Source organism: Glandiceps talaboti, chromosome 19 (genome assembly GCF_964340395.1).
Source record: "Glandiceps talaboti chromosome 19, keGlaTala1.1, whole genome shotgun sequence".
NCBI lineage: Eukaryota > Metazoa > Hemichordata > Enteropneusta > Spengelidae > Glandiceps > Glandiceps talaboti.
This window is the reverse complement of record NC_135567.1, coordinates 7,020,429-7,164,607: the sequence shown is the minus strand read 5'-3', so window position 1 is coordinate 7,164,607 and position 144,179 is coordinate 7,020,429. Positions and strand designations below refer to the sequence as shown.

The following is a 144,179-nucleotide window of genomic DNA, read 5'->3' as shown; positions in this document are numbered from 1 at the left end:
TCTAAATCAATCCATCATAATTAGCACAACTGAACCGAGGTTCAGTATTGCTATAGGGATCTCCCAGCATCTGTCTGTCTGTCTGTCAATATGTGTGTGGATGTGTGTGTGTATAAACAACTTAAAGTCAAAAACCGCTGAACCGATTGCCATAATATTTGTTGGGTCCATTACCTTGGCTGTCAAGTTGGGAAATTGTTCAGATCAAAATGATCTTACCATCGGTTTCAGATTTGGGTAAAAAAATGTTATTTTTGGTCAAAAAATTTTAACTCAGAAACTACTGGGCAGATCGGGCTGAAATTTGGGTGAAACGTTTTTCAGGGTGTTTTTACTAAAGAATCGTTCATGATATGATGGTCCCATCAGTGATATGCAAATTAGGGCTAAAAATGTGTCTTTTGGTCAAAAATCTATAATTCCAAAACCCCTGAGCAGACAGGGCTGGAATTTAATGGGAATGCATCTAGGGATGTATGGATGAAGAAATACTAAAGATACAATGATTCCATGAACGATATGCAAATTAGGTGTAAAAATGGCCCTAGCAACCATGACCACACCCTTAGCAACAACCAAATTGCAGTATATTTTGGTCAAACAAGTCAGTAAACATTCAAAGATTGTATGCAAATATCCCTAGCAACCATGACCACACCTATAGCAACAGCCAAACGGTCGTGTATTTCACAAAGATAACAACAGGGATTAATAGACAAGTGAAAAAACTTCCATAAAATTTATGTAAATTTATTTAGCAACAAGACCACGCCAAATGATCACGTATATTGCAAAGATAATAACAGGAAGTAATAGACGTGAATAAATATTTTTAAAATGCCTAGCAACAAGACCACGCCCATACCAACAGCCAAATGATCGTGTATATTGCAAAGATAACAGGAATTAATAGACAAAAGAATAGATATTTTAAAAATGTATGTAAATGTGCCTAGCAACAAGACCCCGCCCATACCAACAGCCAAATGATTGCATATATTGCAAAGATAACAGCATGGTTGGATAGGCAACTGGGTAATCATTCAGCAAATAAACACCTATACCTAGCATGGTTCAACATGTGGATAAACATTTTTTAAAAACTACAGTTGTGCTACAATGCCATTGGTTAAAATGTTTATGACAAGTTTAATACCATTATGAAAGTAAATTTTGGCGTATCTGATTGTTGGTTGACTGCATGCGTGACCTCTGGGAGTGAGGAAGTCCTAGGGATCTCCCCTAGCAGATCTGGAGTTTGTTTGGGTCTACTAAGGCAATTTGTAGATTAGTCGCTGGCCTTGAATGTAATATTTCTAAGTTTCAAAGAGCTGAAGTTTATGTAAGTTTTAAATGAGTTTCACATGCATGACACATACAAAACGGTCCATGTAGTGTCCATAACATTGGTATAGTGGCATTACCATTGTAGATATAGTAAAGTCACTGGTATGTTAGAGAACTTTAGGTGCTAATACCCACAATGTATAATACAAACTGAAGTCTGATGAGATGTGGTGATTTGTATTAGTGTCAATAACATGTACCGGGTAGTGTCCAAAATAGAAAATGTACAATGTGTATTAATCCCTTTATATTGAAGAGTAGAATGTGACATGGTCTGTAACTTGTGTGGTAGGTAATACATTATGTACATGTATAGTTATGTATATCACTCTTGATGAAATAATATTAAAGAATACAGATAAGAAACAGGGACACGAATATATACCATAATTCCAACAAGGTCATGCCATTGTAGAAATGACCCAAATTCTCAAAACAAATTTTCAAAAACAGGGAGAGACCGCTTCCAATCCTCCTTCCCGGCCAAAGAAACTGTCCAGTCCCTTTATATGATTCGCATTAATTATTCAGCCACACACGTATGTTATTTAAATTTGGACATTAATGGAAATTAAGGGAGTTTTAATACGCAACAGATCAGGCAGAAGCAGGAGTGGGGAACGTCCATGGAGGTAAATGAATGCAACAGAATTGTTAAGTTCTCCACAGTTCTTAGTGTGTACTCGGCTCGGATTTAAATGTGTGTGATGTCTACTTGCTAATTCCTTAAAAAATTGCTAAAAGAGGATCTCGTGTACAAGTGGAGATATGAGAGTGATTCTAGTAAAGTTACGTGAGCTGCCAGCTGTGTGCGAAGGTCAAAGGTAACAGTAGCAAAGATAACTAAGGTAGGAGTGGGTACAGTGCCCAGGGTGAATGGTCAATTGAACATAGAATGTGTGCATACAATGTAGTATATATCTTTACATTCAAGATGAAATGTGCCAATCAACCTGTGTTTCATGTGTTTTCGCAAGCATAATTATCCAAGACTTTTTCAACAGTAAAAAAGTTTCAAATCCAATTACAATATTTCATGTACAAATCATTGAACTTTGCTTTAAATAGTAGTTATTAAATAATACCAGTAAACAGATGCCTGTCATTATGAAATAAATTAGAAGTATAACCCATTGATTAATTATTAAAGTACTAAAGTAATCTGAAGTTATTTTGGTGATAAAATATATTTATTGGATGACAATATCAGTTCATAAGCTTATGGACATAAATACAATAAATCCTAATGTTTGAAAGTAAATATGGGAACAATAAGTATATGCTGTCAATGCACATATTCAGCATCAGGGGTGTGGTTTTGTTGTTAATTATATTTGCATACATTTTGTGAATATTCATTTACATGTCTGTCTAATGATGCCATTAACTTGTGGAGTTATACAGGCATTTGCTTTTAAATGCGTAGTGACTTGCCTACTCATCACTGTTTTTATCTATGTAGTATCATTTGACTGTTGCTATGGATGTGGTCTTGTTGCTAGGCTTATTTGCAAACATTCTAAAGATGTTAATTCATTTCCCTACCCATTCCTATCTGTACTTTTTGCAATAAACAACACTGTTTAGCTGTTGTTATGTCCATGGTCATGTTGCTAGGCATATTTGCAGTTTTTTTAAATATTTATTTTCCTATCCATCCCTGTTATATTTACAATATGCAACACGATTTTGCTGTTGTTATGGGTATGGTCTGGTGTTGCTTGGCAGATGTATATATTTTATTTTGAAAAATATACTAACAAGAAACTGAAATGAACATCCTTACCAAATATCAAAATAATCTTTCCAGTGGTGTTTTACTTTAAGGCACATATAGATAGTATAAAGACAGAGTAATGGACGAGATACTTTATCGGGTTTATAGCTTGAATGAATTTAAGCATGAATTAATACAGTTCATCTGTGCTAATGACTCTGTTTTCAAGCAATCTCAAGCAGATGTTAATCTTGGAGCAATTCAGAAGTGTGTGTGATGTACCATAGTTCAGTTCAGTTGGTACGTCCAGCCATTGTAGTTCGGCTCAGGAAGTCCTATTACTGAAATTTCAATTTAAAACAACAAAAGAACACAAAAATAAGACTGTACAGAGTACAAGACAGTAATCCACTAGATTACACACAATGACATAATGTTACTAAGTAACATTGGATATCAGCCTATTCTTGGTTATGTGCAGGTCAAAGCAATGCTGTCTACAAGCCCGTTCCAGTTTTGTAAGATCTGTTTCAGGTAGTTGGTTATTTATTTCCTCAAGTTTAGTAAAGTCTAGAATAATATTTGTTGTTGATGTTCCTTTGTGGATGTGGATTGGTAAATAATTATGTAGTATTTCTTCAGCCTTGGATAGAAAGTTAGTAATAATTGTAGTATGGAAACATTCACATTTGCCTATGAAGTGATCACGTGTTTTCGGTTCTTTTTTGCAGCGTGTACATGTAAGGTTTGTTGTATTGTCAACTTGGAGAGGTATCATCTGCAAATGTAGGGCAGACACAGTTAATGATACCAATATGACAGCCTATTCCCTGGTTATAAATGGTTCATTGATGTATACTTTGTAGAGATGTGCAGATAAAATGCCTCCTTGTCGAACTCCTTGTTGTATTTGAAAACTGAGATATTATTATTTCATTTAACACTGGAAGTAGCATTTTTGGATAGTTGTATGACATTCTTGACAAATGGTTGAGAAATTGCACAGATAGAGTTTCCAAAAGAGGGACTTATGCCACACCAAACCAAAGGCTTTTTGGGCATCAAGGGTAATTAATAAAAGTGGGCGTTTATTGTCTTTAGCATTGTTTATAACTTCATAAACTATAAGAGCTTCATTAGCCGTTGACATGTTCTTTGTAAATCCAAATTGTAGTTTGTTTTGTTGTTTACAGAAAGACTCTTCAATCGTGGTGACCAGTGCTTTCTCAATTATTTTTTCCAATAATGTGTAGACAGGTAATACCATGGTAGTTTGCAGCTATGGTCTGTTGTTTCCCATTTATGGAGATCAACATAACAATTCCTTCTTTTAAAGCTCGAGAAATGTGGTTGTAGTATGGCATTGATCAGTGTTAAAAGGTGTTTGATGATGATAACTTGACCTATCTTCAAATGTTCTGCAGTCATACCATGAATATTAGATGCTTTGTTACAAGCCAATTAGTCAATGTACATTGTAAGTCGTTAACTCGTTTTCTATTATATATAGGATATCTTGTGGTTTTAAACTCCATAAGATTTCATGTGCACACATGTCTTCATTTACAAGTTTTTAGTAGTCACTGTTGTAGTGTGGTTGGTCATCTGGTGTTGCTAATTTGTCAAAATGGGTGTTTTCTTTTAAATATGTTGTTGTCAACATTGAGTTTGTTTATGTTGGTATTCTTAAATTTTCTTTGAGATCTAATTAATTTATAGAAATTTTTCTTGTCTTCACTGTGTGTTACCAGTAGCTTATTTACTCTATTATGCATATCTTTTGATGGCAAGTGTTATCCTGTTCACTTTACGAAGATGTTACGAGTTTGACATCTTTGAATAACTCTTGGGTTTGTATGATCAGTAGGTCTACCACTGTACGAGCTTTGATCCAATTTGATGCTGCTTGTCTGTTTTCTTTCATAGCTGTGGCAATTTTGGTGTTCCATACTTTGATACTTTTCATTTTACTCTTTTTCTTATGTGAACAATTGTTGTGACAGGTTTCATTAGCGGCTGTTGTTGTAACATTTATAAGGGTATAAGTATAGTTATCAATGTCATGGTTGGTTTCAAGTTCTGCTATAAATCTGGGTAGATACAGTCTAAGTTTGTCAAAGTAGATATCATTGTTGATTTTTCCCAGATAACTTTAGGTGGAAGGTCACTTTTTGTTGGCTCCTTAGGGGAAATGGCACAGTTGCTGTTCATTTGTGGGTAAGGATGTAAACTAGTTGTAGCTTTAACAGGAACATGGTCAGATAAGTTATCAGCACTGTCATCATAGATATGAATATGTTGTAGACATCTAGGGCCATTACTGGATTGTTCAAGAATATAGTCTATTGGTGATGTGTCATTCATATTGTCATGTAGAAATGTATCTTTAATTGGATAGTTACTGTTTAATAAGAGTAGATGACCCTACAAAAGGCTTGGAATTTGCTATCACGAGTAGTAGAAGGATTGCGGTGTAATGAATCATTGATATCTCCAGCATTAACAATTCTGAAATGGTACGAAAACGTATCGATTATTTCAGCTAATTCGTCAAGTACATAATAAAACTTGAATTCTCCAAATAATTGAATTTCTTGATGGCATGTACACTTTAATTAAACAAATTGGTGTTTTACTCTTGATAGTAATCATGCAGATGTTAGTGGATCTATCAGGATGGGTTGTGATATTATACTGTCTAACTGCCCATTCCATATTATTGCAACACCACCAAAGCCTCTTGGCCTCTGAGTTGGAGGAATGGTGGTCATCAAATTTACTAAAAACTGTGTGAGTTGGAAAAAGTACATTTATAACTGGTTTCTTGAATTCATATAGCCAATGTTTTTGTAGGCATAATATATGTACTTGATGTAAAATTCTCGCAGTATGGTTGGCATTAGTTTTGATGTTCTTGATGTTAAAGGATGCTATTTTAATCTGTTGAATGTTGGTATTTCATGTTTGCTTGTTACGTAAAGGGCTGGTAGAATGATTTTGTTGGAGTTCCTTCATCGTCTTCTTTGTGTTTTTCGATGACACGTGACTACACAATCATTGATTGTTACCTCTTGTTGAAATCTGTGTTGTTGTTGTTTGTTCACGTTGCTCCTCTAGATATATAGCTCTGTTGAGTGTCTGGCATAGTACTAAGAACAGGTTTACATACACAAGATATTGGATAGTTCTGTGTTCTTACATCGTTGCTCTCTGGAGATGTTATATTTGTTTGGGATGATTCATTTATATATACTGTCTGTGCTGTTGGTTAGGTTGACGGTAACCTGTCTGACAACGTCGTTGGTTGCCATCATGATGACCATGGAAATTTTTTCCAGATTTTTCTCTAAAGTAGATATGTGAAGTTGTTGTATCTTTTTTTCAATACTGGAGAGTCTGAGTAATATTGAGGTGTTATCATTACATGAACGTCTAGCCGAATTCTCTGGTTGTTGTACTGTTGACAAGTACTATATGGTGAAAAGTTTTGTTGATGATGAGGATAATACTGCTGTGCTTGATTGTACTCAGTTTGTTGAATATCATTCTGGTTGCATTTGCTACTTTGTAAAGGTGGTTATTTCCAGTTTAAGTAAACGATTTGATTTCTCGAGTTCTTGGATTTTCTGTTCCAGTTTTAAAATATAGTCTCCGGTGTAATTAGTCTGTTGGCTCTTATCTTTTATCCCAAAGTCTTTTTGTGAGAGTTTCTTTTCTAATTCTTTAATCTTCTTGTCCTTTTGTTGAATTTTTTTTCAAAGTCTATGATATCGGTGTTAGTTGCAGTAGATACAAGCTGTTCCTTTTTGGCAGGGGTGGTCATTGTCAAACAAGATTGATTCTTAAAAAGTATTGTATTCCATTGGTATTCTTTGACTTTGCAGAATGTTTGACAGTCATATGTCATGTCTTCATTTATTACATTTGGAGAGTTTAGGGGGAGATTCTAGCACTGGAGATGCAACCAAGAAGAGCATTTAGAACATTGGATTGATGGTGGATTACCATTGATGTTTTTACATACTGCACATATTATAACATGTATGCTTGTACTATCATTTCCATCATGAGTTGTGCTGTATGATGTATCATGTGGAGGGTTAGATACAGGTGACTGGAGGTGATAATGTAAATTTTGAGCATCCAATGTCTTTGTTTTATCATTGTTTTGTGTAGTTGTTGATCCATTATTATGCTGTATATCAGATCCTTTATGAAATTGTTGAAGTTGTTGATATTGTTGATCTTGTTGAGTTTCATTGGTAATCATGATTGTATCTGCTGGATGAAGGGTTGTATTATGTGTATTTTTGGTACTACCTGGTGAGTTACTCTTGGACATCCTTTTCTTTTGGAATTTGGTATATTGTTCACTGATTTCTGATGCAAGATAGCTTGTGCATTTTTCTTCAGTCATTTTATTGATTTGTTTTAAATCAGGAAAGTTATATTATAGCACTTGTGAGATATAATGGAGATCATTAACTAGGAACTGGTCTATTTTGCTTCCGTTTATCATAATTTTAATGTTGTGTGATATAGGTTGATTCTCAAGAGCTGTTTGCCACGTGGAGATGCTTTAATTGATAGAGAACGTTCACATTCAAGACCATTATTATATATCTTTGAATGTGTTGTAGTATGTTTATCTTTATAGTAGTCAACAAAACAGTTCTTTATGAGCTCACATGCAGCAGCAGATAAAGTTAGTACAACACCACCTCCAATTATTTCAGTTTCACAATGTAATACTCTTGAAGCTGCTTCATTTTTCTTGGTAATGGTTTTTCTGGTATTCATTGAATACTTGGTGTTAGTTCTGTTACCGTCAAGATATTTTGATTTTGAAGGAGTGTAAATTTGTGGAGGTTTCTTTGTTCTCATTGGTCGGGACATTGCAAGAGACATGATTGGACTGGTATAAGTAGTACAGGGTTAGTGCAGATACCCGTGGAATTGTAGTGGTATAGTACCCTGTACATTGAATATGATAGGAACTTATTTACTGTATCAATTGAACATTTGAATTACACAGGAAACATCAAAGTTAAAAATAGGACGGGTTGAGTGAAAATGTCGGTAGTAAAGTAAACAGCTTAAAAACAGGAAAACAATAGCAAGAAGCTTCCAACTTAGGACAGTTACATCACTCACATGACACGACACATTGAGAACTCTAACAGATTAAGAGTAGCAAGCAGCTTTTCTGGTTACTGGAATGCAACTTGACAAAATGGCAGTGGCTATGACATTGGGCTACTACTGAATAACTTATCACCGTACTAAATGACATATGTTAAATTACGGCACTTGACATGTTTACTTTAGGTTCCTTCGGTAGACTTCAACTGCCGTACCACAGGTATTCAAATCAGGAAGTTAGAATACCAGTTCAATTGGCAGGAGTTGATTCAAAGGTGTACTGGATAGCTTTATGTTTCAGGAGCACAGAGAAAACACGTCCGTCTGCTGTTGTATCAGGTGCACACCCAATGATGGAAATAATCCACAGTTACAAAGCATAGAATATACCCATCATCTGACCTGATTCTTTTGCACCAACCTTTGATGCAACATTTATGTTAGTCTTGATTACCCAGACTCTTGCCATTGAGGGATCCACCACTGCTTGGGATGGAGCCCTCTATGGCAAGAGTCTGGGTAACAGAGACTATATTATCTGCTTTGTATAATTTTATCTATATTTAGACGTTCAGGTTTCTGTCGTTAGTTTGTCTGTATGTGCTGATAGTTCCAGGGGGCCTAGAGGGCCCACTTGGAACTGTTGATTTACCTGGGGCACAGTAGGTTTCTTTCTTCATTGATTTATCACGGGTTTCCCCTACCAAGTCCTACGCAGTATAAGACATTACCCACAATACATTGTTGGCTCGGCTTACGAAATCCTGTTTACCTAGAGCACAGAGAAATACACATGTTGAACTTATGATTTATGTGTATTTTATGCATATTTCATTTGGGTACAGCTTGTTTTGAGGTAATGAAAGTCAATAGACAATTGGAAGGATCCTATTTCATTGATTGAATTTTTTTATTCTACCACATTCAATGCAAGCACTGAGTACTTCCAGAAAACATTGCACTTAGTTTCAGCCATGTGGCCTTGTTTTGAAGTTGTCAAGTTCACAATCAGAAATATGAAGTCATAACTGCCCATAGCAATCTAGGCATATCAACATTCACATAGACAGAGATCCCTGGAAACCAAGTATTTGTATTAGTATTTGTTGTGTTCTCTTTGTGTTTTTTTTTAAATGCTACCCATGCCAAATGAATTTCTAGAGAGTGAAGCGGATTTTGTATAATCTTATCTAGTGAAAACTAAGATGTTGAGTCAGCAAATTACAAACAAGTGGTTGCGTGTGTGCATTCTTCATTTTGTCAACAGCAGGATCCAGCTCACGGTGGTCGGCGGCTGTGGGACCCGACAGTCACTCACAATTACTGACCCTACTCATTAATCAATCTATATAATAATAATAATGAGACTTAGGAAACATTTCAAGAAAATATTTGTATATTTACACAAAGAGATTACAATCATAATTATTGATATAATACATTGCAATATTATAACAAGAGGATTAGTAAATTGTATCCTTTAATTATAGGATGAATGGACAAGTCTACATTGGGGAGCTATCAAAGGGCATTTGGATATCTGTAAATTGTTGCTGGAAGCTGGGGCCCAAGTAAATGCAGTTGAGAGAGTAAGTTGGCTTTAGATGAGATAATATCTTCTTTATCTACTCTGTGACGTGTACACACATCCCAATGTGACATAAGAGAATATTTTACTGTAATTTGTCAAGTTGATAAGGTAAGTACTTACATATTTTCATTAAAAAACAAGTCATTGATAATGACATAGTCCCCGCTATGATTGGGTTTTAAGGAATTATCACTACTCTGATCACGCAACAACATTTGTGAACCTAAAACAAACAGACTTAGATATGTTGTGTGTGCTTGTTGGACATGGAATATGCCTCCAACAATAAAGGATTGGTTGGGTATGGGGGATCATATCATGATGAAAATGGAGTCTGAGTTATGGCTTTCGACATGGAAAATTCACAAACAAAATGGCTGCCAAGCAGCCATATTTGATCGTATCACGACGAAAATGGATATGCACATGTATGTCATAGAACACTGTCCTAATACCAACTTTAAATGAGATCTGTTCAAGCCTGTCTGAGTTTAATTATGGCTTTGGACATGAAAATTCGCAAACAAAATGGCTGCCAGGCAGCCATATTGGATCGTATCACAACGAAAATAGATATGCACATGTATGTCATAGAACACTGTCCTAATACCAACTTTGAATGAGATCTGTTCAAGCCTGTCTGAGTTTAATTATGGCTTTGGACATGGAAAATTCACAAACAAAATGGCTGGCAGGCAGCCATATTGGATTGTATCACGACGAAAATGGATATACACATGTATGTCATAGAACACTGTCCTAATACCAACTTTGAATGAGATCTGTTCAAGCATGTCTGAGTTATGGCTTTGCGCATGGACATGAAAATTCACAAACAAAATGGCTACCAGGCAGCCATATTGGATCGTATCACAATGAAAATGGATGTGCACATGCATGTCATAGAACACTGTCCTAATACCAACTTTGAATGAGATCTGTTCAAGCATGTCTGAGTTATGGCTTTGGACATGAAAATTCACAAACAAAATGGCTGCTAGGCGGCCATATTGGATTGTATCATGACAACAATGAATATGCACATGTATGTCATAGAACACTGTCCTAATACCAACTTTGAATGAGATCTGTTAAAGCATGTCTGAGTTATGGCTTTAGACAGGGAAATTTCGCAAACAAAATGGTTGCTAGGCGGCCATATTGGATCGTATCATAAAACAAATTGACGTGCATATGTATGCCATAATATGTTGCCCCTGTACCAAGTTTGAAAAAAATCGGTCCAGGCATCTCCAAGAAACAGCTGCGGACGGACGGACGGACGCACGCACGGACGGACGGACGGACAGGCGGAACCCAATCCATAAGTCCCTGTTTCGGACTTCGTCCGCGGGACTAAAAACAGTTACACTTACAAAAAGGTTTTATAGAGCTTTTGTAGACTATTATAGAAATTCTAAAATATTTTTAATTAGTTTGATTTTTACATGCTTTACACAAATTCATCTATAGAAGTTTTATAGACATTTTAATGATTTGCATACAATTCTCTAAAAGTTAATCATCTGCCATAGTGCTAAATCTGATAGATATTTTGTTAAAGTAGTTTTAATCTTGACAGTCTTACAACCATTTTGTAGCAATTTCAAGCATATATCATAAACATCTTCTGCCTTTACAATAAAAATGCTATAAACATGAAAAGAATATTAAATATATTTAATTGTGTTTGGCTAAATAACCTACAAGCCTGCCAGGATTCGATACTCAATTGTTCATCACTGAATTAGTCAATATGGAGTAAATCTGTGAGGTACCATGTGAATTGGAAAATCTGAGCGTGTTTCTTGACAAAACTTTGTCAAAAGCTCTCTAAATCAGGCACGCTATTTTATTTTCAATATGATCATCAAGTTACTATGACATCCATGTTTCATCCTGGGTGTTATCATAGACCCTATAGCATGGCTTTGGGGTCAAGTGCTACTCAGTCAGAATCAATTTCCCTCGGCTATTAAAAATTCATCTGCTCTCGCATGCACAATAAAGTTTTATGTTTGGCACCACTGTATATTGAAACATGGCTTGGAAAAAAAGACTACGTAGAGAAAATACAACAAATAGAGATCAGCAGACCTGTAGGGAGAGGACTGTGTATAAAATGGTATCCTCTGAGACCTCCAAACCCAAACTCATACTATTACCTGTATCTCATATTTCATACCAACTGTATCGCACAAAATAGATACTATGGATTACTATTGTCCCTGCTCTTCTGAGGAACCACGGTTAATCCCTACAAAGGTCACTTGAAAACACAGTATTTTTGCACAACTAAACAATAAGATGTTACCAAGCTTTAGACATGGTAACATATCCATATTTCTGTCTTTCTGTCTGTGCATAAATTTTAATATCTGAAACTAGTGGGACTAATTTGATGCTTGGTGGGGATGTAGTTTGTAAAAATTGGACGTGAATTGATAAAATTTATAAAAAATATATAATAATAAAAATTTAAATAAATAAAAAGTGAAACAAAATTTTCCAACAATAACAAGTAATATGTTATTTGACATGCTAACAAATACACACATATCGAATTTGGTAAAAAAATCCCCAAAAGTAACAAAACAGGAATAATTTTTCTAAAATAGATAAATTTCGACCTCAAAAAACAGGACTGTAAATCTCGCCACTGGGGGCGCAATGTTTGTCAATAAAACAGGCTGTACTTGCAAATGTAATTTGTGTCTGAACTTTCAGGATAGATTTATGATATAGGGTAGTTGCATTGGTCAGTACAAAATGCAAGGTCGGTGGTCACCATATAAAGGTATTATAGGACAGTTTCAGGTATATATGTAAATATATTTATTAATATTAAAAAATACAACTTTTAAGGAAAGGAATTCCGAAATAGCATCATTACACCTTGGAACCTTGTACATCCTAGCAGGATGTGTACATCATATTGCTAGGATGTGACCACATCCTAGTGCTAGGAAGAAGAGCACAGCTATGTACCACCTATGTGCCTCACAATCCCTTGAAAGGGTAAATGTTTCCACAGCCCTGGTACATGGTTGTGAAAAATATGCTTGTTGGATGTATGTGGAATACCTTCCCTGTGCCAAGACTGTTTTGCACATCCGAGTACCATAGTTGTGTATACTGCATACCTAGCACACAGTTGTGCACATACATGTAACAGCTATGGTGGAATAATACCCTGTAGCAACCATTTTGTTCATATCTGACCAGCATTGCTCACATAGCTGGTACATGGCTGTGGGAAATACCTATGTTACAGCTATGCTAAAATATTTTGTATATGGCTGTGGGAAAAAGCACTTGTACATGGATGTTGTAAAAACATAAATTAATTATGCTGCATTGCTATTTTTTCACATCCGTGTTACATTAATGTTACCATACCAGTGTCATACATATGTCAAATCTAGGTACAGTATGTTACACCTAGTGTGTTGGCCAGAGCTGTTACAGGGATATTGTACACATAGCTGGTACAGCCCCTGTGGCTCCACTGATATGGTACAGCTATTTGCACAATGCTGTCCCTAGGTATATGAATGTTACAGGGGTGTGCAAGGTTCCCTGTGTATGCTGTTAGGTAAATTAAACTATAGCTGCACAGTAAATTTGGTTTAAAAAATCACACAAATAACAAAATGGCATGAGACCAAATCATTTTGGCTTGGCCTCTCTGACTTTGCCTGTTCTTAAAAATGTGCTATGTTAAGATAGTATGAGATACATGTTGTGTTTTATGTCTTTGCTATTATTATTTGTTTGTTTACTTCATACTTTCAATGTGTTAAAATGACCTATGTATTGCAAAATATACACCAACATATATATCTATGGCCTGAATATATATATACACCTGTTTTGACCCTTCCCAAATTGTTGTAATTTGTCTTTTTAGCACAACTGAACTGATAAGGTTCAGTAGTGCTATAGGCATGGCAAAGTGTCTGTCTGTGTGTGTGTGTGTGTGTGTGTGTGTGTGTGTGTGTGAACAACTTAAAGTCAAAAACCGCTGGACCAATTGCCTTGATATTTGGTGGTCATGTTACTTCTGGTGTCTAGTTGAAAAATTGTAAAAATGAAAATGAATCCATCAGAGATGTGGGTTTTGGGTAAAAAAAATATCATTTTTGGTCAAAAAATTTAAACTCCAAAACTACTGGGCAGATTGGCATGAAATTTGGTGAGAACATTCTTAAAGGTGGGTAAATTAAGATTTGTTCATGACATGATGATTCCTCAGAAATATGCAAATTAGGGCTAAAAATGTGTATTTTTGGTCAAAAACCTATAATTCCAAAATTACTCAGCAGATTGGGCTGAAATTTAACAGGGATGCATCTGTGGGTGTATAGGTGAAGAAATAATAACCATATGATGATCTCATCAGCAATATGCAGATTAGGTGTAAAAATGTGAATTTTGGTCAAAAATTTATATCTCAAAAAGTACTTGGTCAATGAGACTGAAACTTGGTGAGATATTTTTAAAAGTGTTATTCTGCAGGTTTTCTTCAACATATTTTGACACAATTGGGCCTAGCAACCATGACCACGCCCTTAGCAACAACCAATTGGCACTATATTTTGGTCAAATAACAACATCATCTGGTAGGCAAGTGAGTAAACATTCAAAAAATTATGCAAATATCCGTAGCAACCATGACCACGCCCATAACAGCAGCCAAACGGTAGTGTATTTCACAGATATCAACAGGGATTAATAGACAAATGAATAAACATTCAACAAATGTATGTAAAGTTGCCTATCAACAAGACCACGCCCATAGCAACAGGAAAATAATCATGTATATTGCAAAGATAACAGGAATTGAAAGACAAATGCATAAACAATCAACAAATGTTCCTAGCAACAAGACCACGCCCAAAGCAACAGACAAATGATCACGTATGTATTGCGAAGATAACAACAGAGATTAATAGACAATTGAATAAACATTCAAAAAAGTATGCAAATGTGCCTAGCAAGAAGACCACGCCCATAGCAAAAGTCAAATGATCACGTTTATCACAAAGATAGCAACATGGTTGGATAGGCAAGTTGATAGCCATTCAACAAATGAACACCTATTGTTAGCATGGACTAGCATACGGATAAACATTTTTATAAACTGTACAGTTGTGCTATAGTGCCATTAGTGGTATTTTTACTTTAAGTTATTTACACACACACACACACACATCCACACACACAGATAGACAGACAGACAGATGCTGGGCGATCCCTATAGCACTAATGAACCTCACTTAAGTTGTGCTAAAAATGTATGGAAATATCCTTAGCAACCATAACTATAGCATCAGCCAAACGGTGACTAGATGTATTTCACAAATATAACCACTGGGATTGATAGTCACAGTTGAATAAATATTCAAAAAATGTATGCAAATGTGCCTAGCAACAAGACCACGCCCATAGCAACAGCCAATTGATAATATTATGCAAAGATAACAATAGGAATTAATAGACAATTGAATTATCGTTCGAAAATGTACATATATTTGCCTAGAAACAAGACCATGCCCATAGCAACAGCCAAATAATCATGTATATTGTAAAGATAACAAGAATTGATAGAAAAATGAATAAGCTTTCTAAAATATATGCAAATGTGCCTAGCAACGAGACCACACCCATAGCAACAGCCAAATGATCACATATATTGTACAGATAACAATAGGGATTAATAGACAATTTAATAATCATTCAAAAATGTATGTAAATGTGCAAATGACCACTTGTACCTCAAATGGCTCACCGTGTATTACACATTTTTAAAACTGTATGGTACAGTTGTGCTACAACGCCATTGATAGATTTAATAGATTTAATAGTATACTAGAAAGCTAAGAACTTTCAAAACGGTCATATGAATGTGTTTTGTTGTAGTTAAAAAAGAAAAGAAGAGGAAACTATGTCAGTCTCTGTTACTCAATAAATAGTAGAGAACTAAAACACTAAATATAATGTGATCTGATCATCAACATCTGTTACACAGTATGTACAGGAAATGATTTTAAATACTAGTAATCAATGGCAAGGGTTTCAATCCCCAGGTCATACATCAGTGTTTATCTTATCAGTTGAATCAGGAGGATTACAAAGGATTATTCTTTGGTTCTAGGCCAGACAACTGCGATTAACACCTAACTTGTAATCCTAGGTCAATGTGGGGTGAATTGTAACAATATATGAAGTTTCAAATTGTGACTTGGATTTAGTCACTTGTAACTTGTATTCATTCTCTTTGCTTACAAATAATTTCCTGTACATGCAATAACAAACAACTGTCAAATGAATTGTAAAAACAATGTTGAATAGTGTCAGTAATTTATTTCATATTTTACCTCACATTACATTATAAATAACAAATATATATTGGTATTACTGTTATAGCTTTAATATACTATTGAAATTAATTGTACAGAACTGATATTGAACAATTTTTATGTCCTAATGAAAAATTTACAACAAAGGGGAGATATCTAATCAAATGTACTAATTCATTTTAAACTGAGAATATTTAAAAAAAAACAAAAAAACTATTCTTTGTAGTACTTGTTTTTCCATTTCTTCTTTACATTATTGTCCGGTGCAAGTACACACTACTATTGTTCAGTGAGGCAAGTTCAAATTTTGACGACATGGATTTCAAATATACAAAGAGGTTACCTGTCTGCAATTTCAAATTATGTGCAAATTACATGAGTCATCGGCATCATGGAACAATAAAGCTATGATTATGGATATTTATAATTGAATAACAATATGGGATACAAATTGTGCAATGTACAATGATGTATTATTAGTATATTACGTACACATAAGCAATGTATGTGCGTGAAAGGTGAGCGAACGATCGTAACTGTATAGTTTTGCAATGAAGCTTACTGGTGATGTGTATGTTCAGTGTTCACCGCCTCCCTTTGATGTAATAATCTTCAGATTCAACGAAAGTATCAATACAAACACTTGAAACTCCTGAAAATCTAGTCTTTCTCACTGTGGAACAACATTGGGTCGTGTGCCGAACCGTATCGTCCTGCTTTACCTTACATCGATGTTGGTGGCGCACTTTCAAAATAAAGCGCGAGCATGAGCAGACGACCGATTGATATCCATTGCTAGCTAGGAAAGACGCGGAAGCACTCACTCATATGCATATGTTCCCTCTCCTGAGAACGTCATGGAGGGCTCCCTACTGTCGCCGCCAAGACCTCTCTCTAAATCCATTTCGACGAGCGAATCAGGTTGCGAGATTGGTGTTCGAAATAGAGGAAGCAAGCTGATTCGGTGAGAGTCAGAGGTCCTAAGGGGTGAACTATTAATTAATTTCGAGGGGGGGGGGGGGTTGAGAAAAACAGTTGTCAGCAAGTGGAGGAAAACAAATTGATCCCATAATAGCTTGAGAAAAAAAAATGTTCAAACAGACAGAAAGTAAAAAAAAAATATTGTTGTGATGTGCTGAAATCAGCTAAATTTGGGCGGTAAGAAAAGGAAGGAGACTCCGAACACCATCAATATTAAATAAGTTTATGACATTGCGTTTACCATATAACCACAGGGTTGTTAATTCAAGTTTGTTAATAAGTGGAAGCATTTTCCAAAGCTGATTATTTTGTTAAATTGGTATGATAAATTGGTTTAAAGTTCAGTTAGCCAAGTGACCGGTTTGTCAAGGTTATTGACCCTGGTATAAGTGTAGGTTAGCAGGGAAGACATTGGCGATAAGTCCCCTGGTCGATACCTAGTTTACCGTTATTTTAAGACGTTTGGGACCGGCTGTTGGAGTCCTTCATCAGTCGCAGTTATGTCCAACAAGACAGCATTCTCGCATTTGTTTGGCTAAAAATTTAATATTGTTTCTCAAGCAGAGATGCTAGTATTTCAATCACATTATGATCAGCAAGGCTATTTTTAGTCTTGCTTTTAGAGGCAGAGGACTTCAGTTTAGTTGTGAGAAGTATGTCTTTAAGATTTTTGTTTCGTTCTATTCTGTGCTATGATTGGTTTGGTCAGGTAGAGTTGGTTCAAGGTTACATTATTTTCTAGCAGTTCCCAATGTTTTGTTAATGCGCCTTTTAGTTTAGACGCTTTGATGTTGGGACTATATATGTTGTTTTGAAGACTAGAGGAATCTCTTGAGTTGATTTTAGAAATGTCTCCCTATTCTCATAATGGACCTAATGAGCGAATCACTTCTGATTTGTTGCATCCTCTTGTGTCAATTTGTTTATGAAGAATTTCAATATGATTTTGAAATCGTCTTCGTTACTGCACGTTCATACCTCATTGTTTCAATTTAATAACAACCATTAAAGGCTGAATTTAGGTGACATGTGTTTGGGTGTCTGTGGAGGTACTGAAAAGTGTCAGTCGGTTTGGTGTAGTCTGGATGACCAGAATGTGGTTTCTATAACCACACATTGTATAAATCCTTATGATTGATACTGTATAGGAGGAACTAGACTAGTTTGTGTGAGGCTTGATATCCAACCTTTTGGTTTGTTTGAACCTATGACCTTTGTAAATCACGGCATAGCACTTCCGTTTCTGAGCTGACCGACGAAACTTTTAATGATTGTTAACTGCTACTTATTGCTACTTACAATGTACACAGAACAAGTCCAAAGTGGTGGTATTTTATCCATGTATGTTTCAATAATGCGACACTCAAGTTTGTGGAATGCGATGTCAGCTATCTCTTGAGAAGCTGGTGAGTCCATACTACAAACACATGTTTGTTTGTAGACATCTACAAACAGAGGCTACTAGAGGAAAACCATCGTTTGTATTTTCTCTTGTATTTATTTATAATTTTTACCAAAGTGTTCAAAGTGTGTTTCGTGTGTTTGTCTTGTGAAGATTTTATTTGTTGAAACTATAGTTTAGTAGTTTGGTAGTTCTCTTTTTGGAGGATGTGGTGGCCCTGAAAAGTGCCGTTAGTAATAAAGGGAAGGGGATTCCTAACACTATCAATATTAAATAAGTGTATGACATTGCGTTTACCATATAACCAACTGTGGGTTGTTAGATCAAGTTTGTTAATAAGTGGAAGCATTTTCCAAGGTTGGTTCAAACTTGATTATTTTGTTTGGTAATAATAAATTGGTTTAAAGGTCAGTTAGCCAAGTGATTAGGCAACTCCTCATGGATTTTTTTACCAGCTACCTATCGTAAATAGAAGCATGGATTGTTAACTGCTACTTATTGCTACTTACACAGAACAAGTTAGTTGTGAACCAGTGACATGTAGGTTTATACAGGGAACATCCTAGGACATCCTAGTGCTAGGAAGAAGAGCACAGCTATACCAGCTGTGTGCGTCATGGCCCTGATACAGGGTATATTTTTCCACAGACCTGGTACATGGTTGTGAAAAATAAACCTGTTGAATGGATGTGGAATACCGCCTCTGTGCCATGACTGTTTTGCACATCCCAGTACTGCATATCTAGCACACAGTTGTGCACATGCAGTGTACATGTAACAGCTATGGCGGAATAATACCCTGTTACAGTAGCAACCCGTTTGTTCATATCTGACTAGCATTGCTCACATAGATGGTAAATGGCTGTGGGAAATACCTATATTACAGCTATGCTAAAATAGCTGGTACATGGCTGTGGGGAAAAGCTCTTGTATATGGATGTTGTAAAAGCCTATGATGCATTGCTATTTTTCACATCCATGTTACATTGATGTTGGCATACCAGTTACAAATCTAGGTATGTTTATACCTAGTGTGTTGGCCAGAGTTGTTACATGGATATTGTACACATAGCTGATACAGTCCCTGTGGCTCAACTGAGCTGGTACAGCTATGTGCACACCCCTGTCCTAGGCATGTGAATGTCACAGGGTGTGCAAGGTTCTCTGTGTAGTTATGAACCACACATTACAAAATTGGTAACCGAGAAAAAAATTGCATTGCTTCTGTATCTGGAAAAATAATTTAATGCAGGATTGACAATAGAAAAAAATTGCTGTCACAGTGATGGGGACAAAAATTGCTGCCATACCTATTTCCTCCTCCCCCCCCCCATATCAAATGGTTCTCCCCTAAAAGCCGCCATCCATGGAGTTGTCAGATATGCCTAGCATTCACCTTTCAACAACTGGTAATGCTGACATACAACTTCACAGCCTTTATTTGGAGTTGAAGCAATCAACAATGGATGACGAGAATACAATGTGGAGAAAATAAATCTGTAGCGGTAAGTTTTTTTTCGTGTGTATTACATGTAACTCAAATTTCCTATATAGGTACTACATATAGTTTCATCATCAATCTACATTGTCATTTTAGAACCGAATATGACAGCAGACCATAGATTGACCAATCAAATTTTTCGTCAGTTTTGATATGGTGTTGATTGATACTTGCGTGTCACCTAGAAATTCGCTTATTTTGATTTTGATAATGAAACCAAGCTGGTCACTATGGCTTTATATGTGATATCTTGTTTATGTTTGTAATGTAACAAAGTTAGAAATTTGGCAGTAGATTTATCAATGTTGAACACTGAATGAGATAACTATCTAAATCAGAAATAAGGTTATAAAATAACTTTTATTCATGCAACTACCGTTATATCCCTCTAGTAATGTAATGGTTGAGTTGTTACAATGTAGACATCAGACAGTGATGGATCAATTCATCACCACCACCATCATCATCATCATCATCATCATCATCATCATCATCATCATCATTTGGTACTGTTGATGTAGGTCAGTGACCTGTACAAAGTTTCATTTGGTGAGATGTAAGTGTCAATCAAGTGTGAAGTCTCCACGGCTGTAGTTTCTGAAATATGGGTCAATGGTATAGTTATACTGAAATGGTGCTGATTTCCTGTATTTATGAAGTCTTGATTTGAAACAATCAATGGTCGGTGTATTCACAATATCTTCAGACAAATTATTCCAAGGTCGGAAGACTCTATAAGTGAAAAATTACCGGCGGATATACAGTGATGGTGTTTTTGGTTTCTTCAACTTGAAAGAGTGACCACAAGTTGAAGGGTTCAATACAATAGTGAGGGAGATTGAGTTTTGTAGAAACCATGTGTGTATTTATAAACTTCAATTATGTCGCCGAGAACACATCTGTAAGTTAAACTTGGTAACTTCAAGGCTTTTAGTCTGTCAAGTTATGATAAATCTTTCATTCCTGGGATCAATTCTGTAGCTCTTCTTTGTACTGATTCGATGGTGTTGATTTGACCAAAGACAAGTAAGAAGACTTTTTGTCTGTGATTTGATTTGATTTATATGGTGTCCAGACTGAATAGGCATATTCAAGGTGACGTCCAATTAGTCTATGATACAGAAATATAAAAGTGTCCTGGTCGAGAAACTTGAAAATCCTTCATACTATTCCCACTAGGCGGTTTTCTGTTTGTACAATCTCGTTTATGTGTTGGTCAAAGATTAGTTTAGATTTCAACTCGACCCAGTTTCAACTCACTCCAATTTCAGTGCATCAGATTTGTGGGCCGATTGCTTGTTTTTTTTCATTATGTGTTTCACATAAAAATTCTGGTTTTCTTACAAAAATGATGGATGGATAAACCAAGTACAAAGTCAAGACTTAGTGGATGCATGATGTTCTATGCTGTAACGTCTTTTACATGTATAACTAATGATAATAACCGTATGTGACTTTTACTGTTGTGCTGTTGATTTTTTCACATTCACCATAAACGGTTATGTTTTGGGTGTGAACTATAAAAAATCCTATGAGAAAATGTGATTTGACATCAGAATGTGGAGTCATAATGTGAAAGTTTTAGATTCATCAGAATGTGAACATAAATTCAACAAAGTTCTATGTTCCTATCACCTCCTGTCTTTTACAATATTATGAAGTGAAAGTGAAGTACTGTGATTTAAGAGTTTAGATTTATAATACCTCTCTTTCACTGGCTTGTTTCAAAAGGAACAAGACATGTAAGGAGCATAGAATTTTGTTGAATTTATGTTTTACATCTGAAGAATCTAAAACACTCAGAAACATCGTGTCTCTGTAGTTTATTGTAAAGTTACACTTTTTCATTGACTAATAATAGTATTAATGAAATTGTGTTGTCACCCCCAAAACACACTCACTTTAGGTCAGTATGAAAAAAAACATACCATGAAATAATCATAATCACATTTCTGAAAATGTATAGTTTCAGATAGTTACCATCGTTATTTACTGAGCATCTTTCATTTTAATGTAGGTATTATCATTGTGACAAGAAACACAGTATGCATGGTCTTGGTTGATACTACTCAAATGAATCTCGGTAGAGCCATTACCAGTAGTCACTCTTTCTGTTGTTGTGTCAGGTATTATGAAGTCATCAATACATTTATCAATTACTATTTTTATGTACTCTTTCATGTTCAAGTCATTTGATTTTCATGTTCAAGTCATTTGATTTTCATGTTCAAGTCATTTGATTTTCATGTTCAAGTCATTCAGCATTATGATGGTCACCACAATGAATGTACTTGCTCTTCAGTGCTCTTGTGGTCAATTCAGCACCACCAAAGTGTATCTCACCACATTGTTGAACAGCCTCATTGGAGACAGTGGCCACAAAGTCTTTACTAATTGGGATAAATCACATTGACTTAAGGCAATTGATGGGGGGAATGGGCGCCATCTGTTCATCCATCATTCTGCCTGTCCATCCGTAATATGTCATTTCTCAGACATGCAATATGCTGCTTCATTCATATAGGTGACCACATATCATGTGGTACATATGCAACTCACTTTGTTTTGCGATATATGCAAATTTGACCAAATGACGGCCATATTTGTAGTTCAAAATCCATATTTACTGCATAACTCAAAACTGTAATACCCAGACAGTCCATTCAAGGCATGTATGCTGATAACTAAAACCTGATTTTTTGTTCTTCTTTAAATACAGAAAATGAGAAGACCATTTAGCTAGGGATGAGAAAAGACATTGTGGAACTATAAGTAAACATCCATCGAGATTCTACATCAAGGATGATACCATGTCTGCTTATATTCAGAAAGAAGACACAAACCCACATGGATGTGATGAAGGAATGACTTCAGTGATAGTCAAGGTCAACAGGAACATGAATACAATTTCTTTTCAAGACTGGCGTGAATTAGCCAAAATATACAATCTTGAATTTTGACCAAAACCCATGACCATTTAATTTTCACTGGGAAATGCTTACCATACTACATTTGTAATTAGATGTGTTACCAGTGTTGGCAAGAAATATATGTATTATGGATAATTAAGTTTCCACAGAGATTTCATTTATGAGAGGATACATGATTGAGTGTCAGAGTGAATTGATCGTGACAATAAGGAATATTTCATCATTATGGTACTCTGTAATATACACACTGCATCTAAGTATACGGTACTATATGATGTGTGATATCATAGTGTCTGTAATATACACACTGCATCTACATACTCTATGGTGTGAGATATCATAGTGTCTGTAATATACACACTGCATCTATGTACTCTATGGTGTGTGATATCATAGTGTATGTAATATACACACTGCATCTATGTACTCTATGGTGTGTGATATCATAGTGTCCGTACTATACATACTGCATCCAAGTACTCTATGGTGTGTGATATCATAGTGTCTGTAATATACACACTGCATCTAAGCACTCTATGGTGTGTGATATCATAGTGTCTGTAATATACACACTGTATATAAGTACTCTATGGTGTGTGATATCATAGTGTCTGTAATATACACACTGCATCTAAGTACTCTATGGTGTGTGATATCATAGTGTCTGTAATATACACGCTGCATCTAAGTTCTCTATGGTGTGTGATATCATAGTGTCTGTAATATACACACTGCATCTAAGTACTCTATGGTGTGTGATATCATAGTGTCTGTAATATACACACTGCATCTAAGCACTCTATGGTGTGTGATATCATAGTGTCTGTAATATACACACTGTATATAAGTACTCTATGGTGTGTGATATCATAGTGTCTGTAATATACACACTGCATCTATGTACTCTATGGTGTGTGATATCATAGTGTCTGTAATATACACACTGCATCCAAGTACTCTATGGTGTGTGATATCATAGTGTCTGTAATATACACACTGCATCTAAGCACTCTATGGTGTGTGATATCATAGTGTCTGTAATATACACACTGTATATAAGTACTCTATGGTGTGTGATATCATAGTGTCTGTAATATACACACTGCATCCAAGTACTCTATGGTGTGTGATATCATAGTGTCTGTAATATACACACTGCATCTAAGTATACGGTACTATATGATGTGTGATATCATAGTGTCTGTAATATACACACTGCATCTAAGTACTCTATGGTGTGTGATATCATAGTGACTGTAATATACATTGCATCTAAGTACTCTATGGTGTGTGATATCATAGTGTCTGTAATATACACACTGCATCTAAGTACGCTATGGTGTGTGATATCATAGTGTATGTAATATACACACTGCATCTATGTACTCTATGGTGTGTGATATCATAGTGTATGTAATATACACACTGCATCTAAGTACTCTATGGTGTGTGATATCATAGTGTATGTAATATACACACTGCATCTAAGTACTCTATGGTGTGTGATATCATAGTGTATGTAATATATACATTGCATCTAAGTACTCTATGGTGTGTGATATCATAGTGTCTGTAATATACACACTGTATATAAGTACTCTATGGTGTGTGATATCATAGTGTCTGTAATATACACACTGCATCTATGTACTCTATGGTGTGTGATATCATAGTGTATGTAATATACACACTGCATCTATGTACTCTATGGTGTGTGATATCATAGTGTATGTAATATATACATTGCATCTAAGTACTCTATGGTGTGTGATATCATAGTGTCTGTAATATACACACTGTATATAAGTACTCTATGGTGTGTGATATCATAGTGTATGTAATATGCACACTGCATCTAAGTACTCTATGGTGTGTGATATCATAGTGTATGTAATATACACACTGCATATAAGTACTCTATGGTGTGTGATATCATAGTGTATGTAATATACACACTGCATCTAAGTACTCTATGGAGTGTGATATCATAGTGTATGTAATATACACACTGCATCTAAGTACTCTATGGTGTGTGATATCATAGTGTATGTAATATACACACTGCATATAAGTACTCTATGGTGTGTGATATCATAGTGTATGCAATATACACACTGCATCTAAGTACTCTATGGTGTGTGATATCATAGTGTCTGTAATATACACACTGTATATAAGTACTCTATGGTGTGTGATATCATAGTGTATGTAATATGCACACTGCATCTAAGTACTCTATGGTGTGTGATATCATAGTGTATGTAATATACACACTGCATATAAGTACTCTATGGTGTGTGATATCATAGTGTATGTAATATACACACTGCATCTAAGTACTCTATGGTGTGTGATATCATAGTGTATGTAATATACACACTGCATCTAAGTACTCTATGGTGTGCGATATCATAGTGTATGTAATATACACACTGCATCTAAGTACTCTATGGTGTGTGATATCATAGTGTCTGTAATATACACACTGCATCCAAGTACTCTATGGTGTGTGATATCATAGTGTATGTAATATATACATTGCATCTAAGTACTCTATGGTGTGTGATATCATAGTGTCTGTAATATACACACTGCATCTAAGTACTCTATGGTGTGTGATATCATAGTGTCTGTAATATACACACTGCATCTAAGTACTCTATGGTGTGTGATATCATAGTGTCTGTACTATACACACTGCATCTAAGTACTCTATGGTGTGTGATATCATAGTGACTGTAATATACATTGCATCTAAGTACTCTATGGTGTGTGATATCATAGTGTCTGTAATATACACACTGCATCTAAGTACTCTATGGTGTGTGATATCATAGTGTCTGTAATATACACACTGAATCTAAGTACTCTATGGTGTGTGATATCATAGTGTCTGTAATATACACACTGCATCTAAGTACTCTATGGTGTGTGATATCATAGTGACTGTAATATACATTGCATCTAAGTACTCTATGGTGTGTGATATCATAGTGTCTGTAATATACACACTGCATCTAAGTACTCTATGGTGTGTGATATCATAGTGTCTGTACTATACACACTGCATCTAAGTACTCTATGGTGTGTGATATCATAGTGACTGTAATATACATTGCATCTAAGTACTCTATGGTGTGTGATATCATAGTGTCTGTAATATACACACTGCATCTAAGTACTCTACGGTGTGTGATATCATAGTGTATGTAATATACACACTGCATCTAAGTACGCTATGGTGTGTGATATCATAGTGTCTGTAATATACACACTGCATCTAAGTACTCTATGGTGTGTGATATCATAGTGTCTGTAATATACACACTGCATCTATGTACTCTATGGTGTGTGATATCATAGTGTATGTAATATACACACTGCATCTAAGTACTCTATGGTGTGTGATATCATAGTGTCTGTAATATACACACTGCATCAAAGTACTCTATGGTGTGTGATATCATAGTGTCTGTAATATACACACTGCATCTAAGTACACTATGGTGTGTGATATTATAGTGTATGTAATATACACACTGCATCTAAGTACTCTATGGTGTGTGATATCATAGTGTATGTAATATACACACTGCATCTAAGTACTCTATGGTGTGTGATATCATAGTGTATGTAATATACACACTGCATCCAAGTACTCTATGGTGTGTGATATCATAGTGTCTGTAATATACACACTGCATCTAAGCACTCTATGGTGTGTGATATCATAGTGTCTGTACTATACACACTGCATCTAAGTACTCTATGGTGTGTGATATCATAGTGTCTGTAATATACACACTGCATCTAAGTACTCTATGGTGTGTGATATCATAGTGTCTGTAATATACACACTGCATCTAAGTACTCTATGTTGTATGATATCATAGTGTCTGTAATATACACACTGCATCTAAGTACTCTATGGTGTGTGATATCATAGTGTATGTAATATACACACTGCATCCAAGTACTCTATTGTGTGTGATATCATAGTGTATGTAATATACACACTGCATCTAAGTACGTATACTCTATGGTGTGATATCATAGTGTCTGTAATATACACACTGCATCTAAGTACTCTATGGTGTGTGATATCATAGTGTCTGTACTATACACACTGCATCTAAGTACTCTATGGTGTATGATATCATAGTGCCTGTAATATACATGGCATCTAAGTACTTTATGGTGTGTGATATCATAGTGTATGTAATATACACACTGCATCTAAGTACTCTATGGTGTGTGATATCATAGTGTATGTAATATACACACTGCATCCAAGTACTCTATGGTGTGTGATATCATAGTGTCTGTAATATACACACTGCATCTAAGTACTCTATGGTGTGTGATATCATAGTGTCTGTAATATACACACTGCATCTAAGTACTCTATGGTGTGTGATATCATAGTGTCTGTAATATACACACTGCATCTAAGTACTCTATGGTGTGTGATATCATAGTGTCTGTAATATACACACTGCATCTAAGTACTCTATGTTGTATGATATCATAGTGTCTGTAATATACACACTGCATCTAAGTACTCTATGGTGTGTGATATCATAGTGTATGTAATATACACACTGCATCTAAGTACTCTATTGTGTGTGATATCATAGTGTATGTAATATACACACTGCATCTAAGTACGTATACTCTATGGTGTGATATCATAGTGTCTGTAATATACACACTGCATCCAAGTACTCTATGGTGTGTGATATCATAGTGTCTGTAATATACACACTGCATCTAAGTACTCTATGGTGTGTGATATCATAGTGTCTGTAATATACACACTGCATCTAAGTACTCTATGGTGTGTGATATCATAGTGTATGTAATATACACACTGCATCTAAGTACGTATACTCTATGGTGTGATATCATAGTGTATGTAATATACACACTGCATCCAAGTACTCTATGGTGTGTGATATCATAGTGTCTGTAATATACACACTGCATCTAAGTACTCTATGGTGTGTGATATCATAGTGTCTGTAATATACACACTGCATCTAAGTACTCTATGGTGTGTGATATCATAGTGTCTGTAATATACACACTGCATCTAAGTACTCTATGGTGTGTGATATCATAGTGTCTGTAATATACACACTGCATCTAAGTACTCTATGTTGTATGATATCATAGTGTCTGTAATATACACACTGCATCTAAGTACTCTATGGTGTGTGATATCATAGTGTATGTAATATACACACTGCATCTAAGTACTCTATTGTGTGTGATATCATAGTGTATGTAATATACACACTGCATCTAAGTACGTATACTCTATGGTGTGATATCATAGTGTCTGTAATATACACACTGCATCTAAGTACTCTATGGTGTGTGATATCATAGTGTCTGTACTATACACACTGCATCTAAGTACTCTATGGTGTATGATATCATAGTGTCTGTAATATACACACTGCATCTAAGTACTCTATGGTGTGTGATATCATAGTGTCTGTAATATACACACTGCATCTAAGTACTCTATGGTGTGTGATATCATAGTGTCTGTAATATACACACTGCATCTAAGTACTCTATGTTGTATGATATCATAGTGTCTGTAATATACACACTGCATCTAAGTACTCTATGGTGTGTGATATCATAGTGTATGTAATTTACACACTGCATCTAAGTACTCTATTGTGTGTGATATCATAGTGTATGTAATATACACACTGCATCTAAGTACGTATACTCTATGGTGTGATATCATAGTGTCTGTAATATACACACTGCATCTAAGTACTCTATGGTGTGTGATATCATAGTGTCTGTACTATACACACTGCATCTAAGTACTCTATGGTGTATGATATCATAGTGCCTGTAATATACATGGCATCTAAGTACTTTATGGTGTGTGATATCATAGTGTATGTAATATACACACTGCATCTAAGTACTCTATGGTGTGTGATATCATAGTGTATGTAATATACACACTGCATCCAAGTACTCTATGGTGTGTGATATCATAGTGTCTGTAATATACACACTGCATCTAAGTACTCTATGGTGTGTGATATCATAGTGTCTGTAATATACACACTGCATCTAAGTACTCTATGGTGTGTGATATCATAGTGTCTGTACTATACACACTGCATCTAAGTACTCTATGGTGTATGATATCATAGTGCCTGTAATATACATGGCATCTAAGTACTTTATGGTGTGTGATATCATAGTGTATGTAATATACACACTGCATCTAAGTACTCTATGGTGTGTGATATCATAGTGTATGTAATATACACACTGCATCCAAGTACTCTATGGTGTGTGATATCATAGTGTCTGTAATATACACACTGCATCTAAGTACTCTATGGTGTGTGATATCATAGTGTCTGTAATATACACACTGCATCTAAGTACTCTATGGTGTGTGATATCATAGTGTATGTAATATACACACTGCATCCAAGTACTCTATGGTGTGTGATATCATAGTGTCTGTAATATACACACTGCATCTAAGCACTCTATGGTGTGTGATATCATAGTGTCTGTGCTATACACACTGCATCTAAGTACTCTATGGTGTGTGATATCATAGTGTCTGTAATATACACACTGCATCTAAGTACTCTATGGTGTGTGATATCATAGTGTCTGTAATATACACACTGCATCTAAGTACTCTATGTTGTATGATATCATAGTGTCTGTAATATACACACTGCATCTAAGTACTCTATGGTGTGTGATATCATAGTGTATGTAATATACACACTGCATCCAAGTACTCTATTGTGTGTGATATCATAGTGTATGTAATATACACACTGCATCTAAGTACGTATACTCTATGGTGTGATATCATAGTGTCTGTAATATACACACTGCATCTAAGTACTCTATGGTGTGTGATATCATAGTGTCTGTACTATACACACTGCATCTAAGTACTCTATGGTGTATGATATCATAGTGCCTGTAATATACATGGCATCTAAGTACTTTATGGTGTGTGATATCATAGTGTATGTAATATACACACTGCATCTAAGTACTCTATGGTGTGTGATATCATAGTGTATGTAATATACACACTGCATCCAAGTACTCTATGGTGTGTGATATCATAGTGTCTGTAATATACACACTGCATCTAAGTACTCTATGGTGTGTGATATCATAGTGTCTGTAATATACACACTGCATCTAAGTACTCTATGGTGTGTGATATCATAGTGACTGTAATATACATTGCATCTAAGTACTCTATGGTGTGTGATATCATAGTGTCTGTAATATACACACTGCATCTAAGTACTCTATGGTGTGTGATATCATAGTGTCTGTAATATACACACTGCATCTAAGTACTCTATGGTGTGTGATATCATAGTGTCTGTAATATACACACTGCATCAAAGTACTCTATGGTGTGTGATATCATAGTGTCTGTAATATACACACTGCATCTAAGTACACTATGGTGTGTGATATTATAGTGTATGTAATATACACACTGCATCTAAGTACTCTATGGTGTGTGATATCATAGTGTATGTAATATACACACTGCATCTAAGTACTCTATGGTGTGTGATATCATAGTGTATGTAATATACACACTGCATCCAAGTACTCTATGGTGTGTGATATCATAGTGTCTGTAATATACACACTGCATCTAAGTACTCTATGGTGTGTGATATCATAGTGTCTGTACTATATACATTGCATCTAAGTATTCTATGGTGTATGATATCATAGTGTCTGTAATATACACACTGCATCTAAGTACTCTATGGTGTGTGATATCATAGTGTCTGTAATATACACACTGCATCTAAGTACTCTATGGTGTGTGATATCATAGTGTCTGTAATATAGACACTGCATCTAAGTACTCTATGGTGTGTGATATCATAGTGTCTGTAATATACACACTGCATCAAAGTACTCTATGGTGTGTGATATCATAGTGTCTGTAATATACACACTGCATCTAAGTACACTATGGTGTGTGATATTATAGTGTATGTAATATACACACTGCATCTAAGTACTCTATGGTGTGTGATATCATAGTGTATGTAATATACACACTGCATCTAAGTACTCTATGGTGTGTGATATCATAGTGTATGTAATATACACACTGCATCTAAGTACTCTATGGTGTGTGATATCATAGTGTCTGTAATATACACACTGCATCTAAGCACTCTATGGTGTGTGATATCATAGTGTCTGTACTATACACACTGCATCTAAGTACTCTATGGTGTGTGATATCATAGTGTCTGTAATATACACACTGCATCTAAGTACTCTATGGTGTGTGATATCATAGTGTCTGTAATATACACACTGCATCTAAGTACTCTATGTTGTATGATATCATAGTGTCTGTAATATACACACTGCATCTAAGTACTCTATGGTGTGTGATATCATAGTGTATGTAATATACACACTGCATCCAAGTACTCTATTGTGTGTGATATCATAGTGTATGTAATATACACACTGCATCTAAGTACGTATACTCTATGGTGTGATATCATAGTGTCTGTAATATACACACTGCATCTAAGTACTCTATGGTGTGTGATATCATAGTGTCTGTACTATACACACTGCATCTAAGTACTCTATGGTGTATGATATCATAGTGCCTGTAATATACATGGCATCTAAGTACTTTATGGTGTGTGATATCATAGTGTATGTAATATACACACTGCATCTAAGTACTCTATGGTGTGTGATATCATAGTGTATGTAATATACACACTGCATCCAAGTACTCTATGGTGTGTGATATCATAGTGTCTGTAATATACACACTGCATCTAAGTACTCTATGGTGTGTGATATCATAGTGTCTGTAATATACACACTGCATCTAAGTACTCTATGGTGTGTGATATCATAGTGTCTGTACTATACACACTGCATCTAAGTACTCTATGGTGTGTGATATCATAGTGACTGTAATATACATTGCATCTAAGTACTCTATGGTGTGTGATATCATAGTGTCTGTAATATACACACTGCATCTAAGTACTCTATGGTGTGTGATATCATAGTGTCTGTAATATACACACTGCATCTAAGTACTCTATGGTGTGTGATATCATAGTGTCTGTAATATACACACTGCATCTAAGTACTCTATGTTGTATGATATCATAGTGTCTGTAATATACACACTGCATCTAAGTACTCTATGGTGTGTGATATCATAGTGTATGTAATATACACACTGCATCCAAGTACTCTATTGTGTGTGATATCATAGTGTATGTAATATACACACTGCATCTAAGTACGTATACTCTATGGTGTGATATCATAGTGTCTGTAATATACACACTGCATCTAAGTACTCTATGGTGTGTGATATCATAGTGTCTGTACTATACACACTGCATCTAAGTACTCTATGGTGTATGATATCATAGTGCCTGTAATATACATGGCATCTAAGTACTTTATGGTGTGTGATATCATAGTGTATGTAATATACACACTGCATCTAAGTACTCTATGGTGTGTGATATCATAGTGTATGTAATATACACACTGCATCCAAGTACTCTATGGTGTGTGATATCATAGTGTCTGTAATATACACACTGCATCTAAGTACTCTATGGTGTGTGATATCATAGTGTCTGTAATATACACACTGCATCTAAGTACTCTATGGTGTGTGATATCATAGTGTCTGTACTATACACACTGCATCTAAGTACTCTATGGTGTGTGATATCATAGTGACTGTAATATACACACTGCATCTATGGTGTGTGATATCATAGTGTATGTAATATACACACTGCATCCAAGTACTCTATGGTGTGTGATATCATAGTGTCTGTAATATACACACTGCATCTAAGTACTCTATGTTGTATGATATCATAGTGTCTGTAATATACACACTGCATCTAAGTACTCTATGGTGTGTGATATCATAGTGTATGTAATATACACACTGCATCCAAGTACTCTATTGTGTGTGATATCATAGTGTATGTAATATACACACTGCATCTAAGTACGTATACTCTATGGTGTGATATCATAGTGTCTGTAATATACACACTGCATCTAAGTACTCTATGGTGTGTGATATCATAGTGTCTGTAATATACACACTGCATCTAAGTACTCTATGGTGTGTGATATCATAGTGTATGTAATATACACACTGCATCTAAGTACTCTATGGTGTATGATATCATAGTGCCTGTAATATACATGGCATCTAAGTACTTTATGGTGTGTGATATCATAGTGTATGTAATATACACACTGCATCTAAGTACTCTATGGTGTGTGATATCATAGTGTATGTAATATACACACTGCATCCAAGTACTCTATGGTGTGTGATATCATAGTGTCTGTAATATACACACTGCATCTAAGTACTCTATGGTGTGTGATATCATAGTGTCTGTAATATACACACTGCATCTAAGTACTCTATGGTGTATGATATCATAGTGCCTGTAATATACATGGCATCTAAGTACTTTATGGTGTGTGATATCATAGTGTATGTAATATACACACTGCATCTAAGTACTCTATGGTGTGTGATATCATAGTGTATGTAATATACACACTGCATCCAAGTACTCTATGGTGTGTGATATCATAGTGTCTGTAATATACACACTGCATCTAAGTACTCTATGGTGTGTGATATCATAGTGTCTGTAATATACACACTGAATCTAAGTACTCTATGGTGTGTGATATCATAGTGTCTGTAATATACACACTGCATCTAAGTACTCTATGGTGTGTGATATCATAGTGTCTGTACTATATACATTGCATCTAAGTACTCTATGGTGTATGATATCATAGTGTCTGTAATATACACACTGCATCTAAGTACTCTATGGTGTGTGATATCATAGTGTCTGTAATATACACACTGCATCTAAGTACTCTATGGTGTGTGATATCATAGTGTCTGTAATATACACACTGCATCTAAGTACTCTATGTTGTATGATATCATAGTGACTGTAATATACACACTGCATCTAAGTACTCTATGGTGTGTGATATCATAGTGTATGTAATATACACACTGCATCCAAGTACTTTATTGTTTGTGATATCATAGTGTCTGTAATATACACACTGCATCTAAGTACTCTATGGTGTGTGATATCATAGTGTCTGTACTATACACACTGCATCTAAGTACTCTATGGTGTATGATATCATAGTGCCTGTAATATACATGGCATCTAAGTACTTTATGGTGTGTGATATCATAGTGTCTGTAATATACACACTGCATCTAAGTACTCTATGGTGTGTGATATCATAGTGTCTGTAATATACACACTGCATCTAAGTACTCTATGGTGTGTGATATCATAGTGTCTGTAATATACACACAGCATCTAAGTACTCTATGGTGTGTGATATCATAGTGTATGTAATATACACACTGCATCTAAGTACTCTATGGTGTGTGATATCATAGTGTCTGTAATATACACACTGCATCTAAGTACTCTATGGTGTATGATATCATAGTGCCTGTAAGATACATGGCATCTAAGTACTTTATGGTGTGTGATATCATAGTGTCTGTAATATACACACTGCATCTATATAAGTACTCTATGGTGTGTGATATCATAGTGTATGTAATATACACACTGCATCTAAGTACTCTATGGTGTATGATATCATAGTGTCTGTAATATACACACTGCATCTAAGTACTCTATGGTGTGTGATATCATAGTGTCTGTAATCTACACACTGCATCTAAGTACTCTATGGTGTGTGATATCATAGTGTCTGTACTATACACACTGCATCTAAGTACTCTATGGTGTATGATATCATAGTGCCTGTAATATACATGGCATCTAAGTACTTTATGGTGTGTGATATCATAGTGTATGTAATATACACACTGCATCCAAGTACTCTATTGTGTGTGATATCATAGTGTCTGTAATATACACACTGCATCTAAGTACTCTATGGTGTGTGATATCATAGTGTCTGTACTATACACACTGCATCTAAGTACTCTATGGTGTATGATATCATAGTGCCTGTAATATACATGGCATCTAAGTACTTTATGGTGTGTGATATCATAGTGTATGTAATATACACACTGCATCTAAGTACTCTATGGTGTGATATCATAGTGTCTGTAATATACACACTGCATCTAAGTACTCTATGGTGTGTGATATCATAGTGTCTGTAATATATACATTGCATCTAAGTACTCTATGGTGTGTGATATCATAGTGTATGTAATATACACACTGCATCTAAGTACTCTATGGTGTGTGATATCATAGTGTATGTAATATACACACTGCATCTAAGTACTCTATGCTGTGTGATATCATAGTGTCTGTAATATACACACTGCATCTAAGTACTCTATGGTGTATGATATCATAGTGTCTGTAATATACACACTGCATCTAAGTACTCTATGGTGTGTGATATCATAGTGTCTGTAATATACCCACTGCATCTAAGTATGCTATGGTGTGTGATATCATAGTGTCTGTACTATACACACTGCATCTAAGTACTCTATGGTGTGTGATATCATAGTGTCTGTAATATACACACTGCATCTTAGTACTCTATGGTGTGTGATATCATAGTGTCTGTAATATACCCACTGCATCGAAGTACTCTATGGTGTGTGATATCATAGTGTATGTAATATACACACTGCATCTAAGTACGTATACTCTATGGTGTGTGATATCATAGTGTCTGTAATATACACACTGCATCTAAGTACTATATGGTGTGTGTGATATCATAGTGTCTGTAATATACACACTGCATCTAAGTACTCTATGGTGTGTGATATCATAGTGTATGGTACTCTATGGTGTGTGATATCATAGTGTACTATGCTGAATTGAACCTCTCCGAAATGTATCTATTTCATTCAGACTGATTTTTTTGAGGTCAAGGTTCGTTTTACTGATATATGTACTTCATGTTATTGTACATATTATGTTGTTGTATATTTCATAGGCTTCTACACTGTCTCTGGATGTTCAATGTTTTCATGGTCATTACAGTTGCACACAAACAACACAGTCATCCAATTCCCACCAGAAAGTTGTCAGGGTTTGGCAGGACTTTAATGAAACATTCTTTGTAGTCCATGGCCTTGCCCTAGTAGAAATATCTCACAACAGATTTTGTAATGATTCAAGTTGTAGAAGTGAGTAGTTTGGTCATCACTGCCCAATTCGAAGAATGATACTTAAAGGTGCATCTTATCGCATATAAATGCAATTTTACTTGTTATTATAGTCACCCGGAGGGAAAAAAAATTTACATTGGGTTCAGTCCATCTGTCTGTGAGTGCATGTGTGTATTCACCCTCATATCTCTGGCACGCACCAACCAATTTCAACCACACTTGGCACAAAGGTAACATACTATGTGAGACATATGCACGTCAATTTGTTTTGTGACTGAATCAAATATGGCCAAATGGCAGCCATATTTGTTGATACATTCCACAATATGCATCATAACTTTGAATGTATCAATCACAGTGATTCCATTCAGGTGCCTACCCTCATATTATCAATGATGAACTTTCTAAGGAGACATTGACATTTCACTTTGAAAAACATTTTCAAAGTAAAATAACCAAATTGTTTGTTTCTACATTAACTCAAGAAGTTAAATACACAAAAGACACCTTTTAAATGTCTATCTCCATATTCAAGATCAAATATCTCCATATTCAAGATCAAATAGCAGTTGGTCAATGAATGATGCTGTTTTGTATCTAGAGAAACCATAAAAAGTGCACAATAACATTACCATATAACACAACAATTGGGATGTGGGATGATGTCTTCGACCGAAAGCTTGTTTGAGTGAAAGCTTGTTTTACATGCAATTTTACATGATATTTGAGTGCTTGTCTGACCTAATAATAAATTATCTTTAAAAGCTAACAGTTGTTGTATTGTGTAATTGAATGAACGTATGGCGGGGAAAGTGTATCTCTTGAAAGAAAATGAGCAACACTAGTGTCTGAATATGATTAAATGTATGATTGTGTCTTACTATTTGATGTAGAGGAACACATGGATGAAAATCATCAATGAATAATGGAGAAAATCAAAAGATACAACACAGGAATGCCACCTACTACATGTATGCTTTCATAATGCCATGTACAAAATTTAGAAAATGAATCGTTATTTTAAATGCCTGGTGCTAAAAGGCCATTTTCAGAAGTAATAATGTAATCCAACCATTAACCTTACCATCACCTATATACCTGGGCAGCATTATAAATGAATGTGTAAATACAGGAAAGAGTATGTTATCAGCGCCTGTATTGCAAATATTTGACTATAATTCTGAAAAAAACAAGATATAAGATACTGTACATCTATTTCATGAATACAACCATAACATAAGACTCACATTGTCACACTTTATCAAAAACTCATTATACAGGAGGTCATGGAACAATGGGTTGTAGCGTTTAGTCAGCAGTTTGACTAGCTTTGTTGACATTGGTACATATTACTTGTATGTGTCAGGATGTGTATACGTAACACGGCACTTTTTACACCTGTTTTCTCAAGTTTAATCACAAAGTATTTTAATTCACCTGGTGTTAATGATTACGCAGACTTCACTAGAGGGGCGTTTCTCTGTAGATTTGTCACTACCGCTAACCACACGTCCTGTGACACTGGAGTTGCAAAGCTGTTTGAAATGAGCAAACTTTTAAAGTACATGCTGACATGTCAGTTCTTCTCTTGAATTGAGTCACTGCATCAATGTAGAACTGGTCCGCTCCTACATGTGAACATGGAAGTATAACGTTGGTTGTACTTCCATGATGTGAACAAGCTTCACTGAGCCAGCCATGCAAATACAAAAATACAATGAACGGCAATCACTGTGGCATCTGTTTCGAGTGCAGACCATACGCAGTTTAGAGGCTAAGTGAAGATACTTTGTGAATATCATACCTTTCCGACAAACTGAAATCCAGTGTTGTGATCGTTAGTAATTTGAATTCGTTTACAAATTACATCAAAATTTTGTCAAGTAACAACAAATTGATAAGCATCTAAACTTTTGTACGATTTCAGTTGTGAGTGAGTGTACAGACTCAGCTTGGTAATGAAGTATGCATAGATGTCAGCATAGGTTACCTCTGGCCACAACTTTGGCTAATTGCAGTCGAATTAGGACTTCAAAAACGTGTAAGGGTCCGATTTTAGTCCACAAATGTGTAATTTTTCAAGATAGTATTGCTTTTAGTAGGTGTTTAGGTTTTCCAAGTACTTTGAGTAGCGTAGTAGTTGAACTCCAGCCAGAGGCGCAGCTAACAATGTTTTTTGTTTACCCGCCACTGTTCATTCTTGCCACTCAATAAGGCGCTGCCCGGGGTGCTAGGTAACGGATGATGTACATACATAGTATCTATTGAATAACATTCAAAAAATGTATGTAAATGTGCCTAGCAACTAGACCACACCCATAACAACAGCCAAATGATAACTTATATTTGAAAGATAACAACAGGGATTAATAGACAAATAAATAAACATTAAAAAATGTATATCCAAATATTCAATCAACTATACAGTTGTCTTACAATGCCATTGCCACTATATTTCATACAATCTAATACATTACACTACCATGACTTGTGGCAATTCTCTGAAAACATCCATTGCAGGACTGAGTCATGTCCGATGACTGCTTGTTTCTATTTTGTATTACTTTCCAATAGAATGTCTTCGGCATTACACTTTTCCAGAATTTTCAAATTAACATTGAAGGTGTAATTCCATTTGGCCAGATAAAATCGGCCATATGCTTAAAAACATCAATTTACTGATTTGTAGTGACAGTAGAAAATTAGAAACAATACAAAAACATAGATTATTAATTGAAGGATGGAAATCAAATTTGGAAATTACCCTTATTTCTAATTCCTTTATTGAAGTGTATATTTAAAAAATAACAATGGACAATGCTCCAATACATCAAAATCAGGTCGCTCACACATTGGGCATTTGGCTAAACGCTCAAGCAGGCACTCAATGTATCGAAGTAATATCCACACCCACATACTCGCCAGCATTCAACCCACCGTAATTCCGTGTTAGCAAAATCAAGGAACGCATCGAACGTCCTTCACTTTCTCAACTGGCTTACGAACACCTACCATTTTGCTATATACACCACGACCGAAGATCGCAGCCGCAGACACTCGAGCATTCTACAACGCAAGAGGATACATTTTCGTGTGACGATACATAGTTTTACAAATATATTATCAAAACATTGAGAACAATCTAATACATTAAAAACGATGGAGTCGTTAATTTACATATGTATTTATACAGTTACATGTAAATGTTGCATAGTTGGTTGATACGGAAATCTGTGGAAGTCAAGTTGTATAATATTTTATGCTACAATCAAGTCTTTTCTGTCTAGGGGGTTGTAATGGGAAATGTGATGAAATATTATACAATATAATGTGTAATCTCGCAAAACAAAATAGAAAATGGTGCGTAAATTATTTTGTCGCAAAATATCACTTGATGATATCATTTATGCTATGATTGATAGTGTTCACACTTATTTATTTTATGACGCAAAGAGAAATACTAGTGATCTATGTAAGTTAATATAAGTTGTCCGATATTACATAGAGTTTGAATCATCACCATATGCCTTCAAAATAATCAAAAAATGTTCTGTTGCGATTCTGACTTTCAAGTACACCTCTAGTAAATCGCACACGTGTGGTTTGAGATTCGGTTGTCAAAATGTAACAACAAGTTCGTGATACTTCCGATTTGTTTCATAAATAACGAGGGTGGTCAAAACCATTTGGTACAGGTACTCCTATAAAGTATGACATAGATGATCTATTTTTTTTAAAAGCCTCAAGAGAGGACAACTGATTTTAATAGAGCTCAGTATTAACATGGAATGAACATTCACAGTCTCACTGTGAATCTGAACGAATTATCGCCAATCATTTGTACACACATGACAAATGGTTTAATCCACAGACAAGAACTTCGAATTGATAACTACGTATCGGTATGCTTTACAAGTTCAAGTGCATTGCCATGGAAAGTGCAGACAAATATATCTGCCGTAGTGTTGCAGCTTAATCATTGATCACATTCCGTCGATGTTGTTCACTGCGTTTCTGATTACGTATGAAAATGAGGATGGAGTAGTGGTGAGGTTATCGGACATCGATGTTGATATGAATGACCTATTCAGATGTGTTGTGCCAGTAGGTAATGCCGACTATCGACGAATGCGAATAAATCACGTAGAAGGGCTCCTACCTCGTCGAGAAAAAGACAGACCAAAGACGACAATCAGGGACCACAACCTAAGAAATTGATATTTGACAAGACCAGTGATGGAGACGTATCTGTCGAGTCATTAGATATCGATAGTGAAGTCGATCGAGTATGCCTCATCACTAGATTTAGACTTGACTGTCAACAGTCGTCCTGATTTTTTTTGTAATTTATCTGTAATACTATTGTCGTCGCTGAAATTAATAGATTTAAACATGGTGTGAGCTGGACATTCCTTGAAGTCAAGACGGATTATATTTTATGTGTTCGAATCCCAGGCTCAGTGAGTAACACGCATTCCGTATCATGTATATAGAACAGAGAATGTGCGTTGTACATGCTGATTATTATATCGCATGTTGCAGGCTATATACATGTATGTGTACATAATTAGTAAGAAATAAATAAATATTTCAGAAGGATTTTTATTTTAGAAATAAAGCAACATATGACCCGCGTCTAAATACGAACTAGATTTAGACTTATGTAGCAAAGAGCGCGAACTATCTGACCTACAGGACGAACTTGAGGTACTGAAGGAAATAGTAATCAGTTAAACGGAAAATACTCAGCAGTTCCTTTTCCAACATACTACCAAACAAAGGTGTGGTCGTTGCCACCTTCGCGAAGGACCCAATAAATCACATTGCCACATGCGACATGAGTATCAGGTCAGATTTCTGGTGACATCAACCACCCCAGCCATTCGGATGAGAAAGTGGAACTGAATACATTTGCGAAGCGACGCGGTGAGTTAGAAAAGGAGATCAAGAACTCGGAAAGAATTGACCCAGAAACGCGAATTATAAGTTACTTTGACGTCATTTGAACGGAATATAGAAACCTCCTTGATTAATAGCAACATAGCAATGTACTTGGTAGAAACTGCAATGGGCTTGCGACCCAAACACTATGTATTGAACCATGACATTTCTATCCTGAAATCACACTATGGCAGTAAAATACCAACGAATCTTGATCAGGAAAAGGGAAAATATCAGCAAATTATCGCCTCCGACAACAAAAGCGTGGACTTATTGCGAAGCCAAAAGATCGCGTACGGCAAATGTTGGAAACTGAGCCAAAGTACAGAGTAACGTTTCCGAATTCCAAATTACCAACCCTTTTCACTTCTGCCCCGAGTCTGTCTCATTCCACTGGCAGCACCATGGATGACCAAAACATAATATATCCAAGCTCAACCAATGAAGAATACGCACAATTACAACAAGCAATGCAGATGAGTTTATTGAACCAAACTGGTCAGAACACTCCAGGAAATGTTACAGCTGTCGCACCGTCAAATCTTCCCCAAGCGCAATTGCTAGTATCACCCCATCCCTTCGTACAAGTATGAATCTTGTAGTTTTGTTGGATACCCAACTTACACCTACCACAACTTATACAATCCATATACTCATTTACCTGTAGCTGATGCACAACCAGCTCAAGCTACATATAACTGGGGTGGTTACAGTGTTTCCGGCCTCCAGACTACTGTATCTCTGCCGCGGCCGCCACCGTCGTCGTCACCAGCATACCCGTCTTCCGAAAATGTACGACATATTTAACAACATAATTCGCTACCACCTCTACATGAAGGATCCTCACCAAGACGACTCTCCCGTATCAACAAATGACTTCGCAGAAGACTAAAGTTAACACAGAGAACTTTGAGAATTATGGTGATAAATGTGATATTAAAATTATCTTAACAAGCTTTCGTTTTTGTGACCAGGTTTATATTTTCTTTTCATTTTGGTAACATTAATACATTTCGCCACTGTTTGATTTTTCTTGTCTACCTTTGCCAGATGCTATGAGCATGATCTTTATATAATGAAACAAAGGCGAATATGAACCAATCTCATTAACACATCAATGCAATGTGAAATCAGTCTATCATGAGCTTTTATAATTACCTAATATAGGATAACCGTGTATTGTAATATAACATGATATTAAAAGCAGTATAGTATATGTGCCGTGGTCTCAGACACATGTCGATTCTAAGTCCGACATATGTGTATTTCAAAACGTACGCGATATAAGGATATTTCCACCGAAACGGCAATGCGTCACTGTGGGGAGGACTCGGAATTGGATGTACAATGTAGAGTAGTCTCAGTGTATTTAAGTCCGCGGTATTGCGTGGATCAACCTTATCCTCGTCAGTTTACAAACTTTTCAATGTGTAACTCACAATTACGATAAGACGTACACTCTCATGAAATCCAAATTTTGTATAGACTTTATTCGATAATTGTAATGTGTGGCATGACATGATACATACGAATCAATCTGGCGTTCGACCTTGCATTGTTGTAAGAGACGGTGTTGGTAAAACATATACAATGTACACCCGATGTACAGCGAATGCCAATGGAGGTTGGCTGCAGTCACATCAACCTTAATTGTTGATTGTATGGGGTCAAATTAATGTACTGACGGAGAGGACACATGGCCGGTCTACTAGGTTTGGCGAGTCCGAAACGGTTAACGATTGCTTTGAATCTAAAAGTTCCAAACACACCTTTCGTTGGGGACTGAGCTAGACTGGTATTAGTAATGGAGTTTTTAAAAGGTAATATTGTACCAGTTTAAAATTCTAAACTACTATGTCGTCAAAATCGACAGCCAACAGATTTTTACAGTAAAACATTTTGTACTTTTTCAAGTTTTGATCATTTCATTGGATATGTGTGAACTTAAACTTACTTCTGGAGCAAAATTACGATTTCATGTATACCGAGTATTATCCAAGGTAATCAAAGTTTAAACTGATTTTATTATACTGAGTCAGGTTGTTTGAATTTCCTGCTCACTGTTTACAGAAATGAGTCTGGTTGCACCCACCCATCGTGTACAAATGGTAGTAATATCTCTGTTTTTGTTGATGTTACTTGTTTGAATATGGATATTTTCAGACATGTTTGACCATAAAACCTTAACAGTTTTTTTGCAAACAATTTTACAAATGATTACTCCTTGATATAGGTTTATTGGTGTTTATAAAGTTCCATTTGTCTGACTCTTTAAAGTCTGCAAAATTTGGACATGAATCAAGTAAGATATTATAAACTATAAGCTTATTATAACTGCATTATTAAGTCATGATAGAGCAGGGGCATGAGGCAACAATTCTGGTGAAATCTGAAAATGATAATGATATATAAGTAATAAAGGCCCAAGTTAGCTACGAGTCACATTTACATACTTACTTCTTTATTTATAGTATATTTTAATAAACTCACTATACACGTCTACTTTTGGTTATAAGGCCAGAAATGGAATGGTTAATAATTAATATTACATGTATGTACTTGTACACTTTCTGGTCTTTTAACGAATGAAAGATTTGTAATAATCGCAGAAAAAATTTATATAAACATGGAAGACTCCAAAAAAAGAATAAAGGAAAAGAAAGTATACGGATAAATTTAGTCTGTAATGCTTTACCTGTTACCAACATTAATGGAACATGATCATGGCATCGAATAAACCAATCAGGACGCTTTAAATCGACCATGTGACCCATGAATTTTCTCTCGAAGCTTGATACCACCTGCTGCCCTCTTGTAGTGAGATATATATTGCAGTACATTGTGGAGTTTGCAGTGAAATAAAACGTAGGATTTGTCCTCAATTGAATCTGTATTACATTACATTACATTACACACACTGGCGAGCTTGTAAACCCTCCGGGCCCTCGCCCCTAAAACGACATGTTTTGATCCTAGGCGGAAGAATTCCTATTCTCAACCGAACAAAAAGAAAAGCGTTCAACTCTGGACAAATCTAAATGCGAATATTTTTCACGTCCATATGTATCCATAAAGTGCGTAATTCCGGTTTATTACGATCATGCTGATACCAGTTTTCTATGCAATTTGACTGTTAACATAACCTGACAATGTGAATATCACATGGTGTCAATTCTGTAATAACTAAACTTTCAAATTTGTCGTACATCACAGAAGACCAATTGCCAACGTAAAGAGCATGGTCCCAAATGAGAATCTTAGTAGGTAATCTTTCACTGTCAAGGGTACAAAGTCTGTTACAATACCGAGTCCATCTGCGTGGATACACGCATCCCAACTAGTGTTTTAATAAGTTAGCGAGAGTAGGTGCAAATTTATGGACACCAATTTTACCATTTTTGCTCGATTCTTAATAAAATGACACGGCAATAAATTCAAGAATTGGAATCACAATAGCATTAAACAATTTGATGAACGTGTTAAAGCCCATATTTTGAAGTGATCTGAATTTGTAACAGAATGCACCTAAAGTAGTCTGCATGGTACGCCACGATGGCGTCACTCATCGGTCAACCCCAGGGCGGTGAGGTCGGAATGACACAACGTATCTTACAGTCTATCACCATACTCAGCAAATGTTTCTTTAGTGGTAACAGAAAAGAACTACAAAAGATATTCATCCATAACAATACTAATATACTTAGTAACATACAATCATAAAAATAAAACTACTACATGCAGTACGTTTCTTTCTAAAGTGAATAACTTTTGATTTCACTGTATTTGATTTTAACCGTTATGTCATACTGACAGGAAACTGTAATTAATATACAGATATTGATTGGTGACATTGACTTCAACAAACTCTTGAACTTAATTTTTACAGACTCAGTTATTTAGTTCTAGCTACCTTTATGAACATGTGAACAAATAAGTCCAGTTTGGATATGAAGTATATACTTGTAGGTCCTATCCAAAGTAACGAGGAAGAGATTAAGAAATACACTGAAGTAGTGTCTCATCTGGGTAAATGCAACTATAGCGTACAGGTTGAACAGTGCGATGTATTACCTATCACAAGAAATACATTGAGAAAGGTAAAGATGAAAAAAAAAAAAAAAAAAAAAAAAACAACAACAACAACAACAACAACAACAACAACAACAAATAAAAACAATAAAAAACATACAATGGCATTATGGGACAAATATGAAGACCATACTTGCAATAAAGAAGTAAACGTTGTTATTCACACTCACCAGTATTTCTGGATTTCAATTTACGTTCCTTAAATATTAATATAATCACTTACCAATATTTCTAGAATAGCGTCAATGATTTTAATCCAATAACATCGCATGTATATATTGTTTACAAGTGTGTTTATGTTGACAAATTAATTTGAAAAATTAAATATATGTTGATAGCTATGATGAATACATATTAAAGGTTTATCTTACATTTGTGGTCGTCTTCTACAGAAATGGTGTTAAAAGCAAATTGATTCCACTTCTGACTAAATTTTAGTGTCAAATATTCTTTTGTCGAGTGTACATGAAAATGTAGCCGATGTCATTAATTTTTATATTGGATGATAATTATTAGGTTTACATAAAAATGTAACTAATTTTGATAACATTTCTGGTTTGTTTAAATGTGTGTGTGTGTGTGTGTGTGTGTGTGTGTGTGTGTAGACGACATACATTCAAAAACCGCCGAACCAATTGCCTTGGTATTTGGTGTCTATTTGGGAACGTATCCAAAGCAAAATGATACAATTGGCCATAGCAACCATGACCATGCCCTTAGCAACAACCACAAGCCAGTATATTTTGCTAAAATAACAATGTCTGGTAGGTAAGTGACTAGACATTTAACATGTATGCAATTATCCCTAGTAACCATAACCACGCACATAGCAACAGCCAAACAGTTTTGTATTTCACAAAGATAACAAGGATTAATAGACAACTAAATAAACATTCCAAAAGGTATATCAATGCGCTTAGCAACAACACCACGCCCATAGCAACGTGCAAATGATCGCATATATTGCAGCGATAGCTACAGGGATTAATAGACAACTGAATAAAATCTCCAAAAGTGTATGCAAATGTGCCTAGCAACAGGACCACGCCCATACTAACAGCCAAATGATCGCATATATTGCAAAGATATTAACAGTGATTAATAGATATGATTAAACATTCGAAAATGGATTCAAATATTCCTAGCAACAAGACCACGCCCATAGCAACAGCCATATGATGATGTATATCACAAAGATAACATAATATAGACAATAGAACGACCATTAAAAAAAATGTATGCAAATATGTCTAGCAACATGACCACGCCCATAGCAACAGCCATATGATGATGTATATCACAAAGATAACATGATAATATAGACAATAGAACGACCATTAAAAAAAATGTATGCAAATATGTCTAGCAACATGACCACACCCATAGCAACAGCCAAATGATCACGTATATATTGCAAAGATTACAACAGTCATTCAGCAAATAAACACACATACGTAGTATAGATCGGCATGTGGATAAACAATTTCAAAAACTGTAAAGTTGTGCTACAATACCATTGGCACTATTTGTGTTGTACGGAAATTCTGTCTTCTGAACCAGTACTTTCATCGTAACATCGATAGAACTGTTCGATAATGAACGCCTGCTTCGGATCCCCCCGTTGCAATGGTCAAAATCAAGCTTGGCCTGAAAGTTTCCAAGAGAGAGAGAGAGAGAGAGAGAGAGAGAGAGAGAGAGAGAGAGAGAGAGAGAGAGAGAGAGAGAGAGAGAGAGAGAGAGAGAGAGAGAGAGAGAGAGAGAGAGAGAGAGAGAGAGAGAGAGAGAGAGAGAGAGAGAGAGAGAGAGAGAGAGAGAGAGAGAGAGAGAGAGAGAGAGTTTTATAAGCACTTCACATTGTTCCCAATTGGACACATCTTCAAGTGATACATTTTTAATACTGCATAAACGTTCTTGTTAGATGTCACAAATTCATGTGGTGCCTTCAACTGTCATGATGAATGTCCAACCTTATAAAAGAAGACAATCTACAACCGGTTATCATCTAAAATACCTTGGAACATCTAGATTGGCAAAACAACAGACAAGAGCTACTAAATATATCTACCTTAGAATAAGATGAACTTCTTTATTGATTTGCGTTTCATAATGTTTGCTACTGTTAGCCATGACAATACTAAAACCTTTGTAAATATGAAATTTGTCCTTCAGATGCTCGATTGTTTGTTCATGATCCACATTAAGCTAACCCTGTAGTCCATACTACAACCTCCAATATATGTCATTAACCACACATTGATGAGTCAGATAATCTAAACTATTTTAAAGCCCAAGGTGCAACCAGGCTATGTGCCCACGCTACGGAAGCAGGTTTGCGCATGTGCAACGGAATACGTTTGTTTATCTGGGAGGAGCATTTGGTAAATCCGACCCAGGTAGTTTATCAACATATTAGTGGTTGTTCACACATATTGGTTACATGTAGTTCTTACCTAATCCAAAGAGTCCCTTGTTATATTTTTTTTCAAGTGACAGTGTTTCTGCTGTAATTTCCGGTGCGTACGTACGGCCAGACACCCAGTCTGGGTGAAACACGTATTTCTATAAAGATATATAAAAAATTATAGCCCGAGAAAATTATATTTTGAGGGACCTGTTCCAACACCATCCAAACACTGTTACACAGTGACAAATTGTGCAATTGAAATTGTAAACTGATATTCTTGGGTACGAACTAACTTACTTGTATCATTTGTACAATGTACTAGATTACAGTTGTGCACGTACACTGGCGTCGGCATTTGGTCGATCGTTACGTAAATTTGAAAACACCAAAATCGTTAGATAGATGACAATTTTTTTTTAAAGATTACAGATTACATGTAGGTCGTGTTTTGACAACATAATCGGTAAAACTTCAAAATTAACTATCGCACGGACCAGAGCGGACTAAGTTTTACACTTCCACACTTACTGTAGCTAGCTACCTGCTATCTCGAGTTTGGTAGAAATGTCATTGATGTTTCCGTTATTTTCCTTCCGTGTTCTAATTCTGTGAAAATATATGTTATGGCTGTTTATGATTGATTATTTCGAAACCCAATGTCTCATCTCAGAAAACAGTCAATAAAATCACAAACATGTGCTTCTCCGAGTTATCCCGATGTGTACGCGTACCACCCCAGCTATTTCAAAACAAACGCAAAAATGCATACGTCGTGGTGGGGTGAGTACCGACTCTAGTTTGGTCTCCACTCTGTCTCCGTATGTTTGACTATGATGTCAGTCGATGTCATTTATATGACGAGGATTATTGCCGAATAGTGCCAAAACATATGGAAACGATTTTTGAGAAATCTGGAAAGAATTTAATACGATTTCTGAACTCTCAAATTCGAATGAAACAAATATTTTCTGGTGCCTCCATGATTGTACTTGTAGTCTAGTTTAATAGTTCGCGTTAAGTTCATCTCCACAACATGCACAGAGCTAGATATCGTAGTCGACAGGTAAGGACTTATAGGAACTAGACTTGGCAGTGATGTATGATCTATGTGTACAACATAGACAGTTGTCCATGAGATTTGAGGATCATTACTGAAATAACAGAGTTGCCAACGTTAGATTTGTTTATGAATTATAACACTATACCCGTCATCAACGTCGCTTATCAGTATCAAATATCGCACTAAAAGTTTCAAAAATGTCTTGCTTCCCGGCCATCAGAAAATTTAACTGAAAGTGTGGGAATTCTTGATCGAAACATATTCAGTCATAAAATCCTCAGGTTTCTGAAAATTTCCAATGCTTGTTACAGGAAAGACTGCAGTCCAAGAACATTTGGTTATCTACATGTATTACATCTGATATGTGACACGCACGATCATTGTCCTGTTTGCACCACGTGACATGGTGTACCTCGCCTCCTGTACATGTACCGTACGCCTAGCTTGTCTGTCGGTGTCACATTTTGCTTCCTCTGCAGTTTTCTCAGATGTTTTAAGAATTTCAAAATAGTCAGTGTCTGATCGACAAAATTTCTTTTTACTGAAGTTTAGAAAACATTTAGTTCCACTCTACGTAAACGTCGTGTTGTTGCATCTTGCAATATGAGACGTTACATTGCCCTCGTACTTCGCTTCGCGCTTCCTTCATCTCAACGTCCCTACGAAACTAGTTCGAAGGCTTTCACTAGCGATATCGTGGCCAGTTTTGTTTTACCGCGTAATCGTCAATTTTGTTTTTACCACTTTGGGTATTTAAGTTGCTATTAGTACTTCTGTCATATTTAATTTTCCAACCTTAGAATTTTTTTCAATGATCGTCAGGTTTGAGTACTTTCCTAAGCCGGTCCCACAACTGTTATAATTATAGCTGGGCGTTGTGACCGGTAACCGGCTATTATCTACATCACTGCCTACTAGGTACTAGTTACGTCAAAGACTCAACTGCTTGACAGAAAAAACTTGGCGCGCACGCAAAAAGTTGTAGAATGAAATTGTGATTTTACTAAGGAGTGTAGCAACCCAGAACGTATATGATCAAACTGAGGAACAGAGAAACACATGTTATTGTAATGTCATTCTATTTCAGTAACAATGTATCATTTTCACATACCGTTCGTACATGTGAGCTTGAATTGGATGATTTTAGACAAAATATCGGGCTAATAGAGTGCATACAGACCCTTTTGTTTGCTTGTATTGTTTGCATTTGATATTTGGCATTTCGCACGTTGTTTATTTGCACCATTCACAGTGTCTTATCATGCTTTGTGTAACTTGTAAGCCTAATTGACAACTGGACAAACGGTTTTTACTAGACAAATTTGAAACAAATTTGATGGTAAACCTGCTATATTGACTACCAAACTTAGTTAACGTCAGTTATTTCTACTCATGTTGCATCACTATATATTTACAAACAGTATATATGAAATATGAGAGCCATGTGAAAATGTTTCAGTGCAAAATGGGATGAAGATATGAGGGCGAAGTCAGTGCTCCTTACAGCAGTTTGAATTTCCCGCATATGCATACAATACCCATGATTTCCTTTATACAGGGGACATCTGCCTTTAAATATCACAGCCAATATTTATACATCCAATGCTTCATATATAACTCATTACAATGTCAATCTTTATATGGAAATAGTCTTAATAAACATCATTCTTATTACTGATACTTTCCTATATTTACAGGATAAAGATACCCCATTACACCATGCAGCTTTGAACGGCAGGTCAGAGGTTTGCAGTCTGCTAATAGAGCACAAGGCTACAGTAAATGCAATCAACGAGGTTAGTAATACTATTTTCTGCAATTCTAATTCATTTGTTGAAGCACCGCATGCTCCTACACACTCATAAATAAGAATTGAAACAATTGATAATATCCACACACAGAGGTTTAGTAGCTTAGGGAACAGACATAATTTACAGGACGAGGTGGTTGTGGCTGAGGTTAACTTAGTTCGGCCAAATTCCTTTCACAGACACCCCCCCCCCCCAGATTCTCAAATTTCAAATTTCCTAACCTCCTAAAATATTTTTTTTCTCAATATCCCATTTTACCCATAATACATTATACAAGTGTATATTGTCCACACTCTGTGTATACCGGGTTCAATATACATTGACATACTGTCCTTGGTTGAAAAAATGGCTAAACTCACTGTCACAAAGTTCATTATAGATCCATAGGAGCATTACGACAACTAAAGAATTTGTAGACCACTTATCAAACATATACCAAAACAATAAGTGAGTCATAATGTTGCCTTCGGCTGTCAACAATCATGTTTCAGACAGTCAAATATATGAGAAACTAGATTTGCCAGTTGGTACAGTGAGCAAAGCGAGCACGTACTCGCTAGATTAGAACGCTGTTTTACCTGCGCAGTAAAGACTCACAGTATAAAGACGACCAAACTTCAACCGTAATTTGCATATCATTTGCATGCAGGTATGCAGTATTTCTTGTTTTGTACCACAGTATTTTTTATGTGCAATAAACCCTTTAAATAAATAATTTCCGTTAGTTAAATTTAAAATGATACCCGTATATGATGTATTATTATTAGCATAACAACCAGAAACAGTGACATTGGAGTGTTATTTAGTCAGATAATGAAGTAATCGGTTTTAACCTTTAGCACATTAACATAAACAGACTTTCGCTTATACCACATCCACACAAAACTAAGTACGGGCCAACAAGTACTGTTCCATCTTTAACTATGATCGTACAATATCACACGTGACAGGATCAATTACAACTTAGTAGCGAAATAAGACATATACAGTGTTCCCTTTGTACAATATATCGTTCTCAATGTCAATAATGGGAATAAAATGATAAGTTAAGTGACGCGAGATTTTCAGATAGGAATTACATGAATAGCAGTATGTGGTAGTGGAAAGATGAGAGCATGTTCTCATGGCGAGAAACGTGACGTCGGAAGACATATTTTCAAACCGTGTATCCGCGCCAATGGAGGCAGGGGATCAATTCTTCAAAATCCAGACCATATAGCAGTGACAACATAAAAAGTGGAACTCGACGAAACGTTTGTGCCAGCATACAGCAATCTATATAGAGAGGGGTTTAAAAGTTCACCTCTGAATTACTTGCACTGTAAATTAGCACGGGACGAAGTTAACTTAAACTATATTAAACTATAGAAAGTATGTTAAAGTTTGTAAAGTATTAAATGGTCACTTAAATTTCATTTATACTATTTTCGTTGACTTATTATCACCCCAAAATATAGTACCCGTGACAATATTTTGTTCTCATCATTACCATACAAACCGTCCTAATCAGAGAAATTCGTTCCAGATAAAACAGTAAAATGAATTATATTGGTTTACAAATACAAACCATTGTATTCAACATGCAGCACTCCAAACATTAAAGGTGATTCTAAATGCTCCATATCACAATCTTGAAAATTGTTCTTTATATGTCTCTAAACCAGTAAATGTTCTGACATTGATAGTAATCAAAATTTATCTGAAAGTGACGACTTGACCATGTTAGATGGGATTTATTGTTTCTGTTTTTATGCCATCTCCTCTTTATTTCACAATTTAGACACTCTCTGAATTAAAACAAATGTCAGGAGACCACTGATATTATTTTTAGCACAACTGAACTGATGCGCAGTAGTGCTATAGGGATCGCTCGGCGTCTGTCTGTATGTCTGTCTGCCTGTCTGTCTGTCTGCCTCCCTGCCTGTCTGTCTGTCTGTCTGTCTGTCTGTCTGTGTGTGTGTGTGTGTGTGTGAGTGAGTGAGTGAGTGAGTGAGTGAGTGAGTGAGTGAGTGAGTGTGTGTGTGTGTGTGTGTGTGTGTGTGTGTGTGTGTGTGTGTGTGTGTGTGTGTGTGTGTGTGTAAACAACTTAAAGTCAAAAACCACTAAACAGATTGCAATGATATTTGGTGGGTCCATTACCTTGGCTGTCTAGTTGGGAAATTGTTGAAATCAAAATGATTTTACTACCGGTTTGTGATTTGGGTAAAAAAAATGTGATTTTTGGTTAAAACACTGAAACTCAAAAAATACTGGGTAGATTGGACTGAAATTTGGGTGAAACATTCTTCAGGGTGTTTTTACTAAGACTTGTTCATGATATGATGGTCCCATCAGTGATATGCAAATTAGGGCTAAAACGTGTCTTTTTGGTCAAAAATCAATAATTCAAAAACTACTGAGCAGATTTGGCTGAAATTTAACGGGAATGCATCTAGGAATGTATAGATTCAGAAATATTAAGCATACAGTGATGTCATGAGTAATATGCAAATTAGGTGTAAACATGTGAATTTTTGGTCAAAAACTTATATCTCAAAAAGTACTTGGTCAAAGAGACAAACTTGTTGAGATGTTTCTTAAATTATTATTCTGCAGATTTTGTTCAAAATATTTTGACACAATTTGCCCTTGCGACTATTACTACGCCCTTAGCAACAACCAAATGGCAGTATATTTTGGTTAAATAGGAACATCATCTGGTAGGCATGTGAGTAACAGTCAAACGGTCGTGTATTTCACAACGAGAACAGGGATTAATAAACAATTGAATACATCTTCGTTCTGCTGAAAAGCTACTATTAGTCCAACCACGTGGCTATTTCAATAAATCTTATGGCCAAGTCTATATTTGCTAGTCATTAGTTTGCAAAAGTATAATAGATGTGTAAAAAGTTTGTTATTTTACATACAATAACAAACATTTTACACATGTTTATCAGTCTTTTGCAATGTATTGCGTTACAAACACAGACTTGGCATATGTTGTTTCATATTGATTTTTCAAGTAGGAAAGCATGATAAAATTGTTTTATAAATAAAAAATAAAAAATAAATACCTAACCCTCATCCATATGGCCACTTTAAATAAATCCTACTTACATTTTTTTGCAGTATTTTATTCTTGATAATTACTCAAAATATATCCAAGTACACCAAATTATCGAAATCATTGTCACAAGGCAAATATCTTTTCTAACTTATAAACACCAAGTCCTTCATTGTCCGATAAACTGTACAACTCTAAATAATAGCTATTTAATCTGTCTTGTAAGTATGTCAATTCACAAGTTAACAAATAATCAAATCCTGCGTAGGTAAATATAATGTATATAATATATTACTTTGAAAGTGTACCTAATTTTTGTTATCTGCAGCTGGTGCAATAACTTTCATTCATTCATGTGTTCGTTTGTTCATTCCTTCATTCGTTTGTTCGCTCGCTCACTTGCTCGCTCGCTCACTCACTCACTCGCTCACTTACTCATTCATTCATTCATTCATTCATTCATTCATTCATTCATTCATATAACTTCCTCTGTTGTGTAACTTTACCGCCCTCATAGTCTGAAAAGTTGGCTTCCTTTTCATTATTTCATTTTAGAAGCTTATATAGTTAACCTTGTCAAGTATATGATGTCAGTATACCTCTTTGATTTCCAAAACACACATACACATACACATACACATACATACACATACACGTCTACATAAAACACGTATGCACATTTATAAATATGTTTACCCAATTCCTACCATCTAACTATACCCAAGTTCTATCTTTAAAGCAAGGGCATGAAGCAACAATTCTAGTGTATGTCAACAATAGAATAACATCAATAAAGACAGTGATCGTCAATGTAAAAATTGTGATAAATGCACCAACAGGATAGACAGGTGTTTCTATGATCGCGGCTAGTGTCGGTTACCTGACTCTCGCCGTTGGGGGCTCTGCCTACAAGACCTCTCCAAACCAGGGTTAGGGGAAATGAGATTCCAACTCGCACACACAGGAAGTAGCTTTTTGAGCTATGCATGCTGGGGAATGCTTCAAGTCAAACATTGTGGGCTAAACGATTTAGGTACTTTCGCAACAAGTTATCACTTCTCCACAGTGATACATATAAATTACCATTTTAATGACTTGGAAGAAATGTACTGTGTGACTGACTCCCTGCGTGGGGTAGTTGAAACGTGGTTTCCAAGACTCTCATTTGGGTGGTCAGATAGAAGAGCCACCAACAGTGAGAATATAGGTAACCGATACTATATCACGGCTGGCTTTTGTGTAATCGGCAAGAAGAAATACAATGTGCTTTGTTTACTGACACAATACGACAAATAAATATTATGCTCTAGCTATCTTATATAACATCGCTTACGAATAATACTACGATTTGGCTTGCGTTGTCCAGTGTATGTGTATAGCGAAATCAGATTGAATAGCGCCTCTTACGGCTATGCGACTGTGTTCTGTCTTTTTTTCCGCCCGTACAACAATACGAACCTTGTTAACGTCTAGGCGTGCATGCTCTGCATTTGATCAGTTTGCTCAATTGTTCATTTGCTAAGAGAAAGGGGAGGACACTCTGGTCTTCTTTTTCTCTGTGTGCGTGTAACCACATTGTCCTCGTTCACGGACGCTAAAGTTGATTGGGGCAAACTTACGGGTAATTGTATAGCCAGTCAATAAGACTGCTACGTTTCTCCGTCATTCAAATGTATATTTTGAGTAGACACAGATATGACGACTACTGTTTATTGGTTATTTTTACATAATTTTATGTACATTATATAGACCTAAATCAAGTGTATTTTAATTCGAACCCGTTTAAACTCTTCAGCAGCAAATCTTTATTAAAATAAGATATTACCAACTGCATTTTTAGCACAACTGAACTGATAAGGTTCAGTAGTGCTATAGGCATTGCCAAGTGTCTGTATGTATGAGTGTGTGTGTGTGTGTGTGTGTGTGTGTGTGTGTGTGTGTGTAAACACCTTAAAGTCAAAACTGCTGTGTGTGTAATGAAAATGATCGCATCAGAAATATGCGTTTTGGGTCAAAAAATGTTATTTTTGGTCAAACAATTTAAACTCCAAAACTAGTGGGCAGATTGACCTGAAATTTGATGGGAATGTTCCTAGGGGAAAGTAAATTAAGATTTGTTCATGACATGATGATTCCCTCAGTAATATACAAATTAGGGCTAATAACATTTCTTTTTAGTCAAAAATCTTTAATTCCAAAGCTACTCAGCAGATTGGGCTGAAATTTAATAGGGATACATCTGGGGGTGTATCAATGAAGAAATCTTAACCATATAATGATCTCATCAGTAATATGCAAATTAGGTGTTTTGGCCAAAATTTAGATCTCAAAAGGTACTTGATCAGTGAAACTGAAATTTGGTGAGATGTTTCTAGAAGTGTTATTCTGCAGATGCTTTTTAAAAAAAAATATTTTGACACAATTGGCCACGCCCTCAGCAACAACCAAATGGCATTATATATTGGTCAAATAGCAGTATCAGTAAGTGAGTAATCATTCAAAAAATGTATGCAAATATACCCTAGCAACCATGACCGAGCCCATAGCAACAGCCAAATGGTGATGTATTTCACAAAGATAACAGGGAATTATTAGGCAAGTGAATAAACATTCATAAAATGTATGTAAATGTACCTAGCAACAAGACCACACCCATAGCAACAGACAAATGATGACGTATATTGCAAAGATATCAGGAATTAATAGACAAGTAAATAAACATTCAAAAAATGTATGTAAATATGTCGAGCAACATGACCACACCGATAGCAACAACCAAATGATTGCATATATTGCAAAGATAAGAACATGGTTGGATACAATAGTCAACTGGATAGTCATCCAGCAAATGAACACCTGTACCTAGAATGGATCAACATGTGGATAAACATTCTTAAAAACTGTAAAGTTGTGCTAAAACGACATTGGTGCTATTCCTGTTTATTTCCCTCGCAAAAGACATAACATTTAGGAGCTTCATCTATCTAAACAATGTACTGTGTCGGCAATCTTTTGTAGCTTTCTGCTATAATGAGATTCCAGGATGAAGTCTGTACGAGTTTCTGTATACAGTTATTACGGTTTTATTTTGAGTCATTAATGAAGAGCATTACAGCCATATATCCCTGTAAGATTATACACATTACTGTTGTAACCATAGTTACCATAATAGTATCGTAAGTGTCGTTGTAGACGTAATGGTCCATACAACCGAAATGGTCATTGAAACAGCAATGGTTGTAAAAACTGCAAAATATGATACGAAAATAGAATACACATACAGATTGTTGTGAATACATAAGGGGAGAATTATTTGATTTCGTGGTGGGGGGGGGGGAGTGGGTATAACAGCAAAAAAATGGCCAGTCCTGCATCAAATTATTTGTTTCCATATGTAGAAGCAATGCAATTTTTTTTCTCGATTACCAATTTCTAACGTGCTGTTCATAACTATACCTACATGTCACTGGTTCACAACTAACTTGATAATTATATTTATGCAAAGTTTAGTATAAAAAGTTTATTTCTCGTTTTTCTCTATGATAGTTAATATGCCAAATAGTATTATCTGTTACACATTTAGCAGCTGGTGTTCAGCTCACCATTTCTAGAAAGTATAACATGCCTTAGAGTTTATGTTGTAAAGTTATAGTCATCTCAATTGGAGAGGAATTTTACAAGCATGATTTACAGAGTTGTTGATACTTCTCAAACACTCCATTTGTTGTATGTTCCTATCAAGTGACTCTTTATCATTGATATTCTACATTGGCAGCAGATTGAGATACTTTTTTTTAAACTTCTGAGAATGTTTTTTACTACATAAAATGTTGCATCCATATTTGTCTTCTATTCTATGTACTAAAATCAGTTTACATAAAATAGTTAGATATCACTTACGAACAATGGAAGGATGGTCATATTAAACAAAATATTTTCAGTACAGTAGAAAGGGAAATTTAAAACATGCAATACCGTGTAGAATATCAGTAAAGCACATTAATAAAAACTATGTGATGGAAAGAGCTGATGAATATGATATATTTTTCTGTGTTGTGATAGTGCATATAATCATTGGAATCGGAGGGCTTTGCTGTAAATGCATTTTGACATGTTTGTTGAAACTGATTTTTGCACATGGCAGACAAAATGCTAATTGACAGTAATTGAAAGCAACCTTATGCCATAAATGCTGGAAAAAACATAGGGCTTGCTCAAAATATTGAAAATAAATGAGACAAAAATGAGATAATCGAATTCCCAGATTATTTCCTCAAGCCATTATGGGATCAAATTATTTTTTTCTCTCATTCACCTGCTGACAAATTTTTTTTTTTCAAAATTCTCCAACCCCCTCCCAAGAAATCAAATGGTTCTCCCCTAACAGAGTTAGAATAGACAACTACAGCTAGAGACCACATGTGTACAGTTACACAAGAGATACACTGAGGAAAAACTAACTTGAAACGAGAAATTTGCCATAATTACATTGGCGACCTTGAGGCACTAAAATGTTTGAGATTGGCGTGCATTCGAACGAAGTTTTCGAAAGAAGCTAGACGAATGTGTTCTTACTTCACTACAGCACGGTGTGGCATATACGCGGAGATATACAGAAACACATAGTAAATATAATTGACCTTTGATAGCATTTCGAAAATAGGGCTACTTTGACCACCGTTTCCGCTTTTGTGGTAATACATTTGTAGATCCTTACAGACTAATGTAACTGCCCCCCCCCCCCCATGGAAAGAGCGAAATATAAGAATGTAAAGTTACCGATGATGAAGATTTAACTAACTTTTGGGAAAAGAGAAAGAAAAAAGAGGGGGTGAAAAAGTTCAGCCAAAAGCTTGTACTGAAGGACGCCCTCTGGAGACTGCAGAAGTTCCTTAGTTCTTTTTAAAGGGCAGCTACAGTTTGAAAGAGAGAAACAGGTGGTAGCGGGCATCATACAAAATGTTGAGGTCACATTATGGATTTCAAGCATTTTAATCGGTATATTCGATGCCACATCATACTATGTTGTATTATACATATCATTAAGATGCAAAGACTGTATGACCGATATGCATGCCCAACACGACTGCCTAGCCTTCTCATTTCAGTAAAGTTAACATGCACGAGAACTCCATGTTTTTAGTAGGCCTTATATTCCATCATAATGATACAAGTATCACAAACAGAATGAGTTTAGTCAAATAATTGTTCGATTCAATAACATCGATGTTTGAATACTTTCCACCATGTTTATACAAACTTTATATGACACAATTTTATATTTTCAAGTTGCATTTTCTGACTTTCCACATTTATTCATAACTTCACACCTGGATTTTTGGGTTTCATCAGAATTGTTGCCTCATACCCCTGTTTCAAGGTGCGTGTTTGGATTCTTAGATCTTTCTTATTCTCGCAAACCTGATTGGTTATTTCGACCGTGACACTGCAGAATAAAGCTTTGGGTTCTTAGGGCTATGAAAGGTTCATTTTTGCTTAATAATACTATTCATGAATACTCCATCATAACAATCCATGCATTCTGTAGCCAAGCATGTTCACAGTAAGCCTGTATTTAACGCTGATCGGCAACTATTTATACTTAAACTCTGACTTAAACCTGACTTGTAACTGTGAATGGATGTCAATGCGACTAAATATGTCTGTTTATAGGGCCATTCCATATACAATGAGTCCAATAGGCAGACATAACGTGAACAGTCCTTCTTACATGCACTGAGTGAATGTGTACGCGAACGGGTGAATCGAAAGACTCGTGAAAAAGTTACTAGTCTCATTCAAAACCACTAAGGTAACCAACATTTGAAGGCTGTGGTTTATGACAATGATCGTTCAATGTGCACTTGAAATAAATTCTCGAAAGAAAAGTCTGATTTCGCGTTGAAACAGAGAAAATTGGTTGAAAAACAAACGAACTTAATTGCAACACTCCATTTCGGTGACACACGTTTGAGCGAATTCAAAGACATATATTTCCCAAAACCAGCGGTGGCCAGTTCTATGGTGAAAGCCTTCAGTATAAATAGTACTTGAATAGTGATAACAAAATAGCAGAAATAAAAATAAAGATAAATATTGCCTATCTGATAGCCAAACAAGAACTGCCATTTTCACTATTTCCGAGTTATTGCTGCTGTTTAGAAAAAAATATCGTCAGTATTAAATCCAACTTATAATAACATTCACAAATGCTCGGAGATGATCAGAACAATTGCTGGACAAATCAGGAATGACTTGGCTAACGATATCAGAAACAAAGCAAAATATTTTTCTAATTTGATTGACGGCGACACTGATATAGCTATGCAGGAGTGTAAAATAGTCTACATGCGACGATTAGACACCCTACTTGTAAACTTAAGAAAAATTTAGTGGGACAGAAGAAAGTTCAACACGCACATGCCGATGGTGGTGCTAGTGCCACAAAAACTATATGTGACAAAGTTGATGAAAGTTGAAAGTAGAAACTTAGAGGATTTGGAGGAGCTGGTGCATCTGTCAAGCTCGGTAGAAACATGAATGTATACACATTACCCAGGGACGAAGTAGGGCAATAATACACTTCACTGTATTAAAGTTGTTAAACTGTTTAGGTGCTTACCACGAATTATGTAAACTTTCTGATGCATAGTAGCAATGTTATGAGGGTTTTAATTTCGTTTATTATTTGCCATGGAAACGGGTGTACATATCCCGGGTATGTAGGGGATCGCGAAAGCAGACTGAAGTCAAGGATAGCAAGCTTTCCTGTGTTAAGAATAGGAAGCGGGCATTTGAACATCATTTTTGACAACTAACGTTCACTGGGACTTGAAAAATCAAAGATGTAGAGCTAAATTTCTTGCATAAATTACAAGATTACGGAAGGCATTCAGTTTAAATCTGGTAAAAATATTTTCCCTACATACTAGTTCAGATCTAACTGTTTGTGTGACTGTTCACAATCACTCACCACTCAGGTCGCTATTTCACACAAAAGAAAACAATTACGTTGAAATATGTTATTTGAAATGAAGAGAGAAAACTGTACACAGACTGGAGCTTGTCTATCAATGAAGTCCTTAGAGACTACCTTTATAGACTTTCTCAAGTCTCTGAACATTTGTCACTGTTGCGAGTCATTCTGGTAACCAACATACACCCTTTAAGAGGAACCCCTACTCTAGGAAATAAATGTATTTTCATGAATGTTTGGTTCTGGAGAGTCATTCATGATTTCACATCACATTCATTTCGCTTTATGGCCATGTGACACCATTTTGATTGTCCTTTAATTACTACTATCAATTGTATGCGTTGCAAGTATACTTCCAATTAATTACGTCATTTGTATGGAAACATCTAGTATTAACAGAAAGACAAAGTATAGTATGCATAAACATGTACATATCACTATATATGGTGCGTCATCTCCTTTTATACTTTATCACGGTCACAGTATATTCATGATGCAGCCCTTACAGTTTGTTAATTCACAACATTTTTTATGCAGGAATCATATCAATAATTGTTTTTTTCAAAGTTTGTTGACATTTCAAATTTATTGGTATTTACACCAACTTGAGTAGCACTTGCCTTGGTATATGTAGTATCTAAATAATGATGAAATTCCTTCTGCTAATCATATTATTTGCTTACAACTACATTTCTGATATGTGAAAAATTAGTAAGGACTTTACCAAAACCAATTTTCTAGTTGCATGTCTCTGATCATGACATTGAACTTAGTCTTCATTATGGGCAGAGATCTGTAGTTCAATATTGGATAAAAAGCAATTCTTAAAACTTAAGTTTAAAATCTTCTCAGAATATTTCACTTTTAAATATGTTAAAATAGTTTGTAACCACCATTAATCTGTATGAGAACTAATTAATATCATTGACTGTGTAGTGCAAAGAAATGGTCAAAAACCCTGTGGCAAGCTTTCAGAATTAAATTTACATATGAGTCACTACTCATTACAAGCATCATATTACACAGAGTCCTGCATGCATGGAATGATACACATACACATATAGATTCGATGGCACCATCATATAGTACAAGCTAGCACAGTTGACAAGCACAGTGCAGTCCTACGAATTGTGCAATTGTTGGCATAAAAATGTACATACAGGTACACAACACATACATACATACATACATACATACATACATACATACATACATACATACATACATACATACATACATACATACATACATACATACATTATGGATGACTTGTTCTTCCGTAATTGATAATTTATTACAGAATGATGTGATATCAATTTCAGGTTGAGAAATCATGAAATAATACACAACACTGTTTCTAATGTATGTTTGTTGAGCTGGATATAAAAGACTTGTTAAGTGACAGTTTTAATACAGTACTTGATATGTGCATATCTAGTTATGTTAGAATTCACCTTTATAGATTTGTTAGTAGGAATGAACTACAGGTTCAGTCTTGCTAGAGGCTCAGTAAAGTGTGTGAGGATGTATGAAAACAACTTAGTCAACAAAGCATGAGGCTGTTGGTAAAAATAACAAAGTTGTGCTTCGACACCACTTTCTTTATTGTTCTTTTTAAAATGTTATTTAAATTTTTTAAGTTATCTAATTTCTGTAGTTTTATGATTTTTTAAATATTGTTATAGTACTGTTTATAGACCCATTGTCTGACTGGATACAAATTTACAATACAGTATTGAGACACACTGAAAGTTATTCTATATGAACTCTAGGTCATTTATAGATTTCAGTTGAGATTGTCTTTGGCATACATTTGTACTCAGGTTAAGCATAAAGTGACAACATGACAATACACAAGCAATAGATTTGTATTAGTGAAAACTAAGCTGAATGAAAGGGACACCACTCCAGGATATAAAGGGGCTTTCATAAACTTTGGGGTCTGGAGAGTCAACTCATAATTTCACATCACATAGATTTTGTAGATTACCAAGTGACTACAAAACAAACTATAGTGGTCCACGGTGTTGCATTATGGGACTTGGATTACATACATATGTATTACTTTAACAATGAATATTCATGAATTGATCTGCATGTAGCATTATTAGACTTAGCAAACACACATGAGTATTAGTTGAATAGATATATTTATATGACATGAAATCATAAAGTAACTTGCCAGTAACTAGTTGATAACAATATATATATTTCCTTGAGTGACATTAACCTTTACAACCTTTACCTTTATATTACATTTAGAGTAGGGCTCATAAAATGATGTTATATAAGGTTCACTAATGGCAAGTATCAACATAGTAAGGAATGGATTTTAACCTTTCTTTTATTTGTATTAATGTCAGGCGATAGGATGTTTGGATTCAAGAGTTGTACATATTTTGTTTTTTAGAGATGCAAGATACATTGTAGTTACCTTTGTCCAATAAATATCGCAGACTTAAGTATTTTTTAGTTTGTTTATATTGTTTTCATTTCAAAGAAAGGATGGGTGCTCATAAACTTCCATTGTATTTATTTATTTATTTATTTATTTATTTATTTATTTATTTATTTTTTATTTATTTATTTATTTACTTACTTATGTATTCATTCATTCATTCATTCATTCATTCATTCATTCATTCATTCATTCATTCATTCATTCAAGGGCATATGATGCTTGCATGCATGCAATATTATGTATGTATGTATGTATGTATGTATGTATGTATGTATGTATGTATGTATGTATGAATAGATGGATGGGTCGGTGGGTGGGTGGAATGAAATGGATGTATGCATGCATGTATTATAAAACATGTAAGTTTAGCCAGACGATGTGTTAGCATTTTAGACGTTTAATAGAAGCATTTGTGTGTCTCATTTTGTGATAGAGTCTATCACATCAGCTTAATTGAAACCTGGAAGGACAACATGAATTAACTAACAATTATCATTTTTCATGACCATCACATTTGTTCACCCTCACCAAACTGTAGTCTTTATCTTGATATTAAAGAAAATTCACACAACCGTTGTGCACCAATAATAAACACCCATGTGACGCCATTTGTACATGTTGCATTTTCGCCACCAGATTCTACTTCTACCATTGGTTTTTAATTTGCCGTGAGTTTTTTATGTTTTGTCGTTGTCCTTGTTTAGTTTTTACACGTCCACAGATTAAGTATATGTTGTTTTCAAATTGAGTTTTGTGCTACCACAGGTTAAGTTCGTGTTGTTTTCAAATTGAGATTTTTGCGTTCCAAGGTTGATTTTTTGCGTTATTTTTAAATTAAGTTTGTGTGTCCACAGATTTACTTTGTGGTGTTTCCCTATTGAGTTTTGCATGTTCACAGTTTCACAGTTTCAAATTAAAATGCGTGTATGGAAAGGAATGTTTTGTTGTCGAAATTAAAGTTTTGATTTGTGTTGAAAATCAAAGTTTTTGTGTTATTAATTTTTGTTTGGTCTTGTTTTTTTGTGAGCCACCATAATATAGTGAAAGTGCGATACAAAATTCTAAACTGGATTGACCAAAACTGGTTATCAACTTAGTAGATCAAAAATACTTGCACAGGGTATGACACACAAGAAGGTCAATGATTTGTATCTTTTTTGGCCGACGATCCTCATCATAATGACAAATTTCATAGTAACAACTGACCACTAGGTGGCGGTATGACTGTAGATGTCAATAGTTCAACATCCCTGTCTCTGTTGATTGGTTGGTTGCATTTGATGTTGTTTGCTATTGTATTTTGGGAAAATTGTTAGCGAATGCTATAGTATTGTCCCTCCAATATTTGTGATGTTCCTCGATCCTTGTTTTGAATTGTCGTCCTGATTCTCCTATATACATTTGATGATAGTCCTTAGACGGTACCTCATTATATATTACCCTGGTTTAATGTTCCGATGTTCTATTTTCCTTGTGTGACATTAAAGCGTTGTTGTAGAGTTGTTTGCTGTTTGAGTGCCACTGACTCAGAGTTGTTATATTTCCTGTTGATCCGACACCGTTTCTCGGGATGCCGTTTGCATTTGGTATCGTGACCATGTATTTGTTATGAGGCTGGTCGTAGTTGTTTCTATTTTGAAAATGAGGGTTTTCCTCATTTAGACATTGCTTTAATACCATTTAGGTTTCCTTGTAATAATATCACTTTGTCAAGTTCCTCTAGCTCAATTATCTTGTCCTCCTCCCTGGTAACGATGATATCACATCTATACTTGAGAGTTTAGCCCAATCAAAATAAGGTTTGACCCGGACATAATTGCCACATAAATTATTTCTAATGCATCTTACTCAGAATTTTAAGCTGAACAACATATCAAAAGTCAAGAAAAGTCGAAGTGATGAAACATATTAAAAGTGAGGTTTTTCTAGTGAATACCATAATTAGCGGAAATATCAACCGTAATTAGCGGAAATATCATATTCATAACATGCTGTTTTTTCTAAATAAACCTGGCACGTTATATGTCTATGGATACAAATGTAGGTCTAAGGGCGGTAACAAAGATGTATGTAATATGTCTATGGATAAGTCTAAGGCTGATAAAGCATACTAGGACCATCTTTTGATGATTATATTATTATACATCTACTACATCATTTTCACATGCTTAATAACTCAGTTGGTGTGTTTTAGTAGTTTAATTCATATGAATAACAAGAAATGTATAGATATGAATCATTTCAAAAAAACCAAGGCATGTTATACTTCTATCAGTTTAAGGATTGAAATAGAAAACTACCTTTATAATTTTTTATCGTCATCAAAAAACTAATGATTGATATGTGTTTACTCATCAGCATAATTAATATGTATATTATGTACAGGTATAATCAGCATAATTAATATGTAAATTATGTAAAAGTATAATCAGCATAATTAATATGTATATTATGTAAAACTATAATCAGCATATTAATATGTATATTATGTAAAACTATAATCAGCATATTCAAATTTAATACAAATATGTGAAAGCTATATTTCCTTTCATTTACATTACAGTAGGAAATGAATTTAGCATGTTTGTCATCATCATCAAACCCCCCTTACATGTAAAGTACATCAAAAGGTCTATATTAACTACTAATTTGCATAATTAGCATAAACAACATATATCATTTTCCCAATCTCTCCCATGCAAGTAACGTGTATTTGACAAGGCTTTGAAATACCAAATTACATATAGGCTACTGTCCAATGTACCCTTTAATATCACCAAAGGTAACTCACATTTCTGTGTTGCTATTACCTAACGGAAAAATCAAGACAATAAATATTAGCCACCACATCTTGCATGAAATATCAACCTTACGGTATAATGATATTTATGCATCTAACCAACAATGTTACAAAAGTCAGTCCGATATTACTGATACCGGTGAATACTGATGTGTACATATTGTTCTCATACACCGTACTGATATCAAGTCAACTTATTAGAACTTGAAGAAACACAATTTTCTCATACACTTTGGTATTATAAGCTGAGTTTACTTATATTGAAGGTTCACTAGGACATGAAGATATTATGTGATTCCTATTCATTTCACCATTCTTGTCACCAAATTAAACTGCCAATATCTTTCATAGCATTCTTTTATTTACTCCTGTCATCATCAGTGTCGTAAATTTACACAAACATGTGATAGACTGAAATGATACTTTCAAACCATATTAGTGTTAAAAGGAGTGTTTAGTTTCTTTGATTTATCTGTCTTCTCTGTTAATAATAATACTTTTGTAAAAATGGAATCAGGAAAATATCGACATTGTAATTGACCTCTGATTTAGCCCGCAATCAGACATTTAAGTACTGACTAAATTTAAATCTAACGGTTTGCCTGGTATAACATGAATTTACATAGAGCATTCATCTGTGCGAGACAAATGATTAGCTATGTCAGGAAGGCTATGAAATATAAAATTCAAATGTTTCATTTTACTGAAAATACTACCATAAATTGAATGACGAAACTTGAAAGGGGTGTAAATTCTCACTAAGTCCATGGAAACCAAATAATTCTAAGTTTTTCTAAAAATGAATTGTATTATTTGGAAATGCAAAGTTCTTGTACACATGATTGTTTTACGAGAATAAGAAATGATAAAAACCACCCACACAAGTGGAATCAAAATTGAATAATTTTTTTTTTAAAGTGAGGTCAGCTAAAGTACATCGCAATATTTACCCCTAATATCCAAACAGAAATATTAATATATTGAAAGTCTCATATCATAAGAATAAACATTGTCATATGAATTGGCCGGTATGGAACAACAAAGGAAGATGCCGTAGATGGCGCTGTTGATCGGCTGCCTACCTGTTGAGCGTGCTCCCAGTTTTAAAAAGACTTTAACCTGCACATTTACCATTTTACCTCTGTATTTCTACTGATTGTTTTATTGCGATACCTGGAACCGGCCTGTGAACTGTAGCAGGGTTTTAGTCCTTTGCTGAATTAGTAATTTCGCAGAGCCCTTCTGAGTATATGTGTTGTAGCACCAGAATCAATGCATCCTCCCGGTCTTTGTCATTCAACCTACATGTACTTCAGTGTCTTGGGGGTGTGGCTAACAGAACGAATTAAATGCTATGCAAGTACAAGACAGCCCCTCAATTCTTTTTTAAAACTGCGTGGTTGAATAGCTGGACACAAACATCACAAACCAATATTTTCGATTCAAACAATTATTACCAGTCAGCGAACTTCGAAGTTATTCAGCTTCATATATAACAGGTGCTGGGTTGGACACTGCAGCAAATTCAAATTGTTAATGAAGTAATTTATAGTGAGTTAATGCTATGTAAACTGTGATTACACCCTTAAAAGAAAGACAACATGACTGTATTTACTGAAAATCCCAAGGATCTCAACTTGTTTCCAGAAATTACATTTGAATGCTACCCTGTTGAATGCCTGTTCTGTCAATGGGAAGATTGCTGCTCTCGCGTCAAAACTGTTTGTCGAAAATCTGAATATTTTCAACATTACAGAAACATGGCTAAAGAGTGACGCCGATCCTGCGATCATTGATTTCCTTCTGTAGATCAGTGACTACACTGTCCATCAGTATTGTTGTATTCTGAATTTTCAACTCTTAGAAACAGCTGCACCGGTGTATGGTCATCTTCTGTTTGTAATTGACTTGGATTTTTGTTTTGAAGACCCTGATTCACGTGATATGGTAAAGATCACTGACATTCTGCACTCTAAAGTGTTGGTCTTGTGGTTTTGCGACGAATTCATAGTGTTGAGGAAAGAGATGCGTAAGTTTGAACCTAAATGGCGTATTTCGCAATTTGAAATTGATCGCTATTTATTTCTAACCAAAAGACTTGAATACTTTCGTCTGTGCGATAAACCGAAATCAACATATCATTGGACTTGAAGAGAGGAAGCAGACAACAAAAAGCTATACAACACCGTTTCTGAGTTATCTAGTACCCAGGCATTAAAAACCAAAACATGTGACATCCCTGTCAAGAATATTCCATATAAATTTCTAGAGTACTTCGAAACCAAGGTCTCGACGCTTCGGAATGGGCTCGGTGCCCAGCAACAATGAGCTGCTGATTGAAATAATAAGAAGGCTGTCAGTCTTATCATGTTGGATCTATCAGCAGCCGTGGTCAAATCGGCCATACAATTTTGTTAAATAGACTGGAATTTCGTTTTGGTGTCACTGGCACAGCTCTAGCCTGGTTTATATCATACATTCCCAATCGCCATCAACATGTCAAAGTGATGTCTGCAACATCTTCTATGTCACATTTAAAGTACGGTGTCCCACAATGATCAGTTGTAGGTCCTATGCTATTCACATTGTATACAGCTCCATTAGAGGATGTCATAATTAGCTAGATTCTCTATGTATATAAGATGCATAGATGTTTGGTCAGTACCTTTGTTTGCTGCACAAATATTTGCCACACCATATTAATGAATACTTTAATTTGTTAAACTATGACTACAATACAAAAATACCAGGATAATTTATGGGTACCTTCTGTTGAAACATATTATGGTAAACAATCAATGACATACACAGGTGCAAACACATGGAATTCAATAAATCAGGTCACCAGAAACGAACCGAGAAAACAGTGATTCATAGCATTATATAACATTATATAAAGATTTATTGAAAGAGAATACCTTATAACAGTATAAAGTTTTAATATAATATATGCCTTCCTTATATTTTGCCGCTCAAAGATATTAGGGAGGGGGGGGGGTTGTGAGAAGGAAGGGGAATGAGGGTAGATCTACATTTTGTATATTTATTTACACCCTAAACTTATACCCATATTTACTGTTTCCAGGCGTCAGACACGATTAGCATTGCTATTTTCTGACTCCTGTTATCCGATCTGATTGTTTGCTTCTTTGTATTTACATTTGTGATGTCATTTTTCTCTTCTCTTTTTGGTCGGGTATTAAAATATATGGTATCGTAGCGTATATTTGCAAGAATGTTTACTTTTCATTATACAAGAATGGAAACATTTGCAAACTGTTAGACAAAGCCTGTACAGAGAAATTAATACATATATTTGTGACTTCATGGCTCGATCACAGCAATGGTCTATTGTATGGAATTTCAAAATACCAGGTATATTGTGTGCAATCACTTTAGAATGCTGCATCCTGTCTCGTCAATACACATAGTCTTGACCATATTACTCACCTGTACTCATTGACTCACACAGTTGAGGTCAGGATTAATTTCAAAATCCTACTGATCACTATCAAAATAATCAATCATGTGGCACCATTATACCAGTCAGATTTAATTAGTATTTATGTTTCAACACCAAATCTTTGTTTTGCTGAAAAGCTACTCGTAGTCCTACCACATGGCAATTTTAATACATCTTAGGGTCAGATGGCTTTTCAAGTGCAAGCACCCTCTCTGTTGAATTGGCTTCCATTTGAAATAAGAAAGAGTATTGACATTTTAAAACTTAGTTTTAAAGACATATTTTAAGACAACATTTCAAGTAATATAATTTACTGGTCAATTTTATAGGAAGTGGTTGATCTTAACTGGTTGTTTTCTATACTATATGAATTATTTTAATGAGTATGTTTTTATATGTAGTGTTGATTTTTTCCTTCTATGCGTGCTGTTATTTCTTTCCTTGTTTATTTACTTTTGCCATTTTAATATGTACAATTGTATTAGTTTTATGTTTCAACACCAAATCTTTGGTCTGCTGAAAAGCTACTCTTAGTCCAACCACGAGGCAGTTTTAATAGATATTATGGCCAGAGGGGTTTTGAAGTGTGTGCACCATCTCTGTTGATTCAAAAAGCCGTGGTCAACTGTAACAGCATCAAATGTAATCAGCAGATTTTGTAGACTGTCGTCAGTCGCTCGCGCCTTTTTTTCCTCCGTTTTATCTAAACTCCGATCCGGCGCAACACTAGTCTAATCGCAAACTGATATCGAGGGCCGAAGGCCCGAGCGACTGTTGTCCCTTGCCGCATCTCCCTTGCTATTACTTATTCATGATGTGTGACGTCATTTAATGGGGCGTTTCTCTATATATCGTATGATTTGCATACAGTTCAATGTAAGGTCACTCAACATTCAACACACGTAAACTACAGCGGAAACTTGTCTTCGTAAATGTATTTTGATGGTCATAATCAAGTACTTTTTGCTTTCCTATCTTTCTTTGTTAAAGCTTGAAACCGCGCGTTTTTAAGATTAGTAAATGACGTCGTTGACGACCTCGACGCCCGATACACTGTCATGCTCACTAGTCTATTGCCTTTTGTTTAGCAGCTAGCTGTTACAGTGGTAATATTAGGTAATGATAGCGAGAGAGTGCTACGGAAGTCGGTGTACCAACTCCGACCGACACTCCACTCAAACAATAGATGTTTTGGACACCCTTTTTACCTTCCCTCGACTGCAGCTAGCATATTATATAGTAATAAAATTCATGTATAAAATGTGTGATAGTGAGGCGTAGATAATATTCAAATGTACAAATGGTAGACGTTCCTGAAACAAAAACAGAAAAGTGCCTCCATATTTACCACGGCACGGAGATCGTGCTCCGATCCGACACGTCTTCAACTAGTGCCTCCTCAGAGTACTGAGTCTATATATACCTAAAGCTATTGCACCCCATTATTTTAAATTCCGATTGAGGAGTCAATTTACGTAATCTTTATCACGATGCTATATGATAATATATGACAGTTTGTTGTGCCTTTTCCTTGATGTTTTCTTTTTATGTGATTTTTGTTGTTGATGTGGGGGGGGGTGTGAAACTTTGGGTCGGCCGGATAATGAAAAACAGAAGAAAAAAAATAGGGTGACCCCAATAAATTGAAGTACGTCAGACAACAATTTATTAGCATTTCATGGTCATCTGATTTGTTAAATTTTACAGTTGAAGAAAGATCAGTACTACTTCCATGTTTCCAGGTAGTTTGTATTTTACAAATACTGTGTTGTAAATTAGAACAATGCTCATTAATGGATAATCGTAGAGCAACTCTTCTTCTTTCGACATATGGCACACTTTCTACTTTATTGGCCATTGAAAATATCATTGAAATTTATGATAGTCAACGCCACGATCGTACGTACAGAGACTACAGACGTGACACTGACAGAAGTTCTATCTATCAGCACTTCATAGCAATGGATCGCGTACACAAAGGGTGGTTGTTTATATAAATGGATGTGAAATGATGGTAAAACCACAGACAAGTTTGTGGTACCATGGAAGTAGTTCTACTTCCATGGTGGTACAAAGTACTAACAATAGTAACATGTTATAAACTGTGCAGTCAGAGTTTAGAACAGTACGTCAGTCTGAACATGCAGTCATGATGAGTTTTAAAGATGTCAATTATCGTCACCGAAGATCAGAGAGAGGCGGTCGAGGCGTTGTTCGGCGTAACTTTTCTGACGTCTGACCGAAAGTAATTTCGAGAAATGTACCTCAGATTTCCATTCTTATTGAAGACACATGCAGTAATTACATACGTCATATATTCATAATGACTAGGTCACATTATGGTAGGTAGATATGTCAATGGTCGGAACACGCGCATAACTGCAGTTTAGCAGGAGCCATCGCTAAGTTGTTACCACTTCCCTATTTGTTTAGCAAAATTACCACAAATAAAAGGGCCTTCGCCGTTTATATACGGGATTATATTAGCGCTATCATTGTATCAATGGGGACACTACTAGGACAATGGTGTTGCACTTGCAGACGTTGTTAGCTGTATCGAGAACGATCGGAGCGAATTTATAGCACGGGCTTCATAGGCTATGGACTTGCCACTTCCTGTCAGTACACTAACGAAAACATCTTTCCCAGAGACATAGGCATCTATAATTATTCTCTGAAAGTCTTTCAAGTGTGAGTATCCAAGTTTCTCCAATGCGTCTCGATGTGTTGACTCGCGATCGCTTGGTGACTACTCCATGTTCATTTTGATTGACAAGCCTTATCAACTATGACCTAAATGTCGAATAGTCTACAAACTGAATGTCCCTATTGTTATCGCATGAGGGCGCGGCAAGGGACAACAGTCGCTCGGGCCTTCGGCCCTCGACCATTCGGGCCTTCGGCCCTCAATATCAGTTTGCGATTATACAAGTGTTGCGCCGGATCGGAGTTTAGATAAAACATAGGAAAAAAAGGCGCGAGCGACTGTCGACAGTCTACAGATTTTGCAGCTATGGCAGAATCAATAGAGACTGATATCATCATATGGGGGACCGAATCTAAAATTGGCAGTTCTATACAAACAAGTTAAATATTTTACCCTGATTACAATGTCATCAGGAGAGACAGGACAATACATGGAGATGGCATCTTTATCGCGACATACAAATCCATGATTGTAACCGGAAATCAACAAAACTGATAGCCAAAACCTTGCCTTGTTGGTTGCTTTTATAAACCACCAGACACCAAGATCGATAAAGTGGACCAACTGGAAACTGCTATGTCAAACCTAACTGGTACAAAACAATCTTGTAATGTCCTACTAGATGGCAAAACAATCTTGTAATGTCCTACTGGATGGCAAAACAATCTTGTAATGTCCTAGTAGATGGCAAAACAATCTTGTAATGTCCTAGTAGATGGCAAAACAATCTGGGTGGTGACTTTAACCTTAGTGACATCATATGGGAAACACAGTCAATTCATCAAGGAAGTCGTACAACTGGTCTGTGTAACAAGCTACTTCAAATAGCAGCAAAGTTTTTACTAAAACAAGCGGTAAATAAACCAACTCGAGGCGTTAACATCTTAGAGTTACTGTTCACATCAAAACCTGAACTCGTAAATAGATGCCAAGTAATACCAGGCATAATTGACTACGATGCCAAGTAATACCAGGCATAATTGACTACGATATTCCAACTGCACTAATGATCTTAAAGCAAAATTCAACTACAGAAAACCAAGGAAAATTTACGAATTCCATAAAGCTGATCTCTACAAAATGAGGGATGAAGTTAACAAGATAGATTTATGAAGAAAGTAAATAAATAAATAAATAAATAAATAACTGAATCAATCACCAATACATATTGGGTTAAGATGTTATTACATATTGGGTTAGTGAAATAAATTGACTTAAGTGTCAAAACATATTGGGTTAGTATTTCATACTAGTATAAGGTATTATTACATATTGGGTTAGTGAAACATATTGTGTTAAGTGATAAAACATATTGGTTTAGGTTTATTACATATTGGGTTAAGATGTTATTACATATTGGGTTAGTATTACATATTGGGTTAAGGCGTTATTACATATTGGGTTAGTATTACATATTGGGTTAAGGTGTTATTACATATTGGGTTATTATTACATATTGGGTTAAGATGTTATTACATATTGGGTTAGTATTACATATTGGGTTAAGGCGTTATTACATATTGGGTTAGTATTACATATTGGGTTAAGATGTTATTACATATTGGGTTAGTGAAATAAATTGACTTAAGTGTCAAAACATATTGGGTTAGTATTTCATACTAGTATAAGGTATTGTGGCAGTCGGATGATATCCTAAGCCAAGTATATAGTGTTAGGTTGTTTTCCATTGTTTCCTACAGTAATTACGACGTGGAGTTTGACCGGGAGTAACACTGGAAGTCGGCTACACGGTAACCTTCAGCCACGTAGGCAGGTCACGTGGGGTATATTTTCCCGCTATTCCCAAACATCGAATACGGCCTCGAAACATGAGTCTTATTTGTAGTTCATTAGCTTAATTTTGGCGGGGTTTTAGTGTATAAAAAGGGGAGAGTTTCTGAGATTTCGTTAGTCAACCTGGGGACTCACTGGATGCTGTAATTTCGGGGAGAGAGTACTCCGTACTTTCGCTATATCGTAGCCGACTTCTCCACACTCACTGACCCGGTAAGCTACACTGGTTAGCCCGTCGGCCTGGTTCGTATATGTGACTGTGGTAGATGCTGCACGAGTTGCGAGTTGTATAGTGGGAAACTGGGCCTTGTCAATACAAAACTAGACCTCTGTCCCTGACGTACCAAACTGCTGTCTTGTGTTATCCTTTAGTCTGAAATAAAAGTGATGGTTAGTCTGAAACGTACTTGCTGTGCGTTCTGCTCGTTAAGTGTAATTTATTGGGGTGCGAGACGTTAACCTTGCTGCGATCCCCGATCGCTCCATACTTACTGAACAGATATTACGCGGACTTTGACTCGCGGGGCTATTTGCTGGTGCCGGGGACGGGGATTCGAATAAGTTCTCACGGTAGATAAATAGCACGCACGGGGCTCGAGTGCGACAGTATTATTACATATTGGGTTAGTGAAACATATTGTGTTAAGTGATAAAACATATTGGTTTAGGTTTATTACATATTGGGTTAAGATGTTATTACATATTGGGTTAGTATTACATATTGGGTTAAGGCGTTATTACATATTGGGTTAGTATTACATATTGGGTTAAGATGTTATTACATATTGGGTTAGTGAAATAAATTGACTTAAGTGTCAAAAAATATTGGGTTAGTATTTCATACTAGTATAAGGTATTATTACATATTGGGTTAGTGAAACATATTGAGTTAAGTGATAAAACATATTGGTTTAGGTTTATTACATATTGGGTTAAGATGTTATTACATATTGGGTTAGTATTACATATTGGGTTAAGGCGTTATTACATATTGGGTTAGTATTACATATTGGGTTAAGATGTTATTACATATTGGGTTAGTGAAATAAATTGACTTAAGTGTCAAAACATATTGGGTTAGTATTTCATACTAGTATAATATATTGTGGCGGTCGGATGATATCCTAAGCCAAGTATATAGTGTTAGTTTGTTTTCCGTTGTTTCCTACAGTAATTACGACGTGGAGTTTGACCGGGAGTAACACTGGAAGTCGGCTACACGGTAACCTTCAGCCACGTAGGCAGGTCACATGGGGTATATTTTCCCGCTATTCCCAAACATGGAATACGGCCTCGAAACATGAGTCTTATTTGTAGTTCATTAGCTTAATTTTGGCGGGGTTTTAGTGTATAAAAAGGGGAGAGTTTCTGAGATTTCGTTAGTCAACCTGGGGACTCACTGGATGCTGTAATTTCGGGGAGAGAGTACTCCGTACTTTCGCTATATCGTAGCCGACTTCTCCACACTCACTGACCCGGTAAGCTACACTGGTTAGCCCGTCGGCCTGGTTCGTATATGTGACTGTGGTAGATGCTGCACGAGTTGCGAGTTGTATAGTGGGAAACTGGGCCTTGTCAATACAAAACTAGACCTCTGTCCCTGACGTACCAAACTGCTGTCTTGTGTTATCCTTTAGTCTGAAATAAAAGTGACGGTTAGTCTGAAACGTACTTGCTGTGCGTTCTGCTCGTTAAGTGTAATTTATTGGGGTGCGAGACGTTAACCTTGCTGCGATCCCCGATCGCTCCATACTTACTGAACAGATATTACGCGGACTTTGACTCGCGGGGCTATTTGCTGGTGCCGGGGACGGGGATTCGAATAAGTTCTCACGGTAGATAAATAGCACGCACGGGACTCGAGTGCGACAGTATTATTACATATTGGGTTAGTGAAACATATTGTGTTAAGTGATAAAACATATTGGTTTAGGTTTATTACATATTGGGTTAAGATGTTATTACATATTGGGTTAGTATTACATATTGGGTTAAGGCGTTATTACATATTGGGTTAGTATTACATATTGGGTTAAGGCGTTATTACATATTGGGTTAGTATTACATATTGGGTTAAGGCGTTATTACATATTGGGTTAAGGCGTTATTACATATTGGGTTAGTATTACATATTGGGTTAAGGCGTTATTACATATTGGGTTAGTATTACATATTGGGTTAAGGCGTTATTACATATTGGGTTAGTATTACATATTGGGTTAAGATGTTATTACATATTGGGTTAGTATTACATATTGGGTTAAGGCGTTATTACATATTGGGTTAGTATTACATATTGGGTTAAGGCGTTATTACATATTGGGTTAGTATTACATATTGGGTTAAGGCGTTATTACATATTGGGTTAGTATTACATATTGGGTTGATTATTACATATTGGGGTGATACACGGGCTGCCTGCTTTGTTCTTCAACTCTACACCAAAACTGACAGTGTTACAGCAATGCTAAGGGAGCTTCAATGGGAACTATTAGAAAACAGGCAAACATTTTCCATGCTAACCATGGCATATAAAGCACAAACTGGAAAAGTTGAATTACCAACAGAACAATACTTCAAATGTACAACAAAATCAACCATCTCATTCACACAGTCATAATCTTCAGTACTTAGGAAGCTTTATATTCCATATAATTTAACACAAATGTACAATAAAATGTCAGAGAAGAAAGGCAACAAATGACTTTAAAATTCCTTGTCGTTTAAAAGTTCTTTAGATAAAAATTTCAGAAGACACCCAGTGGATTAAAACAAATCAAGGCGGGACGTTACAAATGCGTCGATTATATTTTCTGTAGTTGTTTTGTCCAAAAGTCGACGAATCGTTCCAATTATATGCAACGCGAAATAACCATTCTACATATCTGACCGATTTAATTAGACATGGAGCATCGCTATTGAGAATCACGCCTAGATTCTGAACTGAAGAGGATGGAGTGATATCAATCCTACCAATCTTAAGGCTAGTTAGCTCTGATACATCTGATTTTAGGCGTGAGGAGAAATGAACAACCTCAGTTTTATCATCATTGAGTACCAACATATTGGACATCATCCAGCTACGAATATCATCGACGCATGCCTCTACATCAGCTACAACTTCGTCAGGCCTATTGCAAATAACATAAATGAGGGCGCTGTTTCAATAGCTACAAGCTTGGACACATCGATGTCATTCATAAAAGGTAAATTCCCAAATGCTCTAAAAATAGCACGGGTTGTCCCTATATTTAAAAAGGGAAACACAGAAAACACAGGATATTATAGACCAATTTCTATTTTGCCTTTACTAAGCAAAATTTTTGGAAAAATGGTTAATAATCAAATTTTAAACTTCTGTGAGAAAAACAACACATTTTACAAACACCAATATGGTTTTCGGAAGCAACATGGCACCAAACTGTCTTTGATCAGCCTCACCCAACATCTTCTTGAAGAAATTGATAAGGGAAATCCAACACTTGGGTTATTCATTGACTTTTCGAAAGCGTTTGACACCATAAATCATGATATTCTAATATCAAAATTAGAATATTATGGAATACGAGGTTTGCCCCTTCAATGGCTAAAAGATTATCTCACTTTCAGGTATCAGTTTGTAGGTATAAATGGTGTTAATTCCTCCAAACGGGCAATTACTTGTGGTGTTCCCCAAGGCTCAATTCTAGGACCTACACTTTTTCTTGTATATATTAATGATATACCACTATCTTCCGATTTATTTGACTTTAGATTGTATGCCGATGATTCAAATTTATTCCATACTTTTACTGATAGAAGTAATATTATTGATATGACATCAATGAGCTATGAATTAACAAATATCACAAATTGGTGTGATGCGAATAAGCTAACGATAAATCTAGCTAAAACGAATTACTTAATTCTGAAAAGCAAAAGGAAAACAGTGGATAACACTGGATCTATGCGCATAAAAGACACATACTGCAAGAAACTGATACTGCATCATTTGTTGGAGTGTCAATTGATCAGTGTATGTCCTGGAAGCCACAAATAACTGCTGTAAATTCTAAAATAAGCAAACTTACAGGCATATTCCTACATATTCGCAAAGTTGTGCCTCAACATATACTTATCATGCTTTATAACTCCACTGTTCTCCCACACATCACATATGGACTGGAAGTATGGGGGAGTACGTACCCGACTTACCTTAATGAATTATTTATTGTACAAAAACGATTAATTCGTATTATGACTTTTAGCAAATGGAATGTACCTTCAGAACCATTATTTCAAAAGCTCGGTATTCTAAACATTTTTCAACAACACAGCCTACAATTAGCGATGTTTGTCCATGATGTTTCACATAAAAGACTACCAAGCATCTTCCACGATTACTTCACTACAATTAGCCATTCTTATTCAACACGGCAAAGCAGGAGAAGCGATTTGAATATTCCAAGAACAAAACATAGGTCGGGCCAATTCAGCATAAAATATGCAGGTGCGAAACTATGGAATAAAATACCAGTGCATATTAGGACTATACAATGTAGGTCAGAGTTTAAGCGGGAATTTAAAAAATGTCTACAGTCTGGTTGTTTCGGGATCTAGAGCTCATGTTTAATTTATTTTGTAATTTCAGTGTATTTCCAGTATCATCTACCACGTTAAATAGTCTTGATTGAAACAGGGCAAAATTAAATGATGAGTGTCATATGTTTTGTGAGGGGAGGACTCGATTAGTTGTGTAACAACTACTTCCACACACTTTTCCCGAATAACACGTTTATGTATATACATAAGGATATTTAGTTCTGTTCTGTATCACATTTTTTTTTGTACGTGGGAATAAATTATTATTATTATTATTATAAATACCAGAGTCGTCAGCATACATGATGTAGTCGAGGCCATGGTTAACTACGATATTCTCTAGTGGTGCTGTATACAAAGAGAATATAAGTGGACCTATACCGATCCTTGTGGAAAAACATATTTCAAATGTGATGTGGATGCTTTAGTTGAATTGCCTTTAACATACTGGTGGTGATTGACTAGATACTATCTGAACCAGGACAGAGCCATACCTGTGATACCGAAATGAAATCGCAGTCTATTTAACAAGACCTCATCGTATTGAAGGCAGCAGATAAATCCAGCATGACGAGAATTACATCTTTTTTGTCACTTAATGCAAGCATAATATCATTGTAGACGAGGAGGAGCGCAGTTTCAGTACTGTGATTGGCTCGGTATGTGCTTTGACACTTGGTGTATAGCTGAAACTTGGCGAGATGATCATTTAGCTGCTGCGCGACAATTCTCTCAAGAACTTTCAACAAGAAAGACAGATTGGATACGGGCCTATATTTTTTCAGTACATTGTGGTTAATATCAGGCTTCTTCAACAATAGACAAATGATTGATGATTTAGAATGGCTAGGGACGGTGCCAGACGAAAGTGAAATATTGTATAAATGAGCTAAAAAGGCGCAAGAGAGTCAATACAGTTCTTGACAAGGTTTTTTGGAAGGATATCAAATTCACAGTCATGATTTTGGAGACGACCGCTTTACTAGCGTTATAACTGACACAGACTCAAACTCAGTGAAAATGTGATGTGTCACTATTGACTGAACAACAAGTCCGACACGAAGCTTTGATACCTTCACTTCAAAGAATTTGAGGAATTTGGATGGTACTTGGATGTCATTTTGAAATGCGTTTGAATTGGATGCCTTGGTACTTGATAGCTCAGTAATAATATTAAATAATCTTCTGTTGTCTCCTTCATTAATGCTAGTCCGATGGAAAGCTGACTTTACTTCATCACAACGACGGAAATATTCAACCCGCTTAGTACAGAAGATTTGCCGATCGATTTCGAGTTGCGATGTGCGCCACTTATTTTCGAACTTACACACTTCTCTTCTCATGATAAATGACAGTAGTTCCTCACAAAACCATGGGCCACGCACTTTCTGGGTGATGACTTTTTCAGTTATAGGGACAATCGCATCCAATACCTTCCTAACAGTTTCATGATAAAATTCTGACAAGCATTCGGAGTTCATGACAGGTGGACAGTCTGCAATGCTATAGTCTGCGATGCTGACCGCAAGTTTGTCATGCAAGTCAGCCTTGTCAATTGTTCAGAAATTCCTTGTTGAACTTGAACTTGCCATTTGGTGGTCGCTGAATTTTCAAACCGAAATAACGATACTGTGATCGCAGATTAGAGATACGTCGACCCTGATAAAGTGCAGGAACTGATCATTCGATCAAGTTATCAGCAAGTCAAGAGTATAGCCCTTGCTATTGTAGGTTCGGATACATTTTGTTGTAAACCCATAGAATTTACAAAAGGTCGACAAACTTCTTTGTATCCCGTAAGTCGGTGTCCACAAAATAAAAATTGAAGTCACCTGCGTATAGAAAGTGGCCAGACGATGGTACAGCTGTTTCCAGGCACGTTGAGAATTCAGAAATTAACTCGCCGATGGTAACTTTATTTTTTGTTGATTTTGGAGGATGGTAGACGACAATTAAATGCAGACATTGACTCGACGATTGAAAATGATGTCTAATGCTTCGAAAGATTGAAACGAAGATGAACGCTTCTCAGTGACGGGAAGGTTGGAATGGGCTAACACTGCTACTCCACCCCCTTTTTCTCTTTGAGTGAGGCTGCTCATAGATAGTGTAGCCGCTTTTGAGCCAAGTTTCTGTAATGGCTATTTTAAAGATGTCCAAATTTCCAGTCAACAATGTCGACATTACAGCACTGATTCCCCCCCCCCCCCATTAATAGAACGAACATTCATTCCCCAGACCAGCATTTAGTTGTAATTTCTGGAAGCATGAAGAAACTCTCGGAATTATCACTAGAACAGAGTCACGTTTGTTTTTAACAAGGTGTACACTGGGTGTTATTATGGTACGAATAGGCAGCGACCCAACATAAGTAGCATCAATAGAGATAGGAATTTGCCTTAGTAGCCTGTTCCGCACCTCAGATCTTTTGACCCAAGACAACGATTACTAATAATAGTTGGAATCGAAAACTTAGGTTTGGGGTGTTTGCGTCCAGCTTTACGACCACGATAACAAAATGAAGACTTGAAAGAAGGTTTTGCAAACCGCATACGTTTTGCCATCCACTGACCCCATGACAACGACTGGTTAGACTGACGTATGCATGACCAAGACCTGGCAGCCGTGATGGGTTGAGAACTGCAATATATCAGTACATGAAAAAAGTTAGCTAACTTTCTGTCTCAAAAGATGAATACAAATAGCAAATAGCAGCAACGGGCTTGGAACCGATGGCAACAATGGGATGACTAAAAAAGAAAATAATGCAGTGCTATGCAATACAAAGTAAAATACGACCATCCCCCTAATCCCATTTCCTAAAATATTGCTGTCCCCTGAGAGATGATTTGTTAAAAGGTTACCCCCTAATCCCCCCCCCCCCCCCTGTGACCTTTCGAAAGATCAGAATGGTTTCCAGCTGTTCTACATGTACTATATAGCACTACTCTTACTGGACTTTGTATTTGGACTTCTTTTCTGGAGCTTTCACTATTGATTCGACTAGAGTTGTGCATTTTGACTTGTTGTGCTGTGCTACGGGAATGAACTGTGTTTAACTGGTATATACTTTGTTTGGGTGTTAATGATGACCATGCTATCCATCAGTTGTAATATGTCAATATCAGCTGCACTTACAATGTTTGTAATCGAGTCACATAAAACGTGTGATATGACCCCCACACAATAGACCATTCCCTTAGTAATATGCAAATTAGGGCTAAAAAATATGTCGTTTTGGTCAAAAACCTATAATTCTAAAACTACTCAGCAGATTGGCTGAAATTTAACAGGGGTGCATCTGAGGGTGTATCGATGGAGAAATAATAATCATATAATGATCTCATCAATATTATGCAAATTAGGTGTAAACATGTTCATTTTTGGTAAAAAATTTATATCTTAAAAAGTACTTGGTCAATGAGACTGAAACTTGGTGAGATGTTTACTAGAAGTATTATTCTGCAGACTTTCTTCAAAGTATTTTAACGCAATTGGCCCTAGCAACCATGAACACGCCCTTAGCAACAACTGAATGGCAGTACATTTTGGTTAAATAAGAACATCATCTGGTAGGCAAGTGAGTAAACATTCAAAAAATATATGCAAATATCCCTAGCAACCATGATCATACCCATAGCAACAGCCAAATAAAGACGTACAGTGCAAAGATTACAGGAATTGAAAGACAAATGAATAAAACATTCAAGAAATGTATGTAAGTGTGCCTAGCAACAAGACCACGCCCATAGCAACAGCCAAATGATCACATATACTGCAAAGATAACAATTGGGATTAATAGACCATTGAATAAACATTCAAAAAATGTAAATTTGCCTAGCAACAAACCACGTCCATAGCAACAGCCAAATGATCGCGTATATCACAGAGATAGCAACATGGTTGGATAGGCAACTGGATAGTCATTCATCAAATGAACACCTATTGTTAGCATGGACGAGCATATGGACAAACATTTTTAAAAACTGTACAATTGTGCTACAACATTGGCGGTATTTTTTTCATAGTAGGGATTGCTTGAACATTTTTACACATATTATAAATTACGACATTGGTTCGTTTAGATATTGCATACTGACAGCAGATTTTAGCTCTGTTAATTGCAAGTGGTGCTCCAGTAAGTAGAATACTGTGAGTACCTTTTAAATAACTACGCCTAAAGACTTGGAAACTCAGGTTGTACCCCTTTAATGGGGTCTGAAACTGCGATTTCTTTAGGTTCGAATCACTCCCGTGTTTGCCATGGTACTTACATTTTACCATCTTCAATTGTCATCATAGTACTTCAGATTACTACGGTTGGATAGAGCGGACCAGTGGGGGCAAAGTTACACAATGTATCTCACAGTCTAGTGCATTCACATCCTAAGTATTATAGACCGTATTTAGACAATCAACAGTCACTATTGTCATCTGTGTTGTTAACAAGTCTTATCAATAGTTCGTTGTCAGTTTATAGAACAGTAACATTTAGTATTTGTCTTCTTTTCCTTGGACATTGGATATCATAACTAATTGAATAAAACAATAACAAAACATTGACACCTTGGATACAAACTTATAAGTTTTAGTCATATTCAGAAAGAAGTATGTGAAGACATCCTGTATTCTCATACAGATCATCGTTAGTATAGTATTTATAGGGAACCATAGTGAACAATGTCAGTGTAACTTTTATTAAGTTGGATTATTGCTAATTTTGATTTGTTTGTTTATGTTTGGTATCAGTCTGGTAATACACCACTCCATATAGTTTCTCAACTTAACATAATTGAAGTAGTACGAATTCTTCTGGAAAGAAAGGCAGATTTCGATTTGAAGAATGAGGTAAAAATAATCTTCTTTTAAACACATAAATATATTGTTGATACCACGACACTCATGGAATGTATGCATACATGCATACATGTATGTATGTATGTATGTATGTATGTATATATGTATGTATGCATGTATGTATGTATGTATGTATGTATGTATGTATGTATGTATGTATGTATGTATGTATGTATGTATGTATGTATGTATGTATGTATGTATGTATGTACATGTATGTATGTATGTATGTATGTATGTATGTATGCGTGTATGTACATATGTATGTATGTATGCATGTATGTATGTATGTACGTATGTACGTATGTACGTATGTATGTATGTATGTATGTATGTATGTATGTATGTATGTATGTATGTATGCATGTATCTATGTATGTATGTGTGCGTGTGTGCGTGTGTGTGCGTGCGTGCGTACGTACGTACGTACGTATGTATGTATGTATGTATGTATGAATGTATGTATGTACATGTATGTATGTATGTATGTATGTATGTATGTATGTATGTATGTATGTATGTATGTATGTATGTATGTATGTATGCGTGTACGTACATATGTATGTATGTATGTATGTATGTCTGTATGAATGTATGTATGTATGTATGTATGTATGTATGTATGTATGTATGTATGTATGTGTGTGTATGTGTGTATGTATGTATGTATGTATGTATGTATGTATGTATGTATGTATGTATGTATGTATGTATGTATGTATGTATGTATGCGTGTACGTACATATGTATGTATGTATGTATGTATGTATGTATGAATGTATGTATGTATGTATGTATGTATGTATGTATGTATGTATGTATGTATGTATGTATGTGTGTGTGTATGTGTGTATGTATCTATGTATGTATGTATGTATGTATGTATGTATGTATGTATGTATGTATGTATGTATGTATGTATGTATGCATGTTTCACCCGCACACGTGTGTCTGTCTGTCTGTCTCTGTCTGTCTGTTGAATTGACAAATTTATTTCAGTAGTATGGAATGAATTGTGTACAAGTATTGAATGGGGCATTCTGTTTATTTTTGTTATTGTGTTTGTGTTAATGTAGGAAGGGGAACGACCATTTGATGTTACAAGGTCAAGCGAAATAAAACGGCTGTTGATGCACCATATGAAGGTATTTACAAGTACATATGCATATTTAATTTCATTTACATTTCATCGTATGTCCTATTCAGCACTAATAGCAGTGATATGCAATACCTATATTATTCGGATGTTTTTAAAATGTGTACCTTTGCAATATATAAATGCATGATTCCCCACAGTATAATTTCAAAGATACATTTTTGAGTTAAACAGTGTGAAGTTGGCTATAATTTTATTTGACAATATTTTTGAAATTATAGTTCATATGAAAAAATTAGATAGTGAATATGCTAATAAAATATGTAGAATAATTAGTCTGTAATAGTAGATTTAGTATGTGTATGTATTTAATAACAAATTAATTATATTTCTCTTCAATTATTGAACATACTACAATTTAACCGCATAGTGAGTGATACTGTTATTTCTTATACATCAATTTTATTCTATTTATGCAGAAATAATGTACTTGTACATACAAGATTGTAAAACTCTGCTCTGGTTTGATTTATTTTCATAATATTCATAGTCTGTGTATGTATTTAATAACAAATTCATATTTAGAATATTAGCTAACAATGAAGTGCAGTGATTGAAACTCTAAGTATCTAATTGTATATACAGTTTAATCCTTTCAACAATCCAATTTAATTATTCATGCTAACAAATTTAAACATGGTTTTTAAATATTTATTCATCCATCTTGTGTTTAATTATTATTTTATATTCATATTATGAATTTCATTATTATTTTCATTTGTTATTCAAGTATATTTATGTAAAACTATTCATTTATTTAACTTTGACAGGCAGTCTACACAGGTGACAATGCTTATAAACGTGGATCCCAAAATATAGTAAGAATATAATGTGTTAAATAACAACATACATTATTTACATTGCTTGTACTATACTACAATTGTATGAATATATTATGTATTTCACTCTTATAAAGCAACAAGATTACCAAGAACTGATGAAAGAGCCTGGAGTCGAACAGAAGAAATGCAAACTATTTTTGTGTGGCTATGCAGCTGTTGGAAAATCTACATTGGCTAAGTCATTGCAAGGGGTATGTTTATAATTATCATTGTAAAACCAGTTAAATATATACGTAGTAAGTGTTTATTTATATATACCAGGTATCACAGTTTTATGTATTGTAACAGAATAGAAATGGTGTACCTAATAAAACATAACATCATATACATAGATCATAGCTGAAGACTAAGTACTATCCAAGTCTATAAATGGTACACCTAAAGAAACATACATATCATATACATAGATCATAGCTGAAGACTAAGTACTATCCATGTCTATAAATGGTACACCTAAAGAAACATACATATCATATACATAAATCATAGCTGAAGACTAAGTACTATCCATGTCTATAAATGGTACACCTAAAGAAACATACATATCATATACATAGATCATAGCTGAAGACTAAGTACTATCCAAGTATATAAATGGTACACCTAATAAAATATACATATCATATACATAGATCATAGCTGGACTAAGTACTATCCAAGTCTATAAATGGTACACGTAATAAAATATACATATTATATACATAGATTATAGCTGAAGACTAAGTACTATCCATGTCTATAAATGGTACACCTAATAAAATATACATATCATATACATAGATCATAGCTGAAGACTAAGTACTATCCAAGTCTATAAATGGTACACCTAATAAAACATATATACCATATACATAGATCATAGCTGAAGACTAAGTGCCATCTAAGTCTATAAATGGTACACCTAATAAACCATACATATCATATACATAGATCATAGCTGAAGACTAAGTACTATCCAAGTCTATAAATGGTACACCTAATAAAACATATATACCATATACATAGATCATAGCTGAAGACTAAGTGCCATCTAAGTCTATAAATGGTACACCTAATAAACCATACATATCATATACATAGATCATAGCTGAAGACTAAGTACTATCCAAGTCTATAAATGGTACACCTAATAAAACATATATACCATATACATAGATCATAGCTGAAGACTAAGTGCCATCTAAGTCTATAAATGGTACACCTAATAAACCATACATATCATATACATAGATCATAGCTGAAGACTTAATACTATCCAAGTCTATAAATTGTACACCTAATAAAATATACATATCATATACATAGATCATAGCTGAAGACTAAGTACTATCCAAGTCTATAAATGGTTCACCTAATAAAACATACATATCATATACATAGATCATAGCTGAAGACTAAGTACTATCCAAGTCTATAAATGGTTCACCTAATAAAACATACATATCATATACATAGATCATAGCTGAAGACTAAGTACTATCCCTGTCTATAAATCCCTTTTAATATTTCTGTTGTCTTTCACAAAACTCTTTGTAGACCTCAGACTGCATTACGACACAGCAGGGACATATATGAATACCGATGCAATCTAATCAATCAATGCACTTTGCAAACAGTACATATTATACACTCGGTCGCCTTAATTCTTTTCTTCACGAAAAGTGTTTTTTGTAGAAAGAGTGTAAGAGCTCAGACCCCATTCTGACTTATATGTGGATACTGGTACTATCGAACCAATTGTAAACACTACATATCACAGACTCATCCACTTTGATTATATATCCAGAATAAAATTTCTTGTAGATATCAAACCACCTGTGATATTCCAAAAACAGGGATTAATGTAAACCTCGGTGAAATTTATTGGGATTTGTTTACGTTCTGGAATTTACCCCAACAATCTGAATACTATGTTACACATGATGTTTATTTTTATTTTCACAAAACTCTTTGTAGGAAAAGTGTCCGACCTCAGATCACGACCCCACACCAGGGATTGATGTAAATACTGTTAAAATAAGATCCAAAGATGGTAGTCATGAAGAGTTCAGCTCTTGGGATCTGGCAGGTCAACCTGAATATTATGTGACACACAATATGTTCATTGCAGCTGTGTATTCTACATTCATTCTACTCTATATAATAGCTGATGAGGAGAATGGTAAACTAGTGAGGCCAAAGACCTTGAAAGAAAGTCAGAAAGAGAAGGTGTGTAATACTATCTTGAATATGGTATTTGTGTATTTGTTTTATTCATACTTAATAGCATTATATAGAGTATTTGCATAGGTCAGTACGTTTTAGTAGGAAGGTAGTAATTTCATGACTACTACAGTTGATAAGTATGTTACGTTTTTGACTTCATCTGGTATCTTAAATTGGATAAATGCAAAAAAAAAACCCGTTATTTTAGAAGTCAAGAAACTAACATTCAACAGAGGAAATATTATTTAAATACATAATCTTTGATATAGAGCATTATATGATAAATTATTAGATAATTTAAGATGCCATTTTAAAAGTTAAAAGGTAAAATACACTTATATGCCTAAATCATATGTGTGTGTGTGTGTGTGTGTGCGCGCGCATGCGTGTGTGTGTGTGTGTGTGTGTGTGTATTTTAAATCTGTAATTATATCTGTATATTTGTTTATAGGTACTGACGTGGCTGAGATTTATCAAAGCAACCAATGCATCAATTCAACAAGATTCAAACACAGCGAGTGGTCCTTCAGCTAGACCATCAGTGATACTAGTAGCAAGTAGAGCTGACCTGGTAAAACCAAATCTCAAATATGAAGGTATGTGAACTTTAAGAACCTCTACATATGGTTCGAGAAATCCAAAGACATGTCCTACTTTCATGGAAGAAAAGATTAGTGTATATACATGTTGGACAGACTAGTGTTCAGTCAGACTGCACGCTAATTACGAAATCTCAAAAGTTTTCAGCAAAAAGACAGAACAACACATGGAGATAACTAACCATATTTATTTGTATTTTTTGTCGTTGTTACTTTTCCATAATGAAGGTTAGAATTTAGGGATGCAAAGTCTGTGTGTGTCTGCCTGCCTGTCTGTGTCTGTCCAGCTGTCTACCTGTCCAGCTGTCTACCTGTCTGTCTGTCTGTCTGTCTGTCTGTCTGTCTGTCTGTCTGTCTGTCTTTCTGTCTCTGTCATCGTTTTCTCAAAAACAACTGTGTAAATTCAAACGAAATTTGGTGCACATATACGTTAGGGTAATGATTAGAACTGGTTAGGTTTTGGGTAAACATTTCATGGATATTAGTGAATCATTTCCACAATTAACAATTTTCGGTACTAAGGTTAGATTTTAAGACCACACACATCAAATTCAATATACTTTCATATATACATTGATGATTACAAAATGCATGTTTTGTATAAAACTTGATAATATAGCTTGTACTTTTAGTTAATCATTTTCATATTTTAATGATCTTCAGTAGTTAGGCGATATCTTAAGAATACACTCTTCAAATTGAATAAAATATGACACATACTTCAAGCAGAGTACGGACCACATGTGCCAAAAAGCTTGTAGATGTAGGATTTAGTTTTTAACCACTTCCATAGTGAATAATTTTCAGCAATTATGCTATATATGAAGAGTGCAAGCTTCAAGTTCTATATAATTTAGTAAGCTTATATGAACTCATGGTGCCAGAGTGCACCTTACTCATAAAGCTTTCTTTGGGTGAAGCTAACATTTGTCTCATGTGAGTCGTAAATAGTTGGAAAATCCTCAAGCTACCTTTGAGATCCGTTCACTATATGGTGTTGATCTTACCTTTTGTTAGATTTCTTCATTTCTCTCACCGAGTGTTACTTTATCTAATGGCAGCGGTAGAGGGCGATGTTCATCGACGGCCAATCTTTGATTTCCATATTATTGACAAAAGTTGAAAGAGACATTGTTTGGGTAATGACACTCTCAGTACCGCTGTTAACCGGAGACTTGAGACGTCTGATATCTCTTGAATTAATCTCTACGAAAACAGAAAGGGTAAATTGAAAGTGTTGGGACATCAAAAGCAATACATGTGCATGTATTAACAGACTTTAAGTTAACGCTTTGCAATTTGGCTCATTGGGTTTGCATTTACATTTCTCTATATCATCGTCGTAAACTCATGGACCTTTTAGTTTAATATGGTCAGTTTCTTTGGCCTGTGGGGGGTGGGGTGGATTAGTAGTGGATTGGATTGCATGTATGTCTGTCTGTCTGTCTGTCTGTCTGTCTGTCTGTCTGTCTGTCTGTCTGTCTGTCTGTCTGTCCGTCCGTCCGTCCGTCCATCCGTCCATCCGTCCGTCCGTCCGTCCGTCCGTCCGTCCGCCCACCTGCCCGCCCGCCCGTCCGTCCGTCCATCTGTATGTATGTGTGTGTATGTATGTGTGCATATGTATGTATGTATGTATGTATGTATGTATGTGTGTATGTATGTATGTATGTATGTATGTACGTGTGTGTGTATGTATGTATGTATGTATGTATGTATGTATGTATGTATGTGTGTATGTATGTATGTGTGTGTATGTATGTGTGTATATGTATGTATGTATGTATGTATGTATGTATGTATGTATGTATGTATGTATGTATGTAAGGGACCGGTCAGTTTCTCCAGCCTGGGGGGGGGGGGGCGGTGGATTCCTAAATCGGGCCGACAAAAAGTCACTGACCCCCCCTATCTGTAAAACCAAAAACAGGCTGACCCCCCCCCTATCACTTAATTCTAAAACATGATGACCTCCCCCCCCCCATATATAATATTCGCATGACAGGTATTTTTTTATCGTGACTCAGTGTGGACTGCTTGACTGTCTTGCATCTACTTTATAAGATCCCGGGTTAGCACTATCATATTTATAATTATTGACTACACAGGGTAAATATATTCGAAAAGCATCTTGGCAGTGAAAGGTAGGAAAGCTTGAGAAGGGAATATGTACATCTCTTATGGGGGTCCTAGGGGGTCTCCCCCTAGAAGCCCTGGAGGTTTTTAACTCTGAAAAGTCAATTTTGAGACTATTCAGACATTTTCAGAAAATAATTTCCAAGCTTTACAAGACAGCACCAACATGTAAAATGCGACTACATAAGGTTGAAATATTTTTGAAATATAGTTTGATAGGATCTTGACAGTAAGAGGTAGGGGGAAGATCTTGAGACTAGGATGTGTACACCTCATGTGGGGGGGGGGTCCTAGGGGGTCTCCCCCTAGAAGCCCTGGAGGTTTTTAACTCTGAAAAGTCAATTCTGAGACTATTCAGACCCTTTCAGACAATAATTTCCAAGCCTTACAAGACAACACCAACATGTAAAAAACAACTACATAGGGTTGAAATACTTTTGAAATATACTTTGATAGCATCTTGACAGTAAGAGGGGAAGAGCTTGAGACTGGGATATGTCCACCTCATGTGGGGGGTCTGAGGGGTCTCCCTCTAGACATCCCTGGAGGATTTTTACTCTTAAAGCCAACGTTTAGGCTATTCAGACCCTTTCAAGCAATAACTTAATCCATGCTTTACAAGACAGCAAGTATCAGAAACTATTCTTTATAACTTACACTAAGGGTTGAAATATGTTCTTAAAAAGTTTAAATGGCATTATTATATACATGTAGTAAAGGTCAGCACATCTATAATGGTAGTATCATTGGTAGGGGAGATTTGGAGTTTAAGGTAATTTTAGACTAACTTGGCAAATGTTTCAGATTTTGAAAAGACAATATCATATCAAATTAGAATAGGGTGAAAATATTTAAGAAAAGTTTAATACCATTATGACAGTAAAAAGGTTGTTGGTGCATCTGATTGTTGGTTGAATGTATGAGTGACCTCTGGGGGTGAGGGAGTCCTTGGGGTTTTCCCCCTGGCAGATCTGGAGTTTTTTGCTTGAGATACTAAGGCAATGTTTAGGTTATTCATAACCTTTGAGGTAATATTTCCAAGCTTCGAAAAGCTAACGTAAAACGTTTTTAAATGAGTTTCTCATATCACATAAAATGGACACGTAACATTAGTATATAGGGGCATTAATATTGCATGTATAATAAAGTCACTTAGAGAACTTTAGGTGGTCTTACCTAGTGTATAATAGTAACTGGAATCTGATGAGATGTGGTGATTTGTAGTGTCAATAGCATGACGAGTAGAACAATTTAGATTAACTTCATTTATAAACTATCTATGAAAATTACCATTACGAAACCTTCAAGTTCACTTTTGCCCCAAACTACAATATAAGTGAAGCATTGATTGTGAAACAGCCAAGCATTTACATGACATGTTCTGTAACTAGTGTGGTAGCTAGGTAATACCGGTACATGTACAATGTATATGAATATGTATAGTTAGGTTTGAACTAATAGGTAATGTTAAAGACTTCATGTAAGAAACAGGGACAAGAACAAATATTGACATGTACCACATTTCAGACAAGGCTATATGCCATTGTAGAAAGGATTTTTTTCTTCCATCACAATCTAAAACACAATGACCCCCCCCCCCCTTCCACAATTTTCAAAACAGGGTGACCCCCCCTACCAATCCACCGCCCCCCCCCAGGCCGAAGAAACTGACCGGTCCCTAAGTACGTAAGTGCGTACGTACATACGTACGTGTGTATGTATGTATGTATGTATGTATGTATGTATGTATGTATGTATGTATGTATGCATGTATGTGTGTGTGTATGTATGTATGTATGTATGTATGTATGTATGTATGTACATGTATGTTTGTATGTATGTATGTATGTATGTATGTATGTATGTATGTATGTATGTATGTGTGTGTGTGTATGTATGTATGTATGAATGTATGTATGTGTGTATGTATGTATGTATATATGTATGTATGTATGTATGTGTGCGTGTGTGTATGTATGTATGTATGTATGTATGTATGTATGTATGTACATGTATGTACGTACGTATGTATGTATGTACATGTATGTATGTATGTATGTATGTATGTATGTATGTATGTATGTATGTATGTACGTACGTACGTTCGTACGTACGTACGTACGTATGTATGTATGTATGTATGTATGTGTGTGTGTGTGTGTGTGCCTGCTTTTTCTTCTTTCAGAGCTTAACTGCCTTAATACGACGAAGGTTAGTCACATTTATTTTCTAGTACAAAAATGTTGAATATAAATATTATTCTGACTGTACTATGGATGCCTGGATATCTCATAAATCAGTGTTGTATATTAAGTATGTTATGATTTGTTCTCTGCACCAACACTAGGTCACTACTATACACAGTTGAATTCAAACACACGAGTCATTCTAAAGTATGCCGACAACATTGACCTTACCACAGATTATGACAGCACATTTGACAAACAAGATATTTTGTTGATTGGTCAATGCAACAACCTTTACGTTAATGTACATAACACTAATAAAATGGGTGATGGTTTTATTAGTGGTTGTCATTGTACGGGATTATTTTGGTAAAGAGAGAAATTGTAAGAATAGTTTTTAAAAAAAACCTTGTTGACAGAGTTGGACCAGACAAATTAACCAACACCAGGTGATGGTATACGCCATCACACAGTGTATACCGAATGTAAGAGTGTATACCAAATCAGCTGTTCATAAACCAAGTTATATACAACTGCCAAGGTGACGCATTGCTAGCATATTATACTAAACCTATCAGCATATTTAACACTGGTGCCTCTTATTGTTACAAAGATTTGTTGTCTATATCTAATACATCACTCTGATATTTTCGACTACTTCTCTGAAAGTGGTGGTCGGATTGCTTTGTTATTGGTGTGCATGTGCTTTGAGGAAAGCTAGTCAATGTTGTTCATGTCATGTTGATACAAAATTAATCATTTTCTATGTTCAACAAATTTGAATAATTTTGGTCAAAACAAAGCAATAACAATATCAACAATCAAGTGGTGTTACAATTTGCAAAGGTGATAACATTGTTGGGTGGACAAGAGAATTATCACTGAAAAGTTGCTGGAAATATTCTGTATTGTTCTGTATGTATGTATGTATGTATGTATGTATGTATGTATGTATGTATGTATGTATGTATGTATGTGTGCATTGCATTGTAGTGCGCTGTGTTGTGCTGTGTTGTACTGTATTGTACCATACTGTACTGTACTGTACTGCACTACACTGGCATAAAGTCACAAACTGTATTTCCCTCTCAGGGAGATGGATAATTCAGTTGAAAATTAGAATCATGACATGACATGTAAACTGTACAATAATCGTGCGATCATAGCCCCTGGCATTCGTTTCTTACTCACCTGTATAACCTTGAACCTCACGTAAGGAGTGATCAGTTTTTACGGCCAGGGGTGGGCCGGTGACTTTTTGTTCATGTTGTACTTAAAAATAGTGACCCCCCCCCCTGCAATTCATTCACAAAACAATCAAATCCCCCTCTGACAAATAAAAAAACACAATGACCCCCCCCCCCATCTGTTGACAGGAAACACTCTTTTTGTTCTTGCAAAAGACACTCTTTTCTCAAAGCATAATACCGCACACTGCACAGTTAATTTTACATGTTACATTTTCAGTAATTTTAAGTGTATCTGGTAAATTGCTATCCCAAATCCATTGCTTCACATGTATAATGCTCTTTAGATAGGAACCCTATGAAAAGTATGATTGTCTGTTCACGGACGTACACAATATTCATGGTTTAGTAACCAAAAGTTCTAGGATATCTCTTAGATTGAGTGAACTATTAATATTTATTAATTCAGCTAATTATCAAATACAGTATTATAAATGGAGTTGATATACTTGTAAACCCATGTCAATAACTGTCACACATAATGATGTACTCGCATCATATAATGCATTGTTTACATCATATAAAGATATGTTCACATCATGTAGTCAATATATTGTTTTCTTTAGACTTAACACAACTGTGGGTTTCCATACTTGTACACGTTTGCACTCCTCAAGGTTTTGAATAATGAAATGTGATAAATGTCATTGTTTCAAAACAGAAATTAAAAAATGTCATAAAAATGTTTTCTGTACTACAGCAGTTTCTAAACTAGATTACTAATTCAATACACTTACTACTGGCTATAATGTCCAGTAATGTTGGCAACATGATAGCCTTGAAAATAAATACACTCTAATACCAAGGAAATGTAACATTATGATCTGCTGACAAAATTTTACTCTCAGTATACAGTCACTCAATGTGGATACTAGGTATTCCAGAGGAGATGTAAAATCTAATTTTTCTCATAACTTTGCACCGTGTCAGTACTATAGAAGTTCTGGCTACAGTAAGTAGCCCTTTACTAGATCATCATCAAACAAGTCTGTGTTTATAACTTTGTTTATCAGTCATTCACATAAAATATATTCCCTGAGAATCCGATTAATATTGTGTTCACCTTGGAATATATTTCTTTCTTGGTAGTGTATGGTGTAAAACAATAGCAAGAGAAAAGGGGGTTTCACATGTAGCTTAGTAACATGTATTAAACTTGGTGATGGTCACAGGTATCAGAGAAGAAGTGAAACACAAACACAGAAAAGTTATTTTATAAGACATGTAGTTCGTACTATAGCTATGCCAAGTAACAGTACAATAGTTTGTACATGTATGATAAATCAACATATTTGGGGTGAGATCAGTAGGTATAAAAACTAATTCTTTTAGTAAGGCCTCAGAACCCCTTCCTCACCCCTTCTAACTAAATTGGTAAAATTGTTGCAGACAGCAAAATCAATTTCAAATCAGTATGTAGTATCATGTAGTGCTATGAATACAAAACCAGTATGTAGTTAGGAAAAAATAGCTTTTTCATTGGCACAATAATGTATTTTAGGGCCATGCATGACACATTTCTTTCCCATTTTTCAATTTGACATTTTTAGAAATGTTTGTGTTAGGGTACAAAACAGATTTCATTATAAAGGACCTCCTCTCACCCCACCCCTCACTAAAAGAATTTAGTTTTTACCCTAAATTGAACTATTGATCTCAACCATAAATCAATTTGGAACTTCTAATGGAGATGATCATAGTTATCATACATTATATGTACAAAAATGTATAGGAACTAGACTAACTATACACATGGACATTGAATATCCAATATCTAGACACAGGCTTGGTCAGGCACTTTCAGTCACAGTGTTATTGCCACATATTATTTCAAAGTGTCCTAAATTGGTTATGTTTGTACACATTTCCACATGTTCAGGTCAATGGAGGAACAGATTTTAGAGCCAGTAAATCTTAAGGTATTTCATTTCTTATGTGTTACATGTACAGCTACACATGCAAGTTTTTCTACCACAAGATGACACAATGCAACTCATGGCGTGCAATAGCGAGAAGTCAATTTTCTAACAAATAACTGTTGCTTAAAGGTGGCCATGGTGCAGTGTTGTGATGCCATACCATATGTATTGGATTTATCAAGAGAAAGAGTTCATGTTATATTTGAATGTATATGTATAGCTATTTGTTTATGGTTTATTTTATGCACTTACATTTTTTGTTTAATAGCTTGCACAGCGCCCACAAGCGGCAGCATATTGGCTCAATGACTAGTACGCATGCGTGTCCTATACACTAAGCGATGTTTTTTGGTGGTTTTACCCAAGGATGCATTGCGGTACAATGACTACGCATGCAAGTTCTACATGTATGTACGATGTGCAATCTCCACGCCAAGGGCGCTATCTATGATATCATTGTGAGGCAGCTGATCACAAATGAGTCTACCCAGCTGTGTGAGCTCAGGGGCTTTGGCCTAGGTATTATATTAAATGTATGGACATTGAAGTACAGGAGCATGGCTCATGGTTTTGTTTAGTTGAAAACAAGGTAACCCCCCCCTTTATTCGCCTCATAAAAATGATGACCCCTCCCCCCCCCTTCTTTGAGTCCCAAATTGAGATGCCCACCCCCGGCCGTAAAAACTGATCGCTCCCTAAATTCAGTAATCTGACATTAACATCAGGAATACTGACATGTTCCCAAGGGAGTTCCAATATCCTGTAATTGGTTGATTTGTGTTTTGTAGGTGTGCGTTGGTGAGTTGTCACTGTACTACGCTTTGAGCAAAATACTGATCGTCTACACAACATATAGACGATCTTCCTAATCACTCTGTGTGTCAAGGGAAAAGTATAAGACAAAGTTCCAACTTTGATTTTTGCTACCATTCTAGTAATGTCCTCACTACCTCAAGAATTGAAACAAATTGAATTTTAAACAGCCTATGCAAACGTTTTCTCTACCGTTAGTATAGTGTTTAATGTCAGTCATTTGTGTCATAGACATAGGTCATTGCTTTATTTGAATGCGGGCAATAGCATATTCCTTTCTAAAAAATACTTTGTTTGCAAAACATTCAATTGTCGTTTTTTTTTTTAGCACAAATGACCTGGGGTTCAGTAGTGCTATAGGCATCACCCACGTCTGTCTGTCTGTCTGTCTGTCTGTCTGTCTATCTGTCTGTCTCTGTGTGTGTGTTTGTGTGTGTGTGTGTGTGTGTATGTGTGTGTGTGTGTGTGTGTGTGTGTGTGTGTGTGTGTGTCAGTAGTGCTATAGGCATCACCCACGTCTGTCTGTCTGTCTGTCTGTCTGTCTGTCTATCTGTCTGTCTCTGTGTGTGTGTGTTTGTGTGTGTGTGTGTGTATGTGTGTGTGTGTGTGTGTGTAAACAAGTTCAAGTCAATCGATTGCCATGATATTTGGTGGGTCCATTACCTTGGGTGTCTATTTGGGAAATTGTTCAAATGAAAATGATCTCAACACCGGTTTGTGATTTGGGTAAAAAAATGTGATTTTAAACTCAAATACAACTGGGCAGATTAGGCTGAAATTTGGGTGAAACATTCTTCAGGGTAATTTTACTTAGAATTTTTGATGATATGATGGTCCCATCAGTGATATACAAATTCGGGCTAAAAATGTGTCTTTTTGGTCAAAAATCTATAATTCCAAAACGACTGAGTAGATTGGCCTGACATTTAATGGGAATGCATCTAGGGATGTATGGTCAAAGAAATATTAAGCACACAATGATTACATGAGTGATATGCAAATTAGGTGTAAACATGTTCATTTTTGGTGAAGAGCTTATATCTCAAAAAATACTTGGTCAGTGAGTCTGAAATTTTTCCTGCAGATTTTCTTCAAAACATGTTGACAAAATTGGCCCAAGCAACTATAGCCATGCCCTTAGCAATAACAAAATGGCAGTATATAGTTATAATGTCGGTTTACACAGTCTACGTAAAGGCTTTGTTTGCCATGAGTATATAGTTATAATGTCGGTTTACACAGTCTACGTAAAGGCTTTGTTTGCCATGAGTATATAGTTATAATGTCGGTTTACACAGTCTATGTAAAGGCTTTGTTTGCCATGAGTATATAGTTATAATGTCGGTTTACACAGTCTATGTAAAGGCTTTGTTTGCCATGAGTGTATAGTTATAATGTCGGTTTACACAGTCTACGTAAAGGCTTTGTTTGCCATGAGTATATAGTTATAATGTCGGTTTACACAGTCTATGTAAAGGCTTTGTTTGACATGAGTATATAGTTATAATGTCGGTTTACACAGTCTATGTAAAGGCTTTGTTTGACATGAGTATATAGTTATAATGTCAGTTTCCACAGTCTATGTAAAGGCTTTGTTTGCCATGAGTATATAGTTATAATGTCAGTTTACACAGTCTATGTAAAGGCTTTGTTTGACATGAGTATATAGTTATAATGTCGGTTTACACAGTCTACGTAAAGGCTTTGTTTGCCATGAGTATATAGTTATAATGTCAGTTTACACAGTCTATGTAAAGGCTTTGTTTGCCATGAGTATATAGTTATAATGTCGGTTTACACAGTCTACGTAAAGGCTTTGTTTGCCATGAGTATATAGTTATAATGTCGGTTTACACAGTTTACGTAAAGGCTTTATTTGCCATGAGTATATAGTTATAATGTCAGTTTACACAGTCTACGTAAAGGCTTTATTTGCCATGAGTATATAGTTATAATGTCGGTTTACACAGTCTACGTAAAGGCTTTGTTTGCCATGAGTATATAGTTATAATGTCGGTTTACACAGTCTACGTAAAGGCTTTATTTGCCATGAGTATATAGTTATAATGTCGGTTTACACAGTCTACGTAAAGGCTTTGTTTGTCATGAGTATATAGTTATAATGTCGGTTTACACAGTCTACGTAAAGGCTTTGTTTGCCATGAGTATATAGTTATAATGTCGGTTTACACAGTCTACGTAAAGGCTTTGTTTGCCATGAGTATATAGTTATAATGTCGGTTTACACAGTCTATGTAAAGGCTTTGTTTGTCATGAGTATATAGTTATAATGTCGGTTTACACAGTCTACGTAAAGGCTTTGTTTGCCATGAGTATATAGTTATAATGTCGGTTTACACAGTCTACGTAAAGGCTTTGTTTGTCATGAGTATATAGTTATAATGTCTGGGGGGGGGGGGGTTGGACAATTTAATTTACATTTCAATCGTCCATCATCAATGGCTTCACTTTATCAGACAAAATAATCCAACATTACCTATTAAATAGCCTAACATGTTGATTAAACTGACGGCATGAAAACATTAGCTTAGGTATGTAAATTATTGGGTGAAAGTAAATGTGGGTGATTGTTCTATGATTGTACATATCTTTCCTTCCAGCTGAGGCAGTTGCCGATGAAATTCTGAAAGAGGCCCAAGAGAAGTTTGGGAAGTACTTTGACATATCTGACGAACGATTCATTTTGAATTGTAAGGATATCGAGAGTGACGAAATGCAGCGACTGAGAAACTTGCTATGTGAGATAAAGGTATAGTTGAGTAGAGTAAATCATTCTGTATTACACATATATGCAAACTATCTATAACCCCCGTTAATCTGATATTAATAAGTTACAAATTAACAAATCCACTGGGAAAAGAAATGATCTCTTATAATATTCACAGGACTCAAAATACAGGCCATCAAAACTAACACCGGTTTCTTAAGTTCGGTGTCTATTCAGTCATGTTCTTGAGGTGCGCTAACATCTAAGACATTGTGAACATTTGCACAATTGTCTTGTTTCACTAGAAACCTAACTATATTATCTGAAATAGCATTTAACAATGCTCATTAGCAATACTGATTAACCATAGCTGTGACCACTTTGGCAATCATATACTTTGGCAAATCTTGACTTTACATTATTTGTTTATTTCTTAAAGATATGTACTGAATTGATGACAAGTTGGAATGGCCTTGACCTTGTCACATATACATACTATTAATCAAAACTGTCTAAGTGTCATGAAGTTTGATTATTTACAGATATCAAAAGCTAGGATGATGCCATACATCTGTGAGGAGATACTTGAACAAAAAAACAAATGGATCACAGACGAAAGATTTCCTGTGATGTATTGGACCAACTACGTCAAGGCTGTTAAATCAATTAGTGAACGTAATGAAAGCTTTGGAGATGATTTCCTTAGAAATGTTACAAGCTACATCCATGATATGGGAGAGGTATGTCACTTTATATACATCTGGTAGTTATAGTAAAATTCTTCACCTATATTGCTTTAACAGGACAACTTTGGGTAACCAGCTGTTATTTTAAAATACCTGCGCATTATCCAAAGTTGATCTGTTAAAACCAATAATGAGCATAAAGATATGTAGTGTAATGAAGTTATACTTCGAATTCGATGAGTGTTTACACTAGAACGTACACCTTATTACCTACAGCCCTTTTACACAACTGATTATGCCCACCCACTGTCATGTAAATTCACAAATTCACTATATAAAGCACATATTGTACATCTCAGTCAAATAATCTGACATTTTTCCCAAAAATCTCAGTGCGAATTCCATTAAGCTGGCAAGGACTCATAGTGTAACAACCTTAGAGAGGCTTCGGTAATTACAGGGGGGAGGGGGGGGGGGGCTGGTACATAAAATATTACCCTCCCCCAAATCGATGGTGTCTGAAAAGGGATCCTCCGTATGACCCTATGACCATCCTATTTAAATATTTGATAAGCGTGGTGTAAGTGCGGTCAGAGACATCAAAAACGGGCACTAAAATAAATGTGCTAAATGACTTAGTCCCACTGCTGCCACCACGTTGGAGGTTTTACAGGCAAACACCACGATAATTGAATACCATTGGCCGAGTTGAAGGCCAGGAAGTTAACTGACAAACACTATATGGGCTTACTCGCAATGATTGCCGGAACTGAGATCAACATTTCTACAACATTATCCTAATACATTGCCATCTGTTCCCGTTTTGTTCCTGTGATTCCCATTTCTCTTTTCACATCACAACTGACAATTCAAAATATGGTTGTCATCCTTAACTCTTCAAAACCTTAATTAGTCCTTTTAAAGAGTATCACTGCCTCCAAAATTGGCTTCACTGCATTTTCCTCTCTACACTCACTCGCGCTCACACACACACACACACACACACACACACACACACACACACACACACACACACACACATACACACACACACACACACACACACACACACACACACACTCTCACCCACTGTCACTGTTCTCTTCCAAACCTCCGGGTTGAGGTGAAGTAGACCACTTCATTGTAGTATTCCTAACCCTAGGCCATGATTTAAGACAATATTGCGTTCTTCATTACCATGGTTACAGGACGTAGGGTAAGGAAATTAATTTCAGCATAATTACCAAATTTGTTATTTGTGCTTCTGCCATCTACATACCTCATCGGGTTATACAATACAGTCCCTATCACCAAAAGGATCATCAGGTTTATTCGTGGGTGACTAGACTCACTGATCTCAGCGAGTCTACTCGCCCACACAAAAACCTAATGATCATTTTGGTGAAACAGACCATAGTGTAAATACATAATGAAATAATAATGAAATAATATATAAAGCATTGTAAATACACACACACATCATATACGACTGTCAAGGTAAAACACAATTCTTGTTTTACATTACATAATACCTGATGGACCCTAACAGTGGAATTTGTAGCAGTGTAATGTAGAACCGGTGGTAGTGATGAGACACCAAAATCACTAAACAATGCTAATTCTGTACAGACAAATACCCACCTTTTAGCTTACTTTTGGGTGTCCCTCTGCTTCCCCTTTTGTATTGCAAAATATAAACCAATGCCTCTGGCACCCTGTTGCCTGTCCGCCTAGTGGTCACATGACCTTGACTAGCCAATCCCCAGTATTCCTTGGCAAATCGATGAATTTCGTAGAATAGCTAAAGAACTCTGCGAGTTTTATCCTCTTGTGCAAAAATTGACACGAGTTATCCCCTAATAGCAGTGGACACCTCGCTGAATACCTCAGGATTCCAGCTAAGTCGTTCCTTTTTATTCTTGTGTGTTGCATCTACGTTTCGTGGACATCGTTTTTTTTCTCAAGTTCGTTGGCGCCTCATTTGGCTATCGGGCGCGATTGTTGTACTTGTATTTTTTTTAGCATTTGAACTTCCTTCACAATGTCGGATCAGTCTTCCATAAGTAAGTGTGGCCACCCCATCATTGCGGGAGATGGCCATGATCTTTGTGCAGACTGCAGATCCTGTCGGCCTAACCAGACATGCGATTTCTGCAGTAACTGGACCGATCGACAGTGGAAAAAGTTTTCAGAAAGACGTGGCGAGATCGATGACGTCATCCCTCAACGCACTACAGTAAGTACTTCCAAAGAAGGTATGTCTGTTTCTCCTATTCTGGAAAACTGCCTTTTCAAGGCAACAGCTTTACCTCCATTAGGGATCCTGGAGTGCCTGCGGTTGTCGCCGCACCATCCTGGTCAAACCCACAAGGGGATTTATGCTCCATAGACGGGATCCGTATTACCTCCCTCGGCGTTCCCAGCCTGATGACAGACAGGTTCGCCTGATCAAAAATACGATCATTCAGGGAGAGGCAGAATGTATCCCCACTACAGAGGTCAGGGACATTTCCTTTGGTCAAGGTCAAACCACTACTGTGGTACGTAGTAATTTACCACAGGCGGCAAATTCGAGGGGGCAGTCCAGATACCGGACGCCCATCGATTCTGTGACCGACCAAACAGGAGTACAACCCGGAGTTTATTTCTCTCCTTGGGGACACTCCTACGTTCCTTATAACCAGTTTCCTGTGACAAACCCTTAGTATTTCCATCAGTATACAGGGGTTTATCCACAGATGGCTGGTAACACTGCCTTTTTACCACAGGGAGCAGTACCCTATTTACCAGAGGGAACAGCACCCTCTATGGTACCCAGTGTTCCCAATGCCTGGCAGCAAACCATTCAACATGGTTTTCAAGGGCGGACTCCACCTGTTACTAACCTCACACTGGGCCTAGTGACAATGAGCCCCCACCCCCAGGGGAACCAGGAGGCCGAAGCAGGAAGTCAACCTCACCCTCTCGGCCGTCTCGTTCCAGTAGTAGGTCTAATACTCAGGATAGAGCGTCACCATCCGATCATTCCGTCTCAGGGTCAAGACATGGTGATCAGTTACGCTTCCGACATAGAGACCTTCCAGATCATTTTGATCGTTAAGCTCGGTAAGGACGCAGGTCTCCACAGGTATCTAAGGAGGTGTTGGAGATCCATGCCTCTGATGATGATTTTAGCGACATGGAATCCCATTCTGAAATATCAGTCGGGGCAGCCAGTCGCTGTCCATCAGCAGCCACTACTCGTGACAAAGTGGGATATGAAGAGGTAATTTCATGGATTTACGAGCAGTTTCCCGACTGTAAATGGCCGGCTCCACCCAAGCCGTTTGAATCCCGAATGTTTCAGTCGCTGGGGGAGGAGTCGCGAGCATCATCTTACCCTACTACATCTTTTCCTTGGGCTGATTCAGTCTCGTCTCAACAAGCACAAATTGAGAACAAACTGGCAGGTATGAACGACAGGGATCCCCTTCCACCGGGTCGATTCCCATGGTTCAAATCAAGGTCGAAGTCTTACCAGGTTCATACATCTGAACCATGGCTAGGGTATCCAACGTTGGAGAAGGAAGCAAGGTTAGTTGGTGACAACTAAACTGCTTTCACATCTTATATGGTTTCTTGCTCCTTCGTGAGGTCCTTGGGTGAATCGTTGTCTAAGAACATACGCATTCTATCACACCTGGACTGGTTTATCTCCACGGCGATTGAGTTGACTGAGAGTGGTCCTATGTCAGACACTCAGAGCAAACTCCTCTGTCTTTTTCGCTCAGTAGCGACGAGTGTGACTGATCTCATTATTACGTCAGCGGGCATCGCTCATTTTGTCAGAACATGATGCCTTCCTTGAGCGACTAGCACCGAAGTACACCCCAGAACTAAAACTAGATGCCAGGGCTAGCAAGACGAGCGATTCTATGAGTTTTATTTGGGGGCTCGCTGAGCAAGATGGCTAAGCAAGTTCCGGCCGCAACTGAGAGGGGTCCAAAATTTACAAAACCCACTGAATTCCAGGCCACTGCTATGCCTCAAGCGTCTACGTTTACGCCGACTACAAGACAGCAACCACAAACTAGTGGATACAAGCATTGAAGTCAAAGTAAGAAACGCTCTCGTAAACCCAGAAAGGTTCTGGTTCAGGCTGCGAACACTAGACACACTAGTCAGCAGAGTAAGCTGTCCACTTCCTCGACCAATCAAACACAGGGGTCAGGAAGTTTTCAGCAGTTCTCCTGACTTCCTTCCCGACAGGACCGTGAACCCCACGGACATTGGTCCAGTGGGGGGGGGGGGTGTATAAGTTTATATGCAAAACATTGGGAATGCATTACATCAGACGAATGGATTTTGTCTACCGCCTTGCTTAAATTAACTGACGACATCCTGTGGGGCATGGAGGAACAGAAAATCACTGTTCTTGCTGCAATCGATGATTTTTATCGGGATGCGTTTTATGACCAAACAGGGAATAGTCTGTCCACCGCAAGAGCGAGTAGACAAGATTGTAGTACTGGTAAGACTTGTAGCGAAACAAACCTGCATACAAGCCAAACTATTTCTGTCCCTGTTGGGTTTGATGAATTCCATCATCGACATTTCACCATGGGCACGCCTCAGAATGTGACCAATTCAGCTCTACATGTTGGCTCACTGGCACCCCAGTATCCAATCAGCAGAGTCTATGGTTCCCATCCTACCACCCCTTTTTCCGCACCTACGATGGTGGTTGGACAAAGAGGCAATGTTGGAAGGAAAACAATTGTCGAGTTCGAAAACAGATATTTTCCTTTTTACTGGTGCACCCAAGGTAGGATGGGGAGCCCATCTGGACCACCACTGGACCTCAGGTACTTGGGATCTACCATCCAGCCTCCATCATATCAACTGGTTGGAAATGCAGGCAGTTGTTCTAGCTCTTTGCCAGGTCGAACACCTGGTGTCACACCGCTGTGTGCTAGTCAATACCAACAACACAACAGTGGTGGCTTACAACAACAAAATGGGGGGGGGGACCAGGTCACCGACCCTATGTTATCTCACCTGGGACCTAATGTTCTGGTGCAAAGACAGGAAGATAACACTAAGGGCGTGGCACCTTCCGGGGAAGTGCAACGGGATTGCAGATGCACTCTCGCGCTGCATCCAAGTTCGCCCCACGGAATGGGAGATTCCACAGAATGTAGCCAATCAAATCTTCATCAGGTGGAACAAGCCCGTAGTTGACCTGTTTGCGACATTTCTCAATCGCAAACTGCCTCTTTTTGTATCTCCAGTACAAGATCTCAGAGCAATGGCAGTGGTCTTTCAGTTGGGAGGGGTTGGAGGCCTACACCTTCCCACCTCTACCCCTACTACCACTAGTCCTCAGAAATATTCAAGAGGAAAAGTGTGTACTATCTCTAGTTGCACCACTGTGGCCGAACCGCTCAAATTGGATTGTATAACGGCCGATATTTCTAAGTGGAAAGTTAATACTATTAAAGTAGCATACAGTTCTTCCACAGCTGATACACAGGAACTTTCTAAAGTTACTGCTCATGAAGTTCGTGCAGTGGCTACTTCCTGGGCACTCTGGTCTGGCGTGTCCATTAAGTCAGTCATTGAGGCAGGAACCTGGTGCTCTCTGAACACATTCATTAGCTTTTACTTTAGGATGTCTACTCTAGGTCCTATCAGTTCGGCTCAAAATGTTGCTATGCCTTTCAGTGTTGCCATTCCCCAAGAACTGATTTGTAAAAGGTTACCCTTCCTTGTATTGTAATTATGGAAGGCTCCTCAACTGTCCAAATTTAGTTTCATCTTTACCTTCCGTAAGGGTATGTTATAACTTAGGGATGAATGGTCTGTGTTTGTCTGTTTGTCTGTCTGTCTGTCTGTCTGTCTGTCTGTCTGTCTGTCTGTCTGTCTGTCTGTCTGTCTGTCTGTCTGTCTGTCTGTCTGTCTGTCTGTCTGTCATTGTTTCCTTAAACAACGGCTGGCTCATTTCAAACGGAATTTGGAGCACGTTATTTTGGGTTACAACTAGAACTGGTTAGGTTTTGGAAAACGTTCCACGAATATTAGTGAGCTATTTGCATAATTAATGTTTTTGGTAATTAGGCTATATCTTAAGAATGCACATTTCAAGTTCAATACAGTTTGGTACCTACTTGAAACAAAACAAAAGGCACATGCCCTAAAAAGCTTGTTGCTGTACCTTTTGGTTTTAATAAGCTGTTTTCTTAATGAGTGATTTCCAGTAATTAGGCTATATATGAAGAGTGCGAGTGTCTAGTTGTGTATAATTTCGTATACATATCTGTAATAACAGGGTGCACGTGTCTCATAAAGCTTATTGATGCAACACTTAGTTTTAATGACTATCTGCATATTCTAAATTTTTCAGTAATTAGGTTATGTCTTCAAAATGCACATTTCAAATTAAACTTTATTCTGTACATAATTCAAACATAACTAATAGCATATGAAAAGCTTGGTGATGTCAAATGACATAATGCAGACAGTCTGTTTATCTTGTCAACCAATACCATCGGAATTCTTATAATCGTTAATCTGTTTGTTAGATTTCAGTATAATTTTTCAAAATGCATGTTTGATAAGTTGACAAAATTATCTTACAGTCTTGAAGTATTACACCTCATGCTATTATGTAGCAATTGTTTCCTTCAGCTTTGGGAAACAGTTGCAGCATAATAGCCCCTTTGGTAACAATGGGTAATAGATGGCTAACAGTGCCATCATAGTTAGCATCAAGTGCATGGGTGAATTATTTACAACACTAATGTAATCTATGTGATCTATGACCTATGAATGAAAACTCAACAACGACAAAGACTCAATAATACAGTTTAAAGTGATTGACTATGATAATTAGTATGTATAGTACACGTCTTGTTTACAATTCTGTAATATTTTGTATACAAATGTTAATAACTATGTGTATTTGATTATTTATTTTTTTAGCATTGATATTTAGCTACTTCCCATATTTGTCAGGACCATTGACTAGATTAGTTCCAAGTGAACTATTTTTCCATGGGTCTCATCAGAATATTTTCTTATTAGTGATATTTCCTGTGGTATTGTTATTATCTTGTGTTTTTGGTGGAAATAAAATGCAATTCAATTCAATGCAAAATTTATAATCGATCACCTAGACAAGTTTATAACTCAATTTTGCAGGTCATATACATAACAGTCAAATCGAATGGCAATGAAGATATCGTTGTATTAGATCCACAGTGGTTATGTAACAGAGTATTTGGTCCAATGCTGGCTACTGAAATATTCACCCAATATGCAAAAAGGCTACCTCGATCAGAAACAGGAGTATGCACCAAACAAGAGATCCAAGATGTCCTTGGAAAGGATGCTAATATCGATCCACTCATTCATCTCCTTGAAGAGTTTGAGCTCATTGCAAAATATCCATCTGACGATGACAGCACTAGTGAGGCCAAGTTCATAATCCCGGGTCTTCTTGAATACAACATGCCTGAAGATCAGTGGGAGAGGAGAGAGACGAAAAAGCTTTACTTTGGTAAAAGAATCCAATGTCGTGATGAAACAGATAGTTTTAGTGCAGGTTTCTTCCCACGATTGCAAGTCCGTCTTCATAAGCTGTTCACTGATATAGGACGTCAGCCAAGTTGTCTATGGATAAACGACATAAAGTTATGTGATGTTATTGAAGCATTGGTGTACAAGATGGTCGATAGAAGAGCTGTTCATATTTGCGTTAGAGCTGCAAATATTGATGAAATCATCCATTGTGAGAGAGTGCTTGATTATGTCTCAAAACATGCCACAAATGTACTGTTTGCTTCGTGTCCTGGAACCAATGTCGATGAATTCGTTCTAAGTGCAGAATCGCTTCGAAATCACGACAAGCCTGAACAAGTAAGATACTATGCAAATGACTATGTACTAGAGCAAGCTAAGGTGAATATGAGAGTACATGACAAAGAGAAGAATTTGGAAGAAGATGCTAGAAGCTTACTACCCCACGGTAAGAAATATAAATTTGTACATAGTAATTTATATTTCATTCATCCATTTTCTCTGGAAGAAATTAAAGTTGGTACACTCAGATGTCATATTATATGAATTATCAATCAAATTATTACAAAATATTCTTTTGTTCATTTTAAAATCTGTAGATTTCAGTCACCTGACTGAAGGCAGACAGGACGTAAGGTGGGTATAGGTTTTTTGATACTTCAGATGTATTCTCTGTTTCACTTTGCTTATTTTCTAAACAATACATTGCAATAATCAATAACACACTATGTCAACCTGGCAATGGCTAGAATCAAAAATGTTTATGATAATAATTGGCAGTCTAATTCATGGACTCACAAAATATCACCATCTGTCATGTGATGTAACAAATCTACTGTTAAATAATGATTTGGTACAAGGAGACAAATTCAAGATTTTTTTTAAAACCATAATTTATTCAATTTTTTTTAGTAACTCTTGGATTCTTCTCCTTGAACAAACCCATTACTTTATAATCATGTCGTCACAGCATTGAAATTTCATTGTCTCATACACTCACAGTTAGACTTATAATAGCATTGAAATGTCACTGTCTCATACACTCACAGTTAGACTTATAATAGCATTGAAATTTCATTGTCTCATACACTCATAGTTAGATTTATAATAGCATTGAAATTTCATTGTCTCATACACTCACAGTTAGACTTATAATAGTATTGAAATTTCATTGTCTCATACACTCACAGTTAGACTTATAATAGTATTGAAATTTCATTGTCTCATACACTCACAGTTAGATTTATAATAGCATTGAAATTTCATTGTCTCATACACTCACAGTTAGATTTATAATAGCATTGAAATTTCATTGTCTCATACACTCACAGTTAGCCTTATAATAGCATTGAAATTTCATTGTCTCATACACTCACAGTTAGACTTATAATAGCATTGAAATTTCATTGTCTCATACACTCACAGTTAGATTTATAATAGCATTGAAATTTCATTGTCTCATACACTCACAGTTAGACTTATAATAGCATTGAAATTTCATTGTCTCATACACTCACAGTTAGATTTATAATAGCATTGAAATTTCATTGTCTCATACACTCACAGTTAGACTTATAATAGCATTGAAATTTCATTGTCTCATACACTCACAGTTAGATTTATAATAGCATTGAAATTTCATTGTCTCATACACTCACAGTTAGACTTATAATAGCATTGAAATGTCACTGTCTCATACACTCACAGTTAGACTTATAATAGCATTGAAATTTCATTGTCTCATACACTCACAGTTAGACTTATAATAGCATTGAAATTTCATTGTCTCATACACTCACAGTTAGATTTATAATAGCATTGAAATTTCATTGTCTCATACACTCACAGTTAGATTTATAATAGCATTGAAATTTCATTGTCTCATACACTCACAGTTAGATTTATAATAGCATTGAAATTTCATTGTCTCATACACTCACAGTTAGATTTATAATAGCATTGAAATTTCATTGTCTCATACACTCACAGTTAGATTTATAATAGCATTGAAATTTCATTGTCTCATACACTCACAGTTAGACTTATAATAGCATTGAAATTTCATTGTCTCATACACTCACAGTTAGATTTATAATAGCATTGAAATTTCATTGTCTCATACACTCACAGTTAGACTTATAATAGCATTGAAATTTCATTGTCTCATACACTCACAGTTAGATTTATAATAGCATTGAAATTTCATTGTCTCATACACTCACAGTTAGACTTATAATAGCATTGAAATGTCACTGTCTCATACACTCACAGTTAGACTTATAATAGCATTGAAATTTCATTGTCTCATACACTCACAGTTAGACTTATAATAGCATTGAAATGTCACTGTCTCATACACTCACAGTTAGACTTATAATAGCATTGAAATTTCATTGTCTCATACACTCACAGTTAGACTTATAATAGCATTGAAATTTCATTGTCTCATACACTCACAGTTAGATTTATAATAGCATTGAAATTTCATTGTCTCATACACTCACAGTTAGACTTATAATAGCATTGAAATTTCATTGTCTCATACACTCACAGTTAGATTTATAATAGCATTGAAATTTCATTGTCTCATACACTCACAGTTAGACTTATAATAGCATTGAAATTTCATTGTCTCATACACTCACAGTTAGATTTATAATAGCATTGAAATTTCCCTGTCTCATACACTCACAGTTAGACTTATAATAGCATTGAAATTTCATTGTCTCATACACTCACAGTTAGACTTATAATAGCATTGAAATTTCATTGTCTCATACACTCACAGTTAGACTTATAATAGCATTGCAATTTTATTGTCTCATACACTCACAGTTAGACTTATAATAGCATTGAAATTTCATTGTCTCATACACTCACAGTTAGATTTATAATAGCATTGAAATTTCATTGTCTCATACACTCACAGTTAGACTTATAATAGCATTGAAATTTCATTGTCTCATACACTCACAGTTAGATTTATAATAGCATTGAAATTTCCCTGTCTCATACACTCACAGTTAGACTTATAATAGCATTGAAATTTCATTGTCTCATACACTCACAGTTAGACTTATAATAGCATTGAAATTTCATTGTCTCATACACTCACAGTTAGACTTATAATAGCATTGAGATTTCATTGTCTCATACACTCACAGTTAGACTTATAATAGCATTGCAATTTTATTGTCTCATACACTCACAGTTAGACTTATAATAGCATTGAAATTTCATTGTGTCATACACTTACAGTTAGACTTATAATAGCATTGAAATTTCATTGTCGCATACACTTACAGTTAGACTTATAATAGTATTGAAATTTCATTGTCTCATACACTCACAGTTAGATTTATAATAGCATTGAAATTTCATTGTCTTATACACTCACAGTTAGACTTATAATAGCATTGAAATTTCATTGTGTCATACACTCACAGTTAGACTTATAATAGCATTGAAATTTCATTGTCTCATACACACACAGTTAGATTTATAATAGCATTGAAATTTCATTGTCTCATACACTCACAGTTAGACTTATAATAGTATTGAAATTTCATTGTCTCATACACTCACAGTTAGACTTATAATAGCATTGAAATTTCATTGTCTCATACACACACAGTTAGACTTAAAATAGCATTGAAATTTCATTGTCTCATACACTCACAGGTAGACTTATAATAGTATTGAAATTTCATTGTCTCATACACTCACAGTTAGACTTAAAATAGCATTGAAATTTCATTGTCTCATACACACACAGTTAGACTTAAAATAGCATTGAAATTTCATTGTCTCATACACTCACAGTTAGACTTAAAATAGCATTGAAATTTCATTGTCTCATACACTGACTGACTACAGTTTTCTCCTCGAACCAAACTACTATTTTTATGAGAAAACAAGATTATTGCTTGTATTAGTTACAGATGAAAAAAAAATGTTGTTTGAATTTGTTCTTTTGTTTTTTCTGCCGGCTCTGCTTCATTGCACGTTTGTGTATATGTCTTTTTTATTTTGTTTTTATTTTTTGTTGAAACGAGTGAAAGTAAATAAAGTAATAGACTGCACGAATGTTTCTAAGACCAGTTTACTTTCTGTCTTACTTTAGTAAAATGTTGATAATTTCATTTCATTCTATATACAGTGCCAAGTGGGATTGTCTGTACTGCAAGACATTGGGAATACTAACACCTGCTGATGGCGGCAAGGGTAGAAAAGAAGCCGCTGCCAGTTTACTATGTCAAGGTAAGAATATTGGGAGAGATTTGATATTACTTTTTGAATTTCAGTGCCAAAAGAAAAATAGTTAGCTATCGTTGATATTTTCCTGATTCTTTCAAAAAATGAATCATATCACTCTACACAGTTATACACATATTACATATGCACATGTTCTTTATTTGACAGATGGAGCTGTTGAAAAGCAAATGAAGAAGCTACACTTATCTGAAGCAAAGGCTGGTGAAGAAGTGGTCGGTGAATCAAGATTGGCTGGTCATGGTGAGATAATTAGTGTCTTACTTGGCTTCTAGGATGTCAAATTAATATCCCATGATGTCATCTGAGTAGAAGACATTTGTTTACTGAAAAAAATAATTTAGTTTGGCGAGAAAGAGTGGTAATGCTTAAAATTTGAACTCCGCCATGATAATAATGAAACTGTTGACAGGTTGCAAAAATAAATACCTTTCAATATGTGTGTGGGAAATAATCCAATGTTAGATATAAAATAGAACTTAATACTTGGAGTAGGTTTATATTTGTAGTCTTTATAATCATTATTAAGTTCAAATTATTTGTAAAATGTTACTTATACAAGTAGTCATAAGTGAAATAGTAAATGTGTTTATATACATGTTTACCAATGGCTTCTAATTTTCTACTGGACATTAACCACCTTTCATGTTTTGGTGATAGCTAACATAAATCATCATGCGGTTTTTTATTATAGGAATCGACCGTGATGATGTCAGGGATGTACAGCAGAGAGGAAGGTGAGGAAAACAACTTATTTCTGTTATACATTATATCACATTATTCTTGTTTGCATTTCTTATTTTTGTGGTCACAGCTGAACTGAGATTCAGTGTACTATAGGCATGGTGAAATGTCTCTGTGGTGTGTGTGTGTATGTATGTATGTATGTATGTATGTATGTATGTGTGTGTGTGTGTGTGTGTGTGTGTCATAGTTAGAGTGATAAAGATAGCAGGGACGTTTTTGGGGGTTTTAATTTAGAAAGTGTTAATGACGTGATGATATCCTCGGTGATATGCAAATTAGGGCTAACAAAGTGTCTTTTTCGTAAAAAAATGTATAATTCCAAACTACATGGCAGATCGGTCTGACAATTGAGATAATTGTCAATTCAAGTCGTTCAATCTTATCAATATTAATAACAGTATACAAAGATGTAGTCCTGAAAGCATCAATCATAAAATTTCCGTTGATGATATAGAATGAATTCACTTTCAATTTCAATAAAGTGCAAAACAGAATTAAAGTCTTCAGATTGACTGGTAAACTGTAAAGATACAATTTCACTATGAAATTTCTCACTTTCTTAAATGAAACTAGCCACCTCAGATTGACTCTCAAGCCCCACATTGGTCACTAGCCACCTTAGATTGACTCTCTAGTCCCACGCTGGACACTAGCCTCCTTAGATTGACTCTCAAGCCCAACATTGGATACTAGCCACCTTAGATTGACTCTCAAGCCCCACATTGGGCACTAGCCACCTTAGATTGACTCTCTTGTCCCACGCTGGACACTAGCCACCTTAGATTGACTCTCCAGCCCCATATTGGGCACTAGCCACTTTAGATTGACTCTCAAGCCCCATATTGGGCACTAGCCACCTTAGATTGACTCTCAAGTCCCACGCTGTACACTAGCCACCTTAGATTGACTCTCGAGCCCCACATTAGGCACCAAAATGTAAGTAACATAGTCTTACGAATGGAGCTAAGGTTGCGTATGATCGATGCCGTTGTGGGGACTTGGGTTCAGGGACAATAATTATAAATACTAAAAGAAAATCATTAGATAAAACATCTCAGTTTGAAACCAATCTCTAAAGCTCTATCATCTCTCGATAAATTAACAAAGTTTGTTGACATCTCGATGTTCTACCCCCCCCCCCTCTCTCTCTCTCTCTCTCTCTCTCTCTCTCTCTCTCTCTCTCTCTCTCTCTCTCTCTCTCTCTCTCTCTCTCTCTCTCTCTCTCTCTCTCAACTGACACATGTTCGTGCAAAGCAAAGTTACTTACCGACCTTTTACATACGTCATACACTATCAATGCATACATGATAATCGCTCTATTTGTTCTGATATAAAATATCAACTGCTATGTGTGACAATAGAAGTATGGTGAGACATACAGAGCCTTTGGATATCACAGGACAACTACCGAATATCATACTTTAACATCAATTTAAATCTGAACAGAAAGACCATGTATCAAATATGGATGTTATTAAGATGACTTAGAGTAATGACCTATAGATAAAATTATATAACTTATAAGTATATGGGATTTTAAAACCTGACATTAGTCAAAAACCTTGTTTAGATAACATGCCTTTATATTTGTATTGCTTAAAATTTGATTTTCAAAATGATGCATTGCTTTAAATTGTATAAGTGGAGATGATCTAATCAATAGCATTTATAAATGTGGTGAATGATTTCATGGAATCTCATAAACCATTGAATGCATTGATAAGATAATATCTAATGTGAGCCTTGCTAATAAACGTTCAACCAAAAAGAAATTTGCCAGTTCTTTGGCTGTTTGGGAATTTACTAGAGGGGTATTTAAAGGTTTCCTTAGAATAGGAATTTAAAAGCATAACAAGCATGGCCGATACCATAACAACTGTTAATACTAGAGTTGTGGATTGAAAGGGACGTCTGTGATGAAGTGAGTATACTAAGGAATGTACATATACTATGTCATACTATGACGTCACAAACAGTATGACAAGTTATGTAATTGATGGAAATAACAAGAATGATCAAGGCCAGTACAGAAAATTAGAAAATTATTATTATTAATAAACGAATGTTAGAAAATCTACATATTACAATTGTTGATGTTAACGTTTTCTGAAATTAGCGATTAAAACAGCAAAACTAAAAAAAAATTAAAACGTTTCAAGAAAGAAAATACCAAGCATACTGTGAAAGAACCCTGCTAATGACAATCATTATGATGATGAACAAGCCGATAGTTTAGACGTTTTGGCGAGTAAATTGTACTACATATTGACTTATTTAAGTGGGTGGTGGCAGTATTCTATTTACTGAAACATCTCTTGCAATTAACTGAACTCAAATCTTGTATAAAGATATGCCTTATAAAAATCAAATGAAGTAATTTATCATTTGTATAAAAATATCATGGAAATCCCTAGTAGTAGTACACTAGTACAATCAGTTCTAACAATGCCAGAAGACAATTCTAATATCATAGAAGACATGCATTGATATCAACCACATTGTACAAGAATAGTTTAATCGAGGTGTTGTGTAAGTATTTAAACTTGAAGACATGCACTGATATCACCCACATTGTACAAGAATCGTTTAATCGAGGTGTTGTGTAAGTATTTCAACTTGAAGACATGCACTGATATCACCCACATTGTACACGAATAGTTTAATCGAGGTGTTGTGTAAGTATTTCAACTTGAAGACATGCACTGATATCACCCACATTGTACAAGAATAGTTTAATCGAGGTGTTGTGTAAGTATTTCAACTTGAAGACATGCACTGATATCACCCACATTGTACAAGAATAGTTTAATCGAGGTGTTGTGAAAGTATTTCAACTTGAAGACATGCACTGATATCACCCACATTGTATAAGAATATTGTTTATAAACTCCGCTTTACCACTTTAGCTGATGGGGATTTCACGATTTTTTTTTTGATTTTTTTCACAGTTTCTTGTTAATTTGGTTTTGGTTTTGTATATTATATACATAATTAATAGAGTGTGTTTATACTTTCTACCACCTTAGAAATCAAAGTGAGATGGCAACATTAACAGATCCTTTCAATGACTACTTGATTGAATTATCTGAAGATATTACTGAAGGTGAGGATGTAAATACACATGTAATCCAGCTATCATTTTTTGATATTATAGAAATGAATGTAAGAAGTTTTTAAAAAACGTCATATAATATGAGGGATAACACAGTTTCATAATTTGTGGTGTTTGTTTAAAAAAGGACTTCTGCAAAGTAAGGTTATACATGCATACATACATACATGCATGCATGCATACATACATACATACATACATACATACATACATACATAATTATATATAATCCCATGAAATCAATGTTAGTTTTACGTCATAATGTTATGAGTATGATTCCGCGGACTAATACAAATTCGAGAATTTGTAATCCATGGAATCATACGAGGAGGATTATGATGTAAAATTAACATTGATTTCATGGGATTATATATTTATCACACAACTAAGTATTCCCCATATTTTTCTACAATTTTAAATCGAATTTTACGAATACTGCATCATTTTATCGCACTATATTCTTCATCGCGTATTAAAAAATGGCGCCCGGCGGCTATGCAAATTACGCAATCGCATAACCTGTTGCGAGCTCAAGCTTACCTACAGGCTACATGGTACCGGTCATACTGTGTAGTGGTTTCTCAGCCAAAATTATCGGTTATAACCTTGCCATGTACATGTAATATCGAATTTAGTTAAAAAGTAATAAGTAGAATTTGTCTGAATACGACTTTCGGTCGGTTCATTTTTACCTTCCGTAAGGAAGGTTATATATTAGGGATGAAGACTGTGTGTCTGTGTATGTGTGTGTGTGTGTCACCATTTTCTAAAAAACGACTGACTCAATTTAAGCGACATTTTGTAGACGTGTTCCATAGGGGTATGGCAAGAACCGATTGGGTTTTGGTAAACATCCCAAGAATATTAATGAGCAATTTCCGTAATTGATAGTTTTCGGTAATTAGGCTAACTTAGTACATACATTTGCGATACCAACGCGCAACTGTCCTGAAAATATTATAGATTTAGCTTTTAGTTTTAATAATTTATTGGCATATTTGGGTAATTAGATGTGGTGGCCACACAAATGTTTCTGGTCAGGAAACGTTTACTAGAGTGGTGTGACGACGCGAATGTTAATTGTTCATGATTAGTTCTGCAGTTGTCTTCCCTGAAGTAGCAATTGATGTAGGGTGAGTTATTTTGTGTTTCACTTGGATCTGCATTCTGCATTGGCTGGACAAACATGAGAAAAAAGAAGATCGAGGCAGGGTATTTAAGTAATGCAAACTCACCAGAAAACAATTTTTTTCTTGGCCTTAAAATAGGTTTACAATGGGCACGGGCACAAACAGGTGAAATATTTATCATCATTTGAATTTCGTTAAATATGGACTTATCATTTTCAAATTTCACACACTAATGCGCAAGAATAAAGATAAATCGTTTTTAGATTTTCGATTAGAAGTTTAGGAAGTATTATATTGATATTGACCTCAAACCGTCTCCTTTTTACCGTGTTCTTTTCCGATTTCTCTCGATAACAAACTACCGCTGTTTGTTGCAAGGCTTGTACATAATCATTTATCTAGCTGTGTATCTCAGCATATAAATACACTCTCACATATTTATCAAGTGTAATAATCTATAATGTATACCCGAATGTACGTGGTCAAAATATGGAAAATAGACCAAGCCAAGCCTAGCCTACGAAGAAAATTTCGCGACAATGTATCAATAATGGTGACCTATACATTGACCTCTATATAATTAGTGTATAGTGAGGGCGCGCCACTCAACAAAATCTTGACAATTTTCCCATAGTGATAAAGGAATGTGAAATAGTCTACATGCAATGAGTAGACAGACCGACTTGTAAACTCGTGTTGGGAAAGAAGGAAGTTCAACTCGCACATGCTGATGGTTGTGTTAATGCAGCAGAAACTTATAGGATTTGGAGTAGATGGTACGTCTGTCGGTCGAAATAGGAATGTATATACTTTACCCAGTGTCGAAGTAGGGCAATTGCAATTATACCCTATCACTTCACTGTATTAAAGTTTTATACTGTACGATGCTTACCCTGAAGTATGTAAACTTTCTGATGTGTAATTATAGCAATGTTATGTGGGTTTGAATTTATTTTATCGTTTATTTTTTGCCATGGAAACGGGTGTGCATATCCCGGGTATGTGGGGGATCACGAAAGCCGAGCGAAGTCGAGGATGGCAAGCTTTTCTGTGCTGAATAGGAGTCGGGCATTTGAACAATATCTTTAACAACTGACTTTCATTGGAACTTGAAAAATCACAGATATAGAGCTAAATTTCTTGCATAAATCATGAAATTGCAAGACTATACCCTTACGGAAGGCATTCAGTTTAAATCTGGTAATCATATTTGCTCGGGATGTGTAAGTTCGGAGTTCTGAGCTCGACAGAAAATCGGAAGTAAGTTTGCCGGCTGCTACATCGATAATCTACATGATTTTTAGATAGAATAGAATTTATTAAATGAAAATAAAAGTACCTCTACGTATCAGACTCATGCCACCCAAGGATGTATGTAACATAATGTGTGAAATTTACGTTTTGAAAGCACATAATTATTATGATAACTTTGACTATAGCGTAGGATTGGTAGGAACACTCGAACAGTAGGGAGAAAGAATGATATGGGTTTTTGATCTGCCCTGTTTGATGTCACAGAGGTGAAGATTTGCACATATTTATATGATAAATACTGATACATACATACATACGTACGTACGTACGTACGTACAGACAGACAGACAGACAGACAGACAGACAAACACACAGACATACATACATACATACATACATACATACAGACAGACAGACAGACAGACACAGACAGACACAGACAGACAGACAGACACACAGACAGACACACACACACACAGACACACACACACAGATAGACAGACAGACAGAAAATGAATATTTGAACAGTCAAGTATATGAGCTATTTTAAATGGAAAGTTATTGTAGGATTATAAATCTTCAAACTGAAGTCATACTTATCTACACGATTTATCTTTGAAGTGCAGATTAACATTTGAAACAGAGTTGATAGCAGAAATCCTCTTGGAAACATTACCTGAAAGTCACTATGTGTAGTGATTCTTCTCAACTAATTGGTTTTACCACATGCTATAGAATAATCAATTCACAACTTAACAAAACAATATTAGTTTACACTACACCCTAACAGTAAAATAATGATAATGAGAAAAGATTTATTTATTTTTTGATTGATGGATTGGTTGGTTGGTTGGTTGGGTGGGTGGTTGGGTGGTTGGTTGGTAGGTAGGTAGGAAGGTAGGTTGGTTGGTTGATTGATTGATTGATTGATTGATTGATTGATTGATTGATTGATTGGTCGATCGGTCGGTCGGTCGGTCGGTCGGTCGATCGGTCAGTCGATCGATCGATCGATCGATTTATTCATTTATCCATTAAGCTATTATTGTCGTTTGTTTTTAAATTGTGTAGATAAACTACACAAGTTGCTCAACTATGCGAGTGGACTGACTCCACACAGGATTACTGCAACAGAAGAGGAAGCAATTCTCAGTAAAAGGGATCCACAGTATGCTTTCCTTAAAAAATTGACAGAGCTTGGTCATATTAGTAGAACAAACTCGGCAGTTCTCATTCAACTTCTTAAAAAGGCAGGTTTGGTAGCTTTAGCTGAAAAGGTAAAGGAAAGATTCCAGCAAGGTTTTGAATTCTAGATGGACAGACAAGAACTGTAGAGACCACTGAAGACTCCAAAACTGTCAGAAGATGATGGTGGTGAGCAGATGACGTATACAGATGAAACTAGAGTAGAGAGTAGATTTAAGGATAATACATGTAAACTATGTAATTATTGATTTTATAGCATGAATTATATGTCTGCCTCAACATTGCAAAATCATCAATGTCCAAATGTGCAAACAACATTGCTCAATTCAATGAGACCTACCTTGAACTGATTTCAAATAAGGTTGCATACAGTCATAAACGGCTAGAATAGCTAAACACATCTGTTCATGTTTTACATTATGTAATTTTTTAACACAACCAACACACTTCTATGTTTGTTATTGTTTAGTTTGCCAATATTGTAAGGCATTGGTAAGGTTACCATTCGTGATCGTTATTTTTTCTTGTACTCTAGCGGTTTTTTTTTGTTACTTTGCTTACATTTGGAGAAACTGGTCACGTGACGCCTTTATAGCTTGGAGGCTCTTTAAGAATTCCTTGACATCTTGGGCTTTCTTGAAGTAGTCTTTGTATTTTTGAAGCACCTTCAATATACTTGTCTTCCACTTGTCAGCATCACTATCTCTACCAGTTTCATTCATGCCAACATCAAATATCATATGATCCTGAGTTGCTGGCAATTAGGGAAGGGATTTCTGAAACAATAGCTTCCATCCGAATGGTTCGGTACATGATGGCATCAGGAAGAGATGACTCTGTTTGAGGTCTTTTTGTGTCTTATCCTGTGTTCCATACGGGTAGAGAGTACACCTGAGGTCTTTCTGTATCTTATCCTGTGTTCCATACGGGTAGAGAGTACACTTGAGGTCTTTATGTATCTTATCCTGTGTTCCATATGGGTAGAGTGTACACTTGAGGTCTTTCTGTATTTTATCCTGTGTTCTACATGTATACGGGTAGAGAGTACACTTGAGGTCTTTCTGTATCTTACCCTGTGTTGTATACGGGTAGAGAGTACACCTGAGGTCTTTCTGTATCTTATCCTGTGTTCCATACGGGTAGAGAGTACACCTGAGGTCTTTCTGTATCTTACCCTGTGTTGTATACGGGTAGAGAGTACACCTGAGGTCTTTCTGTATCTTATCCTGTGTTCCATACGAGTAGAGAGTACACTTGAGATCTTTCTGTATCTTATCCTGTGTTCCATACGGGTAGAGAGTACACCTGAGGTCTTTATGTATCTTATCCTGTGTTCCATACGAGTAGAGAGTACACTTGAGGTCTTTCTGTATCTTATCCTGTGTTCCATACGGGTAGAGAGTACACCTGAGGTCTTTCTGTATCTTATCCTGTGTTCCATACGAGTAGAGAGTACACTTGAGGTCTTTCTGTATCTTATCCTGTGTTCCATACGGGTAGAGAGTACACTTGAGGTCTTTCTGTATCTTATCCTGTGTTCCATACGGGTACCGGTAGAGAGTACACCTGAGGTCTTTCTGTATCTTATCCTGTGTTCCATACGGGTAGAGAGTACACTTGAGGTCTTTCTGTATCTTATCCTGTGTTCCATACGGGTACCGGTAGAGAGTACACCTGAGGTCTTTCTGTATCTTATCCTATGTTGTATACGGGTAGAGAGTACACCTGAGGTCTTTCTGTATCTTATCCTGTGTTGTATACGGGTAGAGAGTACACCTGAGGTCTTTCTGTATCTTATCCTATGTTGTATACGGGTAGAGAGTACACCTGAGGTCTTTCTGTATCTTATCCTATGTTGTATACGGGTAGAGAGTACACCTGAGGTCTTTCTGTATCTTATCCTGTGTTGTATACGGGTAGAGAGTACACCTGAGGTCTTTCTGTATCTTATCCTGTGTTCTATACGGGTAGAGAGTACACCTGATGTCTTTCTGTATCTTATCCTGTGTTCTATACGGGTAGAGAGTACACTTGAGGTCTTTCTGTATCTTATCTTGTGTTCCATACAGGTAGAGAGTACACTTGAGGTCTTTTTGTATCTTATCCTGTGTTGTATACGGGTAGAGAGTACACTTGAGATCTTTCTGTATCTTATCCTGTGTTCCATACGGGTAGAGAGTACACCTGAGGTTCTGTATCTTATCCTGTGTTCCATACGGGTACCGGTAGAGAGTACACTTGAGGTCTTTCTGTATCTTATCCTGTGTTCCATACGGGTACCGGTAGAGAGTACACTTGAGGTCTTTCTGTATCTTATCCTGTGTTGTATACGGGTAGAGAGTACACTTGAGGTCTTTCTGTATCTTATCCTGTGTTCCATACGGGTAGAGAGTACACTTGAGGTCTTTCTGTATCTTATCCTGTGTTCCATACCGGTAGAGAGTACTGATGAATCAACATAATTTAGTATGTACAATGTAACCTTTACTAATGTCGTGTTTTCCCTTTCCAATTCCTCTTGTAATCCAAATAGGGGTCTTCTCAGGCAATAGTTTAAATAATATTGATATCGACAGACGTCATTGAAAAACAAACTTAAATGTTGAAAATATGTCTAGCAACATGACCACGCCCATAGAAACACCCAAAATAATCATGTATATCTCAAAGGTAACAACAGGGTTGGATACGCAACTGTATAATCATTCAGCAAATGAACACCTATACCTAGCAAGGATCAACATCAAGATAATTATATTTTAAAAAGTGTAGAGTTGCGCTACAACGCCATTGACGCTGTTTTTTATTAGCGGTATCGACGGTGATGGTGTCAAAGATATACAACTGGAAGGTGACGAAAGCAAAATGATTTCTGTTATGCACTATATTATATTATTCTTGTTTGCATTTGTCATTTTTGAGATCACAGCTGAACTGAGATTCAGTGTACTATAGGCATGGTGCAATGTCTCTGCTGTGTGTGTGTGTGTGTGTGTGTGTGTGTGTGTGTGTGTGTGTGTGTGTAAACAACTTAAAGTCAAAAACCGAACCGATTACCATGATATTTGGTGGGTTAAAAATTTTTGGTCAAAAAACGTGAACTCAAAAACTTCTCGGCAGATCGGTCTGAAATTTGGTGGCAACACTCTTAGGGGTGCTTTAGATTAAGAATTATTCACGACATGATTCCATTAGTGATATGCAAATTAGGGCTAAAATGTGTCATTTTGGTCAAAAGTATTTAATTCCAAAACTATTGAGCAGATTGGGCTGAAATTTAAGAGGGATGCATCGGGCGGGTATAAATGGAGAAATATTAAGTATGTAATGCTCTGGTAATGATCTCATGAGTAATATGCAAATTAGGTGTAAAAATGTTAATTTTGGTCAAAAACATACGGGTACACATGAAAACATTTTCAGTCATGAGTGCATTCCTGCCACAGTCCTGCAGCAGGAGGTGTATTAACAACATGATCATCACTTCAGCAACATGCTAATAAGGTCTATAAACCTCAAAATTAGTCAAATGTATCTTGAAAACTACATGGTGAATGTGATTGAAACGTGGTGGCCGTTTTTGTGGAGGTGTTACTCTGCACTGTTATACTTCAAAATATATTGGCCCATCAACCATGGCCATGTCCTTAGCAACCGTTTAATGATGATGCATATTACTAGGATAACAACAGGGACAGGTAAACAAATGAGAAAAGAATCAAAGAAGATGTGTAAAAATGCCTAGCAACAAGACCACACCCATCGCAACAACCAATTGATGGTTTATAACTTCAAAAATGTATGCAGATATGCCTAAGAACATGACCATGCTAACAGTCACATTATGGTGTATATCGTAAAAAGGCATAACAAATTGATAGGCATGCAAATAAACATTCAAAACATGTATGCAAATATACTTGGCTACAATACCACAACCATAGCAACAGCCAAATGGTTGTGTATATTTCAGAGACAACAACAAGCATAGGTAGGCACGTAGATAAAGTAATTTAAAATAATTATGCAGGATTGATAGTTGAGCACAAGCAGTATATTCCATATGCTAAACGAGCTTTCAAAGAACCACAGATGCATCATCCAATCCAATTCCTCACATTTGGTAGAGTGCATGATGTTGGAAACCTGAAATGATATGATGTTGCAGCAGCTGCTATAAGCAAAATCTGTGACAGATACCATCAAGTTGGTCAGAAGACCACTGTTTGGAATATAAGAGGAATTCCAAGGGAAAAGACGACAAGTGCACTCTCTACCCATATAGAACAAGGGATACAGAAAGACTTCAAGCAGAGTCATCTCTTCCTGATGCCAACATGTACCCAACCATTCAGAATGGTTGGGAAGGAAGCTATTGCTGCAGGAATCCCTTCCCTAATTACCAGCAACTCAGAATTGGCCGAATTCTTCACCAAACATTTTGGCCTTGATGCAGATCATATGATAGTTGATGTTAGCATGATTGAAACTGGTAGAGATAGTAATGTTGACAAGTGAAAGACAAGTATATTGAAGGTGCACCAAATATACAAAGACTACTTCATGAAAGCCCAAGATGTCAAGGAATTCTTAAAGAGTCTTCAAGCTATATGACCAATTTCTCCAAATGTTGGCAAAGTAAAAAACAAAACAAACAACGTACGAGTACAACATGAAAAAAATATGATTATACAATAAATATGATGGTAACCTTACCAATGCCTTACAATATTGGCAAACTAGACAAAACAAACATAGCAATGTGTTAGTTATGTTAAAAAATTACATAATGTATGTGTTGGTTTAGGTTCTGTTTGTCAGATAATTAAACTTTGTTTATTTCCAAATAAAAAATATCATGCAGGGTATGTTTACAATAAATACATAGATGTGTCACTTTGCCAAGAAAAATAACAACATGTGAATATACTGTGATATGGAAAGACAAAGTATGAAAATAAAGCATTGCATACTTACAGAGAAATTCAAAGTACACTTTGTAAGTAGAAGATATGAGAACAAATACAAATACTCATGACGTCATCCAATGAAGACATCTGATTACATTGAATGGTTTGAGGCAGGTGTGGATGTCATATTTCCATACATGTATTTTCACCTAATAAACCATAGATAGAAATAGAAATACATGTCAAAGAATACAATATATGTCTTAGAGAAGACACACAGGGATCGTTATATCTACATACAAAATATGATAACTTATAATCAAACTGATATATTATTTCAAAATGTGGTCAAAAACGTTTTTTTTCCATGGTTTCCATTAAAATGATTTAGACCTGGAATCGTGTGGAAACCAAAGAGTGAATAATTACCAATGACATCATAAATAGGTCAGTGGATTGGTTTTATAATTATAACCCTGGTACATATACCTGCACTGAAAAAGTGTTTTACATATCATTGAAATACTTCATGTAGGTGAGAAATGTACATAAATAATTGAAATGAAATTGATGATACCAATTGAAATATATATACTCGTCAACATTTTCTATTTTTGTGTCGTTTAGTAGTTTATTAATCTTTATTAACAATTTATAGTATTTTCATAATAACATGATTAGAATTGAAATTGTTGATACCAATTGAAATATATATACTCGTCAACATTTTCTATTTTTGTGTCGTTTAGTACTTTATTAATCTTTATTAACAATTTATAGTATTTTCATAATAACATAATTAGAATTGAAATTGTTGATATCAATTGAAATATGTATACTCATCAATATTTTCCATTTTATGTGTCGTTAGTACTAACAATTTATAGTATTTTCATACTTAATCACAAAATTTAAAACAGAAAGCCTCAAAGTACTCAGTTGAACATTTTATATCGAATATAAATTACAGTTTTAAAAATGGAAAAATATAATATTCATGGTGACAGTGTTATCTTTGTCAGCAATGATAAATGTGTATTTGTAAGACTTTCACGTTTATCAATTGTTATTTTTATCTTAACTAGGTTATTACTTTTTTATTATTCATTGAAAAAACCTAATCAATGTTGAGTTTTATTAAGATCAGATATTACAAGTTGCCATGGTAACATGATATTATTGCAATGGACATTTTAAACAAACATTAATACTTAAACTCTAAGCTGTTTTTTTTTTTCATGTTTTATGTAGTTTTGGGTTTGTAAAGGTTTGAATTTGTTTGATTTATAAATAAAAATGGTTGTGGATAACACTTTCCTGTCTATATTGTTATACATTAATACATGATATATTGACTAGGTTGGAATGTTCATTTGAAATTGTACCTTAGAGGGGATTAACTTGAGACTTTCAAGCAATAATGTATGGCACGGATTTCTTGCCGGAGTTCCATTGCATTGTGTTTTATTGTTTGATGCTGTACATAATGAACAATATTCAGTAATTAAGCTGTATCATACACTCTTACATACATTAACCTAAGAAAGCACGCTTGTCCAAAAAAAAAAGCCTGTTACCATAGTTTTTTAAGTTTAATGAGTTATTTGCATAATTAGTGATTCCTTTACGGGATGCACTCAGATTAAATCTGGTTATTGTTTGATGCTGTACATCCAAGAAATACTCGCCACTAAAAGTTTCGGTTTGATCTTTTGGTTTGTCTTTATTTTCTAACAAATGAAATAATGAGAGGTTGAAGTAGTATCCTACTCTACAGTTTACACACAAATGTTGACGTATGTGTTCTTTCTTTGTACCCGAGGATAACTTAGTTTCGAGTGATGATCCTGAAATGTGGCGTTGTTTGTCTGTTTTTTCGATGATTTTGACATAAAAGTTAAAAGTGTCGTTCCAAATATAGCCATAAGAATATGTTTTGACTTATACACAGTTGAAGAAAAACACAATTTTCGTTTTAACCATGAATGTATTAGTAATGCGTCCATGTTGGAATAAAACAATTGTCCACTCAATCATGCAACTGTTTGATTGTCCCCACCTAATGATATATATTACACGGATCGAGTCAACGTGTGTGAAGCGTGTTTTGTGAGCTCGGACAAATTTTGTCTCTTGTCTGAGGAGTAAATAAAACACATGACAGTTTGATGTGGTTTCCCTTTTGGTTTGTGAATGGTAATTTTGTTAGGTTTTCCTTTTGAAACGGTTATTTGGCTAACAGGACAACTGCCCCCCCCCCCCCCAGACAATTGCCCCCCGGACAACTGCGCCCGAAGGACAACTGCCCCCCGGACAATTGCCCGAAGGACAACATCCCCTGGACAATTGCCACCCGGACAACTGCCCCCGAAGGACAACTGCCCCCCGAACGAAATAAAAGCTAGTATTACAGATGAATTGCGGTGGTAAGTTAAAGCAACATGCCGACTTTTATAATTGTCGTAACAATTATCACAGATGGCAATAGAGTAAAACGTGCAAATGTGAGTATAAATAAATTGATTGATTGATTGATTGATTTTTATTACATGTACAAGAAATAATTTCAGATCACTTGAAAAAGATATATATATATATATATATATATATATATATATATATATATATATATATATATATATATATATTATATATATATATATATATATATACAAAATTTATACAGGTAATGGGAGTCAGAAAATAGCTTTGCTAATCAAGTCTGACCCCTCACATTAATGGTCAATAGTTAAACACCCCCCCCCCCCTCAACCCCCATCCTCATCCCAGTCATTTTACAAGTGATGAGAAGAAAGTTCGGTAAAGAATGCCAACTATGCTATATATTCTTTTAGTAAATCCATTTTAAGTAAGCACTTGAAACTATGTCGTGTTGGTTCCTTCCTGATATTGTATTTGATGTCGTTCCATGTAGTTGCACCTGTCTATGATATTGATTGTTGTTCAACTGATGTCTTCACTGGAGGAATACATAAATTGCCCTGAACCTTCTGTCGTGTATTGTATTCATAATTCAACAGCGTGCAATAATGGGTTATAGAGTGTGGTAAATTATTGTGTTTTAAGTCGTAAACAAAAACACCTACTAAATACTTGTGTAACTTAAACACGTCGAGAATTGTTAACTGGTTAAAAAGAGGAGAAGAATGTTCCAGAAAATTATGTGAATTAGTAAGTTAAATCATCATGCCAACTTTTATGAATGGCATAACAATTATCACAGATAACAATAGAGTAAAACATGTGAATGTAGTGAATATAATGTATGCAAATTGCAGCAGTAAGTTAAATCATCATGCCAACTTTTATGAATGACATAACAATTATCACAGATAACAATAGAGTAAAACATGTGAATGTAGTGAATATAATGTATGCAAATTACGGCAGCTTTTTTTTCGTTCAGGGGCAGTAGTCCGGGGGGGGGGCAGTTGTCCTTCTGGGTCAGTTGTCCTTCGGGGGCAGTTGTCGGGGGGGGGGGGGGGCAGTTTTCCTAGAATCGTTATTTGTGTACCCGAAAATGAGTGTTTTACTATTGGATGGAAAAACACACAGGATACTAGCCGTGAAACGTGGCTTCGCTTTCGTTGTCTCTAACGGTAGATAGTGAACGTAGTAAAAACTGTTGCTTTTCAGCTTACAGGTTATCTGGTATGGCCTAGTAAACAATATGCGGTTCCGGTTACCCGACCCCACCTTGTGTTTTACAGGCGAACCTAATTTTTGTTTTACATATTCGAGAAAAAAAAAGTCGCTAGAAATAGTAGATGCGAAAACTGACACCACCTTAAAAAGACAATATAAAACTATTCTTCCAATCTGTAATGGCTGTACATATGATGGTAAGAAACAAATAACAGAGACAACTTGGAAAACAATGGAAACAGAACTACCTGAACAAGACATGTAAAAGTAAAATATAATAAAATATATTAAAAAATATACCTACCCCACCTATTCTAAAATTGAGCGTAATTGGAACCACACAATTTTTTTTAGGCCTAACGTCTATGTGAAGTGTTGTTGCATACGTGAGAAGTTGGTTAAGTAAAGAAGTAGTCGTTTTAGGACAGTAATCTAGTATATTACAGTCATGTAAATAAGAAACATTCATATGTTGGCTACAGTCGGAATTTACGGTTGGGGTGGATGACTTGGTAGAAATAGGGGAGGGTTGTGAACAATGAGTGTGGATACAAATGGGAGGGCACAAGTATTTGACTATCAAGGGGGGCTGTGACTTGATCTCTATGTCTGTCATAGAGTTAAAAGAAATATTGAGTTATCAGTTTGACCTCTAGTTAAAGGGCGATGACCATTGTCAGTGACTATCATTTTGACCTTTAATGAAGGAATTCAGTATAATCCTTTCACCTGGAACACTGACCTTGTGAAAACAAAGTAACTCTGAGTTCAAAAGAAAGTCTTGATATTAATTTTCACACCTATTCAGCAAGAGATACAAGAGATCTTTACACCTGGATAAACAATCTTTGTATCCAGGGTAGCTTTCTTATGTTTAGTAACTCTTCCAAAAATAATGACCAATCATAATTCAATTTTAGAGCATGTGATCCTTTGTAGCCAATGGGATGGAAGTAGTGTTATTATGGGATGGGGAATGCTATAAGAATGGGTTTTTTAGTTTGTGACTTCAGTTTTGTGACTGGTTTGAGGTGAGAGCTGTCTTGGCTCTAAATAAAGTTCACAACTCCTTCTCAAGAAGTTCTGCGTGCTTGCCTGTATATCTAGTGAGTGTGTTGTGCTGAGACTTTGGTAATTCGATCAAAGAGTTAACAAGTGAAGTTGAAGGCAACTATACACGGCCGTATACTAATCTTCGTTACATGGTGGCAGCGGTGGGATCGTCAAGCTATATGCACCTAAGTCATCTAACCAGAAGTGGTGAAAAAGCAACAGCACTTTGGGCAACAAGGAAAGCAGAACAGGGAAGTAAAATTGGTGACGGAAAAGACCAGAGGATACTGAATCGTCGTCAGATTGCAGTTCTGGTCCCAGAAGACGAAGTGGTGAGAAGAAACATAGGAATTCTTGGCAGGAGAGAAGAAATCCAAGAATCATCGGCAGTGAACCAGAAGATTGAGTCATCGGCACAGTTTTTTTTCGGGCTGACAGCAGGGGAGGAAGACACAGGAGTCAACAGAAGCAAACCGCGACAGTGAACCTGGTGTGGTGAGTGATCACAAAGTTGTTTGATAACAGTTTGACGTGTGTATTTTTTTTGTGTTGTTATTGTTAAGTTTGCTTGTAATTAATTTTGATAGTTCTCAACATGGTGTTGAGATGGTGAAGTGACAGAATCCAATAGTGATGATGCAGTAGAGACATTGTCTACGGATGGAAATGTAGACAACACTTTACCTAATCTAGAAGTTAGTGAAACCATGCCTCAATTAAGTGCTGATCAGTATTTTCAGTTAGAATTGAAAAAGCTTGAATTAGAAAAAGAAAAAGAAGTGAAAATGCTTGAATTAGAAATTCGAAGAAGAGAGATAGAAAAGAATGAAAGATTAGAGATGGATAAAATGGTCATCGCCCTTTAACTAGAGGTCAAACTGATAACTCAATATTTCTTTTAAATCTATGGCATTAGAAAGAGATAGGAGGGCATTTGAACGAGGGTCTCAGACTAACAGTGGCTCTAATGTAAATACACAGGTGGAAACCAGTATTAAGGTTCCACAACTTACAGCAAATGACGACATTGATGTTTATTTACGTACATTTGAGCAAATTGCACAAACGAGTAATTGGGATGAAAGTTCCTGGGTGGTAAGGCTAGCATCCTCTTTGACAGGTAAAGCAAGGGAGGCTTATATTGCACTGCCTGAAGAGCATTTTAAAAATTACCGAAAATTGAAAGAAGCAATTTTCAAACGGTATGAGTTGAATGGGGAGATTTACAGAATGAAATTTCGCAGTTCTTATCCTAAGCAGCAAGAATAATATACAGAATGGGGTACTAAGTTAAATAATCTATTTGATAGGTGGTTGGAAATGGAGAAGGTACAGACAAAATATAATTTGGCTGAGTTAGTGATAAGGGAACAAATATATAATGTTTTACCCAAAGAATTATGTCTGTGGATCAAAGACAGACAGCCTAACTCAATTAAGGCAGTAACTGAATTAGCAGATGAATATATAATTAATAGAGGTGGAAAAAGGCCATCATCTGACTCTAAGTATAACCCTTCTAGATCACAGGATAGTAACTATCCTAACAGTAAGCATGATCAGGGAGTTAGATCAACAGGTGGCACCAATGTTGTCCGAAATAGTGCCTCAAAATTTAATGGGAGCTGTTATAAATGTAACAAATGTGGTCACAAAGCAGCTGATTGCCATAATACACCTGCCAAAGTAGCCTACAGATGTCGTGACTATCACGATAAAGTTCCTGGAAACATGTATGAATCAATTGGTAGTGTGGATGGGCGAAGGGCATTGATTTTAAGGGACATAGGATGTTCGCATACACTAGTTAGCAAACGATTAGTGTCCCCTGAGTCATATACAGGGCGAATTGTACGAATCAATGGGGTTTACAGTAGTCAGGATTTGCCTGTGGCCCGTATATATGTGAAATGCAGTTATTTCTCTGGCTATATTGATGCAGGAGTCCATGAGAATTTGGATAAAGATGTTCTGCTCGGAAACGAGATCGGGCTGGCCTGGGAAAATTCAATCTCAGTTATGAAACATAAAAGTAAGCATGAATTTGGAGAAGCTTTAATTGTAACTAGGAAGCAACAAAAGAAATTGGAACAGGAGGAAAAAGAAGAACTTGTTGATGTTAGGAATTCAGGAATTAAGAGTAAGGAGATTAGTAGCGATTACATTGATAATACAGTGAGTGGGGAGAACAAAGAGACTAGAAACAATAACATTGATAGTACAGTGAGGGATAATGATATTAATGTTGCAAACCATGGCAGTGCCTGCCTTGGAGATGAAACATTAGGTAATCATGATAGTAATGTAAGTGAGGTCAATGGTCTGCCCACAGATCCTAAGGTATTGATCAAATTACAAGAAGAAGATCGAACCCTTTCTGGCATACGAGACAGAGTAGTTGAAGGTGATGAAATAGACAGTTCAAGGTCATGTTTCTTCAAACGAAATGGATTGTTATACCGGAAATGGAGTTCACGTTATAAACAGGACAAAATTTTTGAACAAATAGTTGTGCCTAAATCATGTAGATTAGCTATTCTGGAATTGGCTCATGATATTCCCTTAGCTGGGCACCTTGGTACTGAAAAGACGAAGGACTGGGTCTTACAGAATTTTAACTGGCCGGGTATCTTTTCAGATATAAGTCAGTATTGTAAATCTTGTCCCGATTGTCAGAAGACAGCTCGCTCCCGTTTTGCTAATAGGGCTCCCTTGATACCTTTACCAACTATTGATATTCCGTTCAAGAGAATTGGATGTGACATATTGGGTCCCTTACCCCCGCGCTAAGGCTGGAAATCGGTACTTGCTTGTCATTTGTGACTATTCAACTAGATTTCCTGAAGCCATTCCAATCAAGAATCAAGAAACCAAAACTATTGTGGATCAGCTAATTACAGTATTTTCAAGGGTAGGAATACCAGAAGAAATTATCACTGATCAGGGTACCAACTTTATGTCAATTTTAACTAAACAACTGTGTCAGGAATTGAAGATATCTCATTTGAAATGTACGGCCTATTCAAAGGGGAGTAATGGGTTAGTAGAGAGATTTAATGGCACATTTAGACAGATGCTTCGAAAGTATGCTAGGGAGGAACCTTTAACATGGGATCAGTATATACCTTATCTACTTTTCGCTTATCGAGAAGTACCACAGCAATCAACAGGATTTTCACCTTTTGAGCTTTTATATGGGAGACCAGTTAGAGGCCCTCTTTCTATAGCTAAGGAGATTTACACTGGGGAATTGGGGGAATCTCCTTCTGTTGTTTCATACATAGTTGAAATGCGAGACCGTATGAAGAGTATGATGGAACTTGCAAATAATAATTTGGTAGAGGCACAGGAAATTCAAAAGACTTGGTATGATCAAGCTGCACGACAACGTTCATTTAATGTAGGGGATAAAGTCCTCCTCTTACCCACAAGTAGTGGTAAATTGGAAGCTAGTTGGCATGGGCCATACACAGTAACAAGAAGATTAAATGAAGTAAACTATGAGATAGATGTAGGAATTAAGCGTAAAAGACTTCTCACATTTCATGTTAATTTGTTAAAGTTATGGGTTGAACGCAAAGAATGCTTATTAACTGAACTAGTTCAGTCTAGTGAGGATGTAGTTTGTGCAGGAGATATTAACTTTAAACCACAGTTAGTTCAAACTCAAGGTTGGGAGCAAGTTACTATATGTAGTGATCTAAGTGAACAGCAAAGGCAGGAAGCAGTGGATTTGTTAGTCGAGTATCAGGATATCTTTTCAGACGTTCCTGGCAAAACGGATTTGATTGAGCATAGAGTAATAATCAATAGTGAGATTCCAATTTATCAGAAACCCTATCGGCTACCACTTGCAACTAAGGACATTGTTAAACAGGAACTAGATAAGATGATAGAAGCTGGTATCGTTCAACCTTCACAAAGTCCTTGGGCATCACCTATAGTGTTAGTTCCAAAGAAAGATGGGTCTATGCGTTTTTGCACAGATTACCGAAAGTTAAATGGGATAACACAGTTTGATCCATACCCAATGCCTCGAATTGATGAGATCTTAGATCAGGTTGGGCAAGCAAAATATATAAGTACTCTAGACTTAACAAAGGGATATTGGCAAATACCCTTAGATAAGGATGCTAGGGCAAAGTCAGCCTTTAGTACACCATGGGGGATCTTTGAATACACAGTAATGCCGTTTGGAATGCAGAATGCACCTGCAACATTTATGCGTCTTATGGACAAACTGTTGACAGGGTGTGAATCATTTGCAAAAGCTTACTTTGATGACATGAGTATACACAGCAAACCATGGGATGATCATCTTGTAGAACTTAGGGCTGTTTTAGATAAAGTTCGAGATGCTTATCTAACATTAAGGCCTGATAAGTGTTTTATTGGGATGTCAAAGGCCAAACTTTTTAGTCACATTGTTGGTAATGGGAAAGTAGAAGCAGACCCAGAAAAGGTCGCGGCTATCAACAACTTTCCAAGACCTATCACAAAGAAAGATGTACGTTGATTTGCTTCCTTGGTTTGGCTGGATATTACAGAAAATTCATTCCTAACTTTTCTAGTGTAGCAAGTCCTTTGACAGGCTTGACAAAGAAAGTAAATCCAAAATGTGTAGTTTAGAATGAGAAATGCGAAAGTGCATTCAACATCTTGAAAGAGTTGTTGATGACTGAACCTGTTCTGACAAGCCCTGATTTCAACAGGGAATTTATTCTTCAAACAGATGCGTCCAATAGGGGCATTGGTGCAGTCCTGAGCCAAATTGGTGAATCAGGGGAAGAGCACCCAGTCATGTATTTAAGTAGAAAACTTCTACCCAGAGAAGAAGTTTATCCAATTGTAGAAAAAGAATGTCTTGCCATAGTATGGGCACTTAAGAAGCTACATGTGTACCTCTATGATACACAGTTCACCATCCTGACTGACCATCAGCCATTACAATGGTTGGAGAGAGTCAAATCTACCAATAATCGCCTGCTTAGGTGGTCATTAGAGTTACAACTATATACGTTTCAAATTAAACATAGACCTGGAGCCAATAATCAGAATGCTGACGCTTTGTCAAGATTGTAAATTCTGAACTACTTCAGTTCTAAATTCGACATGATATACTTATGTAATAAGAGTATTTAGTTGAGACCACAATTTTTAAGAAAGTAGATAACATTGCACATAGGCATTAGTTTTGTGTGTGTGTGTGTGTGTGTGTGTGTGTGTGTGTGTGTGTGTGTGTGTGTGTGTGTGTGTGTGTGATTTTTATATATTTTTTTAGAGTACATATATTGTAGTTGCTTAATATTGTACACACACGTCAAATTTGTTGTCATACTTCATTGTGATTCACCTGCTATCCCACTAATTATATGTTCATCGGACTAATGCCTCGGACATCAAGCTCTTGTTGTTTCAGAGTTAAAGACTATGACCTTACAATTGTTGATGAAATGGACACTTGATCATCACCTTCAGTTGAACAACATGTTTAAACAACGAGCTACAATTCTGGTTTCAGGATGTACTTGCTACGGACATGAACTGACTGATATTTCAGAACGCTTTCAAAAGAATTTGGGTTATTTACCCTAGAGCACTACTTGTTATTTTACATACTACGACTGGAATTGCTTGTGAGCATTTTTTCTTTGAAAAGCACAGCTTTTCTAGGGAAAATAGGGAGGTGTCATAGAGTTAAAAGAAATGACGATTGTTGAGTTATCAGTTTGACCTCTAGTAAAAGGGCGATGACCATTTTCAGTGACTATCATATTGACCTTTAATGAAGGAATTCAGTATAATCCTTTCACCTGGAACATTGAACTTGTGAAAACAAAGTAACTCTGAGATCAAAAGAAAGTCTTGATATTAATTTTCACACCTATTCAACAAGAGATAATCCTTTACACCTGGATAAACAATCCTTGTATCCAGGGTAGCTTTCTTATGTTTAGTAACTCTCCCAAAAATAATGACCAATCATAATTCAATTTTAGAGCATGTGATCCTTTGTAGCCAATGGGATGGAAGTAGTGTTATTATTGGATGGGAATGCTATAAGAATGGGTTTTTTAGTTTGTGACTTCAGTTTTGTGACTGGTTTGAGGTGAGAGCTGTCTTGGCTCTAAATAAAGTTCACAACTCCTTCTCAAGAAGTTCTGCGTGCTTGCCTGTATATCTAGTGAGTGTGTTGTGCTGAGAATTTGGTAATTCGATCTAAGAGTTAACAAGTGAAGTTGAAGGCAACTGTACACGGCCTTTTACCAAACTTCGTTACACATACCCTAACCCTAACCTTAACCCTAACCCTAAACCTAACCTCCAACCCTAACCCCTATGCTAATCCTAACTCCAACCCCAACCGTAACCCAAACCCTAACCCTAACCCCAACCCTACCCCCAACCCTAACCCTAACCCTAACCCTGCCCCTAACTATGGACATATGGTCAATGATGTACGTGACCTTTACACAGGTCATGACCTCATATTTATGATGATTGGTTTTTTGTCCTTTTTTATGCAAGAATACATAACTGTTGATGCTCTTTCAGGTATGGATAACCGTTTTAACCCTAACCCATGAATACTGTTTTGCGTACAACATTAACCAATTACAAAAAGTGACCTTTCTTAAGGTCATTTCCCAGAAACCCTCATTGCATTAGAACACAATACCCAAGAGGATTTGAACTCTCTAGGTCCGAACTCCAACCCTCACCAAAAAGGTAAAACAAAAAAAACTTTTACCCCCCAAAATACAGTGAGGGTACATAATACACTAGACCTCCTCATACCTTGGATTCTTTCCGGTTTTCAAAATTTGAAAAGTTGGTTATGGGATACGATTTTGACAAATGAGGTATTATTTTAAAGGTCTTAAGGAGGTTAACAACATATATTATGCATGAAAAAAATATTCCAAATTCATTTCTGGACCCCCTTTTGAGAGGGTAAGGTTGTACATGAAGATGTAGAGGGTTAGTGTTCAAACTCATAGACGTTACACATTAGGGCATTCTAAAGCTACAAAAAGTTGTTTGAAGAAAAAAAATATACATTTAGTCTTTTTACACCAATTTGAAATTAGGGTGGTATTTCTACAGTTTTTCATGGTTGGGGGTACCCTTGCTAGGGGTGCTAGGGTTAACAAAGAAAAAATAGCTCAAGAGAGCAGATTTTTGCAGCAAGTATTAAGGGATAAATACGCCTTCTAGCAAAAATTGTAAAATGTTTCAAATCACTCTACTTTTCTTTGTACGAACTGACAAACATTAGGTTTGATGGTCAAAAACACGAAAAGCGTAAAAATGGGTCCAAAAATGCACTTTTGTTTGGAACCTTCCATTATCCATAATACTTGACCTATGACCTATGGGTTGGTAAAATGTTATAGCGCCATCAAGATCTATCCAAAATGAGTTTCACTTTTGTTGTAGTCTGAGGGTTTCTCTCTTCAGAGCTAGTGTATGTCATAAAAAAGAAAATTTCTGGACCCATTTTGATATGCAGGTCACTGTATACTTTATGTATGTGCTAGGGTTAGGATCATTAAATGCTTCAAATCTAACAAAACTCACCACAAATATCAATCATTAAACGCTCTTTCTGGCTATAGTTAATAAATTCAAAAACTCATAAAACTAGATATTCTACAGCATGATAAATTTTGGGTATATTACATGACCCGAAAATTCTACAAGTACGAATCTTGCCATAGGCTCACGACATTGGTTACATTTAAAACATTCCCATTTCTTTAAGATTAGAAAATTCCCTAAATGGCGTCCATTGGTAATAGTGGACATGTCAAGGTATCCAGAACAAATTTCACTTTGGTCCTAGCTTCAGGGGTTGTGAGATGGGATCCGCCCAAAATAAGGGAATTGTTCACTAAAAACCACCTATATGAGTGAATGTATGCTTTCTTTGGACAGTCGCCATTTTGTTAATATTTGACCTATGACCCTACAACTTTAGTTGTAGATAGTGGACAGGTCAAGTTATCTAAAATTAGTTGTAACTTGGTTGTACCACCATTACGTCTGGTGGTACATACTCATGACTTCAGATAATAATTATGTAGTTCGTACTGGAACTGTATGACCTTTGACCCCTGGTCGTCCATTTCAATTTGTAGACATGTCAAGCTATCAGTACAAGCGATAGTTAGTTTGGTTGTAGTCCTAAGTATTCAAAATTGGTAGTGAAAAAGGGAATGGTTGTGATAGTCACCGTGAAATTCATGATTTGGTTTTTTTTCACTAGTATACATTTGCTTTTTGCTTCCTGTATCGTCTTATTTGATCCAATCACCAAATGCAGTTAATTGTGGGATAGAGGAGGATTAGAGGTATCTGAAACAGGTCAAAGTTTTACTCTAGTCCCAGGGGTTCTTAATTGGGAAGCTTAATACTGTGTGATGTGTTACACCTACCCCCATAATCATGTGTTAAGCATATAGGGGTAAATGCGTCCAATACAAATAATTAAATAAATTCCTAAAAAAAACTGTAGAGTACTTGAACATAAAAGAACAAGATATCTAAGTACAACATTATGTGCTCTATTGGAATATCACCTTCACTTGAATTATATCCATCTAATTAAAAAAAAATAAATACATTGTATAGGTGAACATTAATAGGTTCCCATAGACAGCAATGTATATGTAATTTTTCCAATTTTAATCCCCAGAAAACATATTTCCTAAAAACATTTGAACATTAAACTTTTAGAGTGAGTCATGTTACCCCATATAAGTAATAAAATATAAAAAAGTGCATGATATTTTATGATTTTCCTCATTTTAAAAATTATTCATAGTTTCCTATGTAAAAATACATGTTAAATATTTAAATTTTCCAGCTAAATTCTAAAATCATAATTCTGGTAGTCCTACATTCTTGCAACTTCTTTTACAATTCGATATATGTTATATGAGTAACCAAACACAAAAAAATTACATAAAATTCCAAAAAAATGCATACATGGATGACCTTTGACCCCATAGAAAACCATGTAATAGTCAATTTGACAACTCTACATAGCAAATTTGCCATCACTCAGTTGAACTTATGTTAGGGTTAGATACATTTGACCCAGCACTTTATGAACTTTGACATCATGACCCCTACATGACCCAACATGGCCACATTAGTTAACAATTTGAGGTCAAATCTTTGGCCTATACTGTCACCTACTATATGTGTAGTGTGATAGGACATATGTGGTCATGAACTTTGACATACCTGACCTGACCTCAAATGATGTTTTGATACACTACCATGAGTGCCCTATAGGGTCATGACCTTGATTTGACCTTTGTGTTGTGTCAATGGCATATACCTATGCATATGTATGTACCATCTAACTATGACCTCTGAACCCAAATTGGTACCTGTGACCCAGCATTTAATGAACATTGACCTCAAGATCACTACATGACCCAACATGGCCATATAGTTAACATTTTGAGGTCAAATCTTAGGCATACATAATTCACCAATTTTTCCGTGAACTTTGACATACCTGACCTGACCGCGAGTGATATTAAAATACACTACCATGAGTTTCAGGTTACAGGTTCATAACCTTGATGTGACCTTTGACCTTTGCGTTGTGTCAATGGCATATACCTATGCAAAGATATGTGCCATCCAATTTTGACCTCTGACCTTTGAAACCAAGTTGGTACCTTTGGCCTATCACTTAATGAACTTTGATTTCATGACCCTCACATGACCCAACATGGCAATATTAGTTAACATTTTGGGGTCAAATCTTTGGCCTATACTGTCACCTCCTATATGTCTAGTGTGATAGGACATATGTGGTCGTGAACTTTGAAATACCTGACCTGATCTCAAATTATGTCATCATACACTACCATGAGTGCCCTGCTAAAGTTAGGGTATATTATGCAACTCCAAAATTCTACAAGTACGAATATTGCCATAGGGTAAAAACATGGTTTTTAAAAAAAATTCCCATTTCTTTAAGAATTGGAATTTCACTGAATGACGTTCATTGGTAATAGTAGACATGTCAAGGTTTCCAAAAACAATTTCACTTTGGTCCTAGCTTCAGGGGTTGTGAGATGGGATTCGCCCAAAATAAAGGAATTGTTCACTAAAAACCACCTATATGAGTGAATGTATGCTTTTTTGGACAGTCGCCATTTTGTTAATATTTGACTTATGACCCTACAACTTTAGTTGAAGATAGTGGACAAGTCAAGGTATCTAAAATTAGTTGTAACTTGGTTGCACCACCATTACCTCTGCTGGTACATACTCATGACTTCAGATAATAATTATGTAGTTCGTACTGGAACTGTATGACCTTTGACCCCTGGTCGTCCATTTTAATTTGTAGACATGTCAAGCTATCAGTACAAGCGATAGTTACTTTGGTTGTAGTCCTAAGTATTCAAAATTGGTAGTGAAAAAGGGAATGGTTGTGATAGTCACCGTGAAATTCATGATTTGGGTTTTTTCACTGGTATACATTTGCTTTTTGCTTCCTGTATCGTCTTATTTGATCCAATCACCAAATGCAGTTCATTGTGGGATAGAGGAGGATTAGAGGTATCTGAAACAGGTCAAAGTTTTACTCTAGTCCCAGGGGTTCTTAATTGGGAAGCTTAATACTGTGTGATGTGTTACCCCTACCCCCATAATCATGTGTTAAGCATATAGGGGTAAATGCGTCCAATACAAATAATTAAATAAATTCCTAAAAAAAACTGTAGAGTACTTGAACATAAAAGAACAAGATATCTAAGTACAACATTATGTGCTCTATTGGAATATCACCTTCACTTGAATTATATCCATCTAATTAAAAAATAAATACATTGTATAGGTGAGCATTAATAGGTTCCCATAGACAGCAATGTATATGTAATTTTTCCAATTTTAATCCCCAGAAAACATATTTCCTAAAAACATTTGAACATTAAACTTTTAGAGTGAGTCATGTCACCCCATATAAGTAATAAAATATAAAAAAGTGCATGATATTTTATGATTTTCCTCATTTTAAAAATTATTCATAGTTTCCTATGTAAAAATACATGTTAAACATCTAAATTTTCCAGCTAAATTCTAAAATCATAATTCTGGTAGTCCTACACTCTTGCAACTTCTCTTACATTTAGATATATGTTATATGAGTAACCAAACACAAAAAATTGGATAAGATTCTGACAACTATAGTTAATTATGAAGGTACATAAATGTTGACATTTGACATCCCCATAGCAATGCATGCAAACACTATTTTTTCCAATTTTAACCCCCATAAATCATATTTCCTAAAAACACTTGAACATTAAACTTTTAGAGTGAGTCATGTCACCCAATATAAATAACTTAATAAAAAAAGATGGATGATATTTCATGATTTTCCTCCTTTTAAAAATTAATAATAGTTTTCTCACTACAAATACATTAAAATTCTAAAATCATATTTCTAGTAATCCTCCACTATTCAATCTTCTCATATCTTTATATATATGTCAAATGAGTAATCTAGCACAAAATATTCCATAAAATTCCAAAAAAAATAGTGTTAGATACCTTTGACCTCATGACCCCTACATGACTCAAAATGGCCATATTAGTTTAAATTTTTGGGTCAAATCTTAGACATATATACTTCACCAATGTGAACTTTGACATACCTGACCTGACCTCAAGTGATGTCATAATACACTACCATAAGTGCCCTATAGGGTCATGACCTTGATTTGACCTTTTACATTTGCATTGTTTCCATGACATATACCTATGCAAAGGTATTTGCCATCTATAGTTTACCTCTGACCTCTGAACCCAAATATTATAAAATCATGTACACAATTGACCAAATACGTGTCAAACAATGCCATAGCACGTACCCAAATGACCGGTGAGCGGTATAATATTGACCAATTACACGTACAACATTTACCAATTGAGTACACAATTGACTGAATACAAAACACAATTGACCAAATAGACATACACAATTGACCAAATGTAAAGACTCAAAACCAAATACAAGTACACTATTGATCGAGTATACGTACATGTTTAGCCATACACCCCTGCCCCCTAACCCTACCTCTAACCCTAATCCTAACCTGTCCCCTACCCTAACTCTAACCCTATCCCCAAACCTGTCCCCTACCCTAACTCTAACCCTATCCCCAAACCTGTCCCCTACCCTAACTCTAACCCTATCCCCAAACCTGTCCCCTACCCTAACTCTAACCCTACCCCCAAACCTGTCCCCTACCCTAACTCTAACCCTATCCCCAAACCTGTCCCCTACCCTAACTCTAACCCTATCCCCAAACCTGTCCCCTACCCTAACTCTAACCCTATCCCCAAACCTGTCCCCTACCCTAACTCTAACCCTATCCCCAAACCTGTCCCCTACCCTAACTCTAACCCTATCCCCAAACCTGTCCCCTACCCTAACTCTAACCCTATCCCCAAACCTGTCCCCTACCCTAACTCTAACCCTACCCCCAAACCTGTCCCCTACCCTAACTCTAACCCTATCCCCAAACCTGTCCCCTACCCTAACTCTAACCCTATCCCCAAACCTGTCCCCTACCCTAACCCTAACCCTACCCCCAAACCTGTCCCCTACCCTAACTCTAACCCTATCCCCAAACCTGTCCCCTACCCTAACTCTAACCCTATCCCCAAACCTGTCCCCTACCCTAACTCTAACCCTACCCCCAAACCTGTCCCCTACCCTAACTCTAACCCTATCCCCAAACCTGTCCCCTACCCTAACTCTAACCCTATCCCCAAACCTGTCCCCTACCCTAACTCTAACCCTATCCCCAATCCTGTCCCCTACCCTAACTCTAACCCTACCCCCAAACCTGTCCCCTACCCTAACTCTAACCCTACCCCAAACCTGTCCCCTACCCTAACTCTAACCCTATCCCCAAACCTGTCCCCTACCCTAACTCTAACCCTATCCCCAAACCTGTCCCCTACCCTAACTCTAACCCTACCCCCAAACCTGTCCCCTACCCTAACTCTAACCCTATCCCCAAACATGTCCCCTACCCTAACTCTAACCCTATCCCCAAACCTGTCCCCTACCCTAACTCTAACCCTATCCCCAAACCTGTCCCCTACCCTAACTCTAACCCTACCCCCAAACCTGTCCCCTACCCTAACTCTAACCCTATCCCCAAACCTGTCCCCTACCCTAACTCTAACCCTATCCCCAAACCTGTCCCCTACCCTAACTCTAACCCTATCCCCAAACCTGTCCCCTACCCTAACTCTAAACCTATCCCCAAACCTGTCCCCTACCCTAACTCTAACCCTATCTCCAAACCTGTCCCCTACCCTAACTCTAACCCTATCCCCAAACCTGTCCCCTACCCTAACTCTAACCCTATCTCCAAACCTGTCCCCTACCCTAACTCTAACCCTATCCCCAAACCTGTCCCCTACCCTAACTCTAACCCTATCCCCAAACCTGTCCCCTACCCTAACTCTAACCCTATCCCAAACCTGTCCCCTACCCTAACTCTAACCCTACCCCCAAACCTGTCCCCTACCCTAACTCTAACCCTATCCCCAAACCTGTCCCCTACCCTAACTCTAACCCTATCCCCAAACCTGTCCCCTACCCTAACTCTAACCCTATCCCCAAACCTGTCCCCTACCCTAACTCTAACCCTACCCCCAAACCTGTCCCCTACCCTAACTCTAACCCTACCCCCAAACCTGTCCCCTACCCTAACTCTAACCCTACCCCCAAACCTGTCCCCTACCCTAACCCTAACCCTATCCCCAAACCTGTCCCCTACCCTAACTCTAACCCTATCCCCAAACCTGTCCCCTACCCTAACTCTAACCCTATCCCCAAACCTGTCCCCTACCCTAACTCTAACCCTATCCCCAAACCTGTCCCCTACCCTAACTCTAACCCTACCCCCAAACCTGTCCCCTACCCTAACTCTAACCCTATCCCCAAACCTGTCCCCTACCCTAACTCTAACCCTATCCCCAAACCTGTCCCCTACCCTAACTCTAACCCTATCCCCAAACCTGTCCCCTACCCTAACTCTAAACCTACCCCCAAACCTGTCCCCTACCCTAACTCTAAACCTATCCCCAAACCTGTCCCCTACCCTAACTCTAACCCTATCCCCAAACCTGTCCCCTACCCTAACTCTAACCCTATCCCCAAACCTGTCCCCTACCCTAACTCTAACCCTATCCCCAAACCTGTCCCCTACCCTAACTCTAACCCTATCCCCAAACCTGTCCCCTACCCTAACTCTAACCCTATCCCCAAACCTGTCCCCTACCCTAACTCTAACCCTATCCCCAAACCTGTCCCCTACCCTAACTCTAACCCTATCCCCAAACCTGTCCCCTACCCTAACTCTAAACCTACCCCCAAACCTGTCCCCTACCCTAACTCTAAACCTATCCCCAAACCTGTCCCCTACCCTAACTCTAACCCTATCCCCAAACCTGTCCCCTACCCTAACTCTAACCCTATCCCCAAACCTGTCCCCTACCCTAACTCTAACCCTATCCCCAAACCTGTCCCCTACCCTAACTCTAACCCTATCCCCAAACCTGTCCCCTACCCTAACTCTAACCCTATCCCCAAACCTGTCCCCTACCCTAACTCTAACCCTATCCCCAAACCTGTCCCCTACCCTAACTCTAACCCTATCCCCAAACCTGTCCCCTACCCTAACCCTAACCCTATCCCCAAACCTGTCCCCTACCCTAACTCTAACCCTACCCCCAAAAATAATTGTAAAGCATTTGAGCATGGCGTGGGAAAGCGCTACATAAGAACCCAACATTATTAACATTATTATTATTATTTCTTATCTGCTGGATATATCCGGCGCTGTTTAAGCCACTTCAAAGTTCTGTTTTCGATCATTCCTTTGTATGCATGTAAGCTGTCAAGCTACTATCGCCCTCTACGACCATTTAATCTTATGAAATTACACTTTCCACCTAATATTCTAGAGTATGACCTCGAGGTCATATTGTGTTGTTGTTGTTGTTGTTGTTGTTGTTGTTGTTATGAGTCGGCCATTTTGGAGATTCAGCATTGTAAGTCATGGCGTGAGTCTATCACTGGCATGGCTGATGGCCATGGATATTCGGATAAGTATGCACTATACTTTGTACATGATTAGAGATGAGGGACGCTTTTAAAAATTCAAATTTAGGAAAAACACCATTGCTGTTGGAATGTACTAGTTGGTGATGTCTGTTGTAACAAAGTTTCATGATTTTTGAAATTATCTGTATCAAACTTAAGGGACCGGACAGAATTTACGGCAGGGGGGGGGGCCTGGGGAGAAATTGGGGGGGCCATGAAAAAAATGGGAGGCTTGAAGGGGGGCCATGTAAATTCTCATGGTTTGAAAGGGGGGGCCGCGAAATATTTTGTCATTGAAAAAAATTAATATGTTAGAACATTTAGCATTGCATGAGATAGCACTTGATATCGCCTTTAATATTAAATGTCTACACTTTCATTTATG

At 36.2% G+C, this 144,179-nt stretch overlaps 3 protein-coding genes across 3 annotated transcripts in view; all 3 read left to right on the top strand.

Moving 5' to 3' along the window:
- LOC144450387 (putative palmitoyltransferase ZDHHC13) overlaps positions 1-23,129 on the top strand; it is a 248,453-nt gene extending 225,324 nt beyond the window's left edge. Inside the window, exons 12-13 of the mRNA XM_078140990.1 lie at positions 9,697-9,795; positions 22,763-23,129. Coding sequence (XP_077997116.1) covers positions 9,697-9,795; positions 22,763-22,786 — 123 coding nt within the window. The 3' untranslated portion in view covers positions 22,787-23,129. The remainder of the gene's footprint in view (positions 1-9,696; positions 9,796-22,762) is intronic.
- A 57,496-nt stretch (positions 23,130-80,625) lies between these two features.
- LOC144450386 (death-associated protein kinase 1-like) lies at positions 80,626-112,300 on the top strand. Its single transcript, XM_078140988.1, has 13 exons — positions 80,626-80,664; positions 83,109-83,207; positions 84,293-84,361; positions 85,289-85,405; positions 87,171-87,422; positions 87,871-88,015; positions 98,938-99,086; positions 99,587-99,784; positions 106,910-107,735; positions 107,887-107,923; positions 111,447-111,547; positions 111,710-111,802; positions 112,254-112,300. The coding sequence occupies exons 1-13, from the start codon at positions 80,626-80,628 to the stop codon at positions 112,298-112,300; spliced, it is 2,172 nt and encodes a 723-aa protein (XP_077997114.1).
- A 3,039-nt stretch (positions 112,301-115,339) lies between these two features.
- LOC144449897 (uncharacterized) lies at positions 115,340-119,338 on the top strand. Its single transcript, XM_078140442.1, has 2 exons — positions 115,340-115,409; positions 118,874-119,338. The coding sequence occupies exons 1-2, from the start codon at positions 115,346-115,348 to the stop codon at positions 119,113-119,115; spliced, it is 306 nt and encodes a 101-aa protein (XP_077996568.1). The 5' UTR covers positions 115,340-115,345; the 3' UTR covers positions 119,116-119,338.
- The last annotated feature ends 24,841 nt before the right edge of the window (positions 119,339-144,179 follow it).

Bases quoted from the DNA above. Each gene is read 5' to 3' on its own strand.
- LOC144449897 (XM_078140442.1), top strand. From the start codon at position 115,346: ATGGCAACATTAACAGATCCTTTCAATGACTACTTGATTGAATTATCT. The intron at 115,410-118,873 runs GTGAGGATGTAA...TAAATTGTGTAG, and splicing joins ATCTGAAGATATTACTGAAG to ATAAACTACACAAGTTGCTC.
- LOC144450386 (XM_078140988.1), top strand. From the start codon at position 80,626: ATGAAGAAACTCTCGGAATTATCACTAGAACAGAGTCAC. The intron at 80,665-83,108 runs GTTTGTTTTTAA...GTTTGGTATCAG, and splicing joins TATCACTAGAACAGAGTCAC to TCTGGTAATACACCACTCCA. The intron at 88,016-98,937 runs GTATGTGAACTT...CTTTCCTTCCAG, and splicing joins ACCAAATCTCAAATATGAAG to CTGAGGCAGTTGCCGATGAA.